Source organism: Podarcis bocagei, assembly GCF_964188305.1.
Source record: "Podarcis bocagei genome assembly, chromosome: 18".
In the NCBI taxonomy this organism is placed as follows: Eukaryota; Metazoa; Chordata; class Lepidosauria; order Squamata; family Lacertidae; genus Podarcis; species Podarcis bocagei.
The window spans coordinates 4,528,726-4,633,723 of NC_138144.1; the positions used below are offsets into that span (position 1 = coordinate 4,528,726).

General features: G+C 48.5%; 1 protein-coding gene across 3 annotated transcripts; it reads right to left on the reverse strand.

Moving 5' to 3' along the window:
- Positions 1-4,691: 4,691 nt before the first annotated feature.
- Positions 4,692-101,038, reverse strand: CERS4 (ceramide synthase 4). Of its 3 annotated transcripts, none has more exons than XM_081177937.1 (11): positions 47,861-48,016; positions 31,681-31,854; positions 22,711-22,828; positions 20,871-20,989; positions 16,878-16,935; positions 16,166-16,216; positions 13,654-13,746; positions 13,170-13,298; positions 10,968-11,074; positions 9,423-9,579; positions 4,692-8,462 (listed from the first exon to the last, which is right to left on the reverse strand). In XM_081177937.1, exons 2-11 carry the CDS (start codon positions 31,851-31,853, stop codon positions 8,274-8,276), a joined length of 1,194 nt encoding a protein of 397 aa, XP_081034063.1. In that variant the 5' UTR covers position 31,854; positions 47,861-48,016; the 3' UTR covers positions 4,692-8,273. The 3 variants fall into 3 exon arrangements, with proteins under 3 accessions (XP_081034063.1, XP_081034065.1, XP_081034064.1); XM_081177939.1 differs by lacking the exon at positions 47,861-48,016 and adding an exon at positions 100,925-101,038 and having other exon boundaries at positions 7,152-8,462; XM_081177938.1 differs by lacking the exon at positions 47,861-48,016 and adding an exon at positions 77,700-77,848 and having other exon boundaries at positions 7,152-8,462.
- Positions 101,039-104,998: the final 3,960 nt, after the last annotated feature.

Here is a 104,998-nt window from a genome sequence, read left to right on the forward strand (position 1 = left end):
AAATTAAAAGACCCCTGCTCCTTGGGAGAAAGGCGATGGCAAACTTAGACAGCATCTTAAAAAGCAGAGACATCACCTTGCCAACAAAGGTCCGTACAAAGCCATGGTTTTCCCAGTCGTGATGTATGGAAGTGAGAGCTGGACCATAAAGAAGGCTGATCGCCAAAGAATGGATGCTTTTGAATTCTGGTGCTGGAGGAGACTCTTGAGAGTCCCATGGACTGCAAGAAGATCCAACCTCTCCATTCGGAAGGAAATCCGCCCTGAGTGCTCACTGGAAGGACAGATCCTGAAGCTGAGGCTCCAAGACTTTGGCCACCTCATGAGAAGAGAAGACTCCCTGGAAAAGACCCTGATGTTGGGAAAGATGGAGGGCACAAGGAGAAGGGGGCGACAGAGGACAAGATGGTGGGACAGTGTTCTCAAAGCTACCAGCATGAGTTTGACCAAACTGGGGGAGGCAGTGGAAGACAGGAGGGCCTGGCATGCTCTGGTCCAGGGGGTCACGAAGAGGCGGATACGACTAAACAACTCAACAACAACAAAGTTGATACGAACTGCCATTCAAATGGTCTGCGTTCACCGCATCGTGTGATCCAATTATGTGGGGCGAGGCTTACCTGCTCTCCCCCCCCCGATATTTTATTCAAGTTGGCTCACCTGGCTCTAATTATTCTTAATGGGACTTAAATTTGGCTGTGGGGTGGGGGGGGGAGAGAGATGAGGCGTCTTCGTTTTGGTGGCTCCCAGCATCCTCCTTGGCTTGGGAGGAAGGGGCTTCTTTCGGAAGGAGTGGGGAGCTCCTGTCAATTTGCTGGGGGCTGCAGCACTAGGATGCATTGGTTGGCTGGGGGCAGGGCGGTGTGGTGGTTAGAGCAGGGCCGGCTGAAGTTGTTTTGGCATCGTTTTGGCCACAAAATGACACCTCTGCACCCACCGCCAAGGAAGAAGGGGTGAGTGATTTGGAACAAGGTGGGGAAATCAAATTAAACAATCTTACCTTTGTGGGGAACGTGGAGAAATGGGGTGACAGAGAAAAAGTGGAACTGCTCAACAGCTACTTTGCCTTGGGCTTCACCCAAAAGGTGAAAGCGATGCCCAACCTGGTGCCAGGGAGGAGGCAGGCTCCAACTGGGTTGCTTGGCTGCGTTGCTGACCCAATAAGGAGTCTAAGAACGCCGGGGGGTGGAGCTTGCATGCCTTGTGCTGATCAAATCGGCCGCCTTGCCTGGGGACTCGCCTTTGCTCAGCGCTTCCCAGCGGAGAGGTGATGGTGGTTTCCCTTGCTGCATCCCCTTTGCCGGGTTGCTGCGCTGTGGGAACCACCGCTTGAGGCTTCGTTTGGCTGCTGGCTGGGCTTTCTGCCTTTGGCTCAGAGGGGCTCAGAAGTTGAACATACCTGTGCTTGGAAAATCCCTTATTTTCGAGGCTGCTGGTCCCTTATTTTCGAGGCTGCTGGTCCCTTATTTTCAAATCTGTAAGTTGACAGCTATGGTTGGGCATCCGCCGTAGGGCCATCACGACTTGCAAGTCTGCTTAACATCTATATGAAGCCACTGCAAGGCGTTCTGGAGCGCAATGCCATTTGTATTGCTGATTGCACACGTCCATTCCACCATATGATTTGAATAACGGGACACGGGCATATATATCCCATAATGGGACACAGGTGGCACTGCAGTCTAAACCCCTGAGCCTCTTGGGCTTGCCGATTGGAAGGTCGGAGGTTCGAATCCCCTTGACGGGGTGACCTCCCGTTGCTGTGTCCCAGCTCCTGCCAACCTAGCTGTTTGAAAGCACACCAGCACAAGTAGATAAATAGGTACCACTGTGGCAGGAAGGTAAACGGCGTTTCCATGCGCTCTGGTTTCCATCATGGTGTCCTGTTGCACCAGAAGCGGTTTAGTCCTGCTGGCCACATGACCCGGAAAGCTGTCTGCGGACAAACACCGGCTCCCTCGTCCTGTAAGTGAGATGAGCACCGCAACCCCATAGTCGCCTTTGACTGGACTTAACCGTCCAGGGGACCCTTTACCTTTTAACCTTTTATGATTTGAAGAAGCAGAGTTGGTGCAAATTCTGGACCAGTTGCGAGCTGAATAAAGACCAATGAAGGGAGAGGGTCTGGTTCACAGGATGGAAGAAGGTTTCTAGCTTTAATCATCTACGTGCGCTCTACCTGGGGCTACCTTTGAAGGTGACCCGGAAACTGCAACTAATCCAGAATGCGGCAGCTAGACTGGGGACAGGGAATGGCTGCTGAGACCATATAACACAGGTCCTAAAAGGCTCTTCACTGGCTCCCAGTATGGTATGCAGGCTGAGACCCTACGTGCCCACAGACTGTCTTGCCAGAGTGGTCCATGCTCTGGTTATCTCCCGCTTGGACTACTGCAATGCACTCTACGTGGGGCTACCTTTGAAGGTGACGCAGAAACTGCAATTAATCCAGAACGCGGCAGCTAGACTGGGGACTGGGAGCGGCCGCCGAGACCACATAACACTGGTCCTGAGAGATCTGCAGTGGCTCCCAGGACGTTTCCAAGCACAATTCAAAGTGTTGGTGCTGACCTTGAAAGCCCTAAACGGCCCTGTATCCCTGACGAAGTGTCTCCACCCCCATTGTCCAGCCCGGACACTGAGGTCCAGCTCCGAGGGCCTTCTGGCGGTTCCCTCATTGCGAGAAGTGAGGTTACAGGGAACCAGGCAGAGGGCCTTCTCGGTAGTGGCGCCCACCTTGTGGAACGCCCTCCCTTCAGATGTGAAGGAAATAAGCAGCTATCTTCTCTTTAAGAGACATCTGAAGGTGGTTTTTAATATTTAATGCTGTATTGTTTTTAACACTTGATTGGAAGCCGCCCAGAGTGGCTGGGGAAACTCAGCCAGATGGGCGGGGTATAAATAATAAATTATTATTATTAATCATGCCTAGAATGTTTTTTAAATATATATGCGAATAGTGCTTAGAGGTTAAATAACAGGTGTGTTTTTTTTAATGAATGACCAGCTGGAATGAAAACTGCCCACAGGAAGGCACATTTTGAACTGTACCTGTTGCATCCCAACTGCAAATTATCATTCTGTGTCTGGGGCTGCGGCTTCTCTCCTGATCTATAAAAGCAGAATAGGAGAACATAGAAAAAACTCTACCCATCTTGTCCAGAATCCTGTTCTCACAGCAGCCGACCACATGCCACAATGGGAACTCCAAAAGCATTGCTGTCTGGAGCAGATCATCAAGCAAACAGTCTGTGAGCACCTAGAAAGGAATGCTGTGATCACCAATAGTCAGCATGGGTTTCTGAAAAATAAGTCATGTCAGACTAACCTGATCTCGTTTTTTGACAGAATTACAAGCCTGGTAGATGAAGGGAACGCAGTGGATGTAGCCTACCTTGATTTCAGCAAGGCATTTGACAAGGTGCCCCATGATATTCTTGTAAAGAAGCTGGTAAAATGCGGTCTTGACTCTGCTACCACTCAGTGGATTTGTAACTGGCTGACTGACCGAACCCAAAGGGTGCTCATCAATGGTTCCTCTTCATCCTGGAGAAGAGTGACTAGTGGGGTGCCACAGGGTTCTGTCTTGGGCCCGGTCTTATTCAACATCTTTATCAGCAACTTGGATGATGGACATCCTGATCAAATTTGCAGATGACACCAAACTACAAGAAAGAAGATTCCACCTAAACATTAGGAAGAACTTCCTGACAGTAAGAGCTGTTTGACAGTGGAATTTGCTGCCAAGGAGTGTGGTGGAGTCTCCTTCTTTGGAGGTCTTTAAGCAGAGGCTTGACAACCATATGTCAGGAGTGCTCTGATGGTGTTTCCTGCTTGGCAGGGGGTTGGACTCGATGGCCCTTGTGGCCTCTTCCAACTCTAGGATTCTATGATTCTGTATTAGGAATTCTAGATAAAGATATCCCAAAAGATAAAAGTAACTTATTTCTATACGCGACAACAGCAGCAAGAATTTTGATTGCTAGCCATTGGAAAGAAGACAGCAACCCAACAAAACGAGAATGGTTGGGGAAACTTTGTGAGTACCTGGAATTAGCAAAACTGACGGAGAAAATCCAAAACTATGGTTATGAAGCAATGGGAGTTCTTAAATGATTACTTACAAAACCAGGGCTCAACTACAAAAATCTGGTTGTGTTTAGAATAATCTTGTGCGTAATATAAAAAATACAAAGTGAGACATTAAGGAAATCCGAAGGGGAAATATGAAGAACAGAGGTTCTGACGAACGGATTATTAAAAACGCGTGAGGTAAACAGTGGAAGTCTTTTTTTAAAACAAAACAAAACAAAAAAACCCAATTTATTTAAGGTAGATAAGGACAAGATGAAATTATACAATTGAATATAAATATAGATGGGAAATGGCTATGTATTGTGAGTACTTATCTACTTTTAAAAATTTTCACTTATGATCTTTTTCTCTTACTTCTTTATTCTTTCTTTGTTCTTTTTTCTGATATCTTATCTTTCATTTTACTGCTTTATTGTGAATAGCATTCTATAGAGGTATAAATAACTGTAAATATGAAAAGAGACAAAATATTCTCTATTCCCCCCCCCTTGGTTAGATGTATTTTCTTTTTCTTTTGTATTTTCTTTTGTTGTGAATATGTATGCTTTCTAATTTGTATTTAAAAAACAAAAACAAAACATTGCTGCCTCCGACTCTTAAATCAATGCACTTTTAATAAGATTGACATCCGAGTCCTGTTGGTGGAAGGGGGGAAAAGTCCTTTAATCTTGCCTTGATGGAAAACAGACGGCTCCCCCCAGTGGTAATTTTGAGGAAAGACACATATTAGTCTGTTCAGGAGCAGCTAGACAGGTCATGATGGCATCTGTATCCCATTCTAGAACCAACCTCCCAGACCAGGCCCCCGGTTACAGTAACTTTTGCATTGTTTGGTTACACGTGCATTCGCCAAGAGTTAACAGGTAGCTCCTCCCTGACATGCAGCGGTGTCCGGCAGCCAACATGCAGCAGTAGTTAGTAACTTAACAGCATATTGGATTGCTGGCATTCAGGAGCGGGTGGAATTTGACGGCTCGCAATGAGATGCTTGCACTTTTTTTTTTTTTTTTTTGCGTGAATGTCCTTAGATTCGTTACTGGAAGCTGTCCTGGTTTTTCCCCAACCCCCACCAATATATGTTGGTCCCGGAAGTGGAATAGGATCCCAATAGCAGCTCTCCTTCGGGGCCCAATCCACCACGGCATTCTCCTATAAAAGGCCCACTGAAATGAACGGAAGGGGTTGATCCTGACCTAACACTCCGATTCCAGCAGAGCTTTGCTTATGGAAATGTCAATTATTGACCAAAGGTAAAGAGAACCTCGGTGCTGTTTTATTTTAAGAGATCTATGAAGCGGGGAGGACAGCTGAAAAGAATGCCAATGTATTTAACATCTGGCAAACCCTGGGTTTCAGATAGTACATAGGTAGACGAGTCTCAGAAACCTGGGGCTCCATTTCCCCAGTCCTTTTGTGGCTATGGTGGCACGTTGACCAGAAGTCATGTATTTAGCGTTAACTCTGGAAGTGACTACAGTGGTACCTTGGTTCTCAAACGCCTCGGTACTCAAACAACTTGGAACCGAAACACTGCAAACCCGGAAGTAAGTGTTCCAGTTTGCGGACTTTTTTCAGAAGCCGAACGTGCTCTGTTTTGAGTGTTACGCTTTTGTTTTGAACGTTACACTCCCAATTTGAGTTGCACGCTTCCGTTTTAAGTGTTACACTGAGGTCTGTTTTGTTTTTGCTATGTATTTTTTGCTTTTAACGGCTCTTTTTGTTTTTGTGACTGTGTGGAACCCAGTTCAGCTACTGACTGTGTGACTGTAGTACATTGTTTATCGCTTTCCTTTTATGGACCAATGGTCTCGTTAGATAGTAAAATCCATGTTCAATTGCTGTTTGAGGGGTTGTTTTTAAAAGTCTGGAACGGATTAATCTGTTTTGCATTACTTTCTATGGGAAAGCGCGCCTTGGTTTTGGAACGCTTTGGTTTTGGAACGGACTTCTGGAAAGGATTAAGTTTGAGAACCGAGGTACCACTGTACTTAATCCTGACCACATTAAGCCTCCTGACATATATTTTGCTTTAGGAGGCTTACAGTTTGGTCAACATCGAGCATATATTTCCAGAGTTGACGCTAAATACATTACTTCTGGTCAATGAAACATCATAGCCATGAAAATTTGTGTCACAGGCTTTTTTAGACTCACTAACCCATGTGCTATCCAAAACCAAAGGGATGAATTGGTTGCCAAAATTAAATATTTCAGTTCTCCCACCCCATGAATGAATATGTTGGGGACAGACAAGGGCTGTTTGTTTTCATCTCAGTCTATCTGTAGGGCTTCCTATTTTGGCTGTCCTCTTTTGGAAACTGTACGCTGGGGAACCCGGTGCTTTTCAGATATGGTTGTGACCTCCAACATCAGCCAGCACTGGTCAGAGACAATGGGGCCGAATAGGATCTCAACAGCATCTCAACCTTCCTCATCCCTAAACTCAGATGGACCTCTTCTCTTGGCCAAATTTAGCCGCACCTTTTCTCACGATCTTACCTTCCGTGGAAATTGTGCAGCAATGACCCCCAACCCCTTGTGGCGGGCTGTGTCGTCAGGCCAGACTCACACGCCTCGTCCTCCGGCGGCTCTCCAAACCAGCTTTTTAAAGATCCCATTGGGATTCAATCTGGGTATATTTAAGAACGGCGAGAGCCCCTCTGAGCACACACGGGGTGCGTTTCTCATAGGGCACAAGCCAAAACTGCGGTGGCGATGGTGGAAGGAGGGGGCGAGGGGAAGAAGTTTCTTCTCCTGGTATGTCCCACGGAGGACCTTACGGTCTTCAAACAAAAACATCCTGAAGGTCCCAGGCCACAGAGAGGTTAGGCTGGCCTCAACCAGAGCCAGGGCTTTTTCGGCTGTGGCTCCGATCTGGTGGAACGCTCTGTCCCAAGAGACTAGGGCCCTGCGGGACTTGACATCTTTCCGCGGGGCCTGCAAGACGGAGCTGTTCCACCCAGCCTGACTCCCTCCTTTGGCAATCTTCACAGAACTTCACAGTGGCTAGCCCAATGGTTGCCATCAATTTGATTTGGAGTAATTTTTTAATGAAATGATTTTAGAATGTTGCATTATTTTACTGTTGTTAGCCGCCCTGAGCCCGGCTTCGGCTGGGGAGGGCGGGATATAAATAAAAATTTATTATTATTATTATTATTCGTGTTTCCGACGGGGATGCGCTAAGAGCGAGCAGATTAAAATGGAGAGAGGCAAATAGTTTTTTTGCTTTTGTTTTGCTTTTCTTATCTGCAATGACTTTATTGGTTCCAGCAATTTAGTGCACCCTCTACCTGTCTAGGTCACTGGAATGGGGACCCCACCTCTCCCCTGTCCTCCCCCCCCGTAACCCGTGCTCAGGAAGAGGTCAAGTCCTCTTTATCCTCGGGATTAGCCAGTGGTCCACTCAACACAGGCGTAAGACGCTCACACAAGAAGCAGCAGCGGCAGCGGCAGCAGCAGCAACAACAGCATCCCCTCATCGTCTCGTTTCTTCTCCCCGTAGAGACAGCAGTGTCCTTCTCGCTCCCTCTCCTGGAGCGCAGCTTCATAACACAGACCTTCGACAGCATCCTCTGTCCAACGGCAGCGACGACCAGCCTATTCCTTCTTGGCTAACCCCACAACCCACCGCAAAACCCCCCCCCAGGCAGACCGAGGACTCGGTACCCGCGTCGCCTTAGGACGCATCGCCGCGTCCCCTCTGGACGGAGGCTCGGCCCGGCTTCTGCGAAGACGTCATTGCCTCTCCATCCCACCCCTTCTGATTCAGGAGTTGGGGTCCCTTGTTTTTTAACCCGCCCGCTTTTCCAGCTGGCTGAAGAAGCGAAAGCAACCGATTGGGTGGGATTCGAACGGGTCGCTCGCCCACCCAGCAGCCTTGCCAAGATGTACTCAGGACCGGCTGAATAGAACGGGGGAAGGCTGCCTTTACATTCCACCCAACGCCACCCCTCCCCGCCAGACCTCGCGGCGACTGACGCCGCCCACAGGATAATATTGCGAAAAGAAGCACAGTCCATTGGTGGTTTTGTTTTCTTGTTCCTGCAGGGAGGAGAAATTCAGCTAGGAGGCTATGTTCGTGCCCTCGCGGGCCTACAAGAAGGAAAGACAAGCTGGTATGGACACAGGGGCAGGGTTGGTTAAGGGGGTGGGCAGTCGATGGCGCCAGGCTTGAGTTATCTGGTTTTGGCGTCTCCGTTGGCGGCGGGGCTCCCGCCGTTCAGTTGCAGCGGGGGCTGCTTGCTGATGCAGCTGCCACGGGGCTCTGAGTGGATAGCGCCATTCCTCTTGGCTTCCTTCACTTGCCCTGCCTCGTCGTCGCCCTTCTCGCTTTCGTCCGAGTCGCTCCGGAGATCCTTTTCCATCTGCCAGAAGAGAAATAGCTTTGGTCAATGGCGGCGGCTGCCCCTTTCCCTCTTCTCTGCTTGTGCGGTCCGATTTGGAGCGCTGGCAAGGAGTATTCCTCGACCAGGGCTGGATGAACCATTGCACAAAATCAGCCCGTGCTTTAGGGAGCAAGGGCGCCACAGAAATCTCCCATTGTCAGGATCGTCTCCACCCCCATTGTCCAGCCCGGACGCTGAGGTCCAGCACCGAGGGCCTTCTGGTGGTTCCCTCGCTGCGAGAAGCCAGGTTACATGGAACCAGGCAGAGGGCCTTCTCAGTGGGGGCAGCTGCCCTGTGGAACGCGCTCCCACCAGATGTCAAAGAGATAGGTTCTGGTTATCTCTCGCTTGGACTACTGCAATGCGCTCTACGTGGGGCTACCTTTGAAGGTGACCCGGAAACTACAACTAATCCAGAATGCGGCAGCTAGACTGGGGACTGGGAGCGGCCGCCGAGACCACATAACACTGGTCCTGAGAGATCTGCATTGGCTCCCAGTACGTTTCTGAGCACAATTCAAAGTGTTGGTGCTGACCTTTAAAGTCCTAAACGGCCCAGTAGATCTGAAGGAGCGTCTCCATCCCCATCGTCCAGCCCGGACACTGAGGTCCAGCGCCGAGGGCCTTCTGGCCGTTCCCTTGCTGCAAGAAGCCAAGTTACAGGGAACCAGGCAGAGGGCCTTCTCGGTGGTGGCACCTGCCCTGTGGAACGCCCTCCCAACAGATGTCAAAGAGAAAAACAACTACCAGACTTTTAGAAGACATCTAAAAGTCTTCTGGGCAGCTTCCAACAGAATATTAAAATACAATAACCTATTAAACATTAAAAGTGTCCCTAAACAGGGCTGCCTTCAGATGTCTTCTAAAAGTCCATTAAAACTTTAACTTAGGCAAACATGCTCACCCACCCACCGACCATCGCCCAATTTCGGTCCCTACCGTGCCACTTTTGACAAACTTGTAGACCATGTGGATGATTAAGAAAGACCAGAAGATGTGGAGAAGTTGGAGAATCATCAGAAGGGCATTCATGAAGTAATAGCCGAAGAAAGGCTGGTACAGTTCCATTGAGTAGTAATACGTGTTGTAGATGACCCTGCGAGGAAGAGGAAGGGATTAATAACAACAATAGCATTGACCAGCCCTTCCTTTAGTCTGACATCGGTTAAAGAACAACAATACAGTTTAAAAGAAATTTCCACCACAAGCGAGTCGTAAAAATGTGCATATCGATTGTCTAAGTCAGGGGTCAGCAAACTTTTTCAGCAGGGGGCCGGTCCACTGTCCCTCAGACCTTGGGAGGGGCGGACTATATTTTGAAGGAAAAAAAACGAACGAATTCCTGTGCCCCACAAATAATCCAGAGATGCATTTTAAATAAAAGGACACATTCTACTCATGTAAAAACACGCTGATTCCTGGACCGCCCGCGGGCCGGGTTTAGAAGGCGATTGGGCCGGATCCGGCCCCCGACCCTTAGTTTGCCTACCCATGGTCTAAGTCCAAGGCATGCCTTCCAAAAGTCCCTATTTTCCAGGGACATTTCCTGGATTTGCATTTTACATTGATAATTTTATGGTTCAATGGTCTCGTTCGATAGGAAAATTCATGTTCAATTGCTGTTTTAGGGATTGTTTTTAAAAGTCTGGAACGGATTAATCCGTTTTGCATTACTTTCTATGGGAAAGCGTGCCTTGGTTTTGGAACGCTTTGGTTTTGGAACAGACTTCCGGAACGGATTAAGTTTGAGAACCAAGGTACCACTGTATAACATAAATAGATTGGTTCAGGTGCTACCCTTAGGAGAAAACGAAATTGCTCCATCTCCCATAGAACAGCCCTTCAGACCCCTATCACATATAATATCTCAATCTCCTCTTTGAGCTAAACGTAGGCAACTTCCTCAACCATTCCTCATAAAGCTTAGTTTCTAGAGGCCTGGTTGCGCTCTGTACACGTTCCAGGTTGTCAATACGGATTATTAGACTGATTCGTTGATTTCTATACTGCTTAAAGGTAAAGGTAAAGGGACCCCTGACCATTAGGTCCAGTCGTGGCCGACTCTGGGGTTGCGGCGCTCATCTCGCTTTATTGGCCGAGGGATCTGGCATACAGCTTCTGGGTCATGTGGCCAGCAGGACTAAGCCGCTTCTGGAGAACCAGAGCAGCGCACGGAAATGCCATTTACCTTCCCGCCGGAGCGGTACCTATTTATTTACTTGCACTTTGACATGCTTTCGAATTGCTAGGTTGGCAGGAGCAGGGACTGAGCAACGGGATTCGAACCGCCGACCTTCTGATCGGCAAGTCCTAGGCTCTGTGGTTTAACCCACAACGCCACCTGCGTCCCTTTCTATACTGCTTAATATATATCAAAAATCTCTCTAAGCGGCATGCAAAAAAACAACAAAGCACCAACAGACAGGTCCCACCAAGATTTCTTCGTTTTCCATCCCTTGAGATATTTGAAGGTGTCTTACTTACTTGTAGGGGAAAATAACCAGGCGGGTGAAAAGGAAAACAGCAGAGAAAGTGAGGAAAAGGATGTCACATACACGACGCCATTTCAGATAGTTGAATATCTTCGTGGGCTGGAGAAGGGGGGGGGAGAGACGGGGGGAGGAAAACGACAGAGGGACACAAATGAACACTCAGGTGAGGTTTCCTTTGCAACTACTGGTCAGCTTGTGACCGGACTGCAAAGTTTCTCTGAGTTTTCAGTGCAAACTCCAAAGATCACAGTGAACTGCCGTGGTGGCTTGTGTCCTTTGGGGTGGGTGGAAACCAGGGAGCCCCACAGGTAAAGGTAAAAAAAGGTAAAGGACCCCTGGACGTTTAAGTCCAGTCAAAGGTAACTATGGGGTTGCGACGCTCATCTCGCTTTCAGTCCGAGAGAGCCGGCGTTTGTCCGCAGACAGCTTTCTGGGTCATTTGGCCGGCAGGACTAAACCGCTTCTGGTACAACAGGACACCGTGATGGAAACCAGAGCGCACGGAAATGCTGTTTACCTTCCTGCCAGAGTGGTACCTATTTATCTACTTGCTCTGGTGTGCTTTCGGACTGCTAGGTTGGCAGGAGCTGGGACAGAGCAACGGGAGCTTGCTCCATTGCGGGGATTCGAACCGCCGACCTTCCGATCGGCAAGCCCAAGAGGTTCCATGGCTTAGACCACAGCGCCACCTGTGTCCCAACAGTAGGCGACACCAGAGCCACTGATTCTCATATTGCGCCCTCCTGCTCTTCCCTGCTGAGTTCTGCAAAGGGCATCTGTGAGTCTATGGAAGAGGAAGAATCTGCCCCCTCAAGTTGGCATAGCCAGACAGGGTGCTTGGACTGGCTGTGATTGATGGGGCAGTTTGCCACTCACCTTGTTATAAAATTTTAGGGTGCCCTCACATACCCGTCACACACTCCCCAGAAAGCCAGATTGTTTCAAGGTATGGCAAAAAAATAAATATATTTCTAACTATATCTGGCAAGGGGGAAAACCCGAGAATAAAATATTGATAGAGGCAAAAGAAAGAGGTTTTCCCCCCTTGCCAGATATGAGATTATATTATGAGGCATCCCGTCTTTGTTGGTTGAAGGAATGGATGACATTAGAGAATTCACATATATTAGACCTACAAGGTCACGATAATATTTTTGGCTGGCACGCTTATCTATGGTGTGAAAGGGTGGAAGTCCATAGGGATTGAAATCAATTTCCATCAGGAGTGGGGCCGATACAGGGAGCTGGAGTTCAGCATCCACATCTAGGTATTGGGCAAATTCAGATGAGAGGATGCATCCAGGGCCGGCTTACCCATAGGTGCTAGGGGTGCGGGGCACCCGGGCGCTGGGCTCTTAGGGGCGCCAGGCCGAGAGTCCAGAGCTGAGATTTGGAGTCAGGGGATTGAAGAGCCAGGCCAGCCGACAGCCGAGTGAAGCAGAGCTCGTCGGAGCGCCACAGGCTTTTATGCTGTGGGCACTGAGGCAGCCAGCCGACTCTGCCCTTCTGGGATTGGCAGAGTAAAGAGGCCTGTCCAGCGCATGCAGGCTGCTCACATGAGGCGCATAACTTCCCTGCCAAGCCTCTGCAGGGATTACTCTCTTCCCACAGTGGCATAGCTGTCAAGCGTCCCTTATTTGGCGGGACAGTCCCTCATCCCAGCGCTGTGTCCCGCTGCTGCCCCTTATTGATGATGTCCCTTAAATTTCCCGGGTTTCAAAGGAAGCAGCTCCTCTCCCTCCCTCCCTCCCTGCCGGCCAGGGAGGAGGGAGGCTCCAACTGTGTTGCTTGGCTGTGTTGCTCACCCAATAAGGAGTCTAAGAACGACTGGGGGGTGGAGCTTGCATGCTTTGTGCTGATCAAATCAGCCACGTTGCCTGGGGACTCGCCTTTGCTCAGCGCTTCCCAGCCGAGAGGTGACGGTGGTTTTCCTTGCTGCGTCCCCTTTGCCGGGTTGCTGCGCTGTGGGAACCACCGCTTGAGGCTTCGTTTGGCTGCTGGCAGGGCTTTCTGCCTTTGGCTCGGAGGGGCTCAGAAGTTGAACATACCTGTGCTTGGAAAATCCCTTATTTTGGCTGCTGATCCCTTATTTTCGAGGCTGCTGGTCCCTTATTTTCAAATCTGTAAGTTGACAGCTATGGGCTAGGCCAGCCCCTCTGGGTTTTCCCCCTTCTGGGGCAGGGGTGTCGCTTACCTCCAGGAAGCAATCGGACGCATCGTGGATGACCATGACGAGGGTACCAATACGGATGTAGTTGGCACAGTAGGAGAAGCTGATGAGGAAAATCGTGGCTGCATGGTGGACAATTTGCTCACTGAAGTCCTGTAGTGGCGGGGGAAGAGGAAACAGCAATGGACCGTGTTAATTCTTCAAACAGCTCTTGTTTATTCAGAGGCCAGGACAGAACTGAACTGAACGGTTCAGTCAGCCTGCTTATATAGAGCTCCAGTACAACGTAACTGTAACAATTTTCTAAAACTATCCAATCACTGAACGTCACTTTCGATCCCTTATTTGCATAACTATCTACAGTATCCCCCTGCTGGCCCAGGGTGAGAACTTCAGTACATAACAGAACGGCTGAGGTACCACTGTACTTAACCCGAGGTACCACTGTACTTAATTAGTTGTTGTTTGAGTCTCGACTGACTGCCTCCCGTCCAATGCTTCTACTTACCTTTCGCTTGATGTCGAAAGGCAGCGTGAAAACCAGCGAGCAATAGAACGAGAGTTCCAACATGTAGTAGCTGAAGATGGAGGGGAGAAGTGGCTGCAGGGCCAGAAACGAGAGGCGTAGGAAGGAGAGAGAGAAGGAACGTTATTCTGATAAATCTGAAAACACATCTCAAGGCTAGATTACTGCCGTGGGCTTTGCGTGGGGCTGCCCTCAGGCCTGGTCCGGAATCTCAGTCCGTTAGCATTTAATAATAATAATAATAATAATAATAATAATAATAATAATAATTTTTATTTATACCCCCCTCTCCCCAGCCAAGCCCGGGCTCAGGGCGGCTCACAAGCAATAATAAAAACAAGTTGAATGAATACAACTTAAAAACAAGATTCAATTACAAGATTAAAATAGTAGCGCGGAAATGAATGAAACAAGACGCTGTATTGTTTTTAATATTCGTTTGGAAGCTGCCCAGTGTGGCTGGGGAAACCCAGCCAGATGGGCGGGGTATAAATTTATTTTTATTTTTATTTTAATTATTACCTGTGTCAGCCATAGCAATAAAGCAGGCATGTCGAAAGACTGTTTTGGGGGCCTAATTCGGCCTTCAACCCTAAAAAAAACTCAACAACTTCAATCCTGAAATAAAAAAATTCCTTCCAGTAGCACCTTAAAGACCAACTAAGTTAGTTCTTGGTATGAGCTTTCGTGTGCATGCACACTTCTTCAGATACACTGAAACAGAAGTTGCCAGATCCTTCTATATAGTGAGAAGGTGGGGAGGGGTATTACTCAGAAGGGTGGTGGGAACGGGAGATTGGCAGGTAGCTGAGATGAGCCTGTTGACGACTCTTAACGACTGCAATAGGTCTTACAGGAAAAGGCAAGGGGTGAGAAGGTTCCTGTAAGGCACCCCTGCAAAGCAACACGACGATAAACAAAGAATCGAAATAAAAAGTCAATTATATAAAACGCATTTTAGGGTTTTGAATCAATAGTCAAATAGTGGATGTTATTCTGATTGCCCCAGCTAAAAACCTTGCCACCTTTGCTGTCGCCTTCTCATCTTGATCTGCCAAGAGAAAGGACGCTGTGGCAGTGGTTCGGCGACCCGGAATGGACAATAAAAGAAGGGTGATAATCTCATTCCTCAAGTCTTTATAAAGAATGCAAGCCAGAAGGCATGCGCCACCGATTTGGTACTGCCATCACCACAGGTACATAAACGTTTTCCGTTTGGAATCTGTTGGAATCGTCCCTCAAAGTCCAGCCAAGGGCAAGACATTCATAGAATCATAGAATCATAGAGTTGGAAGAGACCACAAGGGCCATCGAGTCCAACCCCCTGCCAAGCAGGAAACACCATCAGAGCACTCCTGACATATGGTTGTCAAGCCTCTGCTTAAAGACCTCCAAAGTAGGAGACTCCACCACACTCCTTGGCAGCAAATTCCACTGTCAAACAGCTCTTACTGTCAGGAAGTTCTTCCTAATGTTTAGGTGGAATCTTCTCTCTTGTAGTTTGGGTCCATTGCTCCGTGTCCGCTTCTCTGGAGCAGCAGAAAACAACCTTTCTCCCTCCTCTATGTGACATCCTTTTATATATTTGAACATGGCTATCATATCACCCCTTAACCTCCTCTTCTCCAGGCTAAACATGCCCAGCTCCCTTAGCCGTTCCTCATAAGGCATCGTTTCCAGGCCTTTGACCATTTTGGTTGCCCTCCTCTGGACACGTTCCAGTTTGTCAGTGTCCTTCTTGTGAGAGTAAAATCCCGTCTATGTTTTAGAATTGTTAGGTTATGCAGAGAGGGTGCCGGAGAGTCGAAATGGGAAGGTGGAAAATAGTCATACCACTGGCAAAATTTCCTTATTGTGGCCCAGTTGTTCTGACGCTCGATTATCATTTAGGCGCTGACAAATTGGACCATTTGCTTTACCAAAGTGAGTACCGTATTTTTCGCTCTGTAAGACGCACTAGACCAGTGTTTCCCAACCTTAGGCCTCCAGCTGTTTTTGAACTACAATTCCCATCATCCCTGACCACTGGTCTTGCTAGCTAGGGATGATGGGAGTTGTAGTCCAAAAACAGCTGGAGGCCCAAGGTTGGGAAACACTGCACTAGACCACAAGCCGCACCTAGTTTTTGGAGGAGGAAAACAAGAGGAAAAAAATTCTGAATCTCAGAAGCCAGAACAGCAAGAGGGATCGCTGTGCAGTGAAAGCAGCAATCCCTCTTGCTGTTCTGGCTTCTGGGACAGCTGTGCAGCCTGCATTCGCTCCATAAGACGCACACACATTTCCCCTTTTAGGAGGGAAAAAGTGAGTCTTATAGAGCAAAAAATACGGTACCTGTTGTGGGGATAAACCACAAGAGTGAAGTGTCTGATAGACAATTTTAGCCCAGGCACTCGTGCGACAATCTTGCAGCAGATTCTTAGTGCAGAAAGTATTGATCTGATGTGTAGAGATCTTTCCTATTCTGATTAATTCAAGAAGCTTCTCGGCTGCTTACCTGTTGTGGATACCTGACCCAACACTCGCGGTGGTCCCAGAACCAGGGTTTCTGCAAGGAGACAAAAATCTGTAAGAATAATTGCACATTTCTCTATTGTCCCATATGCCCCATAGGAAAAGGGGTGGCAGCCTGCCTTTTGGATAAGGAGCTACAAAACTGAAAAGTTTCACTTCAGATGTGAAGGAAATAAGTAGCTATCTTATCTTTAAAAGACATCTGAAGGCAGCCCTGTTTAGAGAAGTTTTCAATAGAGTGGTGCCTCGCAAGACGAAAAGAATCCGTTCTGTGATTCTCTTCGTCTAGCGGTTTTTTCGTCTTGCGAAGCAAGCCCATTGACGGATTAGAGGATTAGCGCTATTAGCGGCTTTTAGCGGCTTATCTGCTGATCGGATCAGCTGATAAGCGGCTTAGCGGCTTAGAAAGGGGGGGGGAGGGAAAAAAACCAGCAGGAACTCGCAAGACATTGTCGTCTTGCGAAGGAAGCCCATAGGAAATTCGTTTTGCGAAGCACCTCCAAAACGGAAAACTCTTTCGTCTAGTGAGTTTTCCGTCTTGCGAGGCATTCGTCTTGCGGGGCACCACTGTATTTAATGCTGTATTGTTTTAAACACTCAATTGGGAGCCGCCCAGGGTGGCTGGGGAAACTCAGCCAGGTGGGCGGGGTATAAATAATAAATTATTATTATAAAGTGTTGTTGTTGCAACTCACGTCGTGAAGGACTGCCAAACCGGTGCAAAAGGACGTGTAGTAAAACGTGCACCTCCAGCTGGAAGAGAGTAAGAAAAATCAGGGCAGATCTGTGAATTCATGATTCGGGAGAAGGACTAAGTCAGACGAACAGCAAACAAGAGTCCAATGGATACAACTTCTTTGTTTGTTTTAAGAAATAATAAATTTTATTAGTATTTTCCACACACGGAAAATATCAAAAAATAACAATACATGAAACACAAAAACCAGCATACCAAAAAACCAAACAAATCCATATCTTACAAGTTAATAATATAAACACTAAAAAGAAAAACAAACATTGACTTCCACCAATCCCACAGCACCTCCTTTATTGTATCATCCTGTTTTCCTGTTTTCCTTATCATCTCTATCCTAGCATCTAGGTATAAATCCCTCTTTCTTATCCTTTCACTTCACAAGGTTATTCCAGACTCGGCCAGATTTCTGTCCTCGAACCTTGGCTTTTAAGGTATTCATTTAGGCGTTCCCATTCCTTTTTCACTTCACTTTTTGGTTTTCGTCTTCTTATATCTGTCAATTTGGCTAATTCTAAATATTCTGAAAGCTTACATAACCATTCTCCCCTAGTGGGTAACTGATTCCCTTCACTGGATACTGTGATAGGAATTTTATGGTCTTAGATACAGTGGTGCCTCGCAAGACGAAAAGAATCCGTTCTGTGATTCTCTTCGTCTAGCGGTTTTTTCGTCTTGCGAAGCAAGCCCATTGAAGGATTAGCGGATTAGCGCTATTAGCAGCTTTTAGCGGCTTATCTGCTGATCGGATCAGCCGATAAGCGGCTTAGCGGCTTAGAAAAAGGGGGGGAAAGGAAAAAAAACCAGCAGGAACTCGCAAGACATTGTCGTTTTGCGAAGCAAGCCCATAGGAAATTCGTTTTGCGAAGCACCTCCAAAACGGAAAACTCTTTCGTCTAGTGAGTTTTACGTCTTGCGAGGCATTCGTCTTGCGGGACACCACTGTATATGGTAATGTTCATAAGTGTACCAACCAAGCACGTACATAGATCAGCACAGGAAGACCGACCTGGAACCATTTTGATTCCCAAACTGATCAAATGTTTTCTCTGCAAGGTCAAAGTGGAAAAGCCTCCCCATTGTCTTTTCCTTCACAAATCCTGTCTTAAGGGTATGTCTGTTTGAATAGGGTGTGAGCTTGTGACCTGGCCCAGGAACTAAATATTTATCACTACAAAAGACTGGCCAGGCTCCCCAGGAAATCCAATCAAGTAACCTGCCAGACAACAACAGGAGTAAACAACATTCAAATTTCTGTTTAGACCGCCTTTTCTGTGATGTAGGTGTGATGTATCTGAGGGGTGGTCTTAGGTTACACCCCTTCTGTGATGTATGTATGATGTTTCTGGGGGTGGTCTTGATCTACAGGGGGGCAATTTCAAAAGTCTTTATAAGGCCTTGCACGCCATTTTTCTAGGTCCCTCCTCTCTCCTGCGTCTGGGGGGAGCACCCTGTTGCAACAGATCAATAAAGATCAAGCTTACTAGCTGCTTTGCTTCTCAATATTCTCTGTTATTCTCTCCTACCAATAGAGAACCCACATAAGGACTCTATATGGGCTCTTGGATACCCCATCAGGGAAAAGGGGCAGATTTTTGTTTACAACAATACAACTTGAGTTCTCCCAATATTCCGCAAAGCGGTTTAGTCTATCAGGGCACATTTTTTATATGCTAACTTGGCTAATATGTGGGATTTTGTTGTTATTGTTGTTATGCACACTGCTTCCTAGTAGAATTACTTTTGTGCAGGTTACGTGACTGGAGATCTGCGCTGCAAAAATTCTGGGAAGTGTGAATTTTGGAAAGACAACAGTGTTTCAAGTCCATAAATTGTGCATATTAAAAAAGGTTTGGCTTAGAATGCACACATTTTGTCTTATTCAGTGCCGGATTTACGTATAAACAAGCTATAGCTTAGGGTCCCACTCTCTTGGGGGCCTCCAAAAAAATTTAAAGGAAAAAACCAACCTGGATGTAGATTTCCAAAATATAAGATGAAAAACAAATAAAATAAAACCTACATACAGCAACAGTGCCAAAGGGGTTGAGATACCTATTAGGTCCATCAATTACCATATAGCATATAATCGACACAAAAAACAGCGGCAATTTGTTGTTGACAAAGGACAGCTGGACATATAAAGGGACCTATTACCTTCAGTAGCTCAGGGCCTCATCAAACATAAATTCTGCCCTGGTTTCATTGTACAAATTTCTAAGTGCGTATCATGTTTAGAGACGTTTTTAATGTTTGATGTTTGGTGGTGTTTTTAATATTCTGTTGGGAGCTGCCCAGAGTGGCTGATGAAACCCATTCAGATGGGTGGGGTATAAATAATAATAATAATAATAATAATAATAATAATAATAATAATAATAATAATAATACTAGATGAGGCCCTCGGTCCAGTATACCTGAAGGAGGGTCTCCACCTCCATCGTTCTGCCCGGTCACTGAGGTCCAGCTCCAAGGGCCTTCTGGCGGTTCCCTCGCTACGAGAAGCCAAGTTACAAGGAACCAGGCAGAGGGCCTTCTTGGTAGTGGCACCCACCCTGTGGAACGCCCTCCCACCAGATGTCAAAGAGAAAAATAACTACCAAACTTTTAGAAGACATCTGAAGGCAGCCCTGTTTAGGGAAGCTTTTAATGTTTAACAGGTTATTGTATTTTAGTGTTTTGTTGGAAGCCGCCCAGTGTGGCTTGGGGACCCAGCCAGATGGGCGGGGTATAAATTTATTATTATTATTATTATTATTATTATTATTATTATTATTATTATTATTATTATTATTATTATTAAATAGGATCAGGCCAAAAGAAGCAAATAATAATAATAATAATAATAATAATAATAATAATAATAATAATAAAGCACTTGGACATTGCTAGGAAAATATTCCAGATCTAACAGCTGTTGCTTTAAGGAAATTATGGTTCAGAACTGACAAATCTGACTAATGCAGACAAAGAGTAATAGAATTGTGAATCCCAAGGGTCCAGGGTTTCCCAAATTTGGGTCTGCAGCCGTTTCTGGACTACAATTCCCATCATCCCTGACTACTGGTCCTGCTAACTGAGAATGATGGGAGTTGTAGTCCCCCAAACAGCTGGAGTTTGGGAAACCCTGTTTTAGAGTCTCCAGGCCTTTTGAGCTTAAACATTGCAATTTCTGGGTGAAATATCTTAAACCAGCCCAGAAATGGAAGCAAGAAGAAATCCCGACGGAGGAAGAATGGCAAATAAAATTAATGGGCTATGCAGAATTGGATAAAATGGCAGGAAGGATTCGAAACCTGTGGGACCAGAGATTTACAGAAGACTGGAAGAAGCATACGAATTATTTGAAGAGCAATTGTCACCCACAAATTACGATAGTAGGACTACAAAACGTTTTGTAAGGAGAAAAATATGAAACATGACAAAGTAGAAAAAGGATAGAGATATTAGTTATGAGATTTAAATGTAATAGGGAAAGTATGTACAGTGGTACCTCGGGTTAAGTACTTAATTCGTTCCGGAGGTCCGTTCTCAACCTGAGACTGTTCTTAACCTGAAGCACCACTTTAGCTAATGGGGCCTCCTGCTGCTGCCGCGCCGCGGAAGCACGATTTCTGTTCTCATCCTGAAGCAAAGTTCTTAACTTGAAGCACCATTTCAGGGTTAGCGGAGTCTGTAACCTGAAGCGCATGTAACCTGAAGCGTATGTAACCTGAGGTACCACTGTAATAGGGAAAGTATGTATATTAAGAAATGTATATTAAGAGATTAGATTGGAAAATTTTCAGACAGGATTGATGGAAGTCAAAAAATTGTATAAGGTGCAGAAGTATGTTTAATTAATGTTGAAAATGATATGTTAAAAAACTAATAAAATTATATATATATAAAAAAGAAATATTTTAAACTGCGTGAGTGTTTTGATATTTTTTACCTGGCTTCGCAGAACTTCTTGGTCAAGCTTGGCCGGTCCTGGTTACGGCGATATCGGAACCATCGCTCCACCTGCCTGGGCTGTAAGTCGCACTGTTTGGCCAGACCGACGAGTTCGCCCTGAAAGAGAGGCCAGGGAACAGGTAGATTGCAGTAGATCACGGAAACCCCCCCCCCCCAGTCTAAAAAACTAACTAACTCAACAACTTTTGCTTGCTAAAAAAAGGTCAACAGCTCTGGCAGATCACCGCCTGTTTTGTTATAGTGGGAGCAGATCTCTTGAAAGTTGGATGTCAGGTGATTGGCAGGTAGGCGTGTCTTGTGGACTGTCGGTCAGGTGGGTGACAGGTGTGTTATCCCACCCACCTATCAAGGTTGGCCCCTGGAGGGCGACAGGGATACAGACAGCGATCTGGACCACTGGGCCAAAAAGGTTCAACACCCCTGCTTTAAGTTTTATTACAGATGGTTTATTACAGATGGCTAACATGGCTAATATAGAGGGATGCAGGGGGCGCTGTGGGTTAAACCACAGAGCTTAGGACTTGCCGATCAGAAGGTCGGCGGTTCGAATCCCCGCGATGGGGTGAGCTCCCGTTGCCAACCTAGCAGTTCGAAAGCACGTCAAAGCGCAAGTAGATAAATAGGTACCGCTCCGGCGGGAAGGTAAATGGCGTTTCCGTGCGCTGCTCTGGTTCTCCAGAAGCGGCTTAGTCCTGCTGGCCACATGACCCGGAAGCTGTACGCCGGCTCCCTTGGCTAATAAAGCGAGATGAGCGCCGCAATTCCAGAGTCGGTCACGACTGGACCTAATGGTCAGGGGTCCCTTTACCTTTTTAACATGACTAATTGCAAACCAGGCAAGCTGTAGAAGAAGTGATCTGGATACAATTGCATGCATTTATGTTTTTGGGGGACAAGGGGCAGGTGTGGAGGACTCCCTGGTCCTGAATGGGGTCACTGTGCCCCTGAAGGACCAGATGTGCAGCCTGGGAGTCATTTTGGACTCACAGCTGTCCATGGAGGCACAGGTCAGTTCTGCGTCCAGGGCAGCTCCATCTAGTACGCAGGATGAGACCCTCCCTGCCCACAGATTGTCTGGCCAGAGCGGTGCATGCTTTGGTTATCTCCCGCTTGGACTACTGCAATGCGCTCTCCGTGGGGCTACCTTTGAAGGTGACCCGGAAACTACAACTCATCCAGAATGCGGCAGCCAGACTGGTGAATGGGAGTGGCCGCTGAGACAACATAACACTGGTCCTGAAAGACCTCCATTGGCTCCCAGTATGTTTCGGAGCACAATTCAAAGTGTCAGTGCTGACCTTGAAAGCCCTAAACGCCCGAGTATACCTGAAGGAGCGTCTCCACCTCCATTGTTCAGCCCAGTCACTGAGGTCCAGCGCCGAGGGCCTTCTGGCGGTTCCCTCACTGCGAGAAGTGAGGTTACAGGGAACCAGGCAGAGGGCCTTTTCGGTGGTGGTGCCCGCCCTGTGGAACGCCCTCCCATCAGATTTCAAGGAAATAAACAGCTACCTGACTTTTAGAAGACATCTGAAGGCAGCCCTGTTTAGGGAAGTTTTTAAATGTTTTATTGTGTTTTCAATATTCTGTTGGGAGCCGCCCAGAGTGGCTGGGGAAACCCAGCCAGATGGGCGGGGTATAAATAATAAAATATTATTATTATTGTTGTTGTTTCTGTTTTTCGGAGGGGAGGTGCTGGTGTTGTACATTCACATTCCACTTTGTTTAGTGGCTGAAGAATAGCAAATCTGGCAGGATAAAACAGCCCTCCTTCTAGGAACCAGTAGAACCTGGTTGCAAAGACTTCTGCAGCCACTTACCTCTTTGGGGCTTTTCCCTTGCGTGGCGTAAAAAGCTTCCAGGACGGGGTTCGGAGGAGCTTTCCTTCGCACTTTCTCCCTCAGTCCCATTTTTCTGCTCAGCGGCACAGCGACGATCCTACAGAGGAGAATAGGTCAGGTTAGTAGGCCTTGTTCTCTGCCTGGGTTTGGTCACAAGATGCCAGGAAAAGGAACAGAAGGCAACTTGGGGTCAAACACTGCCTGTTAGCCACTTGGGACGCGGGTGGCGCTGTGGGTTAAACCACAGAGCCTAGGATTTGCCGATCAGAAGGTTGGCGGTTCGAATCCCCGCGACGGGGTGAGCTCCCGTTGCTCGGTCCCTGCTCCTGCCAACCTAGCAGTTCGAAAGCACATAAAAGTGCAAGGAGATAAATAGGTACCGCTCCAGCGGGAAGGTAAACGGCGTTTCTGTGTGCTGCTCTGGTTCGCCAGAAGCGGCTTAGTCCTGCTGGCCACACGACCCAGAAGCTGTACGCCGGCTCCCTCGGCCAATAAAGCGAGATGAGCGTCGCAACCCCAGAGTCGGCCACAACTGGACCTAATGGTCAGGGGTCCCTTTACTTTACTGGAGTCACTACAGGTAGAACGAGGCTTCCTCGCTGTCGTCACAAGTAAAGGTAAAGGACCCCTGGACGGTTCAGTCGACTCAAAGTCGACTAGGGGGTTGTGGCGCTCATCTCGCTTTCAGGCCGAGGGAGCCAGCGTTTGTCCGCAGATAGTTTTCCGGGTCGTATGACCAGTAGGACTAAACCGCTTCTGGTGCAATGGGACACTGTGACAGAAACCAGAGCGCACGGAAACGCCGTTTACCTTCCCGTCGGAGTGGTTTTATCTACTTGCGCTGGCATGCTTTCGAACTGCTAGGTTGGCAGGAGCTGGGACAGAGCAACGTGAGCTCACCCCGTCGCGGGGACTCAAACCGCCAACCTTTGGATCCCTGCTCCTGGCAACCTAGCAGTTCGAAAGCACCTCAAGGCGTAAGTAGATAAATAGGTACCGCTCCGGCGGGAAGGTAAACGGCGTTTCCGCGCGCTGCTCTGGTTCGGCAGAAGCGGCTTAGTCCTGCTGGCCACATGACCCGGAAGCTGTACGCCGGCTCCCTCGGCCAATAAGCGAGATGAGCGCCGCAACCCCAGAGTCGGTCACGACTGGACCTAATGGTCAGGGGTCCCTTTACCTTTTACCAGCTCTGTGATTCTGTCCCCTTTCACACGCCCAAAGCAGTTTCCAGAAAACTCTCTATATCCCTCTCTCCCGAAACCCTTTTTGCCTATAAAGCAGCCGCTTTGTAATGGAGCAATTATCTCTCAGAGCGATGCTCTCCGGCCTTTTTAGAGGCAGCTCATCAATAAATACTCATCTGGCTCTTCCTTTAAACCCCGTCGTCCCAGGGACTGGCTGTGCTTGCAGAGAAGCAATTTAGCAATGCCTAAAGGCAGGCTGCTGCAGCTTAGAAGATGAGGACGTGAGGTGGAGGCTGGATGCAGCACCCGCAAGTTGCAAAAGAGAAAAGGCACTCTGCAGATGCTCAGAGGCAATTTAGAGTGAAAGATGTGGGTTGCAGAGAACTGGGTTCCAATCCCCAACCACCTATTGGAACGTAAGTCCAGCATCTTATTCTTGTGACCACCTTGTGTCCCAAATGCAGCAATACGACCGGAGGCAAGTCTTCCCTTTGTAGAAGCTCAGTCCTGGCAAAGAACTCTCAATTATTGGCTCCATCTAAATCTAAATGCACCCGGTCTACTGCCCTTAGTGACACAAGACCCCCATATAAGTGCGTGGTCTAAAATTGTGCACCAAAAATTCCTCTCCTTTTTTTAAAAAAAAATATTTTTATTAAGTTTCTTACAGATATAACACATATCACAACAAAAGAAAAACAGAGGGGGGAAAATGAAAAAAGACAAATCACAAATATAAACAAAAAAGAAAATAAAAACAAGGTACCTAAACACCTAAATAACACAAACTAATTACTGTATTTTTCGCTCTATAACATGCACTCGACCATAACACGCACGTAGTTTTTAGAGGAGGAAAATCTGTAGGCATGCCACCCGTAGGCATTCACTCCATAACACGCAGACATTTCCCCTTACTTTTTAGGAGGAAAAAAGTGAGTGTTATGGTGCAAAAAATACGGTAATTATTTAGACTTCTAACCTCATAAACATATTTTGGGCTTCCTCCGAGCCCTCCCATCTGAATTTCCTTGTAATTAAAATGTAGCAGTTTTCTGGTATCATTTTTTAAAAAACACAGTATTCCAATTAAAATTTCTTAACTTTCCTTTAGGTTCTAAATCTTATTTATTTAATTAACTCTTAATTTAATCCTAGGCCTAATCTGGTACTTTCAAGTAATTTCAAATTTTTGATATCACAGTATTTATTCAAATAGTCCTTAAATTTCTTCCACTCTTCTTGGTATCCCTCTTCTTTTTGGTCGCGGATTCTTCCAGTAAGGTCAGCGAGCTCCATATATTCCATCGTTTTCATCTGCCATTCTTCCACAGTTGGTAATTCTTGTGTTTTCCATTTCTTGGCTATAAGAATCCGAGCGGCCAAAAATCCCCCTTCTGCGGACTCCACCTACATCAGCTTCTCACTATGGGGTTTATTAAAGCAAAAAAGCTAATTGGACAGCGTCTGAAGGACAAAAGAACAATCTGGCCATTATAAAGAAAATCTTTCCTTGGTATGCCTTTCCCCCCCCCTTCTCAGTTTGATTCCCTGGCACCATATTTGTATAAATTGTTGTTGTTGTTTAGTCGTTTTGTCGTGTCCGACTCTTCGTGACCCCATGGACCAGAGCATGCCAGGCATTCCTGTTTTCCAATGCAGTTTGGTCAAACTCATGCTGGTCGCTTCGAGAACACTGTCCCACCATCTCGTCCTCCGTCGTCCCCTTCTCCTTGTGCCCTCCATCTTTCCCAGCATCAGGGTCTTTTCCAGGGAGTCTTCTCTTCTCCTGAGGTGGCCAAAGTCTTGGAGCCTCTGCTTCAGGATCTGTCCTTCCAGTGAGCACTCAGGGCTGATTTCCTTCAGAATGGAGAGGTTGGATCTTCTCGCAGTCCATGGGACTCTCAAGAGTCTCCTCCAGCACCAGAGTTCAAAAGCATCCATTCCTCACGAAGAGTTGGACACGACTAAACGACTAAACAACAACAGTACCGCTTCCCAGAAAGCCTTTACCTCTCTACAAGTCCACCACATGCGGTAGAAGATACCTTCCCTTTCTTTACATTTCCGACGATTCCATGATTCTAGGCTACAGGGAACGGGGGCTTTACTGAGAAATCAGAACTGATGTGGCACAATTAGGTACCTTTTCAGAAACTGCCATTCTGTTGCGAGTTGCATTTTGGTTTCCAGGCGGAGCCACCTAAACGCTGGGAATCATTTTATGGGCTTTCGCTGGAGGAGGTTTTCATAGGGCTTTGGGCTGATCTTTTTATTGCCTGTCGGGTTTTATGGAAAGAACGCGTCGCACCGAGGACTCGCAAAGGGTGTTCTAGGGGCGGAGGGCGGATTTGCTCTGGGAAAGAAAGTTGCCAGGAGCTCATGCGCCGAGAAATGCAATTCTTCAAAGAAGGACGCCCGAGACAAAAATCCTCTTGCCCCGTCTGTGATGTCCTTTTCGCATCTTCCCTGTTTAAAAAGACGGTGTAATACAGTGGTACCTTGGGTTAAGAACTTAATTCGTTCTGGAGGTCCGTTCTTAACCTGAAACTGTTCTTAACCTGAGGTACCACTTTAGCTAATGGGGCCTCCTGCTGCCACCGCGCGATTTGTGTTCTCATCCTGAAGCAAAGTTCTTAACCCGAGGTAATATTTCTGGGTTAGCGGAGTCTGTAACCTGAAGTGTCTGTAACCCGAGGTACTACTGTACTGTACTAGGCAAACTAAGACCCAGGGGCTGGATCCGGCCCAATCGCCTCCTAAACCCGGCCCACGGACGGTCCGGGAATCAGCGTGTTTTTACATGAGTAGAATGTGTCTTTTTATTTCAAATGCATCTCTGGGTTATTTGTGGGGCCTGCCTGGTGTTTTTACATGAGTAGAATGTGTGCTTTTATTTAAAATGCATCTCTGGGTTATTTGTGGGGCATAGGAATTCGTTCATTTCCCCCCCAAAGTATAGTCCACCCCCACAAGGTCTGAGGGACAGCGGACCGGCCCCCTGCTGAAAAAGTTTGCTGACCCCTGGTGTAATAGATCTCTGGCAGACATGTCCAGGCGGTTGACCGCAATCAACAGCCAGATCCCGGGGTGATTGCTGTCGATCGTGGGACCTATATTTGGCGTGTTGTCAATCTTTTCTTCCCTGGCAGCCGGCGGCAGGCATGCGTGCGATTGACAGCGCTGGAGTTTAGGGTGAGTGGAGTTTTGTAACCCCCCAATAAAAAGATCAACAACTCTTTCCACCCAACCACCGCACACACGCTCCTTCTCTGGATAGATCACTGCCTTTTTTATATACGGGGAGTAGATTGCAGTATCCTGAGAGCTGGACGTGCCTTCATCTATGGTATTAAATGTTTAGTAATATTAGGATTTAATTAGGACTCGTATGTTCTAACTGGGAGAGAAGACTGCCTTGATGTGACCTCGATAGGGATTTGTGGTGTTTAATTAGTATCTATGCGTAAGGACTGTGGGGGTTTGGGCTGGGTGTTCATCAGTATGCGGATGATACCCAGCTCTACCTCTCTTTCAAATCAGAAGCCGTGATGACGGTGAAGGTCCTGTGTGAGTGTCTGGAGGCGGTTGGAGGATGGATGGCGGCTAACAGATTGAGGTTGAATCCTGACAAGACAAAAGTACTGTTTTTGGGGGACAGGGGGCGGGCAGGTGTGGGGGATTCCCTGGTCCTGAATGGGGTGACTGTGCCCCTGAAGGACCAGGTGCGCAGCCTGGGGGTCATTTTGGACTCACAGATGTCCATGGAGGCGCAGGTTAATTCTGTGTCCAGGGCAGCTCCATCTGGTACGCAGGATGAGACCCTCCCTGCCCACAGACTGTCTCGTCAGAGTGGTGCATGCTCTAGTTATCTCCCGCTTGGACTACTGCCATGCGCTCTACGTGGGTCTACCTTTGAAGGTGACTTGGAAATGACAACTAATCCAGAATATTTGGGTAGGAGAGCCAACATAATGCCAGCATATTTCACATCCGGCAACCTATGTGCTCCTTTGTTTCAGATAATACATAGGTTGTTGTTGTTTAGCTGTTGAGTCGTGTCCGACTCTTCATGACCCCATGAACCAGAGCACGACAGGCACTCCTGTCTTCCACTGCCTCCCGCAGCTTGGTCAAACTCATTATTTTGACCAATACATAGGTAAACGAGTCTAAAAAGCCCGGGACGTTAATTTTCACGGCCCTCTAGCGGCTACGGTGGCTCGTTTACCAGAAGTCATGTACAGTCATACCTTGGAAGCCGAACGGAATCCGTTCCGGGAGTCCATTCAACTTCCAAAACGTTCAAAAACCAAACTGCAGTTTCTAATTGGCTGCAGGAAGCTCCTGCAGCCAATCGGAAGCCACGGAAGCCCCGCCAGACGTTCGGCTTCTGAAAGAACGTTCACAAACACTCACTTCCGGGTTTGGGAACCAAAACGTTCAACTGTTAAGGAGTTCATCAACCAAGGTATACCTGATTCTGAACGAACTAAACCTTCTAGTATGGGTTTTTAGCGTTTGATGTTTTATTTTGTTTTTATATGTGTTGGAAGCCGCTGAGAGTGGCTGGGGCACCCCAGACAGATGATAATAATAATAATAATAATAATAATAATAATAATAATAATAATAATAATAATAATAATAATAATAATTTATTTATACCCCGCCCATCTTGCTGGGCCTCCCCAGCCACTCTGGGTGGCTTCCATAGAAACCAAAAATAATAGATAATAAAATTATTACTATTATTATTATTAGTAGTAGTAGTAGCAGCAGCATACAGTTGTACCTTGGGTTAAGAACTTAATTCGTTCTGGAGGTCCGTTCTTAACCTGAAACTGTTCTTAACCTGAAGCACCACTTTAGCTAATGGGGCCTCCCACTGCCGCTGCGCGATTTCTGTTCTCATCCTGAAGCAAAGTTCTTAACCCGAGGTAATATTTTTGGGTTAGTGGAGTCTGTAACCTGAAGCATCTGTAACCCGAGGTACCACTGTATATTTTGCTTTAGGAGGCTTAGTTTGGGTGAGACAGCTCTGCAACTGAGGCTTAAACATGCCACGGAAAGTCATCACCTTGGCTGCGAAGTGTGGGTGACTAAGCTTCACTGGGGTGCAGAACAAAGCGTACCCCAATCCTCCAGGCTTCCAGGAGATCGCTTGGAGATAAACAGTTTGGGAACGCTTGGCTATCCGTGCCTTGCGGAAGTCACGGACAGCAAGTTGTGGCACGACTCCTCACAGACCGGGAATGTTTAGGAATGCTGGCGGTTAACCAAACGTCAGCTTCAAAGGTTCTTCAGTCCCGGGAAACATCACTTTTGAATCCGGATACCCACAAAAGCCAGAATTTCACCATTTGCAAACTTTGTGAGATAAAACCTGGTCGTGCAGAACAGGGCTTGTCACGGGGACTCCAGCAGTGGTGTTTGGGGGCTCTGTCAGAGGCCTTGATGGTCAGACTATCCTCCACCAGGGCCAGGGCCTTTTCAGTGGTGGCTCCGACCTGGTGGAATGCTCTGTCCCATGAGACCAGGGCCCTGCAGGATTTAACCTCCTTCCGCAGGGCCTGTAAGACAGAGCTATTCTGCCTGGCCTTTAATTTGAATTCAGCCTGATCTTTTATTTCCCTTCTCTTCCCTCCCCTTTTATGAAGATCACCCACTCTGAGACCCCACAGCTAATTCTCCCCTGGCTCAAATAGGACCAATTCAGCCCGCTAGCCCTGGGGATTATCTAATTGATTTTTAATTTTTGAATTTTATGGTTCTTCATGTTTTTATACTGTATTTTATGCTGCTTTTATAATTGTTTTAAAGTGTTTTACATTTGTTGTTAGCAGTCCTTAGCCTGGTTTTTGAACCGGGAAGGGCAGGGTATAAATAAAAAATTATTATTATTATTATTATTATTATTATTATTATTATTATTATTATTATTATTATTATTACAGTTCCCACTTTTTTGTGGGGTGGTGAAATGCAGTTTAACGGTATGGGTTGTATGGAGCCCATGCTTATTCTCCCTAAACTGATTTTTGATTTTTGAATTTTATTGTTTTTTTTATACTGTATTTTACGCTGCTTTTATAATTAAGTGTTTTAAATTTGTTGTTAGCTGCCCTGAGCCCGGTTTTTGAACTGGGAAGGGAGAGGTATAAGTAAAATTTATTTTTATTTTTATTTTATTATTATTATTATTATTGATGCTGGCCATCAGAAGCAAAACGACAAATGTTCTGAAAGAGTCGCTGCCAGTCCGTGTAGACCAGGCCTGTCCTAAAGGTTGATCGCGGGGGTCTCTGTATCGCAAGTCGATCCCCCAAAAGCTAAACAACTTTGGTCTCTCCCTCCAAAAAAAGCTCGGCAACTCTTGGCAACAACAATGGGTAGATAGCTGTCAGTATTTTTTAACACTGGGAGTAGATCGCGGTCGCTTGGGAGTTGGACCTGCCTGGTGTAAACGATATGGTGAAACCACAAGGGGCAAGACTAGAAGGCGTTTTCGGGAGTGGCACCCACCCTGAAGAGGTCAAAGAGTTCCACAACTATATAATTTTTCATAGACATATGAAGCCAGCCATGTTCCGGGAAGCTTATAATGTTTGATTTGGAAGAAGAAAGATCGCCCATGTTGAAGGATTCTTCAACATCAACTTCGTTGGACTGGTCACGTTGTGCGGATGCCTGGTTATCGTCTTCCAAAGCAACTACAGTGGTACCTCGGGTTAAGTACTTACTTCAGAAGGTCCGTTCTTAACCTGAAACTGTTCTTACCTTGAAGCACCACTTTAGCTAATGGGGCCTCCTGCTGCTGCCGGAGCATGATTTCTGTTCTCATTCTGAAGCAAAGTTCTTAACCCGAGGCACTATTTCTGGGTTAGTGGAGTCTGTAACCTGAAGCGTCTGTAACCTGAAGTGTATGTAACCCTCCAGTTGGAGAACAGTCCCTGCTCCTGCCAACCTAGCAGTTCGAAAGCACGTCAAAGTGCAAGTAGATAAATAGGTACCACTCCGGCGGGAAGGTAAACGGCGTTTCCGTGCGCTGCTCTGGTTCGCCAGAAGGGGCTTAGTCATGCTGGCCACATGACCCGGAAAAACTGTCTGCGGACAAACGCCGGCTCCCTCGGCCAGTAAAGCAAGATGAGCGCCACAACCCCAGAGTCGTTTGTAACTGGACTTAACTGTCAGGGGTCCTTTACCTTTACCTTTTTTATCCTAATAAAATGATTCAGGGACCTTTTCCCCCAGTGACCTTCAGCAGGATGCCACAAACAAGGTGCAAAGGCATCAATTTTCTGCCACCAGATTCCCCCCCTACCCCCAGAAACTAGTTTTTAGGGGTAAGCTACCCCTGAACATAAGGAACGCAGGTGGCGCTGTGGGTTAAACCACAGAGCGTAGGGCTTGCCGATCAGAAGGTCGGCGGTTCGAATCCCCACGACGGGGTGAGCTCCCGTTGCTCGGTCCCTGTCAACCTGCCAACCTAGCAGTTCGAAAGCACACCAGTGCAAGTAGATAAATAGGTACCGCTCCGGCGGGAAGGTAAACGGCGTTTCCATGCGCTGCTCTGGTTCGCCAGAAGCGGCTTAGTCCTGCTGGCCACATGACCTGGAAGCTGTACGCTGGCTCCCTTGGTCAATAAAGCGAGATGAGCGCCGCAACCCCAGAGTCGGCCACGACTGGACCCAATGGTCAGGGGTCCCTTTACCTTTACCCCTCAACATGGAGGCTCGTCAGAGCTTGCATCGATTTAACGTACCTTTCGAAGAAGAAGCGGATCACCACAAGCAGGAGGGCCAACGGCAGGCTCAGCAAGAGGTGGCGGGGCTGTGGGTAGCTGATCTCTTCCGTCTCCTTCATGTCCTCCCAGGTGATCCCTGGTGGGAGCCAGTATTCGTGGCGCCAAATCCACTCGGTCACTGGTAGCACCATCCTGCCCACAGGAGAAGAAAGAGAGAAGGAGGTGAGAGGGAGACAACGGGGGAAATATGTGGCGAGGCAGCGCGGCGTAGTGGTTAGGGTGTCAGATCTGGGAGAACAGGGTTCAACTCCCCATTTGGACACGGAGTCCACTCCTTAACTTTACAGAGGGAGGAGGAGCTTGATATAATAATTGTTGTGTATTGAGTCAAAGGATTGCATATCTGTATTATGATTGTCTGCATTTGCATTAGGGTAAAGTAACTGCCTTTTGGGTTTCAAAGGGTACAGCTACTATTGGTTCATTTAAGCTGCTCTATTTGGATCCTCTGTCTTATTGGTTTCCTCCAAAAGGCAGGACTGTGATTGCCTGATATTGTTCCCTCCAAAATGTATTCTTTCTAGCTAGTTCCCTGTCCCTATAAATGTAGCTTTCCCCTCCTCAGGCTTCAGTCTTGTTTGCCTTAATAAAGAAGTCCTTCCAGTAGCACCTTAAAGACCAACTAAGTTCTTGCTATGAGCTTTCGTGTGCATGCACAGTGGCGTAGCGTGGGGGGTGCAGGGGGGGCCGGCCGCACCGGGCGCAACATCTGGGGGTTAGGGTTAGGGGGCGCAAATCCACGGGTTAGGGGGCGCAAATCCACGGGTTAGGGGGCGCAAATTACTTTCCTTGCCCCGGGTGCTGACAACCCACGCTACGCCACTGTGCATGCACACTTCTTCAGATACACAATAAAGAAGTGTTACTAGAGAACACTTAATAAAGAAGTGTTACTAGAGAACTGTCTCCAGCATATTATGTCAAGAGAGCTGAAACCACAAACCCCCACGTCACAACAATAATAATTTATAATAATAATTTATTATTTATACCCCGCAAATCTGGCTGAGTTTCCCCAGCCACTCTGGGCGGCTTCCAATCGAGCGTTAAAAACAATACAGCTATATCGCCACCCCTTTGGGAAACTTGAAAGTCAATACTTTCACATACAGTGGTACCTGGGTTCTCAAACTTAATCTGTTCCGGAAGTCCGTTCCAAAACCAAAAGCGTTCCAAAACCAAGGCGTGCTTTCCCACAGAAAGTAATGCAAAACGGATTAATCCGTTCCAGACTTTTAAGAACAAGCCCTGAAACAGCAACGGAACATGAATTTTACTATCTAGTGAGACCATTCATCCATAAAATGAAAGCAGTAATCAATGTACTGTGCTATAAAATAAATATCACAGTATTGTAGATGATGAAAATTAAAGTTATTATTTTTTCTTATCTGCACTGATGATACTCATTGTTTGGATAGGGGGCTTTTATCCATTTCCACAATCACTCACTCACTCAGTAGCTGAACTGGGTTCCACACAGCCACGAAAACAAATGCCTCAAAAACAAAAGCGCCCAACTTAATCCCTTCCAGAAGTCCTTTTGACTTCTGAAATGTTCGGAAACCAAGGCACGGCTTCTAATTGGTGCAGGCGCCCTGGAAACAATAGCTGACAGCTGCATTGGACGTTCGGTTTCCGAAAAACGTTCGAAAACCGGAACACTTACTTCCAGGAACCAAGGCGTTTGAGAACCAAGGTACCACTGCATATCTGGTTTTGGGCTGCAAAACTGTTGCCACACCCTGTTTTGGAGCGAATCGGTTGGGGTTTGGGGTGATAGCTATGAGGCTTGAGTTCCAATCGCTAACTTGGTCAGGTACTGCAAAACAACCGCAACGGTTTGGCAGATGTTAGGAGAGGGTTCCAGATTTTTGGAAGATGGAGCAAGCTGGTTTCCTCCTGTTCCTGTAGGACTCAAATCAAGGGCTTTGAGTTACGAGAAAGGAGAAGCCGACTAAACATCAGGGGAAAACTTTCTGGTGATTTAAGGATGGCGGTAAGAACCATTCATTAGTGGAACGGTCTCCCCCGGGAGAAGGTGAGGAACGATGGAGGTTTTTAACAGCATCAGAACAAGATCAGGAAATCCAGGATGGCAAAAATCAGGTTTGGTGTTCAGAGAAGTATCCCTCAGTCCAGCCTCAATGGATGATAAACTGGTTCTGTCTAAACGTGTACAGTGGTGCCCCGCAAGACGAATGCCTCGCAAGACGGAAAACCCGCTAGACGAAAGGGTTTTCCGTTTTGGAGGTGCTTCGCAAAATGAATCTCCTATGGGCTTGCTTCGCAAGACGACAATGTCTTGAGAGTTCCTGCGGGGTTTTTCCCCTCCCCCCTTTTTCTAAGCCACTAAGCTGCTTATCAGCTGATCCGATCAGCAGATAAGCCGCTAAAAGCCGCTAATAGCGCTAATCCCTCAATGGGCTTGCTTCGCAAGACGAAAAAACCGCTAGACGAAGAGAATCACAGAACGGATTCTTTTCGTCTTGCGAGGCACCACTGTATCTTTCTCTCTCTTTCCAACGTCTTGCGGAAAGGCTACTGTATTCCTTATCTTCACCCCCCCACACCAAACCACACTTGATAATTTGAAATAGCAAAAACAGCTTTGTTCGTTAATTAAAGGCTGTTTGTATACAAGCCCAGCTCCTGTAACAGGACATTTGAAAATTTGAATGCCGTTCCTTTGAAAACAAAACTAAGGAAAGAGACCTTTTCTGTAGACCCCACCTGTTGGTATTAAATGCAATTATAATTGCAAGCCGGCTTCCAGACAACGGAGGACGTGTTTGCAATGCACGTCGCAATGAATGCAAAGGAACAAACAACATTTCATACGGAGACTGCAACAGAGAATCGGGAGCGCTGGGCTCTGCAGCAACTCGCGAGGAACTCGGGAGAATGGTTGCTATTAAGGCTTGGGGAAAGAATCACGGAATCACAGAATTATAGAATTGAAAGGGACCCTGACGATCATTTAGTCCAACCCCCTGCAATGCCAGAATATGCAGCTGTCCCACACAGAAATCGTGCTGTTCCCGGTTATCATCCTCAAGGTGGTAAAAGTTTCTGTTTATCATCAGTGGGGTGGTAAAAAGGATGATTGGCAGCTGCATTCACTTCCACTCCCAGAAGACTCCTGAATATCTCTTCACTCCCCACACCAAAAATAAAAAATCTAGCACATACAGTGGTGCCTCGCAAGACGAAAAGAATCCATTCTGTGATTCTCTTCGTCTAGCAGTTTTTTCGTCTTGCGAAGCAAGCCCATTGACGGATTAGCGGAATAGCGCTATTAGTGCTACTAGCGGCTTTTAGCGGCTTATCAGCTTATGGGATCAGGTGATAAGCGGCTTAGCGGCTTAGAAAAAGGGGGGGGGAGGAAAAAACCCCGTAGGAACTCGCAAGACATTTTCGTCTTGCGAAGCAAGCCCATAGGAGATTCGTTTTGCGAAGCACCTCCAAAACGGAAAACTGTTTCGTCTAGCGAGTTTTCCGTCTTGTGAGGCATTCGTCTTGCGGGGCACCACTGTACAGTCGTACCTTGTTAGTACAGTTAACTGTACTTAACCTGAAACTGTTCTTAACCTGAAGCACCACTTCAGCTAATGGGGCCTCCTGCTGCTGCTGCACCACCAGAGCACAATTTCTGTTCTCATCCTGAAGCAAAGTTCTTAACCCGAGGTAATATTTCTGAGTTAGCGGAGTCTGTGACCTGAAGCGTATGTAACCTGAAGCGTATGTAACCCGAGGTACCACTGTAAAGGGTAAAGGGACCCCTGACCCTTAAGTCCAGTTGCGGACGACTCTGGGGTGGCGACACTCATCTTGCTTTACTGGCTGAGGGAGCCGGCGTTTGTCTGCAGACAGTTTTTCTGGGTCATGTGGCCAGCATGACTAAGCCGCTTCTGGCGAACCAGAGCAGCGCACGGAAACGCCATTTACCTTCCCACCAGAGCGGTACCTATTTATCTACTTGCACTTTGACGTGCTTTCGAACTGCTAGGTTGGCAGGAGCAGGGGCCGAGCAACGGGAGCTCACCCCGTCGCGGGGATTCGAACCGCTGACCTTTTGATTGGCAAGCCCTAGGCCACAGCGCCACCCGTGTCCCTGAATGCCTTGTTACCCGTACGTTTTGGCTCCCGAATGCTGAAAGTGTTCCAGTTTCTGAACATTGCTGGGAGGCAGAACTTCCTGCAGCCCATCGGAAGCCGAACTTCGATTTCGAACATTTTCAGAAGTCGAACGGACTTCTGGGAACGGATTACGTTCGCGAACCAAGCTACGGCTGTTTTTTGCTTTCCTGAGCTGCAAACGGCAGACAATTCGAAGAGATGGATCCGATATCATGATACAGACTTCAAACCAGTTTTGGACGATATCTTTTTCTGGGAAAAGAGGTACCAGAACTCACCATGATCGCTTCCCTTTGAGAATGGCAACAGTGCCCACCTGAGAGGTGCCAGAACTGAGTTCCGGTGAGGTTTGGCTGAAAAAGAGTGCTGGATATGTCAATATCCAGTCCTAATGGGTGGAGTGGATAATTCTGCTTTGTTTCATCAACAGTTACATTTGGATCCATCCCTCTCAGCACAGCAATATGGAGACAGCCATACAAAGGAGGTTGGCCGTACATTCACAGGGAAACCAAAATGCTTGTTTACAAAGCTATTGCACCACCAAACTTACTGCATGCTTGTGAAACATGGACCAGTTATAAACGCCACCTCCAACTCCTCGAAAGATTCCATCAACGGTGTCTCTGAAAATTTTTACACATCACTTGGGAAGACAGACGAACTAATGCCAGTGTACTGGAAGAAGCAAAGATCACCAGTGTCGAAGCAATGATTCTTCAACATCAACTTTGTTGGACTGGTCATGTTGTGCGGATGCCTGATAATCGTCTTCCAAAGCAACTACTCTATTCTTAACTTGAAAATGGAAAGCGTGATGCTGTTGGTCAACAAAAGAGGCTTAAAGACTCTCTCAAGGCAAATCTTAAAAAAATGTAGCACAGTGGTACCTCTGGTTGCGAACGGGATCCGTTCCGGAGGCCCGTTCGCAACATGAGCAGAATGCAACCCGCATCTGCGCGTGTGTGGGTCACGATTCGCCGCTTCTGTGCATGCACGTGACGTCATTTTGAGCGTCGGCGAAACCCGGAAGTAACCCATTCTGGTACTTCCGGGTTGCCGTGGGACGCAACCTGAAAACGCTCAACCTGAAGCAAATGTAACATGAGGTATGACTGTATAAACACCGACAACTGGGGAACACTGGCCTGCGAGCGCTCCAGTTGGAGAACACCCTTTAGCAAAGGTGTCGTGGGCTTTGAAGACACTCGAACTCAGGACGAAAGGGAGAAAGGCGCAAAGAGGAAGGCATGCTTGGCAAACCCTAACTGGGATCCTGGAAACCTCTGTCCCCACTGTGGAAGGATGTGTGGATCCAGAATTGGCCTCCACAGTCACTTACGGACTCATTGCTAAAACCGTGTTTATGGAAGACAATCTTACTTGGCTACAAGGGATCGCTGAAGAAGACGAAAGGAGAAGTATGTAAGGCAAACGGTAACCTGACTGGCTTTCATTCGGAGGGAACACCCAGCCCAGCGACAAAATGCAAAAATGCAGAACAGTCTACGAGGCTCCTCTTAAGAAGCGCCGTTCTTTGGGAATTACACCCATGGGAAAGCAAAGCTTTTCTCGTCACAACCTCCTGACATTTTCCCTGCAGTTGTGATTCAGCCAGCAAGGGTGAGTGGGTGGGTGGCAGGGCCACGAAAGCTCAGCGAAGGTTGATCTCTATGAATGGGGGAGGGATCAAGTTTCCAGCATGTCTCCCTTTGAGTTGGATTTCCGAGCCTTGAGTCATCGCATCTGGCCTCGCTCCAAATTTCCAGCGTTATTTTGGAACTCAACAGAGAGCATCGCTTGACGCAAGGCCATGGGTGTACACGACTTGCTTCCCTTTCTCCCCGCTTGCCATCAAGACACCCTCCGACGTTTCTCTGATGAAAATAAGGACATCCTATTCCATCCCCTCCAACAGTTCTCCGATAAAAGCAGAGACATTCGTGCCAACACTTCTCCGATGAAAATAGGGACATCCTATTCCACACGCTAGGGACGTGGGTGGCGCTGTGGTCTAAACCACAGAGCTTGGACTTGCCGATCAGAAGGGTGGCAGTTCGAATCCCCGCGACGGGGTGAGCTCCCATTGCTCGGTCCCTGCTCCTGCCAACCTAGCAGTTCGAAAGCACATCAAAGCACAAGTAGATAAATAGGTACCACTCTGGCGGGAAGGTAAACGGCGTTTCCGTACGCTGCTCTGGTTCGCCAGAAGCGGCTTAGTCCTGCTGGCCATGTGACCCAGAAGCTGTACGCCGGCTCCCTCGGCCAATAAAGCGAGATGAGCGCCGCAACCCCAGAGTCGGTCACGACTGGACCTAATGGTCAGGGGTCCCTTTACCTTTATTCTACATGCTCCCAACAATTCTCTGATGCAAATAAGGACGTCCTAAGGAAAAGTGGGACATTCTGAGATAAAATCAGAAACCAGGGTAGCAGCTAGACTGGGGACTGGCAGTGACCGCAGAGACCATATAACACTGGTCCTGAAAGACCTACATTGGCTCCCAGTACATTTCCAAGCACAATTCAAAGTGTTGGTGCTGACCTTGAAAGCCCTAAACTGTCCAGTATACCTGAAGGAGCGTCTCCACCCCCATCGTCCAGCCCAGACACTGAGGTCCAGCTTCGAGGGCCTTCTGGCGATTCCACCCTGTGAGAAGTGAGGTTACAGGAAACCAGGCAGAGGGCCTTCTCGGTGGTGGCTCCCTCCCTGTGGAACGTCCTCCCATCCGATGTCTAGGAAATACAGGACTATCTGACTTTTAGAAGACATCTGAAGGCAGCCCTGTTTAGGGAAGTTTTTAATGTTTGACGTTTTATCGTGTTTTTAATATTCTGTTGGGAGCCACCCACAGTGGCTGGGGAAACCCAGCCAGATGAGCAGGGTAAATAAATATTGTTATTATCTGTAAATCCGGGACTGTCCCTGGAAAATAAGGACGCTTGGAAGGTCTGAAATCTTTGGCACTTTGCAGCACTTTGAGAGCCCATCTCTCACTTTGGGGCTGTCCACGTTCCTGATTTTTCTGGCTCCAATATCATAGAACTGTAGAGTTGGAAGAGACCCCAAGAGTCATCTAGTCTAACCCGCTTCTATGCAGGAATCTCTTGTCTAGAGTGCGACTCGAACTCAAGACCCTGATATAAATGTTTGTGCGTTTGTGCTTGTGTACCCCTTGCCAACGGGACGCGGGTGGCGCTGTGGGTTAAACCACAGAGCCTAGGACTTGCTGATCAGAAGGTCGGCGGTTTGAATCCCCGCGACGGGGTGAGCTCCCGTTGCTCGATCCCTGATCCTGCCAACCTAGCAGTTCGAAAGCACATCAAAGTGAAAGTAGATAAATAGGTACTGCTCCAGCGGGTAGGTAAACGGCGTTTCCGTGCGCTGCTCTGGTTCGCCAGAAGCGGCTTAGTCCTGCTGGCCACATGACCCGGAAGCTGTACGCCGGCTCCCTCGGCCAGTAAAGCGAGATGAGCGCCACAACCCCAGAGTTGGTCACGACTGGACCTAATGGTCAGGGGTCCCTTTACTTTTACCTTACCCCTTGCCAAGGCTCCATTCTAATGAGCCTTCATTGTGCCTTTCCTTGAGGACGATTTTGGGTCACACCAGGACGTGCTGACTCAGAGAAGGCAAGACAACCTGGCTGGGGTTCGGCTACCCTGATCAGCTTATGAGATACAAATGTGTGATGCACAATGAGTTAGGCAACAGCCCATTAAATTGCCAAAGATATGTGCCTGTTTGGCATACATTTAACTCCATTAATTGCAGACAATAATCTTTGCTTTTCACGAGCACCCCATAATTTCATTTGTCAACCACCTGCTTGCTAAAGTTCCATTGCACACATCTAATGAATCAGGCCGAAGGAGAGAAATTGGGTGCTGTTCAGCTGATCTCACCGGGAGAATCCACAACCAGAAAGAAGAGGAACACCAAGAAGACCGGAAGAAATTCAAAGACTATTTGAATAAATATTGTAATATTTAAGATATGTAATCACTTGAAAAGATCAATTAGGCCTAGGATTAAAATTGGGATTAAATATATCAATAAGAAAATGTACGAAAAGAAAAGTTAGGAAATATGATTATGACTGTGATATGGTTTATGAAATAATGATCTAGGAAACTGCTATATATAATTACTAAGAAATTCAGAAGGAAGAGGTTTGAGGAAGTCAAATAATATGTTTATGAAGATGGATCTTAATTAATTAATTGTTAGTCAAGTGATGATTTGATGTATTGTATGTTTTATATTCTTCTTCTTTTTTCTGTTTCATTCTTTTTCCTTTATTATTGTAAACTTTTTCTTCTTTGTTATCTTTATGTATGGAAAATAATATTTATTTATTTTTTTTAAAAAAGAAATTGTATGCAGTTCACGTTTAAAGGGGAACCAATTTCTCTTGCATCCAAAAAACGCACAAACCGAAAAAATAGGTGGCCTTTGAAATCTTCACTTCTCCAACTTACTGCAAATCACTCCTCCGTACGAATGCCAAATTCAGAAATACAATGGAAGGTTGCTCAGATCTGCGTGAGTACGTCAAACAATCAAGCCGGTCGCTGTGTCTTCTTAATGGACACAAGCCTCCTTCATTTCAGCGATTTCAGGAGTTCAGGGATATTTCTTTAAAAACAAATTTGCAAGTTGCGTGTCCTTGTTTCTCAATCTGATCCTTCCGGCATGGTTTGTATTTTTTGCATGTTTTGCGGTATTTTATGCATTGTGACTTGACGTTATCTTTATCGACCAAAAGTTTAGTGATTCTTCATTGTAATCATTGTGTAAACTGTTCAGTTAGAATCATAGAATCATAGAATCATAGAGTTGGAAGAGACCACAAGGGCCATCGAGTCCAACCCCCTGCCAAGCAGGAAACACCATCAGAGCACTCCTGACATATGGTTGTCAAGCCTCTGCTTAAAGACCTCCAAAGTAGGAGACTCCACCACACTCCTTGGCAGCAAATTCCACTGTCAAACAGCTCTTACTGTCAGGAAGTTCTTCCTAATGTTTAGGTGGAATCTTCTTTCTTGTAGTTTGGATCCATTGCTCTGTGTCCGCTTCTCTGGAAGTTATTATCTGCTGGTTCAGTTTTATTGTTTACTATCACATTCTAACGGATTATTGCATATTTCTTTCGTTGATCTAGGTTCTTCATTTTAAAGTTGTGTTTTGAGCGTGATTTTTCTCGTATTGGACCAAGTTGTTATTAGGTTGTGGTCTTTGCTGTTCCTTTCAGTTTGCCAAGTGCCTTGTATATCGTAACCTAGAAAGGCGGGACTCAGATTTAAAGCGAAATGAAATTGGTGCGCCTCACAGACAGGGCTCATCTTGTGAGTACCAGAAGCGGGGTCGATTTTTCTTTTGCAAGCATAAAAAAACCTGAAGCATTTCTGCTAGGGATTGTAGGAAAAGACCTGCCAAGGAAATTGAAAAACATTTTCATGTATGCGACAACGGCGGCAAGGGATGGAAGAATGAAGAAATCCTGACCAAAGAACTGTGGCAAGAGAAACATGGACTATGTGGAATTGGCGAAACTGACATATAAGCTACGTGGTAAGGACAAGAAACTGTGATTTTTAAGGACGAATGGGAACCCTTTACAAAGTACCTAAAGAAACAAGGGGGAGGAATTAAGAAGGATACGTTTTTTGATAAAATGTTTTGTTGAAATTCCACACACACACACACACACACACACACATATATATAATATACAGTGGTACCTCAGGTTAAGTACTTAATTCGTTCCGGAGGTCCGTACTTAACCTGAAACTGTTCTTAACCTGAAGCACCACTTTAGCTAATGGGGCCTCCTGCTGCCGCCGCGCCGCAGGAGCACGATTTCTGTTCTCAACCTGAAGCAAAGTTCTTAACCTGAAGCACTATTTCTGGCTTAGTGGAGAATGTAACCTGAAGCGTATGTAACCTGAGGTACCACTGTGTATTTATGTGTGTGTGTGTGTGTGTGTGTGTGTGTGTGTGTGTGTGTATCTCTCTTTCGCAAACATTTTCGGCTGGGAAACCTGCCCGGAACCTTTGCTGTTTGCATGGAAACAGATCTGTGTGCTAGAAACTGTTTGAAGCAAAGATGCTGGCCCTCCCATCCCTTCAGCTTTCCTTTGTCGCCGAGAAAAGGAGAGCGAGTCGTGGGGCAGCCAGCCAGCTTCCATCTTTGCTCCCTCGCCACTATAAATTCTAGCCTCGTCCGCAGGGCCTGCGGGTGGCAAAGGCTGCCCGCACTCGCTGTCTGGGAAGGAGGGGAGGTTTGCAAAGGAGAGAACCAAAAGGACAGAGAGTCAGGAGAGAAATTCAGCCCCAAAATCCATCTCCTTCAATATCCTCTTCCCAGCTGCGGTCATTTAGATCGGAGACCTCTCCCATGCCCAGGGTGGGGGGCCAGGAGCAAAAAGTGCTTCTGTAGAAGGCTGCCTTAGAATCATTGGTGGGCAAAAGATTTTGGATATACAGTGGTGCCTTGCAAGACGAAAAGAATCCTTTCTGTGATTCTCTTCGTCTAGCGGTTTTTTCGTCTTGCGAAGCAAGCCCATTGACGGATTAGCGGATTAGCGCTATTAGCGGCTTTTAGCGGCTTATCTGCTGATCGGATCAGCTGATAAGCGGCTTAGCGGCTTAGAAAAAGGGGGGGAAGGGGAAAAACCAGCAGGAACTCGCAAGACATTGTCATCTTGCGAAGCAAGCCCATAGGAAATTCGTTTTGCGAAGCACCTCCAAAACGGAAAACTCTTTTGTCTAGCGAGTTTTCCGTCTTGCGAGGCATTCGTCTTGCGGGGCATCACTGTAATATTCAGTTAGAATCCTGGGAAAGGTTAGGCAAAGGTAAAGGGACCCCTGACCATTAGGTCCAGTCGTGGCCGACTCTGGAGTTGCGGCGCTCATCTCGCTTTATTGGCCGAGGGAGCCGGCGTACAGCTTCTGGGACATGTGGCCAGCATGACTAAGCCACTTCTGGCGAACCAGAGCAGCGCACGGAAACGCCATTTACCTTCCTGTCGGAGCGGTGCCTATTTATCTACTTGCACTTTGAGGTGCTTTCGAACTGCTAGGTTGGCAGGAGCAGGGACCGAGCAACGGGAGCTCACCCCGTCGCGGCGATTCGAACCGCCGACCTTCTGATCGGCAAGTCCTAGGCTCTGTGGTTTAACCCACAGCACCACCCGCATCCCTTGGGAAAGGTTAGAATCCTATCCATTCTGAAGGAAATCAGCCCTGAGGGCTCACTGGAAGGACAGATCCTGAAGCTGAGGCTCCAAGACTTTGGCCACCTCATGAGAAGAGAAGACTCCCTGGAAAAGACCCTGATGTTGGGAAAGATGGAGGGCGCAAGGAGAAGGGGACGACAGTGGACGAGATGGTGGGACAGTGTTCTCGAAGCTACCAGCATGAGTTTGACCCAACTGCGGGAGGCAGTGGAAGACAGGAGTGCCTGGCATGCTCTGGTCCAGGGGGTCACGAAGAGGCGGACACGACTAAATGACTCAACAACAATAGGTATCTAAAGCCATTGGCTCATGTTTCCATGCAACCAGTCCATGCAGAATGTAGGCTCCCTATATATAGAAAGGAGCAAACCAGTGATATTTTAGGGAACAGGCTAGCAGGCGGGGCCTATGACTTACATCATAGGAGCCTACACAACACCAAACACTGTTGCTGTATGTAGGTTTTGTTTTATTTGTTTTTTAAATTATTATTATTATTATTTAATAATTATTATAATTTAAATAATAATAATAATAATAATAATAATAATAATAATAATAATAATAATTATTATTATTATTATTGTTATTATTATTATTATTATTATTATTATTATTTATACCCCGCCCATCTGGCTGGGCTTCCCCAGCCACTCTGGGCGGCTTCCAGAAAAATATTAAAATACTGTAATACATCAAACATTAAAGGCTTCCTTAAACAGGGCTGCCTTCAGATGTCTTCTAAAAGTCTGGTAGTTGTTGTTCTCTTTGACATCTGATGGGAGGGAGTTCCACAGGGCGGGTGCCACCACCGAGAAGGCCCTCTGCCTGGTTCCCTGTAACTTGGCTTCTCGCAGTGAGGGAACCACCAGAAGGCCTTCGGCGCTGGACCTCAGTGTCCGGGCAGAACGATGGGGGTGGAGACGCTCCTTCAGATATGCTGGACCGAGGCTGTTTAGGGCTTTCAAGGTCAGCACCAGCACTTTGAATTGTGCTCGGAAACATACTTTTATCTTATATTTTGGAAATGTACATCCAGTGGATTTTTTTCCTTTAATTTTTTGGGGGGCCCCAAGAGAGTGGGACCCTAAACTATAGCTTGTTTAGCTTACATGTAAATCCGGCACTGGGCAGAGAGCACAGTTGTCAGGATTAGTCCCTTTTCAAATATCTCTGATTCACCAGCAAGGCCCTGAGGCCCTGATCTCTTCCCACTGCTTCACACCCCCAAGAAACCCACATATATGCAACCAGGTCCGCGATAATCTCTCCAGAACTGGCGGATCCACTTACTCATAGCAGGAAACAGCTAATCCTGCACTTTCCTCCCTAGCTAATTGCTTAAGCTTTTGCGAAAGCTTGGAATATGCAGAAACATTCTAACTACTCAGTGGGGAGTGCTGTTGATAGAGAATTGTTGTTGTTGATTTATCTGTTATGAAATTTAGGTGCTTCCCTTTGGCACCGTAAACAATATACAGTGGTGCCCCGCAAGACGAATGCCTTGCAAGACGGAAAACCCGCTAGACGAAAGGGTTTTCAGTTTTGGAGGTGCTTCGCAAAACGAATTTCCTATGGGCTTGCTTCGCAAGACGACAATGTCTTGCGAGTTCCTGCTGTTTTTTTCCCTCCCCCCCCCTTTTTCTAAGCCGCTAAGCCGCTTATCAGCTGATCCGATCAGCAGATAAGCCGCTAAAAGCCGCTAAAAGCCGCTAATAGCGCTAATCCTTCAATGGGCTTGCTTCGCAAGACGAAAAAACCGCTAGACGAAGAGAATCACAGAACGGATTCTTTTCGTCTTGCGAGGCACCACTGTAGTGTGTGTGTGTGTGTGTGTGGTTTCAACAATACACACACACACACTATATGGTTTCAACAATACACACACACACACACACACACACACACTATATGGTTTCAACAATACACACACACTATATGGTTTTAACAATACACACACACACACACACTATATGGTTTCAACAATACACACACACACACACTATATTGTTTACGGTGCCAAAGGGAAGCACCTAAATTTCTTAATCGATAAATCAACAACAACAATTCTCTATCAACAGCACACCCCACTGAGTAGTTAGAATGTTTCTGCACATTCCACGCTTTCGCAAAAGCTTAAGCGATTAGCTAGGGAAAGGGTGCAACTTGCAGCTAACTACATGTAGACTCCAGCCAGCTTTAGGCTTGTTTTTATTCCGGCATGTGTCAAATGTTTCCTATAATCTGCTTCCACTTCTCGGCAAAGGCTACTCACTGCAAGACTGAGCTATGAATCACGGAAGTTCCTGGTGTACATCTTCGCTTAAAGCAAGCCAGATTTCCCCCCCTCACCTTTAGTGAAAACCTGGACAAAGTTGCTGCCATGTTTTTGTTGTTGTCAAAGTTGTTGAGGTTTTTGGGCTTTTCTATGATTTTAAGGTCCGCATAGTAAAAGCTCTGGTTTTCCCAGTAGTGATGTATGGAAGTGAGAGCTGGACCATAAAGAAGGCTGATCACCGAAGAATAGATGCTTTTGAATTCTGGTGCTGGAGGAGACTCTTGAGAGTCCCATGGACTGCAAGAAGATCAAACCTCTCCATTCTGAAGGAAATCAGCCCTGAGTGCTCATGGGAAGGACAGATCCTGAAGCTGAGACTCCAAGACTTTGGCCACCTCATGAGAAGAGAAGACTCCCTGGAAAAGACCCTGATGTTGGGAAAGATGGAGGGCGCAAGGAGAAGGGGACGACAGAGGACGAGATGGTTGGGCAGTGTTCTCGAAGCTACCAGCATGAGTTTGACCAAACTGCGGGAGGCAGTGGAAGACAGGAGTGCCTGGCGTGCTCTGGTCCAGGGGGTCACGAAGAGGCGGACACGACTAAACGACTAAACAACAACAACAACCCGTTGCCAAGGCTCCATTCTGATGAGACTTCATTGTCCCCATCCTTGATGACGATATTGGGTCACACCAAGAGGTGCTGACTCAGAGAAGGCAAGATGGAGGGCGCAAGGAGAAGGGGACGACAGAGGACGAGATGGTGGGACAGTGTTCTCGAAGCTACCAGCATGAGTTTGACCAAACTGTGGGAGGCAGTGGAAGACAGGAGTGCCTGGCGTGCTCTGGTCCAGGGGGTCACGAAGAGTCGGACACGACTAAACGACAACAAAAAAGCAAGTAAACACCGGTAATTAAAAACAAAAGAGCGAAACCTACATGTGTACCTAACTCTATATTTTAGAAAGTTATTTGCTCGCGGTGCATTTTGGGTAATGATATCAAGATTTGCACAACGGCACCCGAGGGTGAGCAGCCAACTCTCGGGTGCCATTTTGAATCAAGATGGCGGGCAGGACCTTTCAAAATCCGGCTTATTCTAACCACTGAACAACGCTGCCACGTGCACAGAGAGAGCTACATTTTACCCGCAAGTAGGTTCAAAACTGAGACTCCCTGCAAGGTAATAATAATAATAATAATAATAATAATAATAATAATAATAATAATAATAATAATAATATTCTAGATAATGATGTACCAAAAGAGTTGGTTCACACACACACAATATGCCCAAATATGGAAAAAGGGAGAGGTTTAAAACAAAAGAAAAATGGCTTTTGAGAACAATGGAGTAAACGGAACTGGCAAGATTAACAGCAAACATTAGAGACCAAAATGCCCCCCATAATTAATAAGTGAGGACTGGAGACCTGTCACTGAGTATTTAAAGAACTACTATAGGGATGCAAAAATATGAACAGGACTTGAAATATGAGCAACGGAGTTAGTTGTTAAGATAAATAGCTTAAAATATACATGAGAAGGGTAAGTATGGAAAGGAGGAGAGGTTGGGAAGTCAATGGATAAAGTAATTTATTTATGTTAACATATGTGAAGTTTTCCTCTCTTTTTTGTGAAAACACCAATAAATAAGATTTGAAATAGTAGCAGTAAAGGTAAAGGGACCCCTGACCATTAGGTCCAGTCGTGACCGACTCTGGGGTTGCAGCGCTCATCTCGCTTTATTGGCCGAGGGAGCTGGCGTACAGCTTCCGGGTCATGTGGCCAGCAGGACTAAGCCGCTTCTGGCGAACCAGAGCAGCGCATGGAAATGCCGTTTATCTTCCCGCCGGAGCAGTACCTATTTATCTACTTGCACTGGTGTGCTTTCGAACTGCTAGGTTGGCAGGAGCAGGGACTGAGCAACGGGAGCTCACCCCGTCGCGGGGATTCGAACCACCAACCTTCTGATCGGCAAGGCCTAGGCTCTGTGGTTTAACCCACAGCGCCACCCGCGTCCCATATAGTAGTAGCAGTAGCAGTAATAATAATAATAATAATAATAATAATAATAATAATAATAATAATAATAATAATAATAATAATATCAGGAATGGGGTGTCGAGGCCCGCATTCTGTTTTGGGCAACTTTCTGGGGGCCACACCAACTCAGCTGGCGTATACATTCTCATTCTCATTCCCTCTCTCTCTCTCTCTCTCTCTCTCTCACACACACACACACACACACACACAAACAAACGCACACACCTGCTGCTCAAATTTCTCCATCTTTCACCCAGGTAAGCCAACAGCACCATTGCAATCAAAGGACACCCTCCACACAGGTGAAGCACTCGATGAGCTACCTTCGCAAGGGCCGCACGCCTGGCCCCCTGGCCCTCAGGCAGGGCGGTCCTGCTCCGAAACGAAACAAGCCGAGCCGCCACCCCCGCAGAAACCACCCCCAAGCTCTGACCTCGCACAAAAGCCGCTTTTTGAGGTCCAAAGCGGCTCCCTCTGACGACGCCGTTGCAGCTTCCAGCCTCTGCTCAGGGCAGGAAAAGCAACAAATGAGATTAAACTGATGTTTCCCTTTAAGGATCCCTTTTTATCAGATTAACTCGGCTGCCTCCACCCACGGTTTGCATTCTCTCCCTCCTTTAATTTGGTGCAAGGCCACAGATCTTTGCAGCTGCCAGGCCCTCACCTCAAAGGTTGCTCAAGGAGGGGAGAGCGTGGTGTTCCGAAACTCGCACTCGCACCCTGCAGATGTTTCCTCCCCGGCAGCCCACGTGCAAACCGGGGCTGCTTTTGCAGGAAGGAAGCTGAAATCAACCCCTAGCTTTTGCCCATGTGGCCTAGTGAGCGCAGCACTGGCTAGCAGCAGCTGTTTCGGGGGCACAGAAGAGTTATTCCCGAAATCTGCCGACTTATTCGGCACCCCTCTTGCATTTCTCTGGGGTCCTGTTCCAGGCTTCCTCAACCTCGGCCCTCCAGGTGTTTTTGGCCTACAACTCCCATGATCCCTAGCTAGCAGGACCAGTGGTCAGGGATGCTGGGAATTGTAGTCTCGAAAACATCTGGAGGGCCGAGGTTGAGGAAGGCTGTCCTATTTCATCATCATCATCATCATCATCATCATCATCATTGCTTTTAATACAGTGGTACCTCGGGTTAAGTACTTAATTCATTCCGGAGGTCCGTACTTAACCTGAAACTGTTCTTAACCTGAAGCACCACTTTAACTAATGGGGCCTCCTGCTGCCACTGCGCCGCCGAAGCATGATTTCTGTTCTCATCCTGAAGCAAAGTTCTTAACCTGAAGCACTATTTCTGGGTTAGCGGAGTCTGTAACCTGAAGCGTATGTAACCTGAAGCGTATGTAACCCGAGGTACCACTGTATTCTGTTGAGAGCTACCCAGAGTGACTGGGGAAACCCACCCAGATAGGTGGGGTATAAATAAACTATTATTATTATTATTATTATTATTATTATTATTATTATTAGGGACGTGGGTGGCGATGTGGGTTAAACCACAGAGCCTAGGACTTGCCAATCAGAAGGTTGGTGGTTTGAATCCCCGCAATGACCAGAGTCCTTTGCACCCTTGGCAAAGAATAATAATAATAGTAAAGGTAAACGTAAAGGGACCCCTGACCATTAGGTCCAGTCATGAACAACTCTGGGGTTGCGGTGCTCATCTCGCTTTATTGACCACAGGAGCCGGCTTACAGCTTCCGGGTCATGTGGCCAGCATGACTAAGCCACTTCTGGCGAACCAGAGCAGCGCATGGAAACGCCGTTTACCTTCCCGCCAGAGTGGTACCTATTTATCTACTTGCACTTTGCTGTGCTTTCGAACTGCTAGGTTGGCAGGAGCAGGGACCAAGCAACGGGAGCTCACCCCGTCGTTGCGGGGATTCGAACCGCCGACCTTCTGATCGGCAAGCCCTAGGCTCTGCGGTTTAACCCACAGCGCCACCCAATGGTCAGGGATACCTGTACCTTTTACTGTAAGAGGCAGGGAGAGACTATTTCTACTTCTCAGGGAGCGGCTGTTTGCTCCTCTGACATCCCTTCCTCCTGTGGCACCATCCCCTGCCTGCAAGAACGTTAGCGCATTCCTCCCGGGACTCCAAAACATGCCTTGGATTGTCCAGAAAGATTTGCATCTTCCTCTGCTTCTTCCAGGAGGCAGGGATACCGATCGTGATGCTCCTCTGATAACCTGCCAGCTTTCTGCAGAGGTCGCCTGGCATGCTGGGTGGAACGAGAAGAAGCGTTTCATCCGAGTCCTCTTGGCAGGACGGTGGGAACTTCAGGAGATTCCTGCGGCTCTGTCTCCTGCATCAAACGTCCTGGATCCTGTTTTTTCTGGTCCCTCCAGGAAAAAAACCCCATAGGCAGGAGGGCAAGAGCTCCTCTCCCACTGTGACTCACAAGAACTTCAGAAGTGTCTCGGAGACGGCCAGTGGTCCCATTTTGCCCAGCATCCGGTTCCCACAATGGCACAGCCATTGGTCTCAGATGCCCGCAGACAAGACCTCCTGTTTTGCTATCATTCATTAGACAGTAAGACAATAGCTCTGCTAGACCAGGCGCAAGGAAGGTCTCAGTTGAGCATCCTGTCCCATACACTGTCCAAAAATCTGCAGGTGATGTTTTTTCTTGAGATGAGCATGAACCACCAATAACCCGCACATCTCAAGCTCTCAAATTCTCAAGACTCTTTTGGCAACATAGGCGGGGTCTGACGCCATAAAACCGCTTTGCAAAATCTGCACACTTAATATCAATTAAACAATAGCAAATCCTCATTGCATGGTTCAGACACCGGGCTGCTATCTCCATCGTGTGTGACCACAACGAAGGATAACCTACGTCCATTTGATTGCCACTCCCTGCTAACAACCAACAGATTAATGAATTTAGACGAAATCAAATTTAGATGGACTCTCCATCCTGCATAACCATAACAGAGGATAACCTACCGTATTTTTTGCTCTATAAGACTCACTCTTTCCCTCCTAAAAAGTAAGGGGAAATATGTGTGCGTCTTATGGAGCGAATGCAGGCTGCGCAGCTATCACAGAAGCCGGAACAGGAAGAGGGATTGCTGCTTTCGCTGCGCAGCGATCCCTCTTGCTGTTCTGGCTTCTGAGATTCAGAGTATTCCTCCTCCGAAAACTAGGTGCGTCTTGTGGTCTGGTGCGTCTTATGCAGCGAAAAATACGGTATGCTCATCTGATCGCACTCCCTGCTAACAACCAACAAATTAACGAATTTAGATGGAATCAAAAGGGCCCCCGACACTGAGCCTAGATGATATGATAGCCATCTTCAAATATCTCAACGGCTGTCACACGGAAGAGGGAACATAAAGAAGTTTGTCTTCTCCTGCTCTGAAGGGTAGGACTCGAACCCCTGGCTTCAAGTTGCAAGGAAGGAGATTTCGACTAAACATCAGGAAGAACTTTATGACAGTAAGAGCTGTTTGGCAGTGGAACGGTTTCCATCGGAAGATAGTAGGCTCTCCTTCCTGGGAGGTTTTTAAGCAGAGGTTGGACGGCCATCTGTCATGGATGCTTTAGTTGAGATTCCTACATTGAACGGGGCTGGACTAGATGACCGCTGGGGTCCCTTCCAACTCTATGATTCTATGATACTTTACCTTTGTCTGAGTCCCAGCAAACAACCAAAGCATTAATGAACTGTCTGATACCAGGGTCAGTGCAGGAGAACAGGAACGACTGAGTCTATCCTTCTCTCTCCGAATGGTAATTTCAGGAATCTTCCCTGTAAATGTAAAGGGACCCCTGACCATTAGGTCCAGTCGTGGCCGACTCTGGGGTTGTGGCGCTCATCTCGCTTTATTGGCCGAGGGAGCCGGCGTACAGCTTCCAGGTCATGTGGCCAGCAGGACTGAGCCACTTCTGGCGAGCCAGAGCAGCGCACGGAAACGCCGTTTACCCTCCCGCCGGAGCGGGACCTATTTATCTACTTGCACCGGTGTGCTTTCGAACTGCTAGGTGGGGAGGAGCAGGGACCATCCAGCGGGTTGCAGAATACAGCGGCTCGACTGCAGACAGGGGCAGACAGCCAACAGCACATGACACCCCTGGAAAACGTCTGTACCGACTGCCCATGGGCTGCCAGGTCAGGTTCAAAGTTCTTGTGTTGTCACAGGGTTTTATCAGGTGTACAGAACATGGAAATATAATAACTGACCCTCGCCCACAGCTTCCCTCTGTTTTCCAGCAGTAACGCAAAAGGAAGATGTTTAAAACCTTGGGCCTACGCCACGAGTTTGCTATCTATGCCAAATAATGGAGTGCGGTACTGATGCCAAAGGACTAGAAACTTGTAGGGCGGCCACTCACCAAGGGGAAAATACCACCCTGGACCACACCTGTGCTTTTTAAGAGCAGCTCTGTCTGCATAGCCTTTGACTGTGTCGACCACAGCAAACTATGGTAAGTTCTAAAAGAAATGGAAGTGCCTGATCACCTCATCTGTCTCCTGAGAAATCTCTATGTGGGACAAGAAGTTACAGTTAGAACTGGAGATGGAACAACTGATGGGTTCAAAATTGGGAAAGGAGTACGGCAAGGCTGTATATTGTCTCCCTGCTTATTTAACTTATATGCAGAATTCATCATGCGAAAAGCTGGGCTGGATGAATCCCAAACCAGGATTAAGATTTCTGGAAGAAATATCAACAACCTCAGATATGCAGATGACACAACCTTGATGGCAGAAAGTGAGGAGGAATTAAAGAACCTTTTATTGAGGGTGAAAGAGGAGAGCGCAAAATATGGTCTGAAGCTCAACATCAAAAAAACGAAGATCATGGCCACTGGTCCCATCACCTCCTGGCAATAGAAGGGGAAGAAATGGAAGGCAGTGAGAGATTTTACTTTCTTGGACTCCATGATTACTGCAGATGGTGAAAGCAGTCATGAAATTAAAAGACGCCTGCTTCTTGGGAGAAAAGCAATGACAAACCTAGACAGCATCTTAAAAAGCAGAGACATCACCTTGCCAACAGAGGTCTGTATAGTTAAAGCTCTGGTTTTCCCAGTAGTGATGTATGGAAGTGAGAGCTGGACCATATTCTCAAAGCTGCCAGCATGAGTCTGACCAAACTGCGGGAGGCAGTGGAAGACAGGAGTGCCTGGCGTGATCTGGTCCAGGGGGTCACGAAGAGTCAGACATGACTAAATGACTCAGCAACAAAAAAGCCCCATCTGGCTAGCTCCGTTGGTTAGAGCATAGTGCTGCTGGTAACATCAAGGTTGCAGGTTCGATTCCCATATGGGCATTGCTTAATATTCCTGCATTCTGGCTAAATGCCTAAATTAAATGACTAAACAGCAACAACTGTCTGCATAACACGGCAGCGGTAGAGCATCCTTGCAGCTTGATCACCTCCGAACGAATGCTGCGGTCGGGAAAATAAATCCCCTCGTTCTGCTCGGCTGCAAACAGGGCCGCCAGCCAAACATGCATGTTCATGTGTTTTCTTCTAATAAGCCGTTTGTCAGAATCAGTGTACTCTCGGAGCATCTTAAGTGTGCTGCTGTGCACCTGAAGCCTGCAGGCGAGAGATACCATAATGAGGACAAGGTGGTACCCAAAGGAGCATTTTTGCGGAGACCTGTTCCAAGTCCACAGGTGTGCCCTAGGGACATAAGCTCCCATCTCAGGCTCCGCAAAAACGTTCTCTTTCAAGGGCCAAATTCCCTCTGTGTTCATATGCCAGAGTTGGGTGGCGCAACTTTCTATCCACCTCTCCCTTTCATTTCCTCCTCTCCTTTTGCCGCCCTTTCTCTTGCGTTACATCCCTCCCTCTCTCTTTTGCAGGATCACAGCACGGCAGAGTTGCAAGGGACCTCCAGGGGTCATCTAGTCCAACCCCCTGCAATGCAAGAATCTCAACACACAGCTCCCCGCCCCCACCCTATCTGAAACCGTATCGGACCCTGCTTAGCTTTGCAGATGTGTGGGCGGTTTTATCGCTGCGCCAGCTTTAGCTCCCCCTTTCGGACACCCTGCTTTTGATCACCCCCGGGGACGCGGGTGGCGCTGTGGGTTAAACCACAGAGCCTAGGACTTGCCGAAGAGAAGGTTGGCGGTTCGAATCCCCGCCACGGGGTGAGCTCCCGTTGCTCGGTCCCTGCTCCTGCCCACCTAGCAGTTCGATAGCACCTCAAAGTGCAAGTAGATCAATAGGTACCACTCCGGCAGGAAGGTAAACAGCGTTTCCGTGCACTGCTCTGGTTCGCCAGAAGCGGCTTAGTCCTGCTGGCCACATGACCCGGAAGCTGTACGCCGGCTCCCTCGGCCAATAAAGCGAGATGAGCACCGCAACCCCAGAGTCAGCCATGACTGGACCTAACGATCAGGGGTCCCTTTACCTTTACCTATTTCTTTCTCCTTCCGTCCCCACCCCATCCCCATTCTCACTAGCCTTTTGATAATAATAATAATTTATTATTTATACCCCGCCCATCCGGCTGGGTCTCCCCAGCCACTCTGGGCGGCTCCCAACAGAATATCAAAAGCACGACAGAACATCAAACATTTAAAAATTCCCTAACCAGGGCTGCCTTCAGATGTCTTCTAAAAGTCAGATAGTGGTTTATTTCCTTGACATCTGATGGGAGAGTGTTCGGCAGGGAGGGAGCCACCACCGAGAAGGCCCTCTGCCTGGTTCCCTGTCACCTCGCCTCTCGCAGCGAGGGAACTGCCAGAAGGCCCTCAGAGCTGGACCTCAGTGGGGGGTGGAGACGCTCCTTCTGTGAGAGAACACAAGATGTTTGCATATCTCTGGAGTGCCAAAAACAGCAAGCTGGCCGAAGAGAAGGACCCTTGCACACTTGGCAAAGAGCTTTATTGCCCAATTGTACCCGAACTCTAGTAACCTCGAGGTTAGATTAGTGCAAACCGTTACATAGGGCTGCCTCTGAAGTCGGTTCAGAAACTTCAACCGGTGCAGAATTCGGCAGCCAAGTTGCTCACTGTGACAAGACAGTTTGAGCATATTGCAAGGATCCTGACCCTACTGTACTGGCTGCCAGTGACAGACCTTCCAAGTGTCCCTATTTTCCAGAGACAGTCCCGGATTTACAGAAGACATCTGGTTTCTGATTTGATCCCGGAATCTCCAGCTTTTCCTTAGGACGTCCCTACTTTCATCGGGGAAATGTTGGAATATACAGTGGCAGCTGTTTATCAGCTTCATCTGGTACGCAGGATGAGACCCTCCCTGCCCACAGACTGTCTCGCCAGAGTGGTGCATGCTCTGGTTATCTCCCGCTTGGACTACTGCAATGCGCTCTCCGTGGGGCTACCTCTGAAGGTGACCCGGAAACTACAACTAATCCAGAATGCGGCAGCTAGACTGGTGACTGGGAGCAGCCGCCGAGACCATATAACACCGGTCTTGAAAGACCTACACTGACTCCCAGTACGTTTCCGAGCACAATTCAAAGTGTTGGTGTTGACCTTTAAATACCTAAATGGCCTCGGTCCAGTATACTTGAAAGAGTGTCTCCACCTCCATCGTTCTGCCCGGACATTGAGGTCCAGCTCTGAGGGCCTTCTGGCAGCTCCCTCGCTGCAAGAAGCCAAGTTACAGGGAATCAGGCAGAGGGCCTTCTCAGTAGTGGCACCCGCCCTGTGGAACACCCTCCCACAAGATGTCAAAGAGAAAAATAACTACCAAACTTTTAGAAGACATCTGTAGGCAGCCCTGTATAGGCAAATTTTAATCTTTAATAGGTTATTGTATTTTAGTGTTCTGTTGGAAGGCGCCCAGAGTGGCTGGGGGGACCCAGCCAGATGGGCAGGGTATAAATAATAAATTGTTGTTGTTGTTGTTGTTGTTGTTGTTGTTGTTGTTGTTGTTGTTTAAGATCAGCTTAGTTTATGAAAAACTTAAGATTAAGAATGCTGCAAACCTAGAAGCAGGTGTTTTGGTTTGTGAGCTTTGCCTTGGAATAAGAACATGTTTCGCTCCTTGTTGAGTGTGTTCCATTTGTAAACTGAGTCCCCCGCTGCTATGGGAAAGCACGCCTTGGTTTAAGAAAGCTTTGGTTTAAGAACGGATTTCTGGAACGGATTAAGTTCGTAAACCAAGGTACCACTATACCTGAAGGAGCGTCTCCACCCCCATCGTCCAGCCCGGACACTGAGGTCCAGCTCCGAGGGCCTTCTCGTAGTTCCCTCCCTGTGAGAAGTGTGGTTACCGGGAACCAGGCAGAGAGCACTCCACTAACTAGCGATTAGCTTCCAGGCCCAATTCAAAGTACAGTGGTACCTTGGGTTACATACGCTTCAGGTTACATACAATTCAGGTTACAGACTCCGCTAACCCAGAAATAGTGCTTCAGGTTAAGAACTTTGCTTCAGGATGAGAACAGAAATCGGGCTCCAGAGGCACGGCGGCAGCGGGAGGCCCCATTAGCTAAAGTGGTACTTCAGGTTCAGAACAGTTTCAGGTTAAGAACGGAGCTCCGGAACAAATTAAGTACTTAACCTGAGGTACCACTGTACCTATAAAAGAAGGACATTCAGAACCTCCAAGAGTCTCTATTTTTCAGGGACAGTCCCGGACTTAAAGAAGCCGCCCCGGTTTCTGGCTTCATCCCAGAATGCCCCACTTTCCATCTGAGAAACGCTGGAGGGTATGGAATAGGACATCTCCGTTTTCACCAGAGAAATGTTGGAGGGGACGGAAATGCAAACCACATTTGCACATCTAAAGAGGAACCAAAAGCATTCAAAGCGGATTTCTCTTTAAAAGAGAGGGGGGGGGAGATGGGGATTTATTTTCTAACCCTGCTGCCCAAGCAGCAAAGCAGAAACACAGCCGCTGCTCTTTTGACTTTCCCGTTTTAAAAATAAACGCAGCCCTGCTTGTCTCGTGAACAAGGCCGTGCATCGCCTGTGCAATGCTGTCGCACGCCAGAGCCAGAGGTGTCCTCGGAAGTGCATGACAAGGCTTTTCCTCCGCCCGCCCCCCCCCAATCTATTTTTGCCACACAATCCGCTTTGCACTTTAAGTCCCCGAGGCTCTCTCTCTCTCTCTTTGCGAACGGGGATAAAGAGCTCTGAGGGATTTCAGATGCTGTGTAAGAATAGCCACAGCTTAATCCTACCCGGGGCAGACGGACAACGTTTCCAAGGAGAAGGAAACTTCGCTGGCGACAAAAGGGTGGAATAGGAAGCCGTCGGAACCAGAATCTACATCTCAGGAAACCTCTACCTATGGAAGACAGCGGTGGTTGCCTCCAACTAAATCCTACTCAGAGTAAATCCATTGGAAATAATGGCCGTGGCGGCCAATTTCAGTCCCTCTATCTCATGGGTGGGATGTGGGTGGTGCTGTGGGTTAAACCACAGAGCCTAGGACTTGCCGATCAGAAGGTCGGCGGTTCGAATCCCCGCAATGACGGGGTGAGCTCCCGTTGCTCGGTCCCTGCTCCTGCCCACCTAGCAGTTCGAAAGCACATCCAAGTGCAAGTAGATAAATAGGTACCGCTCCGGCAGGAAGGTAAACGGCGTTTCCATGCACTGCTCTGGTTCGCCAGAAACGGCTTAGTCCTGCTGGCCCCATGACCCGGAAGCTGTACGCCGGCTCCCTCAGCCAGTAAAGCAAGATGAGCGCTGCAGTCTCAGAGTCGGGCACAAACGGACCTAATGGTCAGGGGTCCCTTTACCTTTACCTTATCTCGTGGGTAGGTAAACTAAGGTCTGGAGGCCGGATCTGGCCCAATCAGCTTCTAAATCCAACCCACGGATGGTCTGGGAATCAGCGTGTTTTTACATGAGTAGAAAGTGTCCTTTTATTTAAACTGCATCTCTGGGTTATTTGTGCGGCCTGCCTGGTGTTTTTACATGAACAGAATGTGTGCTTTTATTTTAAATGCATCTCTGGGTTATTTGGGAGGCATAGGAATTCGTTCATTCCCCCCCCCCAAAAAAGATAGTGTGCCCCCCCCCACAAGCTCTGAGGGGCAGTGGACTGGCCCCCTGCTGAAAAAGTTTGCTCTGTCTCATAGCTATGCTTCACGATAAGATCAAGGACCGAGTTACAACGACGCAAAAAAACAAGACCTGCTTTTATAGAATCCTAGAATCGCCATCCCTTTGAAAAACAAAATGAAGGCAGAGACTTTTTCTCTCTCTCAGCCCCTCCTGTCGTATATTAAACGCAATGATAATTGCAAGCTGGCTTTCGGACGCCGGCAAACGTTTTCGCAATGCAATAAAAGGAAGAAATAACAAACAACATTTCGGACGCAGATCGCAAACAGAGAATCGGGAGCGCTTGGCTCTGCGGCGACCCGCGAGAATCTCGGGAGAATTGTTGCAATTAAGGCTTGGAAGGAGAATCGTAGAATCACAGAACTGTAGAGTTGGAAGGGACCCTAGACATCATCTAGTCCAACCCCCTGGAAGGCAGGAATGTGCAGCAATGCCCCAGACGGGGATCAAACCTGCAACCTTGGCATCATCAGCACCATGCTCTAACCAAAGCGGTCCAGATGTCCCTTGTGGTCCCTTCCAACTCTACAATTGGATCATCTATGAAATCTTAGCGTTGAGGGTTCAAGTCCCACACTGGGCAAAAGAAGATTCCTGCATTGGGGGGGGCGTTGGACTAGATGACCTGGGGAGGATCGCTCTTTCAATTCAACCATTCTAGGGTCCTACGAAGGGACGCAGGTGGCGCTGTGGGTTAAACCACAGAGCCTAGGACTTGTCGATCAGAAGGTCGGCAGTTCGAATCCCCGGGACTGGGTGAGCGCCCGTTGCTCGGTCCCTGCTCCTGCCAACCTAGCAGTTCAAAAGCACACCAGTGCAAGTAGATAAATAGGTACCGCTCCGGTGGGAAGGTAAACGGCATTTCCGTGCGCTGCTCTGGTTCGCCAGAAGCGGCTCAGTCCTGCTGGCCACATGACCCGGAAGCTGTACGCCAGCTCCCTCAGCCAATAAAGCGAGATGAGCGCCGCAACCCCAGAGTCGGTCACGACTGGACCTAATGGTCAGGGGTCCCTTTACGTTTATTTTAGGGTCTTACGAATGGGGCAGTTTAAAACCCATTAACCAGGCATTGCCAACGTCGTCCTCCTTCTTCTCCCTCTGCTTGGCTTAGTTGGCGAGTTTCTCACCGAGAAAATCTCGTTCATATCACACAGAGAGGCGACCTCAGTCCAGGCCTAGTCCTGTTCCCTTAGACCACTGGCTGTCTGTCCCCTGATACTCTGCCAACCCTCCATTCCACTTCATTTTCTCCAGCTCCTCTGGAAGTTACATAACTTTGCATTCTTGGCACAGATGTTTTTGCAGAACGAGATCTGTCTGCTCAAAAGTGAAGCTCGGAAGCGGGTCTCCTCCGTTAAGTGTGAAAGGGGATTTCCTGTCCCTGAACCTGCGCAGAAAGTTTCGCCGCCGAGCGGTTAGGAAGAATAATAATATTTCACTAGACTGTACGGAATAATCTGAATTTTGCAGAGGAAAACAATCCTTTTGAACTCTACGGGTCCAAGAAATGGAATCTAACAAAGGGACAATATCAATGGATTCTCTGAGCCATTACTTTGGCAAAAAGTTGCAGTACGAACAGAAATAATAATAATAATAATAATAATAATAATAATAATAATAATAATAATAATAATAATAATAATTCACTAGACTGTACGGAATAATCTGAAATTTGCAGGGGGAAATAATCCTTTTGAATTCTACGTGCCCAAGACATGGAATCTAACAAAGGGACGATATCAATGGATTCTCTGAGCCCTTACTACAGCAAAAAGATGTAGTATGAACAAGAAAATAATAATAATAATAAATGTGGCTTTCTTTAACGACTGAAGATACGTTCAAACTCGCTAATGGACAAGTTGCGTGCAAACAGAGACTTGCCATGCACAAAGTAAACGGTATTTGGAATTCCTTTTTATAAATACCCTATTAGGTTAAGGTTTGTTGAACTGCAATAATATTATTTTTGGTAATGCATACAGCTTTTCTGTTGTTCTGTTTTGTTTTCTTACACTGTCCTCTTTCTTTTCTCCCCCCCCTTTCTTTTTTGTGCCTTATCTTACACCGTGCACTTGTGTTTATGTGGTTTTTAGAAAAATAATAATTCAATAGGGAATATAAAACGATATATATGTACCTCTCTCTCTCTCTCTCAACAGATATGAAACCTGGGGATAAAGTTATCCTTGCCATCCATTATAGGCTGTGTCCTAATATTTAGCCTTATCATAACCCTCAAAGAACAAATTGTATAGTCTGAGGATCAAAGTAATGAGAACATTTCTTTTTTAAAAAAGGTTGCAAGGGGAAGCAAGCGAAATCTGGGCAAGAACATTTTGAGCCAGGAGTTTAGAATTTAACTTTGCGGGGGCCTCGAACACTCATTGTCCTGATCTGCTAATGGGGAACGAGAGACAGAGAAACCAGCATTTTAAAGATCACCATTTAATGCTTAATATTTAATTTTGCTGCCCAACCAGGCTGGACGGAATTTTAAAAGGACGCTCCCAGCACCTTAGGGAACCAAGGAAAAAAATATAAACTAGTCATCCCAAAGGTCTGGGCACTGTGTTTATGTGTGATCAAAGGGATCTCCATAAACAGAATTGATGTGTGCGCGCAAGCTCTAATTTGCAGGTGGATCCTATTCTTTTGCTCGGGGGAAAGATCCCGACGCCATGCGCGGAGGCTGTGAAAAAGGGAAATTCCATGTTAGAGAGCATCGTTTGATTTCATTCACACAGGTTCTTTTATTTATCCTAGAGCTGGAAGTGCCAAGCCCAAACCCTTGAAATGCAGGAATCTTTTGCCCAACGTGGGGTCCGAACCCGCGAGCCTGAGATTGAGTCTTGAGTTCTACCGGCTGAGCTAAGGGGGCGGGTCGCAAGATTAAAAACAGACATCACCTTGCCAACAAAGGTCCGTATAGTTAAAGCTATGGTTTCCCCAGTAGTGATGTATGGAAGTGAGAGCTGGACCATCAAGAAGGCTGATCGCCGGAGAATGGATGCTTTTGAATTCTGGTGCTGGAGGAGACTCTTGAGAGTCCCATGGACTGCAAGAAGAACAAACCTCTCCATTCTGAAAGAAATCAGCCCTGAGTGCTCACTGGAAGGACAGATCCTGAAGCTGAGGCTCCGAGACTTTGGCCACCTCATGAGAAGAGAAGACTCCCTGGAAAAGACCCTGATGTTGGGAAAGATGGAGGGCACAAGGAGAAGGGGACGACAGAGGACGAGATGGTGGGACAGTGTTCTCAAAGCTACCAGCATGAGTTTGACCAAACTGCGGGAGGCAGTGGAAGACAGGAGTGCCTGGCGTGATCTGGTCCAGGGGGTCACGAAGAGGCGCACACGACTAACGACTAAACAACAACAACATGTGCCAGCTGTTGCACATAGAGGGTTGTAGTTGAAGAACTCATGGTCAGAGCAGACCAATTAGTCCAGGCTTCCTCAGCCTCGGCCCTTCAGATGTTTTGAGACTACAGTTCCCAGCATCCCTGACCACTGGTCCTGTTAGCTAGGGATCATGGGAGTTGTAGGCCAAAAACATCTGGAGGGCTGAGGTTGAGGAAGCCTGCATTAGACATTATTAACAGGGCGTGTGTGAAGTGTTAGGGGAGGGCAGAACCTCTGTTGGGGGGACACATCATGCTCCTTGTGGGGTAGTTTGCGCACCTTTGGCCCACATCCTGCACTCAGCTCTCACCTGTGGCTCCTACAAGCTGTCAGCATGTGACAGCAGCCATCCCAGGAACAGCTTTGACTGGCTGGCTAAACCACGCAAGGCGAGCCTCAAACCCATATTACACCAGTCCTGAAAGACCTACTTTGGCTCCCAGGACATTTCCGAGCACAATTCAAAGTCTTGGTGCTGACCTTGAAGGCCCTAAACGGCCCAGTATCCCTGAAGGAGCGTCTCCACCCCCATCATCCAGCCTGGACACTGAGGTCCAGATCCGAGGACCTTATGGCAGTTCCCTCCCTGCAAGAAGCGAGGTTGCAGGGGACCATTCAGAGGGCCTTCTCGGTGGTGGCACCCACCCTGTGGAATGCCCTCCCATCAGATGTCAAGGAGATAAAGAACTATCTGACTTTTAGAAGACCTCTGAAGGCAGCCCTGTTTAGGGAAGCTTTTAATGTTTGATGCCTTACTGTATTTTAATATTTTGTTGGAAGCCGCCCAGAGTGGCTGGGGAAGCCCAGCCAGATGGGTGGGGTATAAATAATAAATTATTATTATTATTATTATTATTATTATTATTATTATTATTATTATTATTATTATTATTATTATTATTATTATATTCCAAGCTCTGAATCCTGAGGTCTGGCATTACTTGGCTGCTTCTGGGCTGCTCTTTGTAACAACAACTCCTGGCTCCCTGAACTTGACCATCTTTGTATCTGCGCATTGTGGTTTCTGCTTAATGCATTCTTCTGAGCAGGGACTTGATCCCCTCAAACGCAGTGTAGACCAGAGTTAATGTGTTATCCTTCCACTTGCCAGGAGAGTCTCCGTGATCGAAACAAACGTGAGTTGCTTCCAAGCAATGCAACCACATTCCTTCCGGGCTTAATCCTACTTAGAGAAGAACTGCTGAAAACAATGCCCCTAGACAGCATCTTAAAAAGTAGAGACATCACCTTGTCAACAAAGGTCCGTATAGTAAAAGCTATGGTTTTCCCAGTATAGTAGTGCCTCGCAAGACGAAATTAATCCGTTCCGCGAGTGTCTTCGTCTAGCAGTTTTTTCGTCTTGCGAAGCAACCCTATTAGCGGCTTAGCGGATTAGCGCTATTAGCGGTTTAGCGGCTATTAAAGGCTTAGCGGCTTAGCGGCTTAGCTGCTAAAAGGCTATTGGCGGCTTAGCGGCTTAGAAAAAGGGGGGAAAGTGAAAAAAAATCTCAAGACTCGCAAGACATTTTCGTCTTGCGAAGCAAGCCCATAGGGAAATTCGTCCTGCGAAGCAACTCAAAAACGGAAAACCCTTTCGTCTAGCGGGTTTTCCATCTTGCGAGGCATTCGTCTTGCGGGGCACCACTGTAGTGATGTATGGAAGTGAGAGTTGGACCATAAAGAAGGCTGATCGACAAAGAATGGATGCTTTTGAATTCTGGTGCTGGAGGAGACTCTTGAGAGTCCCATGGACTACGAGAAGATCAAACCTCTCCATTCTGAAGGAAATCAGCCCTGAGTGCTCACTGGAAGGACAGATCCTGAAGCTGAGGCTCCAAGACTTTGGCCACCTCATGAGAAGAGAAGACTCTCTGGAAAAGGCCCTGATGTTGGGAAAGATGGAGGGCGCAAGGAGAAGGGGACGACGGAGGACGAGATGGTGGGACAGTGTTCTCGAAGCTACCAGCATGAGTTTGACCAAACTGCGGGAGGCAGTGGAAGACAGGAGTGCCTGGCGTGCTCTGGTCCAGGGGGTCACGAAGAGGCGCACACGACTAAACGACTAAACAACAACAAGTTGCTGTTGGCATCCTCCTGCTGCCGAGGGCAAAGTCAAACTGCTGTGTTAGCGGCACCAGAGTTGACCTCCCACCGGGGCAGAAGTTGTTTTTGTTGTTGCAATCCATATACAGAACCGTCTTACCCATAGAGGCTAGTGGCGCAGGGCGCCAGGGCCCCAAGTTCTGGAGGGCACCAGGCGAGAGTCCGGGGAAACCAGACGAGCGCGCTGAGTGAGCGAGGGTGCATGCGCCGTTCCCTCTGAGTGTTGGCTCAGTTTTTTCCCTTTTAGTCTGCAGACGCCAGAAGGCTAAAAGGGGAAAAACCGAGCCGATGCTCGGTGGGAGCGGCGCACGTGCTCTCGCTCGCTCGGCGTGCTGCCTGCCGTGGCCACCGCAGCACGAAGAGGCCAGCTGAGCCAGGAAGCGTCGCATCCAGCCTCCGCCTCCTCCCCGCCGGAGGAGCCGCCCTCCAGCTGCTACCCACCTCCTCTAGCCCTAAAAAAAAAAGGTTGACAACTCTGGGAAAGTGTTGCCAGAAGGATCTTTGCACCACGGCGCAGGATATGCTTAAGACGGCCCTGTCATAGCTGTCAACTTACAGATTTGAAAATAAGGGACCAGCACCCTCGAAAATAAGGGATCAGCAGCCCTTTTCCAAGCACAGGTATGTTCAACTTCTGAGCCCCTCCGAGCCAAAGGCAGAAAGCCCAGACAGCAGCCAAATGAAGCCTCAAGCGGTGGTTCCCACAGCGCAGCAACCCGGCAAAGGGGACGCAGCAAGGAAAGCCACCGTCACCTCTCCGCTGGGAAGCGCTGAGCAAAGGCGAGTCCCCAGGCAACGCGGCCGATCTGATCGGCACAAGGCATGCAAGCTCCACCCCCCCAGTCGTTCTGAGACTCCTTATTGGGTGAGTAACACAGCCAAGCAACAAAGCTGGAGCCTCCCTCCTCCCTGGCCGGCAGGGAGGGAGGGAGAGGAGCTGCTTTCTTTGAAACCCGGGAAATTTAAGGGACATCATCAATAAGAGACAGCAGTGGGACACGGCGCTGGGGTAAGGGACTTTCCCACCAAATAAGGGACGGTTGACAGCTATGGACCCTGTCCATCTGTCTCGAGAGATGGTGGAACGTGCCTTGTCTCCAGGGTGCAAGCCTGGGCAGTGTGACTGGAGGTCTTGGGCTGCTCAGATCACAAGACCCACCCCCTCTCGGCCTATCCTATCCTCGCATCCTTGTGGGAGGAGGAAGAGAAGGGATGGAGCTGGAGAAAGAGAGAGAGAGAGAGAGAGAGAGAGAGAGAGAGAGAGACGATTGGCGTTCTTTTCCTGGTTTCCCTTCCTCGACAGGAAAGGACAGCACATACCCGGGCATGCACACATCCTGCCGAGCCGAACTCTGGAATGGAAATGGAGACGGGTGCATGAATGCTGATGCAGGGCTTGAGCTGGGCGGCCGAAAGCGATGGGAAAGACAACCCTTTGCCAAAGACAACACTGGAACTAAATCCCTTTGCTGGGCAACGGGCGAGAGAGAAGGGTTACTAGTGTGAAAGACGTCATTCGTCGTTGGGCCATAGAAAGCCAGGAAGAGACATTATGGACAACCAATCTCAGCTGAGACCCTCCCTGCCCGCAGACTGTCTGGCCAGACTGGTCCATGCCCTGGTTATCTCCCGCTTGAACTACTGCCATGCGCTCTACGTGGGGCTACCTTGGAAGGTGACCTGGAAACGACAGCTAATCCAGAATGCGGCTGCTGGACTGGTGACCGGGAGCGGCCGCTAGGACCATATAACACTGGTCCTGAAAGACCTACATTGGCTCCCAGGATGTTTCTGAGCACAATTCAAAGCGTTGGTGCTCACCTTGAAAGCCCTAAACAGCCTTGGCCCAGGATACCTGAAGGAGCATCTCCACACCCAAACCCTCTAAATGAGCTTATTTCCCTGGGACAGTCCAGGATTTATAGAAGCCGTTTCTGATCTGATCCTGGAATGTCCTGCTTTTCCTTAGGACGTCTCTATTTTCATCGGAGGAATGCTGAAGAGGATGGAGTTATGCGAGCCCTGAGCCAAGGAGATAAGGAAATCCACGACCTTTAGAAGACATCTGAAGGCCGCCTTGCACAGGGAAGCTTTTAAAGGTTTATTATGTTTTAATTTATGCTGGAAGCTTTCCAGAGTGGCTGGGGCAACCCACTCAGATAGGTATGATGTATTACTGTAATTAGGTATTACAGTAAAAGGTAAAGGGACCCCTGACCATTAGATCCAGTCGTGGCCGACTCTGGGGTTGCGGCGCTCATCTCGCTTTATTGGCCGAGGGAGCCGGTGTCCAGCTTCCGGGTCATGTGGCCAGCAGGACTAAGCCGCTTCTGGCAAACCAGAGCAGCGCACGGAAACGCTGTTTACCTTCCCGCTGGAGCGGTACCTATTTATCTACTTGCACTCTGACGTGCTTTCGAACTGCTGGGGGGGGCAGGAGCAGGGACCGAGCAACGGGAGCTCACCCCGTCATTGCGGGGATTCGAACCGCCGACCTTCTGATCGGCAAGTCCTAGGCTCTGTGGTTTAACCCACAGCGCCACCCGCATCCCGATTATTAAATAGGATGTCCCTATTTTCAACGGAGAAATGATGGAGGGCATGCATTTCTCGAGGTTTGTTTATCTTTCCCCCTTTCCTTCTCCCCTTGCCCCTCCTAAGTCTTCGGAATCCAAAGTGTTTCCTTATCAGCAAGTGGAAACGAGAACCGGCCTCTCATCTTGCCCAGTGGGAAATAATACTGAAATAAACAACAAAATCTTCTCCTTTCCTGGTGGTGGCTCTGTACGCAACCCCCCTGGCTCAATCGCGGCCGGCTCACAGCGCCGGGAATCCTGTGTACATTTTCGCCGCTGTCTAAATATTAGATCAGCGGCTGTTCCTTTGTCTGGTATTCTGCCCATGCTGTTCCTTTGTTTTTAAGGAATAATAGGAGTTGCAGCAGGGCCTCGAGGCTAAAGTGGCCTCTGTGTGTGGCTTTAGGAGTCCTTACTTCCATCTACAGCCCTAATAATAATAATAATAATAATAATAATAATAATAATAATGTTATTACTTATACTCCGCCCATCTGGCTGGGTCTCCCCAGCCACTCTGGGTGGCTTCCAACTGGATATTAAACCACTACAAAACATTAAATATTAAAAACGTCTCTAAACAGAGCTGCCCTCAGATGTCTTCTAAAAGTCAGGTAGTTGTTTATTTCCTTGACACAGGGTGGGCACCACCACCGAGAAGGCCCTCTGCCTGGTTCCCCGTAACCTCACTTCTCTCAGGGAGGGAATCGCCAGAAGGCCCTCGGAGCTGGACCTCAGTGTCCGGGCTGGACAATGGGGATGGAGACGCCCCTTCAGAGATACTTTGCAGAGACCGTTTGGGGCTTTCAAGGTCAGCACCGAGACTTTGAATTGTGCTCGGAAACGTCCTGGGAGCCAATGAAGGTCTTTCAGGACCAGTGTTATATGGTCTTGGTGGCCACTCCTAGTCACCAGTCTAGGTTGTTGTAGTTGTAGTTTCCGGGTGACCTTCAAAGGTAGCCCCACGTAGAGCACATTGCAGTAGTCCAAGCGGGGGATAATCAGAACATGCACCACTCTGGCGAGACAGTCTGCAGGCAGATAGGGTCTCATCCTGCGTACCAGATGGACCTGGTAGACAGCTGCCCTGGACACAGAATTGAGCTGCTCCTCCATGGACAGCTGTGAGTCCAAAATGACTCCCAGGCTGCGCACCTGGTCCTTCAGGGGCACAGTTACCCCATTCAGGACCAGGGAGTCCCCCACACCTGCCCGCCCCCTGTCCACCCTGAACAGTGCTTCTGTCCTGTCAGGATTCAACCTCAATCTATTAGCCGCCATCCATCCTCCAACTGCCTCCAGACACTTTAGGACTCATTCTCAGGCAGCTTCCAGACTGTGCTACTGCAATGAAATTTATGTGGGGCTGCCCTTGAAGGCGAGGTGGGTATTTTATTCCATTTGGTCTCATTTTATTTTATACAGTATAGAAAGAGGACCTTTAGAAGACATCTGAAGGCAGCCCTGTATAGTTTATTTAATGTTTATTGTTTCATTGTGTTTATATATCTGTTGGTAGCCACCCAGACAGGAGTGGCTTGGGAAACTGAATCGGATGGTTTCTTTCCCGTCTTAACTCTGGCTTGCGACACCAACGATATACAAGATGTGCCCTCTCCCTGTGATGTCAATCAGCTTTAAATGGTGGATTTTAAATTGCTACAACCCAGAAGCATGAGGCAAGGGATAAATATCTCTTCTCTTTGGCAATCCTTCCTAGCTGTGTAAGATCGTCTTCCGTAAACACGGTTTTAACAATGAGTCTGTAAGTGACTGTGGAGGCCAATTCTGGATCCTCACGTCCTTCCACAGTGGGGACATTGGTTTCTGGGCGGGAGTTGATCCCGGTGAGGGTTTGCCAAGCGTGCCTTCCTCTTAGCACGTTTCTCCCTTGCGTCCTGAGTTTGAGCGTCTTCAAAGTCCATGACACCTTTGGCAAAGGCTGTTCTCCAACTGGAGCGCTCGCAGGCCAGTGTTCCCCAGTTGTCAGTGCTTATACTATCTTTTAAAGATTTGTTTTCAGGGTGTCTTTAAACCTCCTTTGTTGGCCACCAGCATTACGCTTTCCGTTCCTAAATTGGGAATAAAGTACCGGTAGTTGCTTCGGAAGATGAAAATCAGGCATCCGCACAACATGACCGGTCCAATGAAGTTTAGGTTGAAGAATCGTCGCTTCCACACTAGTGATCTGTGCTTCTTCCGGCATTCGTTCGCCTGTCCTCCCAAGTGATGCGTGAAATTTTTCAGAGACACCCTTGATGGAATCTTTCGAGGTGTTGGCGTTTATAATTCACCCTCCTCCTCGGTTTCTTCGTGTTCTTGTTCTCGGCGTGCAAAACTGCCTTGCTCAACGCAGAAACACATCTCAAAACAGCGGAGGCGTTGTGAGCTCCTGAAAGAACTTGATAAACCCAGGATCCTTTTTTCAGGGCAAACGTTTCGTTCGTTGTTCCTCGCACTTTTGATCCGCCCGCCGCTAGCATGTGGCCGCTGGAAAGAGGCCTCGGAGGAAGAACAGCCCTCGGGCTAATAGAAATTTCCCCATGCGAGCACTGCAGAGAGGCCTAGTGGGTGGAGCGGGAGCGTTTCACACTGTGCCGTTTGTGCGCATAGAAATAAGCACCACGGAGATCAGTGGAAAATTGTGGCTTTAAACACATGAATAAAGCAGCACAGAAGGAGTGGGTTTATCTGCACATCGCCACACGGTGTTCTCTTGCATCTAAAGGACCTCTGAATAAAACATTTTTTAAAAAGAGAATAGGGCAACAAGCTGGAACGTGTTCCGGGGAAGAAGATGCCGAAGTAATGACAGAGGGAGCGCTCAGATTATATTCTCGGCACGCTTCCCACTGCTTGCTGCAACACCACAGAGAGGGATGGTAGCCTCTGGGCATATGCAGAGGGCACGCCCCTCGCGCATCACCGAGGGACCACGATGGACACTCCCACACCTTTGCAAGGTTCAAGAAGCCGGAAGGCGCGAGTTCGAATCAAGTGCCGCAGATCCTCCAAGGGTCCCTAATTTTCCAGGGGCAGCCCTGGGTTAACAGAAGCCGTCCCACTTTCTAATTTGATCCAGGAGCGTCTCGCTTTCCCTAGTTTCCTCAGAGAAATGTTGGGAGGGTACGGAGGTAGGTGAGCCCCAAGAAGTAACTATACAACCTTTAGAAGACACCTGAAGACAGCCCTGTATGGGGAAGTTTTTAAATTAATGTTTTATTAAGTTTTTATATATTTTGGGAGCTGCCCAGGGTGTCTGGGGCAACCCAGTCGGATGAGGGGAATATAATTGTTGTTGTTGCTGTTGTTGAATAAAGGTAAAGGTAAAGGAAGGGACGCGGGTGGCGCTGTGGGTTAAACCACAGAGCCTAGGACTTCCGATCAGAAGGTTGGTGGTTTGAAACCTCGCAATGACGGGGTGAGCTCCCATTGCTCGGTCCCTGCTCCTGCCAACCTAGCAGTTCAAAAGCACCTCAAAGTGCAAGGAGATAAATAGGCACTGCTCCGGCGGCAAGGTAAACGGCGTTTCCGTGCGCTGCTCTGGTTCGCCAGAAGTGGTTTTACTTGCTGGCCACATGACCCGGACGCTGTACGCCGGTTCCCTCGGCCAGTAAAGCGAGATGAGCGCCGCAACCCCAGAGTCGGTCACGACTGGATGTGATGGTCAGGGGTCCCTTTACCTTTAAGTTTTAAGTTGCCTGGGGCAACCCAGTCAGATGAGGGGGTGTATAAATATTATTATTATTATTAAATAAAGGTAAAGGTAAAAGACCCCTGACAGTTAAGTCCAGTCGTGGCCGACTCTGGGGTTGCGGCGCTCATCTCGCTTTACTGGCGGAGGGAGCCGATGTTTGACCGCAGACAGTTTTTCTGGGTCATGTGGCCAGCATGACTAAGCCACTTCTGACGAACCAGAGCAGTGCACGGAAACGCCGTTTATCTTCCCGCCGGAGCGGTACCTATTAATCTACTTGCACTTTGACGTGCTTTTGAACTGCTAGGTTGGCAGGAGCAGGGACCGAGCAACGGGAGCTCACCCCGTCATTGCGGGGATTCAAACCGCCGACCTTCTGATCGGCAAGTCCTAGGCTCTGTGGTTTAACCCACAGCGCCACCCGCATCTGTTATGGAATAGGACGTCCCTATTCTAACCCAAGAAGGATTTTAGGGTATGAAATGTGCAATTAGAGTGAGTCATCTGGGGAGAATGCACTGACTGCGATTCTGGAATATAGGGAAGTTTCTTCTTCTGAGTCAGAGCATTCACTGATCATAAGAACCCAAGACCTGCTGGGTTAGCACAAAAGCCCACAAGGTCCAAAATTTTCTCCTGGCTGTGGCCTGCCAGATTCCCCAGTGATAAGTCTGCAAAGGCACTGAGTGCGCACTCCGTCAATGGCTGCTAGCCATGAAGGCCCGGCTGGATGAACCATTAAGGAAAATAAGCACAAGGGAAAGGGGGACACCACAGAAATTGAAAGCCCTTAACGGCCTCTGTCCAGTATACCTGAAGGAGCGTCTCCACCCCCATCGTCCAGCCTGGACACTGAGGTCCAGCTCCGAGGGCCTTCTGGTGGTTCCCTCCCTGCGATAAGTGAGGTTACAGGGAACCAGGCTGAGGGCCTTCTTGGTGGTGGCACCCTCCCTGTGGAATGCCCTCCCATCAGATGTCAAGGAAATAAACCACTATCTGACTTTTAGAAGACATCTGAAGGCAGCCCTGTTGAGGGAAGCTTTTAATGTTTGATGTTTTATCGTGTTTTTAATATTCTGTTGGGAGCCACCCACAGCGGCTGGGGAAAACCCAGCCTGAGGTGTGGGGAAAATAAATGTTATTATTATCTATAAATCCGGGACTGTCCCTGAAAAATAAGGACGCTTGGAAGGTCTGAAATCTTTGGCACTTTGCAGCACTTTGAGAGCCCATCTCTCACTTTGGGGCTGTCCACATTCCCGATTTTTCTGGCTCAAATATTATAGAACTGTAGAGTTGGAAGAGACCCCAAGAGTCATCTAGTCTAACCCGCTTGTATGCAGGAATCTCTTGCCCAGAGTGGGACTCAAACCCAAGACCCAGCCACGAAATTAAAAGACACCTGCTTCTTGGGAGAAAAGCAATGACAAACCTAGACAGCATCTTAAAAAGCAGAGACATCACCTTGCCAATAAAGGTCCGTATAGTTAAAGCTATGGTTTTCCCAGTAGTGATGTATGGAAGTGAGAGCTGGACCATCAAGAAGGATGATGGCCGAAGAATGGATGCTTTTGAATTCTGGTGCTGGAGGAGACTCTTGAGAGTCCCATGGACTGCAAGAACCTCTCCATTCTGAAGGAAATCAGCCCTGAGTGCTCACTGGAAGGACAGATCCTGAAGCTGAGGCTCCAAGATTTTGGCCACCTCAGGAGAAGAGAAGACTCCCTGGAAAAGACCCTGATGTTGGGAAAGATGGAGGGCGCAAGGAGAAGGGGACGACAGAGGACGAGATGGCTGGACAGTGTTCTTGAAGCTACCAGCATGAGTTTGACCAAACTGCGGGAGGCAGTGGAAGACAGGAGTGCCTGGCATGCTCTGGTCCAGGGGGTCACGGAGTGGCGGACACGACTAAACGACAACAACAACCCCTTGCCAAGGCTCCATTCTGATGAGACTTCATTGTCCTCATCCTTGAGGACGATTTTGGGTCACACCAGGAGGTGCTGACTCAGAGAAGCCAACTCATCCTGCTTGAGGTTTGGCTACCCTGATCAGCCTATGAGATACAAATGTGTGATGCACAGTGAGTTAGGTAACAGCCCATTAAATTGCCAAAGATATGTGCCTCTTTGACATACATTTAACTCCATTTATCACAGACAATTGGGACGCGGGTGGTGCTGTAGGTTAAACCACAGAGCCTAGGACTTGCCGATCAGAAGGTCGGCAGTTCGAATCTCCGCAATGACGGGGTGAGATCCCGTTGCTCGGTTCCTGCTCCTGCCAACCTAGCAGTTCGAAAGCCCGTCAAAGCGCAAGTAGATAAATAGGTACCGCTCTGGCAGGAAGGTAAACAGCGTTTCCGTGCGCTGCTCTGGTTCGCCAGAAGCGGCTTAGTCCTGGGGCCACATGACCCGGAAGCTGTACGCCGGCTCCCTCGGCCAATAAAGCGCGATGAGCACTGCAACCCCAGAGTGGGTCACGACTGGACCTAATGGTCAGGGGTCCCTTTACCTTTACCTATCACAGACAATAATCTGCTTTTCATGAGCACCCCGTAATTTCATTTCAAAATAATAATACGGTATTTTTTGCTCTATAAGACTGACTTTTTCCCTCCTAAAAAGTAAGGGGAAATGTTTGTGCGTCTTATGGAGCGAATGCAGGCTGCGCAGCTATCCCAGAAGCCAGAACAGCAAGAGGAATCGCTGCTTCCGCTGCACAGCGATCCCTCTTGCTGTTCTGGCTTCTGAGCTTCTTTTTCTTGTTTTCCTCCTCCAAAAACTAGGTGCGTCTTATGGTCTGGTGCATCTTATGGAGCGAAAAATTGATGATGATGATGATGATGATAATAATAATATCAACAAGCCACACTTAAATCCCTGGACCATATAGTCCAGACCATATCGCGATTCGGTGCAGGTAGAGGCATCGATTTCAGCCCAGCGAGTCGAAGACTGACTTCCGCCTACGAAGACGATGGTGAGGAAAACAGCAGTGACTATGAGGAAGAGACTCTCCCAGGTCTGAACCACTGTGGCATCTCTAGAAAGGACAGGGTAATTCCCCAGAGAGTTCCTGCCAGTCCGTGTGGGCAATATTGAGCTCGAGAAGTCGCAATCCCGTTTTTAAATGCTCCAGAACCGTGAGGAATCTTGGTTTGGGACTGCAGCTCCGCAGTGCAACGCACCCCCGGCGTGCGGAAAGTCCCGAGTTACAATCCTGGCGAGATCCCCGGTTAAAAGGATCTGATTAGAAGTTAAAAGGGCTCATATTTTGCTGCTCGTACCTGTATTTTGTTAGCTACAAAGTGGAAAACCCAAGAATTACCAACAATAGAAGAATGGCAGATGAAGATGATGGATTTTTCGGAGCTAGCCGACCTAACCGGAAGAGTCCGCGACCAGAAGGAGGAGGAGTATCAGGAAGAGTGGAATAAATTTAACGATTATTTAGTTAAATTTGTTAAGTTAAACTAACTGAAAATAGCTTGCAGGTACCTCATGGGATTAGGATTTTATTTACGCTAAGTGATGAATTAATATGTTTGATTCCATAAGGTGAAGATCTAAGGAGGTTAATGTTTAAGTTAAATTTCATAAAAATTGGGATTTGGAAAAGCGTTAAAAGGATATGCAATGAAATTCAACCAAGGGGAAGCAAGGAAGTCACTTAACAAAGTTAACTGTAATTTTCAATAAGGCTATGATTTATGTTTGTTTGTCTTGTGTGTTTGTTTACAATATTGTGAAAACTAATAAATTTTTTGGGAAAATGAAAAAAAATAAAAGATAAAAGGGCTCTCCTTCGTTGGAGGTTTTTAAGCTGGGTGGTCACCTATCAGGGATGCTTGAGCGGAGATTCCCGCATTGCAGGGGGTTGGACTAGATGACCGCTGGGTTTCCCTTCCACCTCTACACTTTTTGATTCTATCTCCTCTCGGTCCCCTCTTCTCCGGGCTAAAAGTACCCAGCTCCTTCGACCGTTCCTCATAAGGCATAAGCAGATGACGAGGGGAGCTCTCTTTGCTGAAACCCTTACAAGCTTCTGCCAGTCAGACAGTGACGAAGCGCTGCACGGACGCCATAATAAAGAACATTTCTGCCCCCATCCCCGCAAAAAAAAAAGAATACTGGTAACTGAAGTTTGGTGCTGGGAATTGTAGCACTGTGGCACTCAAACTACAGTTCCCAGGAGGTCCTTGCATGCTTTAGATGTGCCCAGCCTTAGGCACATTAATCAAAAGCCTACTCTGAGTATGTTAAGTCAGATACAGCCTAACGCAGCGGTTCTCAAGCTGTGGGTCCCCAGATGTTGTTGGACTACAACTCCCATCATCTCTGAGCTCTGGCCTTGCTAGCTAGGGGTGATGGGAGTTGTAGTCCAGTATACCTGAAGGAGCGTCTCCACCCCCATCATTCTGGCCGGACGCTGAGGTCCAGCGCTGAGGGCCTTCTGGCGGTTCCCTCATTGCGAGAAGCAAAGCTACAGGGAACCAGGCAGAGGGCCTTCTCGGTGGTGGCGCCCGCCCTGTGGAACGCCCTTCCAGCAGATGTCAAACAGATAAACAACTACCTGACATTCAGAAGACATCTTAAGGCAGCCCTGTTCAGGGAAGTTTTTAACGTGTGATATTTTACTGTATTTTTGGTTTCTATGGAAGCCGCCCAGAGTGGCTGGGGAGGCCCAGCCAGATGGGCGGGGTATAAATAATAAATTATTATTATTATTATGATAGTTCAACAACATCTGGGGACCCACAGGTTGAGAAAGGCTGGCCTAACGGATGGACTTTGACTTGTGCCCTAACAAAAATTAATGGTATTATTATTAATTGAGTTTATATACCAACCTATACCCGGAGGTCTCAGGGCGGTTCACAAAAAAGATCACAATATATATAATCAGAATAAAAGCAACCACCCAATAACACACACACACACACCAGAAAAGAGCCACATTATAAAAGGGTATAGGATGTCAAACATATCAACCAAAGGCCTGGTTAAAAAGGAACGTTTTTGCCAGGTGCCTAAAGGTGTGTAATGAAGGCACCAGGCGAACTTCCCTGGGGAGAGCGTTCCACAGACGGGGAGCCACTGCAGAGAAGGCCCCGTTCTCGTGTTGCCACCCTCCGGACCTCTTGAGGAGGAGGTCCACGAAAAAGGGCCTCAGAAGATGATCTCGGGGTCCGGGTAGGTTCATATGGAAAGAGCCGGTCGTTTTTTTTAAATGGGAGAAGGGAATTAGTGAATCTATCCCATATTTCTATGTATAGGGCAGAGAGAAAGTGGCAAGAACCTCTAGCAGCTAAATATCTTGCGGAGGAATCCAGCCAAGAATTCAGGTGTTTTAGTCTTACCCCTCACGCACCCCTCTCCAAAGAAGAGAGGTGAGGGTTCAAGGCTGCCTGGAAAGGTTACCTGATGACCTGCACGATTTCCTCATCATCCCAGGTGTGTGGCGGTGCAGAGGACAAAAGGCACTCTGTGGCTGCTCAGAGGCAATCCAGATGGGAAGCCGGCAAGCGGGATCCGAGTGCGAGATCCCCTCCATCATTGGGCATTAGTGCCTATTGCTCACTGGGCAGAGCGTGAGACTCGCAATCTCAAGGTCCTGGATTCGAGTCCTGCATCGGATGAAAGATCCCTGCAGCCCCTTCCAAATCTGTCTGTCTCCAGCCATGGAAGCAGAGCAGGGCCACCCTGTCTAGCAGCTGTCAATAGGCCTCCTCCTCGAATTTGCCCAATCTTCTTTCAAGGCCACCCCAGTTGATGGCCACGCCGCCTACTGTGGCAGGGAGTTCCATAGTCCAACGCTGCATGATGGAGGATTTTTGTTTGTTTGTCCGTCCTGAATCTTTGCAACACTGAGCTTCACTTCTAGTGTTATGAGAGAAAGGCCTCTCCAAAAAAATACATGATTTTAAAAGCGTCTGTGCTGTCACCGCTTCCCTGCCAAAAATCCCCCAAGCCTTCTTGTTGGTGGCCCCTTGTTATATATCTGTGCTCAGCCTACCTCGAAGGGCCGTTGTGATCCAGGTCAGGTTCCGAAGGAGGCAGAACTACTTAAAAACTACCCCGAAGTCCTTGCAAGGAAGGGGGGGGGCATGATGAAGATCCGATCTGCCGAAAGTGCCTGTTATGCGGGTGGCGCTGTGGGTCAAGCCACAGAGCCTAGGACTTGCCAATCAGAAGGTCGGCGGTTCGAATCCCCGCGACGGTGTGAGCTCCCGTTGCTCAGTCCCTGCTCCTGCCCACCTAGTAGTTCGAAAGCACATCGAAGTGCAAGTAGATAAATAGGTACCACTCCGGCGGGAAGGTAAACGGCGTTTCCGTGCGCTGCTCTGGTTCGCCAGAAGCGGCTTTGTCCTGCTGGCCACATGACCCGGAAGCTGTACGCCGGCTCCCTCGGCCAGTAAAGCGAGATGAGCGCCGCAACCCCAGAGTCGGCCACGACTGGACCTAATGGTCAGGGGTCCCTTTACCTTTACTACTAATGACGTCCCCCTGTTTTAAAAGTGTACGGCAGCACAATCAGAAATCCACATAATCCAATAGGCTGTAATTGTGCGATACGATCAATAACATAAGATCATCAATAACACGAGGAATCGAGACCCAGCGATTTCTGAAAGCCGCAACAGAACCTTTCAAAGAAACACACACACAAATCAAAACCGAAACAGCGCACCGGATATCAAACGGTTTGGCAACCCCCGTTATAGGGTTGCCAACTTCATTTCCTGGCCCCTGCTCCTGCGCCTTTTGTGGCACATGTGTTACAGAGGAAACGAGGGGGACACACACACACACACACACACTTCCCCTCCTTTTGCAGCACGGGCAGCTCTTAAGGCGTAGGGGGAGGGCCGAAGGGGCAACAAAAAAAGAGTTGGCAACACCGCCAAATGGGAAGAGGCAGGGAGAAGAGAGCCCAGCTTAGGCAGGCAGAAGCCTGTTGGGTTGGCAGTTGGACCAGTTCTTTTTCCAGGCACCGCAAGGCCAGCTGCAAGGGAAAGTTGGCGACTGTGGTTGTTGCCGGCGAATCAGCCCTGCCAACTGTGGGGGGAGGCTTTCCCGGCCCCCACAAACACCACCCACGTGTCCCTTTCCCCAGAGCAGTATCTTTGGCACGACCGGGCATGCCCTTGCCTTGCTGTAGCTTGCCCCCCAAATTGGGCACTGCCAGGCGAATCCTGGGCCCATCGATTATCCCTTCTGCCTCGGTTGTCTCTCAACTTCCACGTGGCGGGATAACGGGGAGAGCCTGCCCCACGCTTAGGGGCTCCCTGCTCCTCTTCGCCCACTGGCCTCGCCCCCCGGGGCCTGCTTCAGGCCCCTGCCCTCCCTAAAAGATACCCTGCCAACTGGGCACTGTCGAACCGACTCGCTGCCAACCACTCACAAGGCCGAGTCTCTTGGAACAGCAAAATCCAGCCTGCCTTCTTCCTCCCTCCCTCCCTCCCCGCGCACGGCTCTGGCACTGCCAACTTCCCCACACAGAGAAGAAGCCGTTATGTGCCAGGGCAGAGGGCGGTCCTGATGGCCTCTAGGTGCCCCTTCCCAGTCTCGATTGGGGCCTTTTCTCTCTCTCTCTCTGAGTGTGCCCTAAACCGTGCCCGCCCCACACTAAGGCCCATTCGCTACCAACACCCGCCCTCTTGCCTCAAAGCTGTCCAGCGCCCACCTGATGCCACTGGTGCCCTTTGTGAGTGTGTGTTTGGGGGGGGGGTCTCTTCCAGCCCTCTGGGTGAGGCTTACTGGGTGGTACCCAATTTCTACCAAACCGAGCGCCCCTTTTTCGTCCTAGTTCAGCTTTGGAACTGAGCCGGCATCGCCCACCAGAGAAGAGACACCCCCTGGAAGGGGTGCCAACTTAAAATATCGGGGGGGGGGGTTGTTTGCCCAGGTAAGCCGTGCCCCGCATAATCACAAGACATGGCGCCTGCCCACCATTTGAATGGCATTGCCCATCAACTTTGTTGAGCCCACCCCCCTCAAATATTTTACTGGGGGAGCCAAGGGACCTCGGCGGCGCCTTGAGGTTGGCTCCCATGCCCCCGGGCGCCCCCCCCCCATTCCCAAAAAAACCACCCTCCTCCTCGTCTTGACTCACTTCTGACAGCCTTCCCCGCCCGGGTCTTCTGCGCCCATCGGCGTGCCCCCTTCTCCCGCTACCCAGATGTGCCCATGGAGGAGAGATGGGAGGCAGCGGCGGCGCACCCCCCCCCAAAGAACCCCCCCCCCACGAATCCTTGCTTCAGATCTAGCATTGTGGGCTGTGCCAACGCTGATGCCCAGCTGGCGTTTAGGGAGGGAGAGCGCGACGCCGGCTGATGCACAGCCCTGGGGCGCTGTCGCTTCCAGAGCGCGCTGCCTGGGCACTGCCCCTTTTCCCCGGGGAGGGGGGGGCCCTCCGTCTCTCTCCCCCGCCAGCCCCCCCCCCACGCCAGCCCCCTCCCTGCCCGCATCCAGACCTGCTGCTCCGGCGCGCGCGTCTCCGCCGCTTCTCCGAGGCGCCTTCCGTCGGCTCCGGAGTTCGCCGGAGCTCCGGGTCAGGGTGGAGGGAGACGGGGCGGCCCCAGGAAGGAGGAGCCCCGAGGAGGCGGGCAGAGGCGCTCTCGCTTCGCCTTCCCTCCTTCCCTCCCTCCCGCCTGCGCTTCCCCCTCCTCCGGGGCCGAGAGGGAGGAGCGGAGCCTGTGGATCATCGAGAGCGACGGGGAAAGGCGCCGGAGCAGCCGTGCCTCTGAGCGCGCGCAGAGCGCGGCCAGCCCCAAGCGCAAAGACGCGCGCGCGCCTTCTTCTTGTTGTTGCTGGTTGGTTTGCTTGCTTGCTTGTTATGAAATAAAAAATAAAAATGTGGTCGGATTCTCCCCGCGAGGGGGAGGGCGCCTGGCTGGCCGTGCCTCTGAGCGCGTGCAGAGCGCGGCACGCCCTAAAGTCCAAAAAGCACGCGTGCCTTGTTTGTTTCTAAAAGGGGCTGTTTCCTAGGATTTCTTCTGGGTCCTTGAAGGTGTGGAGTCATAATAATGAAGCAGGGCCTCTGAGCGTGTGCAGAGAGCTCCCGGCCCTAATGGCGAAAATGATGGTGCGCGTTGCTGTTTGTTTGTTTGCTTGCTTGTTTGCTTATTTTTAAAGGGTTTCCTGGGATTTATTCTGGGCACTCAGTTTGGGGCCCTGGAAGGTGTGGAGAATGAAGCAGGGCCTCTGAGCCCGTGCAGAGTGCCTTTCACCCTCCCCAATGGATAAAAAAGAGGGTTGGGGGTTTTTTGGGGGGGGCTGTTTAAGAGAGGCTCAAGCATGGGAGTTGCCAGTAGGGACAGCTGCCCTTCCGTCAAGTAAATAAATAAAAATGCTTAACTAAAAGCAGATTTATCTTGACACCTTAAGGCCAGAAGGTGTGGAATTAAGAATTTTTAGTTTTAATTATTCATATACCAGGTTCCCCTAGGTGGTGTTCATTTTTTATTTTTATTTTATTTATGTTAAATTTATAGGCCGCACTTCATCTCCCATTTCGTCCTCATAACAACCTTGTGAGGTCGATGAGGCAGAGAGAGAAGAGGAGAAGAAGAGTTTGGATTTGATACCCCGCTTTATCACTACCCGAAGGAGTCTCAAAGCGGCTCACATTCTCCTTTCCCTTCCTGCCCCACAACAAACACTCTGTGAGGTGAGTGGGGCTGAGAGACTTCAGAGAAGTGTGACTGGCCCAAGGTCACCCAGCAGCTGCATGTGGAGGAGCGGGGAAGCGAACCCGGTTCACCAGATTACGAGTCCACCTCTCTTAACTACACCACACTGGCTCTCAGACGGTAACTGGAAACCTAGAGAGCAAGTGGGATTTTTAAGGGGGCTCCCTTGCCTAGGATTTCTGCTTGGCACTCGAGGCTGGGCCTTGAACGTTGCTGGAATAATAAGAATCACATAGTGTAAGGTTACCAGATTTTTTTCAATGAATCCGGGGACACTCTTCAACTTCAATGGATTTCGTATGGAGACTGATTTGTAAATCTGGGGACTGTTCCCGGGAAACAGGGACGTCTGGTAACCTTATAGTGTCTCTGAGTATCTGCAGAGTTACTTTTGCACAATCCCAATGGATAAAACACAGGTGGCCTTTTAAATATATTTTTTAAGAGGCTCAGTAATCTTGGGATTTATACTCAAGTCTCAAAACTGGACCCTGGAAGGTCCGGTGTTTTGACAACAGCAGCGGCACGTTGTTGTTGTTGTTTAGTCGTTTAGTCGTGTCCGACTCTTCGTGACCCCCTGGACCAGAGCACGCCAGGCCCTCCTGTCTTCCACTGCCTCCCGCAGTTTGGTCAAACTCAGGCTGGTAGCTTTGAGAACACTGTCCAGCCATCTCGTCCTCTGTCGTCCCCTTCTCCTTGTGCCCTCCATGTTTCCCAACATCAGGGTCTTTCCCAGGGAGTCTTCTCTTCTCATGAGGTGGCCAAAGTCTTGGAGTCTCAGCTTCAGGATCCGTCCTTCCAGTGAGCACTCAGGGCTGATTTCCTTCCGAATGGAGAGGTTGGATCTTCTTGCAGTCCATGGGACTCTCAAGAGTCTCCTCCCGCACCAGAATTCAGAAGCATCCATTCTCCGGTGATCAGCCTTCTTTATGGTCCAGCTCTCACTTCCATACATCACTACTGGGAAAACCATAGCTTGAACTATACGGACCTTTGTTGGCAAGGTGATGTCTCTGCTTTTTAAGATGCTGGTGGCACGTACATCGTATCAGTTCAAATCCGAGAGATGCGTCAAATAGGATGAAGTTTTTTTGCAGAGGCTCGTTGGAAGAGAGCTGGCTTCGGCAGGGGATAAAGAGACAATCTGATGCGCCACAGGAGGGAATTCTAAACCCTTCCCCGCAATCTGTTGCCAAGATCTACGGCTTGTGGACACATTAAGACTCTCCTGTCCGGCATCTAAAACACGCACACAAACGGCCATCACTGAATGGTCTCAGATCCAGTCTCCACAATTGCCAGGTAGGTCTGGGAGTGACTCATTCAGTGTGAGCAATACTGCTGTAGACAGGCCCAGGAAGTGACGCTGCCAAATTTTTTAAAAAAGCAGCTTTCTGTGTTCCTAACTTTCTTTCTTTTTAAATATTTATTATTATTATTTTTTCTAATTTACATTTCAAAATATTCATCCAAACAACCTTAAATCAATTGACTTCCCTTCTTCTCCTTCCACGGTTCATTCTGCATACCATCTATCTCTGCATATTTTACATGAACTGTTGTTGTTGTTGTTTAGTCGTGTCCAACTCTTTGTGACCCCCTGGACCAGAGCACGCCAGGCACTCCTGTCTTCCATTGCCTCCCGCAGTTTGGTCAAACTCCTGCTGGTAGCTTTGAGAACACTATCCAACCATCTCATCCTCTGTCGTCCCCTTCTCCTTGTGCCCTCCATCTTTCCCAGCATCAGGGTCTTTTCCAGGGAGTCTTCTCTTCTCATACCATTCAGTAATCCAGTGACTGATGAAGTGTGTAGCGAAAGCTGTAATATATCCGGAGAGGCAAAAAGTAAAGGTAAAGGGATCCCTGATCATTAGGTCCAGTCGTGGCCGACTCTGGGGTTGCAGCGCTCATCTCGCTTTATTGGCCGAGGGAGCCGGCGTACAGCTTCTGGGTCATGTGGCCAGCAGGACTAAGCCGCTTCTGGCGAACCAGAGCAGCGCACGGAAACGCCGTTTACCTTCCTGCCAGAGCGGTATCTATTTATCTACTTGCGCTTTGACGTGCTTTTGAACTGCTAGGTTGGCAGGAGCAGGGACCGAGCAATGGGAGCTGACCCCGTCGCGGGGATTCGAACCGCCGGCCTTCTGATCGGCAAGTCCTAGGCTCTGTGGTTTAACCCACAGCGCCAGTCAAACAGGTCTCCTTTTGCCCACTCACATTATTCTCATATTGCCTTCCTGTGGTTGATCCATGCATACGACTTCGTGTTTCCAACTCAAGACCCATTGAAGAACATCTCATCCAGTTCAATCTTTGAAAAACAGCTTTGAGAAACTTTTTCACATTCTCCTGTCTGCTACCCTTGCTATTGCTGGGGTTGCTGTTCTGTGATTGGACACGCTACTTGTTTAACGGTTCATTTATCCACTCTGTAAAACATTTATTGCACATGTAACTTGTTAAGATACAATTGTACATTTATCCACTCCATGTTTACATTATCTCCAGGCTTTGTTTTGCACATGACACCTTTGTTGCTTGAATGGTTACAAGTCTATCTATTCTAGCTACTATTCTAGTAAATTTGGTTTTCTACTTAAAAGCCAGTTTCTGGTGTTGTTGTTTTGTTGCATTATTATTATTACTGTCACCACATTTGATACTTTGTGTATATACCTTGATATATGACAACTATCTTGAAATAGAGCTTTGCACTAGATACACTGTGAACACCCTTTTTACGTGTTATTCGGTCGCAGAAGTGATTTGGTCGTGAGAACGGCGCTGCAAAACAGAGGAGACCGAGTTTCGAATCGCAGAATTGTCGAGTTGGGCCAGAATGCAGGAATATTAAGCAATGCCCATATGGGAATCGAACCTGCAACCTTGATGTTACCAGCAGCACTATGCTCTAACCAACGGAGCTAGCCAGATGGCGCTTTTTTGTTGCTGAGTCATTTAGTCATGTCCGGCTCTTCGTGACCCCCTGGACCAGAGCACGCCAGGCACTCCTGTCTTCCACTGCCTCCCGCAGTTTGGTCAAACTCATGCTGGTAGCTTCGAGAACACTGTCCCACCATCTCGTCCTCTGTCATCCCCTTCTCCTTGTGCCCTCCATCTTTCCCAACATCAGGGTCTTTTGCAGGGAGTCTTCTCTTCTCATGAGGTGGCCAAAGTCTTGGAGCCTCAGCTTCAGGATCTGTCCTTCCAGTGAGCACTCAGGGCTGATTTCCTTCATTATGGAGAAGTTTGATCTTCTTGCAGTCCATGGGACTCTCAAGAGTCTCCTCCAGCACCAGAATTCAAAGCATCCATTCTTCGGCCATCAGCCTTCTTTATAGTCCAGCTCTCACTTCCATACATCACTACTGGGAAAAGCATAGCTTTAACTATACGGACCTTTGTTGGCAAGGTGATGTCTCTGCTTTTTAAGATGCTGTCTAGGTTTGTCATTGCTTTTCTCCCAAGAAGCAGGCGTCTTTCGACATACCATATTCATTTCTAATTCACATCCCATTCCTTATATTCAATTATGAACTTTTTGATTTTTTTACATTTGTTTCCTCTCCCATTATTTGCCAGCTATCGTTTTATCGATTCCTGCTCCTTACATAACAGCAACATCTTCCCTTAAAGAACGAAAGAGGTTTATGCCGTCCCCTTGTCCGTCCACTTAAATATCATTGCTTATTATTTCTATATTAATTTTTCTTTCTTTTCCGTCTTGTGACGGAACGGCAAGCTGTTCTAAGATCACTGCAGCCCACCTGCGAGGTGAGCTGCACAGATCAGAGGTGACGGAGAGGAAAGGAAAAGCAATTGAAATGCAATTAAAAACCATATAGCACTCAGCACCGTGCAGTACCAGGCAGAGAAAATTTGCTAAGTGGTCCCTTAAGGCCCAAAGCAATTTTCAATCAGTCCCATGTGGGAGAGGAATTTGGGAAATGCTGATGTAGGTGGTTCTCTGGTTAATGGCTGCTTGGCAGACTGAGCATGGAACTCTGATCAAGTTACAGTGGGGAGTTGGGTGGTTGTGGGGAGCTCACAAGTAATAATAATAATAATAATAATAATAATAATAATAATAATAATAATAATAATAATAATATATTTATACCCCACCCATCTGGCTGGGTTTCCCAAGCCACTCTGGGCTGCTCCCAACAGAATATTAATAATAATAATAATAATAAAGTGATAAAACGTCAAGCATTAAAACTTCCCTAAACAGGGCTGTCTTCAGATGTCTTCTAAAAGTCAGATAGTTGTTTATTTCCTTGACATCTGATGGGAGGGTGCCACCACCAAGAAAGCCCTCTGCCTGGTCCCCTGTAACCTTACTTCTCGCAGGGAGGGAACCACCAGAAGGCCCTCGGAACTGGACCTCAGTGTCTGGGCTGAACGATGGGGGTGGAGACCCTCCTTCGGGTATACTAGGCCAAGGCTGTTTAGGGCTTGAAAGGTCAACACCAACACTTTGAATTGTGCTCGGAAACATCCTGGGAGCCAATGGAGGTCTTTCAGGACCGGTGTTATGTGGTCTCGGTGGCTGCTCCCAGTCCCCAGTCTAGCTGCCGCATTCTGGATTAATTGCAGTTTCCGGGTCACCTTCAAAGGCAGCCCCACAGAGAGCGCACTGCGGTAGTCCAAGCGGGAGATAACCAGAGCATGCACCACTCTGGTGAGACAGTCTGCGGGCAGGGAGGGTCTCATCCTGCGTACCAGATGGAGCTGGTAGACAGCTGCCCTGGACACAGAACTGACCTGCTCCTCCATGGACAGCGGTGAATCCAAAATGTGGGGCATAGGAATTCGTTCATTATTATTTTTTTCAAAATATAGTCCGGCCCCCCCACAAGGTCTGAGGGACAGTGGACCGGCCCCCTGCTGAAAAAGTTTGCTGACCCCTGTTCTTAGCAAGCCTAGGTAAAGGTAAAGGGACCCCTGACCATTAGGTCCAGTCGTGGCCAACTCTGGGGTTGCAGCGCTCATCTCGCTTTATTCGCCAAGGGAGCCAGCGTACAGCTTACGGGTCATGTGGCCAGCATGACTAAGCCGCTTCTGGCGAACCAGAGCAGCGCACGGAAACGCCGTTTACCTTCCTGCCAGAGCGGTACCTATTTATCTACTTGCGCTGGTGTGCTTTCGAACTGCTAGGTTGGCAGGAGCAGGGACAGAGCAACGGGAGCTCACTCTGTCGTGGGGATTCGAACTGCCGACCTTCTGATCAGCAAGTCCTAGGCTCTGTGGTTTAACCCACAGCGCCACCCGCGTCCCCTTAGCAAGTCTACTTAAATACCATCTGTGAATATTTTCAGGTCGTTCTCCGGGTGTGCTCCCATTTTACAGGGGGATAACTGAGGCTTAGCAGCAGAGGACTGGCCTTTGCTGAAGTCCGAGCCCAGATCAAATCCTGCTCTCCCCTCCCTCTTACTTTCCACGCCCCCGGCCTGCCAGCTCCCCCTCCCTGGGACTGTCCTGCGCCGATCAGCCTTGAATAGGCCGTCTTGACCAGTGCAAAGTTTTAAATAAACAGCAGAGGTCAAAAGGCATTCATTCCGCCTCTTTCCCTTGGAAGGATCTCTATTCTGCGGGGGACAAGAGGCTGCCTAGCGATCAACTTTTGTGTTTCCACCTAGCGAAGGCTCCCTCTCCATGTTCTCTTAGGCCGCAGAGAAAAAAAGCCTTTACAGTAACTAATATTCTTTGGACAGCTGTGCCGATCACTTAGCCGACAAGTTCCTTTGTAATCCAATTCTGGAAGAGCATACTGTACAAACCCGCCCCGTGCCAACTTGGCACGGCCCGCTCGCTGCTGGCACCCCTGGGCGGTTCTGACGTTGCGACTGCACACAAGCTCAGAGCGGCACCTCGCGCTCGACCCAGCAAAAGGCAAAAAATACACAACAACCCACAACCTCGAACAAACAGCTGCAGTTTTGCCTGCCCAAGTCTAGCAGGCAGGTTGTTAGCCCTGCAGACAGGTGTGACATAAAGGTGGGAAGGCACGGAGTCATCCCCAAGTCTCCCTAAAGGAGGGGTGGGAAACCTTTAGCAGAATGAGGCCCATATTCCCTTCTAGCTAAAGGCCCTGGGGCCACATGGTGGCTCTGGGCGGGGGAGACGGAAAGGGAGGCAATTGAAACGTGAGCACAGCTGAGATTTCTCCGAGGAAAATAGGGACATCCTATTCCAGGGGTTGACGCTGTGGGTTAAACCACAGAGCCTAGGACTTGCCAATCAGAAGGTTGGCGGTTCGAATTCCCGCGACGGGGTGAGCTCCCGTTGCTCGGTCCCTGCTCCTGACAACCTAGCAGTTCGAAGGCACGTCAAAGTGCAAGTAGATAAATAGGTACCGCTCCAGCGGGAAAACGGCATTTCCGTGTGCTGCTCTGGTTCGCCAGAAGCGGCTTAGTCCTGCTGGCCACATGACCCGGAAGCTGTACGCCGGCTCCCTCGGCCTGTAAAGCAAGATGAGCGCCGCAACCCCAGAGTCGGCCACGACTGGACCTAATGGTCAGGGGTCCCTTTACCTTTACCCCGCTGCTATGGGAAAGCACGCCTTGGTTTAAGAAAGCTTCCAGCATATATAAAAACATAATAAAACATTAAGCATTAAAATAAAACTTCCCTTGGGGGTCTGATAACTCCATCACCTCTAACATTTCTCCAATGAAAATAGGGGCACCCTAGGGAAAAGCGGGATATTTTGGGATCAAATCAGAAACTGGGACGGCTTCTCTAAATCAGAGAAGTCCCTGGAAAATAGGGGCACTTGGAGGGTCTGCTATTGTTGCAGAAGAGGGGTTTAAACCAGTCTGATGATTGTCGTTTCACAAGGGGAATAGGGGTCAACGAGCCTCTCCTGACATTCTTAACAGACTACATTTCCCAGGATGCTTTGGGGGAAGGCCTTATTGTTTGAGGACCGGGACATTCTAAGAAAAATAGGGACATCCTATGGAAAAGAGGGACTTTCAAATCGGAAACCGGGATGGCTTATGTCCCTGGAAAAGAGGGAGACTCGGAGGGTCTGTCCTCCAGCTCATCCCTGGCCTTGCATTTCCTGCATGCTCCAGGCAATCTGCACATTCTCCGGTCAGGATGCAGAGTCTCCAAGAAACGTACTCTCCCCCCCCCTTTTCCGTTGAGAAATGTGCAGTTATCTATATCCTTGGGCTGATGTTTCTCCCCTGCTTAATCTTACATGGCCCAAGAACTTATCAGCCAGACGGTAGGAAGACGTGACGGTCCCCGATAAAGATTATCTTTCCCCCCTGTTAACGGAAAAATCCGAGGGCTCCCTTGGACAAAAAACAAAGACACCAACCAGGATTACTTGGAGCAAAACAGCAGCCTGTAGGCTTGGCCTTTATTGATCTGTTGCAACAGGGTGCTCCCCTCACTTGCAGGAGAGAGGAAAGACCCAGAAAGATGGTGTGCAAGGCCTTATAAAGATTTTTGAAATTGCCACCCTGTAGCTCAAGACCACCCCCAGAAACATCATACATACATCACAGAAGGGGTGTAACCTAAGACCACCCCTCAGATACATCACACCTACATCACAGAAAAGGCGGTCTAAAACAGAAATTTGAATGTTGTTTTTCTCCTGTCGTAATTTATCTCCTGTCTGGCAGGTTACTTGATTGGATTGCCTGGGGAGTCTGGCCAGTCTTTTGTAATGATAAATACTTAGTTCCTGGGCCACGTCACAGGCTCACACCCTATTCATATCTTAAATGTGCCCTTAAGACAGGATTTGTGAGGAAAGAGACAATGGGGAGGTTTCCCACTTTGACCTTGCAGAGAAAACATTGGCTCAGTTTGGGAATCAAAATGGTTCCAGGTCGGTCTTCCTGTGCTGATCTATTTACATGCTTGGTTGGTACACTTAGGAACATTACCATATATCTAAGACCATAAAATTCCTATCATAGCCCAAGACCTATCCCCTGTTTATCAGCCGGATGGTAGGAAGATGTGAGGGTCCCTGATAAAGATTATCTTTCCTCCCCTGTAAACCGGCCCCAGCTGGTGAGATTGCAAGTGCATTCACATGACAAGCGTACGCTGGGTTTTTGTTTCAAAGCTGCCTCATTTATCATGGCTTCTTGTCCATGCGAATCCTGGGAACTGTAGCCGATTGAGGAGCTGAGAACCCTGTTAGAAATCTGATGGGGGATTCAGAGTCCCTGACGGCGCCATAAGTACTTTATCCCTGCTGGCAAAGGAATCGGAGAATCGTGGAGTTGGATGGGACCCCCAGAGGTCCTCTATCCCAACCCCTTGAGATGCAGGAATCTCAGCTAAAGCATACATGCCAGACGGCCACCCTACCTCTGCTTCAAAACCTGCAAGGAAGGATAGTTCGCCATCTTCCTGAGGGGAGACCGTTCTGCAGTCAAACAGCAGAGTTAAGGGCGGTGCCAGATTTACGTATAAGCTAAACAGGCTATAGCTTAGGGCTCCACTCTCTTGGGGGCCCCAAAAAAATTTAAAGGGAAGAAAACTTGGATGTACATTTCCAAAATATAAGATAAAAAACAAATAAAATAAAACCTACATACAGCAACAGTTTTTTGTGGTGTGTAGGCTCCTGTGATGTAAGTCATGGGCCCCGCCTGCTAGCCTGCTCCCTAAAATATTCCTGGTTTGCTCCTTTCTGACGTGGGTGGTGCTATGAGTTAAACCACTGAGCCTAGGACTTGCCGATCAGAAGGTCGGCGGTTCGAATCCCCGCCACGGGGTGAGCTCCCGTTGCTCGGTCCCTGCTCCTGCCAACCTAGCAGTTCGAAAGCACGTCAAAGTGCAAGTAGATAAATAGGTACCACTCCGGCGGGAAGGTAAACGGCGTTTCCGTGCGCTGCTCTGGTTCGCCAGAAGCGGCTTAGTCTTGCTGGCCACATGACCCGGAAGCTGTACTGGCCAATAAAGCGAGATGAGCGCCGCAACCCCAGAGTCGGCCACGACTGGACCTAATGGTCAGGGGTCCCTTTACCTTTTATATATGTTGGAAGCTGCCCAGAGTGGCTGGGGAAACCCAGTAAGATGGGTGGGGTATAAATAGCAAAATCATTACGATGGAATGGGACGTCCCTATATTTTCATCGGAGAAATGTTTGGAGGGTATGGAATAGGACAGTCCTGGCCAACTCGCAGCCCTCTTAACAGACCACATATTATGTACTAACCTTGGATCCTAGATCAATAGGCAGGTAGGACCCTAGAATGCAACAACTGATTGGCTTGCAGGAGAAGACCAATCAGGCTCCAGGAGGGAAGCAGAATCAGCCAATCAGACGGGACTCATTTTGTAAATACAGTGGTACCCCAGGTTACAGACGCTTCAGGTTACATACGCTTCAGGTTACAGACTGCGCTAACCCAGAAATACTGCTTCAGGTTAAGAACTTTGTTTCAGGATGAGAACAGAAATTGTGCAGTGGCGGCAGCGGGAGGCCCCATTAGCTAAAATGGTGCTTCAGGTTAAGAACGGATCTCCGGAATGAATTAAGTACTTAACCCGAGGTACCACTGTATATAAAAGCCTGAGGTTTGTGGGGGCAACAAAATTCCTGTTTTACAAGCTGCAGTAAAGAGCATGAAATCACCACAAGACTCCGAGTCATAGCTGTCAACTTTCCCCACGAGGAATCCTATTCGGAATAAGGGAATTTCCCTTAAAAAAAGGGAAACGTTGACAGCTATGCTCCAAGTATGTTTCACCACAGTTCCCAGAATCCTTTGGGGGAAGCCACGATGGCTATTTAAAGCTGTATTGTAGTGTTATAAATGCAGATTGTGAACGGGACTTGAATGGTTTCCCGCAGTGTCGAGAACACTGTTTCCTGCTGGTCGTTTTGCAATCAGTTTCGGGTGCCTCTCTGCCTTCCACACAGACACATTTTTGGCTCTAGGCCTGGTCCTGTTGGAGAGAGAGAGAGAGAGAGAGAGAGAGAGAGAGAGAGAGAGAGAGAGGAAGAAAGAAAGAAAGATCTGGTGGGCTTCCTCTTGTGCCTTCAGACGGTGGCGCACACATTTCCTCTGCCCTCCCCAGTCAGCAGTCCTCGAGCGAGGCAACCTTGTTTGGCTAGCCAGGGATTCCCCCAGGCAGACCTCACCCTTTGACTCCAAACGCCCCTCTTTTCCCCCTCCCGCCCTATCTGATCCTGAACACGAGTTGATCTTTGGACAGCACATCAGCAAAAAAACCACCCAGATCCCTCATTCGCCTAATCTCGCACCGAGAGCTGCTGACATGTCACCGGAGAGTGATTGCGCTCGCATCTCTCCCGACGATCCGGACGGGGCAATGTCTGTTCAGCGAGAGGGCTGGATTGTGCTGACACCAGATCTCCGGATTTCTTGGAAAGGAAGCGAGGACATGGCCACGGGGAGGGCTGCGAGGCTAGGAATTGTCTCTGGGAAACAACCAGGGCCTTGTTTCTGCCCGGATGGGAACTGATGTGTGTGCCATGTGTGTGTGTGCGCGCACGCTTTTTCCTTTTCACCAAATCTGGCGTCTGCTTGGACTCCCAACCCTGAGCTCGGTCGCAGCTTTGACCTGCAATTACCAGGCCTCTGAATCTCCCAGAAAAACAACGCAGAAGGTCTTTATCCTCTAATCCCCTTATCTCAGGGGTTGCGATAACTAAGTGGTCCGGGCACGACTCTGCTCATTCTTAGAACATTCAGTAAATATGTTCCCTACATGTGCCTGGTGGTTTGGAGGGCTCTCTGTCCTGAAGACCTTACAGTTTAAAAAAGGTCAAATCTTCACATACAGGTGATATGATAGCCATGTTCAAATATATCAAAGGATGTCACATAGAGGAGGGAGAAAGGTTGTTTTCTGCTGCTCCAGAGAAGCGGACACGGAGCAATGGATCCAAACTACAAGAAAGAAGATTCCACCTAAACATTAGGAAGAACTTCCTGACAGTAAGAGCTGTTTGACAGTGGAATTTGCTGCCAAGGAGTGTGGTGGAGTCTCCTCCTTTGGAGGTCTTTAAGCAGAGGCTTGACAACCACATGTCAGGAGTGCTCTGATGGTGTTTCCTGCTTGGCAGGGGGTTGGACTCGATGGCCCTTGTGGTCTCTTCCAACTCTATGATTCTATGATTCTATGATTCTAGGCTTGGCTCGCTTGTGACACCAAACCATGGTTTGCTCATTATTAAACCATGGTTTGGCGGCATCCTGCTCAAACCCATGCATATAATTTTTAAATTAAATTGTTTTCCACAATGTGCTCATTTTTACATCCTTGAGATATCAATGACTTCTTCTCTTTCCATGGTTCATTTTGCATACCATAAACCCCTGCATATTTTACAAAAACTGTACCATTCAGTTTTCCATTATTACATCCTTCAAAACTTATTTACACTGTTGAATTTATCTTAAGGCTGCCAACGGTTTCAAGTGTATACAACCCCCCCCTATATATTCAATACTGTAAATGTTTTCCAATCTTCTCTAAATGTTATCTTATTCTCTTCTTGTTCTCTTCTTCTATTTGTTAAGTCTGCAAGCTGCACATATTCTGTCAACTTAAGTTGCCATTCTTTGGTTGGGACCTCACTCGTTTTCCATTTTGGGGCTAACAAAACCAGGGCTGCAGTAATGGCATACATAAATAAACATTATTATTTTTTGACACCTGGGAATTTCAGTCTGAATTATCCCCAACAGAAAGGACTCTGTTTGCAAGTCTAAAGGTAAAGGGACCCCTGACCATTAGGTCCAGTCGTGGCCGACTCTGGGGTTGCGGCGCTCATCTTGCTTTATTGGCCAAGGGAGCCGGCGTACAGCTTCCAGGTCATGTGGCCAGCATGACTAAGCCGCTTCTGGCGAACCAGAGCAGGGCATGGAAACACCGTTTACCTTCCCGCTGGAGTGGTACCTATTTATCTACTTGCACTTTGACGTGCTTTCGAACTGCTAGGTGGGCAGGAGTTGGGACCGAACAAGGGGAGCTCACCCCGTCATTGCGGGGATTCGAACTGCTGACCTTCTGATCAGCAAGCCCTAGGCTCTGTGGTTTAACCCACAGTGCCACCCATGTCCCTCCTTTGCGAGCCTACTCGGAGTTAAATACCATCTGTGAATCATTTTCAGGTAGTTCTCCTTCAAAGAATAACATGCTGTGAACTTCAAGTCACTTTTCCAGAGTTTTCCCCAGAGGTTAAAATCTATATTGTGTCCTATATCTATTGCCCAGTGTGTCACAGAGCTCAAACTCAGACCAACAGCTTTGCTATGGTTTTATTAAGAATGGTTGCAGGTCGCTCAGCTATTTCTTTTTGAGCAAGATTGACGCAAGGAGCTTCAATTTCCGATTACAGTAATCTCTTCCAGCTATAATTAACCTTCTGAGTCAAGGCCCTCAGCTCTGATTCATACCAATATCCAATCCAGCCCTCTGGGCCTTTCAAGATCTGCCCACTGAAGCGGCCGTCTCCCTTTGCCCAACGCTAGGACCGGAACTCACTGCAAATGGTGACAGCAGCCACGGAATTAAAAGATGCCTGCTTCTTGGGAGAAAAGCAATGACAAACCTAGACAGCATCTTAAAAAGCAGAGACATCACTTTGCCAACAAAGGTCCTTCTAGTTAAAGCTATGGTTTTCCCAGTAGTGATGTATGGAAGTGAGAGCTGGACCATCAAGAAGGCTGATCGCCGAAGAATGGATGCTTTTGAATTCTGGTGCTGGAGGAGACTCTTGAGAGTCCCATGGACTGCAAGAAGATCAAACCTCTCCCTTCTGAAGGAAATCAGCCCTGAGTGCTCACTGGAAGGACAGATCGTGAAGCTGAGGCTTCAATACTTTGGCTACCTCATGAGAAGAGAAGACTCCCTGGAAAAGACCCTGATGTTGGGAAAGATGGAGGGCACAAGGAGAAGGGGACGACAGAGGACGAGATGGTGGGACAGTGTTCTCGAAGCTACCAGCATGAGTTTGACCCAACTGCGGGAGGCAGTGGAAGACAGGAGTGCCTGGCGTGCTCTGGTCCATGGGGTTGCAAAGAGTTGGACATGACTAAACGACTAAACAACAAAAAGGGCCGGAACTGTTCGTCTTTTGGCTCTCAAAAGCTGCAGGGCTTTTGCCACCAAAGCAGGTGGATCCCATGGGGCAGAGGTAGAGGTTGACTCCCCTGGCATTGGCCGCTGGCTACCGAAGGCTTCTTGGCTCCCATGCACACACACACACCCCGCCAACGTCTCCCTCTTTCATTTCCGGAGAGACACAGAATGCAAACCCATCTGTGTTGCTTCTACAGGAAGCCGTGAGCATGAAGCTCTCTTGTGACACAGTTTATTTATAGCCCCTTATCGCAGTCCCGGCTTTTTGGCAAGGCCTTTAAAAACAAGGATTGTACCCCGCGTGGCCGGGTGCCCATGGTGCATGGGACAAGCGCACCCCACGGTGGCATTGACGGCGCACTGGGTGCCCCCCCTAGCAGCTTGCCATTGCAAAACTCAAACGCCCACGCCAAGGGACGGATCCCTGCGCAAACCTTGCTCGGCCACGTCAGGCCACATTCCCCAAAACGCCGTTCCTCTGCAGCGGCAGGCTGCAGATACCTCTTCTGCCATTGCTTGTCCTCCATGCATTGAACAGACAAGGGAGGTTTGCTTTTTTCCACGAAAGCAGCAACAAGGACTTTGCTCTCCGTATGAACCTACCCCGACCCCGAGATCATCTTCTGAGGCTTTCTTCATGTGCCTCCTCCTTGAGAAGTCCGGATGGTGGCAACGCAAGAACAGGGCCTTTTCTGCAGTGGCTCCCCGTTTGCGGAACGCTCTCCCCAGGGAAGTTCGCCTGGTGCCTTCATTATCCACCTTATGGGCCACGTGAAAACATTCCTCTCTAACCAGGCCTTTGGTCGATTCACACCTCATACTGCTTTTAGACATGTTCATGTGAAGTGTGTGTGTGGGGTGTGTGTGTGTGTGTTATTGGGTCAGTCTCGTTCTCGTTTTCATTATTTCTTGTTTTTATCTTGTGATTTTATGCTGAGACCTGTGGATATAGGGTGGCATAAAGGTAAAGGTAAAGGCACCCCTGACCATCTGGTCCAGTCGTGGCCGACTCTGGGGTTGTGGCGCTCATCTCGCTATATTGGCCGAGGGAGCCAGCGTACAGCTTCCAGGTCATGTGGCCAGCAGGACTAAGCCGAACCAGAGCAGCGCATGGAAACGCCGTAGGGTGGCATATAAATTTCTTATTTTATCTGTAAGCTGCCTTGAGTCCCAGTCGGGGGAAAGAACGGGGATAATTAAATATATCATCAACAGCATAGCTGTACCCCCAAAGGATACCCCCCCAACCCCCTGCAATGAAGGAATTGTAGGAATATTGCAGGAGTATCATTATTCTGATGGGACGCAGGTGGCGCTGTGGTCTAAACCACTGAACCTAGGGCTTGCCGATCAGAAGGTCGGCGGTTCGAATCCCTGCGACGGGGTGATCTCCCGTTGCTCGGTCCCTGCTCCTGCCAACCTAGCAGTTCAAAAACACGTCAAAGTGCAAGTAGATAAATAGGTACCTCTCCAGTGGGAAGGTAAATGGCATTTCTGTGCGCTGCTCTGGTTCACCAGAAGCGGCTTAGTCTTGCTGGCCACATGACCCAGAAGCTGTACGCCGGCTCCCTCGGCCAATAAAGCGAGATGAGCGCCGCAATTCCAGAGTCGGCCACGACTGGACTTAATGGTCAGGGGTCCCTTTACCCTTTTATCATTATTCATTGAGCTCTACACAAACTGGCAGCCGCTCTCCGGGGTTTCAGGCAGCTGCTGGGCTGCTGGCAGGAACCGAACCCAGGACTCTCTGCCTGCCTGTCTCAGCTTACAAGCGTACAGATGCCAAGATGCCTGTCTTATCAGCAACTGCTTTGTGAATGGCCAATGCTGATAACATGAAACCATTGCCAGGTTTCATTTTCTGCATGGCAGTTGCCTCTGACCTCGTTTGTTCCCCTCTTAACCACATCCCAGACATGCGCATTGATTCAGAAAGACAAACAGACAGACAGCGACTCAATAAATAATGCCTTTGCAACTGGTCAGCAAAAAAATAAATGTTTACCACAGGACTTCCTGTTGCTTCTGCTACAACAGAGTTATTTATTTATTCCATTAAGTCACAACTTCCTCTGCCCCCCCCCCCGGCAACCCTGTATGGGGAAGGTTTCTTTTTTTAAAAAAAGTTTTATTCTGTTTATATATACAGTGGTACCTCAAGTTAAGTACTTAATTCGTTCCAGAGGTCCGTTCTTAACCTGAAACTGTTCTTAACTTGAAGCATCACTTTAGCTAATGGGGCCTCCCGCTGCTGCCGTGCCGCCGGAGCACGATTTCTGTTCTCATCCTGAGGTAAAGTTCTTAACCCGAGGTACTATTTCTAGGTTAGCGGAGTCTGTAACCTGAAGTGTATGTAATCCGAGGTACCACTGTATGTTCAAAGCCGCCCAGAGTGGCGGGGCAACCCAAACCAGTCAGATGGACTGGGTATAAAAAAATAAAGATTATTATTATTACTATTATGATGATGGAATACGTTGTCCCTAGCTTCATCAGAGAAATGTCGGAGGGTATGAGAATCTCCTTTGCTCCTAAACGCAGGGGTCAGCAACCTTTTTCAGCTGCGGGCCGGTCCACCACCCCTCAGACCATGTGGTAGGCCAGACTATATTTTGGGGAAAGAAATGAACGAATTCCTGTGCCCCACAAATAACCCAGAGTTGCATTTTATATAAAAGCATACATTCTACTCATGTAAAAACATGCTGATTCCTGGAATTGAGAAGGCGATTGGGCTGCATCCTGGCCCCCCGGGCTTTAGGTTGTGTAAAGGTAAAGGGACCCCTGACCATTAGGTCCAGTCGTGGACGACTCTGGGGTTGCGGCACTCATCTCGCTTTATTGGCCGAGGGAGCCGGAGTACAGCTTCCGGGTCTTGTGGCCAGCAGGACTAAGCCGCTTCTGGCGAACCAGAGCAGCGCACGGAAACGCCATTTACCTTCCCGCCAGAGCGGTACCTATTTATCTACTTGCACTTTGACGGGCTTTCGAACTGCTAGGTTGGCAGGAGCAGGGACCGAGCAACGGGAGCTCACTCCGTCGCGGGGATTCGAACCGCCGACCTTCTGATCAGCAAGTCCTAGGCTCTGTGGTTTAACCCACAGCGCCACCTGCGTCCCATTTAGGTTGCCTACCTACCCCTGCCTAAACGGTTTTCTGCGTCAGTCTGGGTTGTAACCGTTACCCTTTGAAGAAAAAAAACACAACCGCTACCACCTTAGGACTGTTCGATGGGGCATTTAATCTCATCACCAATCTGGTTATAAAGTCACCGCGATCTGAGCCCAGCAAAGCACGTGTTTTTCACAGGGAGGGTTCCAAGTTCAATCCGTTTCCATTTCTGCTGAAAAGGAACGGGCAGGAGCGGCTGGGAAAGCTGCTTCTCTGCTTGAGTTCCTGGAGAGTCAAACTTGCTGCGAGGCAGCTTCCTCCACCAAGGACTGGAATCTTGATTTGTTTTTAGCTTGGTAGTAGAGCACAAGCTTTCTTGGGCAAGAACATCAAACCTCTCCATTCTGAAGAAAATCAGCCCAGAGTGCTCACTGGAAGGACAGATCGTGAAGCTGAGGCTCCAAGACTTTGGCCACCTCATGAGAAGAGAAGACTCCGTGGAAAAGACCCTGATGTTGGGAAAGATGGAGGGCACAAGGAGAAGGGGACGACAGAGGGCGAGATGGTGGGACAGTGTTCTGGAAGCTACCAGCATGAGTCTGACCAAACTGCAGGAGGCAGTGGAAGACAGGAGGGCCTGGCATGCTCTGGTCCAGGGGGTCATCAAGAGTCAGACACGACTAAACAACAACAACAACAGAGCACAAGCTTTGCATGTTCCAGGTTCAGTCCCCGGAATCTCCTGGAACAACTGGCGGAGACCCCCTCCTCTGTAAATACCGTATTTTTTGCTCTATAAGACTCACTTTTTCCCTCCTAAAAAGTAAGGGGAAATGTGTGTGCGTCTTATGGAGCGAATGCAGGCTGCGCAGCTATCCCAGAAGCCAGAACAGCAAGAGGGATCGCTGCTTTCGCTACTGCTTCTGAGATTCAGAATTTTTTCTTTCTTGTTTTCCTCCTCCAAAAACTAGGTGCGTCTTATGGTCTGGTGCGTCTTATAGAGCGAAAAATATGGTATCTTATTTTTCCTTCTTTTAATGATTTTTTTTGGGGGGTCATAGCTGTCAATTTTCCCTTTTTAAGGGAAATTCCCTTATTCCAAATAGGATTCCTCGCAAGAAAAGGGAGAAGTTTACAGCTATGGGGTGGTACAAGAAATTTTGTGCCCTGGGTACCACCTACCTTGCTACACCACTGCCTAGAGGGCTGTTGTGGGTTAGGGCCTTCAACACTGCTCGAGAGAGACAGCCTCCAAAAAATGATTCATTTATTTACACATGCAACAACAGCAGCCAGAATCTTATATGCGCAGAACTGGAAGGAATGCACCAAAAGTAGAATAATGGATTTTAAAGCAAATGGACTGTGAGGAACTGGCGGAACTAACAGCAAAAGTAAGAGAACAAGACGAGGGGCTCAGTATGGAAGAACAGTAGTCCTTTTTGGAATATCTGAAAAAAATATTGTAATCAGATGAAACCGTGAGCAGGATTTGAAATATTGATAATATATGAATCAGAAGAATATTTCTTAGGTACCCCAAGAACCTCCTCTCTCCAAATTGGAGGATGGGTGGCGCCTAACAGATTAAGGTTGAATCCTGACAAGACAGAAGTACTGTTTTGGGGAGACAGGGGGCGGGCAGGTGTGGAGGACTCTCAGGTCCTGAATGGGGTAACCGTGTCCCTGAAGGACCAGGTGCGCAGCCTGGGAGTCATTCTGGACTCACAGCTGTCCATGGAGACATAGGTCAGTTCTGTGTCCAGGGCAGCTGTTTACCAGCTCCATCTGGTACGCAGGATGAGACCCTCCCTGCCCGCAGACTGTCTTGCCAGAGTGGTGCATGCTCTGGTTATCTCCCGCTTGGACTACTGCAATGCGCTTTATGTGGGGCTACCTTTGAAGGTGACCCGGAAACTACAACTCATCCAGAATGCGGCAGCTAGACTGGTGACTGGGAGCGGCCGCCGAGACCACATAACACCAGTCTTGAAAGACCTACACTGGCTCCCAGGATGTTTCCGAGCACAATTCAAAGTGTTGGTGCTGACCTTGAAAGCCCTAAACGGCCTCGGTCCTGTATACCTGAAGGAGCATCTCCACCCCCATCGTCCAGCGCGGACACTGAGGTCCAGCGCCGAGGGCCTTCTGGCGGTTGCCTCCCTGCGAGAAGTGATGTTACAGGGAACCAGGTAGAGGGCCTTCTCGGTAGTGGCACCCTCCCACCAGATGGCAGATGGTGTTTTTTATAGGGCGGTGTGCAAATTTAATAAATAATAGTAAAATGGGATTGAGAAAGGCACGGAGGGAAAGGTGGGAAGTCGAAGTGAAAGAGAAATGTATAACGAAGTTAGAATATGGAATATATAAAAGGTAAAGGTAAAGGGACCCCTGACCATTAGGTCCAGTCGTGGCCGACTCTGGGGTTGTGGCGCTCATCTCACTTTACTGGCAGAGGGAGCCGGCATACAGCTTCCGGGTCATGTGGCCAGCAGGACTAAGCCGCTTCTGGCGAACCAGAGCAGCGCACGGAAACGCCGTTTACCTTCCCGCCGGAGCAGTACCTATTTATCTACTTGCACTTTGACGTGCTTTCGAACTGCTAGGTTGGCAGGAGCAGGGACCCAGCAACGGGAGCTCAACCCATTGCGGGGATTCGAACCGCCGACCTTCCGATCGGCAAGCCCTAGGCTCTGTGGTTCAACCCACGCAAATGTTTTAAAGCTTAGTAAACAAAAAAATCGACTACAAAAAACAACGACCCGACACTGCGCCGGACGAAAGTATGGTCCACATAATGTCGCTCCCTCTTGCCCCTCAGATATCTCACATCTAGAAACCCAGGCGAGGCAGACGCCAGTGTTTGCGCTCGCGTGCATTTCAAAACTGCATGCGCAGCATCGCCCAAAAGGCCCAAAGACGTGTGACATAATAAGGCCATTGTTCTATCTCAGAGAGCCAGCAGAGAAACAGGGGCTGCTCCCGGGAAACGCGGGCAGTTGAAACAGTTCGGAATCTTGGAATGCTTTCCAACTATCCAGCAACACTCGTTACGAAACGTCGAGCCTGCCTTTTGGCGTGGAAAAGGATTGGGTTCAATTTTTTTAATTTGCCTAAAATTTTTTAATTTAATTTGAAACTCTTCCTGGTTCCCACTCCTAATGTGACGCCTTGAGTTTTGTTTAGGATCGTGAGACTTGCAGGACTTTTAAGCAGTCCTCAGATAGGGTTGTCCTTGCTTTTTAAGATGCTGTCTAAACCTAGACAGCATCTTAAAAAGCAGAGACATCACCTTGCCAACAATGGTCTGTATAGTCAACGCTATGGTTTTCCCAGTAGTGATGTATGGAAGTGAGAGCTGGACCATCAAGAAGGATGATGGCCGAAGAATGGATGCTTCTGAATTCTGGTGCTGGAGGAGACTCTTGAGAGTCCCATGGACGGCAAGAAGATCCAACCTCTCCATTCTGAAGGAAATCAGCCCTGAGTGCTCACTGGAAGGACAGATCCTGAAGCTGAGGCTCCAAGACTTTGGCCACCTCATGAGAAGAGAAGACTCCCTGGAAAAGACCCTGATGTTGGGAAAGATGGAGGGCACAAGGAGAAGGGGATGACAGAGGATGAGATGGTTGGATAGTATTCTTGAAGCTACTAGCATGAGTTTGACCAAACTGCGGGAGGCAGTGGAAGACAGGAGGGCCTGGCATGCTCTGGTCCATGGGGTCATGATGGGTGGACACGACTAAATGACTAAACAACAACAACAAATACGGTTGCTGCCAGGTCAGAAACCCGGGTACATAAAAAAGGTAAAGGACCTCTGGATGGTTAAGTCCAGTCAAAGGCGATTATGGGGTTGCGACGCTCATCTCTCTTTCAGGCCGAGGGAGCCGCCGTTTGTCCACAGACAACTTTCCGGTTCATGTAGCCAGCGGGACTAAACCGCTTCTGGCGCAACAGGACACCGTGACGGAAACCAGAGTGCATGGAAATGCTGTTTACCTTCCTGCCGTAGTGGTACCTATTTATCTACTTGCGCTGGTGTGCTTTCGAACTGCTGGGTTGGCAGGAGGTGGGACAGAGCAACGGGAGCTCGCTCCATCGTGGGGATTCGAACCGCCGACCTTCCAGTCAGCAAGCCCAAGAGGTTCAGTAGTTTAGACCACAGAGCCACCACTTTAATCTAGGTCTTTGTTGCCCCAACGGAACATCTATTCCCCCTCGGGGTCCCTTCCAGTGTTGCAGTTCTACGATTCTATGATCTCAGCTGTATTGCTTGAGTGCAGCTTGCTCTAACAACAATTCGCTTGTCCCAGAATCCAAGAAGGAGAAGCACACATAATAGAAATGGAAATTAACTATGGACCAAGAAAGAGGCTTTTTTAACTGTGGTCACCAGCTGTGGCTGCCAACAGAAATCTCCACATAGTTGCAACTGGACCCGCCACCAGTTGCAAAACATGCCTGGTACCTGGGGAATTTTGAACGCTACTAGGGATGTGAAAGGGACGTGGGTGGCGCTGTGGGTTAAACCACAGAGCCTAGGACTTCCCGATCAGAAGGTTGGCGGTTCGAATCCCCGCAACGGGATGAGCTCCCATTGCTCGGTCCCTGCTCCTGCCCACCTAGCAGTTCGAAAGCACGTCAAAGATCAAGTAGATAAATAGGTACCGCTCTGCCGGGAAGGCAAATGGCGTTTCCGTGCACTGCTCTGGTTTGCCAGAAGCAGCTTAGTCCTGCTGGCCACATGACCCGGAAGCTATACGCCGGCTCCCTCGGCCAATAAAGCGAGATGAGCACGCAACCCCAGAGTCGGTCACGACTGGACCTAATGGTCAGGGGTCCCTTTACCTTTACCTTAGGGATGTGAAAGGGCTCATTTCCACCCATTCCTCTCGGAATCTGCTCTGTACTGCAATGTTTCCGTTCTGCTGCAGTTTGGGTTCTGCAAAAACACCAACATTATTCCGGGTTGCCGTTTGCCGTGGCCAAATTTACCAATGCAATTCTTTACATGATCGTCGCAGCATTCATTTGAATGACGGCAGCAGGGGGCGACATAATCAATATCACACCGGATGAAAATATTGATCCCAAACTTCAGACGGTGGGGAGGGTATGACGACAGAGAACACCAATTATATTGTCCAAATCTCTCCATTCACTCACCCATTATTTGCCCCCTTCCCCCTTCTGCCTCAGTATCCCCCCTGCAACCACTTTCCTTTCCAAACAGGACGAGATTTGATCGAATCCCTCCATAGATCACACATCAAAAGCGCAAGCAGAATCCATTTCGACTCCACCATCAGAAAGTGTAAGTGCGTCCAAGATGCCACATCAACGCCTATGCAAAATGAAACATTTTGCTGCCGCAGCTCAGCTCTACAAATCAAAAGGGAGCAGGAGAGGCGAATGTCGAAGCGAACCTGCATCCTTAAAAAACAGACTCTCCACCGCAGTTGTCCAAAAGGGATTCCAGATCCCTTTCCACGAGCTCTGGAAGACTTCGCCGCGAGGGAAACTCCCAAGTCAAATGCACTTATAACAGAAAGCTCGCTCCGATATTTCATAGAATAGAAAAGGGCTCCAAGGGTCATCCAAACCAACCCCCTTAGTAAACGCCCTCTGAGGCTCCTCGGCTTTTACAATCCTATTCCTGGCAGGCACTCAACAGGCCTGCGCTTTTGCAAAACAGCACCGGTTGGATTTCTGCCTGTCACACCCTCTGTCTCAGGGTGCGGGGCAGGAAGAGGCGAGGTGGGCACACCTGGGCATATCGGGGCAGTTTTCCCCTTACCTTCTCCGGCTGCAGCCGAGGCGAGAGCTCTTCACCCGGGCGACCCGTTCGGAGAAATTACTCAGAGTGAAGTGTTGGCCGGCCTTGGACTCTGCGGACCAAAGTTTATTAGCTGATGGCTGTCGGGAGACGAATGCCAGAGAGTTAGCAGATCAATGTCTGAAGCCACGGGAGGGAGGGGGAGCCCGGCTGGCTGGCAGGAACAAAAGGCAGATGATAACTAGACACCTTTCCCCCAGAGCAAGATCTTCTACGTGGAATTTGTTGTTGTTGTTTAGTTTAGTCAAACTCATGCTGGTAGCTTTGAGAACACTGTCCAACCATCTGGTCCTCTGTCGTCCCCTTCTCCTTGCGCCCTCCATCTTTCCCAACATCAGGGTCTTTTCCAGGGAGTCTTCTCTTCTCATGAGGTGGCCAAAGTATTCCGTGGAATAAAGGGCAGTAATTTCCCCGCGGAGGTTAGCAAAAAAACTGGAAATTGCAAGAAATACCAACAATGGAAGAATGGCAGATGAAGATGTTGGACTTTTTGGAGCTGGCCAACCTGACTGGAAGAATCCGCGGTCAGGAAGAAGAGGAGATACAAGAGGATTGCAAGAAATTTAAAGAATATTTAGCTAAATATTGTGATATAAGAGAAACAGAAAATTCTTGGAAGTAATAAATAGGCCTAGGGGTAGAATAAGAATGTTGTTGCTTAGACACGTAATCGTGTCTGCCTCTTCATGACCCCATGGACCAGAGCACGCCAGGCACTCCTGTCTTCCACTGCCTCCCGCAGTTTGGTCAAACTCATGCTGGTAGCTTCAAGAACACCATCTCATCCTCTGTCGTCCCTTCTCCTTGTGCCCTCCATCTTTCCCAACATCCGGGTCTTTCCCAGGAAGTCTTCTCTTCTCATGAGGTGGCCAAAGTCTTGGAGCCTCAGCTTCAGGATCTGTCCTTCCAGCGAGCACTCAGGGCTGATTTCCTTCAGAATGGATTGGTTTGATCTTCTTGCCGTCCATGGGACTCTCAAGAGTCTCCTCCAGCACCAGAATTCAAAAGCATCCATTCTTCGGCGATCAGCCTTCTTTATGGTCCACCTCTCACTTCCATACATCACTACTGGGAAAACCATAGCTTTGACTACACGGACCTTTGTTGGCAAGGTGAAAAAGCAGAGAGCAGAGAATAAGAATATGTGGTAGTAAATATTAAGGATCAGAATATTAATAAAGGAGAAGAGGTTAGCAAATGAAAGGAATCCATATAATTAGAAATATGAATTTGGAGAACTGTTATATAGGTGATATAATGAAATTCAGTTAGGGGGGTTTGAGGAAGTCTGTTATCAATGTAGTGAGAATTAGGTATTTGAAGAAATAATGTTTCTTTGCCTTTAGTTTATTGTAATGTGTGTTTTTCTTTGTCGTGTGTTTTGTTACATTATTTTTGTGATAAATGTTGAAAATCATTTAAAAAATGGGGGGGGGGGTGAGTAATTTCCCACGGAATGGGGGTGAGAAATGGCTCCTGCTGCCCCTGAGGTCTGCTGACATATCGCGGCGCACCTCCAGGTGGAATTGCAGAATCGTAGAATCGTAGAACTGGGAAGGAACGCAATGGCCATTGGGCAATGCAGGTGTGATGGCCTGGGATTCGGACTCGGAGGCTGGACCTTAGGAATCCAAGCCTGCACAGGAGTAACCTCCAGGACCAGCGGGGCTGGGGCATGAGCCTGAAGGGTCCTCACCTGTGCTGGGTCCTCAGGTGAGTCTGCTCTGGCCCCTGAGGTGATGGAGGCCCCATTGCCTGCAGGTGCTCCACTCTCAGCCCCGTCAGGGGAAGGTGAGGTTGCCTCTGGGTCCAGGAACCCTCCAGCCTCTCCTGAGCTGCAGAGGCTCAGGGCAGAGAGGCGGAGGGAACTAAGTTCCCGCAGGAGGAGTGCTCGCCTCCAGGCCAGGAGAGGCGAGTCACCTGTGGACCGGGGCCGCCCTATGCCTTGGGGCAGATAAAAGCCAGCCAGTCAGCCCAGTCCCCGGTTGCGGGAGCAACATTGTTGGTTGCTAGTTCCTGCCTGAACCCTGTCCTGCTCTTCTGCCAGAGTTCCTGACCCCACCCAACTCCCCGCCTTAGACCCCACTTCAGCTTTGATGGACAGCCTCCATACCGCAGCCTCAACCTTGGACTGGATTTGGACCTCGCCGCACGGTTAGCCCCTGCGACCAGCACAGCAGGAATCGCAACTTGGGCATCCATGACGGATGGCCAGCCACGGTCTTTCTGTCTGACCTGCCCTACAGGGTTGTGGTGAGAAAGGAACGTAGGAAGGGCAGAACCATGTTGCCTCCTTGAGCTCCTGGGAGGAACAGCAGAATTTGCAAGTGTCCGTCTTTTCCAGGGACAGTCGCAGATTTACAGAAGTTGTCCCGCTTTCTGATTGGATCCTGGAATGTCCCTCTTTTTCTTGGGGAAATGTTGGAGGGGATGGAATAGGATGTCCCTCTTTTCATGGGAGAAATGTTGGAGGGGGTGGAATAGGACGTCCCTATTTTCATGGGAGAAATGTTGGAGGGGGTGGAATAGAACGTCCCTCTTTTCACAGGAGAAATGTTGGAGGGGATGGAATAGGACGTCCCTATTTTCACGGGAGAAATGTTGGAGGGGTGGAATAGGACGTCCCTATTTTCACGGGAGAAATGTTGGAGGGGGTGGAATAGGACGTCCCTATTTTCATGGGAGAAATGTTGGAGGGGTGGAATAGGACGTCCCTATTTTCACAGGAGAAATGTTGGAGGGGATGGAATAGGACGTCCCTATTTTCATCAGGGAAATGTTGGAGGGGATGGAATAGGACGTCCCTCTTTTCATGGGAGAAATGTTGGAGGGGTGGAAAAGGACGTCCCTATTTTCGTGGGAGAAATGTTGGAGGGGATGGAATAGGACGTCCCTATTTTCATCAGGGAAATGTTGGAGGGGATGGAATGGGACGTCCCTATTTTCGTGGGAGAAATGTTGGAGGGGATGGAAGAGCGATATAGAAATGTAATAATAATAATAATAATAATAATTTGGAAAACTTTAATTCACTCATGATGTGAAATCAAACATATAATTAAGTACGTGGTTGGATTAACAGTATGTAATTGTTTATTGCCGTAATAAGTTGCATTAGCAGGGGTTAAGGTCCTCCTGACCTGTCTGGCGTAGCCTTGATCTGAAGCCAGGACATACCCATTAAATCTCTTCTCAAACAATAAAAGTTTATAGGGTTCTGTTTACCAGGCCAGACGCTCTTCTCACCAGAGTTTGCCTCTGAGCGGAGAGACAGTTTACAAAAGGGTTCTTAGGTGTTTCTCGGAGCTAAAGGGCGGAGATACGGAATCTGTTAAATAAATAACGCTCATGAATAAATAAGGAGAGATTATTATTGGATGGCTTCCAGGAACACCATTGTCTTGGCTGCGAGAGAGAGGCGAAATTGCTGGTGAGCAAACTTATCCTGGGGAAGCAGCTGAAGGTTGCGTCTGCTACTGATTGAATCGAGACTGATAACAGAAGCTGCAGCGTTCCAGCTCTGTATTTTTCATTCAAGGATGATTTAAGTGGATGCAAGGTTTTGTCTCGTTTGAGCATCCTCTACAACATTTTTCCGATGAAAATAGGGATACCCTATTCTCTCTATGGAGACATGGGTGGCGCTGTGGGTTAAACCACAGAGCCTAGGACTTGCCAATCAGAAGGTTGGCGGTTCGAATCCCCGCAATGAGGGGTGAGCTCCCGTTGCTCAGTCCCTGCTCCTGCCAACCTAGCAGTTCGAAAGCACGTCAAAGCGCAAGTAGATAAATAGGCACTGCTCCGGCAGGTAGGTAAACGGCATTTCCGTGCGCTGCTCTGGTTCGCCAGAAGCGGCTTAGTCATGCTGGCCACATGACCCAGAAGCTGTACGCCAGCTCCCTTGGCCAATAAAGCGAGATGAGCGCCGCAACCCCAGAGTCGGCCACGACTAGACCTAATGGTCAGGGGTCCCTTTACCTTTACCTTATTCTCTCTATAGTTCTGGTTTTCCCAGTAGTGATGTATGGAAGTGAG

What these genes read in the sequence shown, in the direction of transcription:
- CERS4 (XM_081177937.1), bottom strand. Translation starts at nt 31,853, where the DNA reads ATGGTGCTACCAGTGACCGAGTGGATTTGGCGCCACGAATACTGGCTC. An exon ending in AAGGGAAAAGCCCCAAAGAG is followed by an intron (nt 20,990 to 22,710) that starts GTAAGTGGCTGC and finishes CCTCTCTTTCAG; the next exon opens with GGCGAACTCGTCGGTCTGGC. An exon ending in AGTTTGTCAAAAGTGGCACG is followed by an intron (nt 8,463 to 9,422) that starts GTAGGGACCGAA and finishes CTCTTCTGGCAG; the next exon opens with ATGGAAAAGGATCTCCGGAG.